This window comes from Spodoptera frugiperda, chromosome 20 (assembly GCF_023101765.2).
Source record: "Spodoptera frugiperda isolate SF20-4 chromosome 20, AGI-APGP_CSIRO_Sfru_2.0, whole genome shotgun sequence".
In the NCBI taxonomy this organism is placed as follows: Eukaryota; Metazoa; Arthropoda; class Insecta; order Lepidoptera; family Noctuidae; genus Spodoptera; species Spodoptera frugiperda.
In genome coordinates, this window is record NC_064231.1 from 3,881 (window position 1) to 148,059 (window position 144,179).

At 35.1% G+C, this 144,179-nt stretch overlaps 11 protein-coding genes across 15 annotated transcripts; 8 read left to right on the forward strand and 3 right to left on the reverse strand.

Moving 5' to 3' along the window:
• Positions 1 to 13,633: 13,633 nt before the first annotated feature.
• Positions 13,634 to 15,540, reverse strand: LOC118282256 (GTPase Era, mitochondrial). The gene is made up of 5 exons (XM_035603246.2): positions 15,217 to 15,540; positions 15,000 to 15,124; positions 14,705 to 14,879; positions 14,425 to 14,622; positions 13,634 to 14,198 (listed from the first exon to the last, which is right to left on the reverse strand). Exons 1-5 carry the CDS (start codon positions 15,400 to 15,402, stop codon positions 13,824 to 13,826), a joined length of 1,059 nt encoding a protein of 352 aa, XP_035459139.1. The 5' UTR covers positions 15,403 to 15,540; the 3' UTR covers positions 13,634 to 13,823.
• Positions 15,541 to 15,673: 133 nt separating this feature from the next.
• On the forward strand, positions 15,674 to 19,260 carry LOC118282255 (histone-lysine N-methyltransferase 2D). Of its 2 annotated transcripts, XM_035603244.2 has the most exons (6): positions 15,674 to 16,036; positions 16,233 to 16,472; positions 16,615 to 16,919; positions 17,892 to 18,464; positions 18,552 to 18,908; positions 19,015 to 19,260. In XM_035603244.2, the coding sequence occupies exons 2-6, from the start codon at positions 16,235 to 16,237 to the stop codon at positions 19,159 to 19,161; spliced, it is 1,620 nt and encodes a 539-aa protein (XP_035459137.1). In that variant the 5' UTR covers positions 15,674 to 16,036; positions 16,233 to 16,234; the 3' UTR covers positions 19,162 to 19,260. The 2 variants fall into 2 exon arrangements, with proteins under 2 accessions (XP_035459137.1, XP_035459138.1); XM_035603245.2 differs by lacking the exon at positions 16,233 to 16,472.
• A 707-nt stretch (positions 19,261 to 19,967) lies between these two features.
• On the reverse strand, positions 19,968 to 21,487 carry LOC118282257 (mpv17-like protein 2). The gene is made up of 4 exons (XM_035603247.2): positions 21,285 to 21,487; positions 20,958 to 21,198; positions 20,586 to 20,824; positions 19,968 to 20,505 (listed from the first exon to the last, which is right to left on the reverse strand). Exons 2-4 carry the CDS (start codon positions 21,187 to 21,189, stop codon positions 20,359 to 20,361), a joined length of 618 nt encoding a protein of 205 aa, XP_035459140.2. The 5' UTR covers positions 21,190 to 21,198; positions 21,285 to 21,487; the 3' UTR covers positions 19,968 to 20,358.
• A 768-nt stretch (positions 21,488 to 22,255) lies between these two features.
• Positions 22,256 to 32,540, forward strand: LOC118261981 (uncharacterized). Its single transcript, XM_050701509.1, has 18 exons — positions 22,256 to 22,807; positions 22,919 to 23,041; positions 23,786 to 23,963; positions 24,255 to 24,409; positions 24,747 to 24,902; positions 25,381 to 25,601; positions 25,917 to 26,088; positions 26,566 to 26,735; positions 26,879 to 27,161; positions 27,306 to 27,389; positions 27,464 to 27,754; positions 28,157 to 28,353; positions 28,759 to 28,843; positions 28,978 to 29,160; positions 29,505 to 29,705; positions 30,035 to 30,119; positions 30,204 to 30,415; positions 30,503 to 32,540. The coding sequence occupies exons 1-18, from the start codon at positions 22,370 to 22,372 to the stop codon at positions 31,430 to 31,432; spliced, it is 4,164 nt and encodes a 1,387-aa protein (XP_050557466.1). The 5' UTR covers positions 22,256 to 22,369; the 3' UTR covers positions 31,433 to 32,540.
• A 288-nt stretch (positions 32,541 to 32,828) lies between these two features.
• On the reverse strand, positions 32,829 to 38,903 carry LOC118261980 (dihydrolipoyl dehydrogenase). The gene is made up of 12 exons (XM_035573059.2): positions 38,681 to 38,903; positions 37,513 to 37,638; positions 37,045 to 37,281; positions 36,555 to 36,695; positions 36,300 to 36,465; positions 36,043 to 36,200; positions 35,822 to 35,958; positions 35,658 to 35,745; positions 33,850 to 33,951; positions 33,603 to 33,740; positions 33,432 to 33,521; positions 32,829 to 33,316 (listed from the first exon to the last, which is right to left on the reverse strand). The coding sequence occupies exons 1-12, from the start codon at positions 38,720 to 38,722 to the stop codon at positions 33,251 to 33,253; spliced, it is 1,491 nt and encodes a 496-aa protein (XP_035428952.1). The 5' UTR covers positions 38,723 to 38,903; the 3' UTR covers positions 32,829 to 33,250.
• Positions 38,904 to 41,277: 2,374 nt separating this feature from the next.
• LOC118261982 (protein FAM107B) lies at positions 41,278 to 62,721 on the forward strand. The gene is made up of 4 exons (XM_035573060.2): positions 41,278 to 41,408; positions 54,154 to 54,367; positions 57,457 to 57,560; positions 60,023 to 62,721. Exons 1-4 carry the CDS (start codon positions 41,342 to 41,344, stop codon positions 60,175 to 60,177), a joined length of 540 nt encoding a protein of 179 aa, XP_035428953.2. The 5' UTR covers positions 41,278 to 41,341; the 3' UTR covers positions 60,178 to 62,721.
• Positions 62,722 to 64,808: 2,087 nt separating this feature from the next.
• LOC118261983 (hybrid signal transduction histidine kinase M) lies at positions 64,809 to 70,859 on the forward strand. Of its 2 annotated transcripts, XM_035573062.2 has the most exons (4): positions 64,809 to 66,892; positions 68,453 to 68,644; positions 69,157 to 69,323; positions 70,137 to 70,859. In XM_035573062.2, the coding sequence occupies exons 1-4, from the start codon at positions 64,964 to 64,966 to the stop codon at positions 70,357 to 70,359; spliced, it is 2,511 nt and encodes an 836-aa protein (XP_035428955.2). In that variant the 5' UTR covers positions 64,809 to 64,963; the 3' UTR covers positions 70,360 to 70,859. The 2 variants fall into 2 exon arrangements, with proteins under 2 accessions (XP_035428955.2, XP_035428956.2); XM_035573063.2 differs by lacking the exon at positions 68,453 to 68,644 and having other exon boundaries at positions 64,814 to 66,892.
• A 4,695-nt stretch (positions 70,860 to 75,554) lies between these two features.
• On the forward strand, positions 75,555 to 85,878 carry LOC118282274 (L-dopachrome tautomerase yellow-f2-like). Its single transcript, XM_035603265.2, has 8 exons — positions 75,555 to 75,911; positions 79,813 to 80,249; positions 82,230 to 82,351; positions 82,449 to 82,675; positions 83,359 to 83,473; positions 83,640 to 83,720; positions 84,462 to 84,572; positions 84,894 to 85,878. The coding sequence occupies exons 2-8, from the start codon at positions 79,820 to 79,822 to the stop codon at positions 85,032 to 85,034; spliced, it is 1,227 nt and encodes a 408-aa protein (XP_035459158.2). The 5' UTR covers positions 75,555 to 75,911; positions 79,813 to 79,819; the 3' UTR covers positions 85,035 to 85,878.
• Positions 85,879 to 88,260: 2,382 nt separating this feature from the next.
• On the forward strand, positions 88,261 to 94,433 carry LOC118282275 (lambda-crystallin homolog). The gene is made up of 6 exons (XM_035603267.2): positions 88,261 to 88,422; positions 89,949 to 90,136; positions 92,343 to 92,533; positions 93,050 to 93,225; positions 93,599 to 93,763; positions 94,061 to 94,433. The coding sequence occupies exons 1-6, from the start codon at positions 88,382 to 88,384 to the stop codon at positions 94,266 to 94,268; spliced, it is 969 nt and encodes a 322-aa protein (XP_035459160.2). The 5' UTR covers positions 88,261 to 88,381; the 3' UTR covers positions 94,269 to 94,433.
• Positions 94,434 to 95,151: 718 nt separating this feature from the next.
• LOC118282133 (serine/threonine-protein kinase STK11) lies at positions 95,152 to 103,552 on the forward strand. Of its 3 annotated transcripts, XM_050701117.1 has the most exons (7): positions 95,152 to 95,946; positions 96,472 to 96,657; positions 97,481 to 97,617; positions 98,399 to 98,587; positions 100,697 to 100,857; positions 101,235 to 101,293; positions 101,726 to 103,552. In XM_050701117.1, exons 1-6 carry the CDS (start codon positions 95,401 to 95,403, stop codon positions 101,291 to 101,293), a joined length of 1,278 nt encoding a protein of 425 aa, XP_050557074.1. In that variant the 5' UTR covers positions 95,152 to 95,400; the 3' UTR covers positions 101,726 to 103,552. The 3 variants fall into 3 exon arrangements, with proteins under 3 accessions (XP_050557074.1, XP_035458969.1, XP_035458964.1); XM_035603076.2 differs by lacking the exon at positions 101,235 to 101,293 and having other exon boundaries at positions 100,697 to 100,906; XM_035603071.2 differs by lacking the exon at positions 101,235 to 101,293 and having other exon boundaries at positions 95,153 to 95,946.
• Positions 103,553 to 125,052: 21,500 nt separating this feature from the next.
• LOC126911947 (uncharacterized) lies at positions 125,053 to 127,813 on the forward strand. The gene is made up of 2 exons (XM_050701326.1): positions 125,053 to 127,482; positions 127,790 to 127,813. The coding sequence occupies exons 1-2, from the start codon at positions 125,053 to 125,055 to the stop codon at positions 127,811 to 127,813; spliced, it is 2,454 nt and encodes an 817-aa protein (XP_050557283.1).
• The last annotated feature ends 16,366 nt before the right edge of the window (positions 127,814 to 144,179 follow it).

Genomic DNA, 144,179 nt, shown 5'->3' on the forward strand with positions numbered 1-144,179 from the left:
TTGCTGAAAGTAATCCGACCGAATTAGGTTTTGTAAGACACGAATCATCCAAATTATACCGACGTTAGCATACTTTTATCTGACACATGTGTAATCGTACCGAACGTTCGCCGTGCCCGGAACACATGCGCCCTCTGTTTATTATAAATTAGCCACCATTAATAAGGGAGGGCCTGTACATTTGTGTCGCTTTAACCAAAATATGCTGCGATATGCAAACTAGACGATTCATAAAATTAGAATTTAAAATCAAAGCTCCGTTTCAGAGGTGTTTTTGTCTGTGAACAGCGCGACACAGCGCACATAAGTTACTCCGAATATTTATGTCGGTTGATGCCACCTACAGGCCCACGCTCATATTTACCGCCAAGATCTCGTTTACTGCACTCCCATATTTGCATTTTACATGTATTATTTTTGTTAACGCATATTTTACAAATATCACTTTATTTCAAAAGAATTTAAATAGCGAAAGACATTTTCATTCGCTTTGGCTTCATGAGGTTAAAGTCGGCCTTCACCGTCTTCATTACGATGGGGTTGAAAGAGTTGTTCACGCTTGATGTACTCTGTCACTCCAATCATTATCATGGTATCAAGGCCGTATAATGATAGGAAAAACAAAGTTATTTTAATCAACTGAAATTAAAAAGCTTGAGAGACTAGACAGTATCTAACATTGAGAACAATACCGGTATAAAAAGAAGTTTTGTAATCGTCGGTATCTACCTAATTGAATTCTGAAGTTGGATCCTGTCGGAGCCTGCTGCACTACTAGCAACTTCTAATCATAAATTCCGCTGTTATAACATTTAACAAAGTTTCCTGTCATCCACAGAAATTGGCTTTACTCCAATTATCCGCTTTTTTCTCGCCGACTTTAATAGCGGGTGCTAACTGTAACAACAATGTAGGCATTTAGCTTTTGTTAAAACTCCACTTTGCGTTATGTTTATGAGCTCTCAGTTATAATACGGCGTCTTTAACACAAAATACTAAGTTTTTTGGTGTCGTGCCAAAGTGCAAAAAGATTTGTTGTACCAATGTCGGCTTACCATGTTTAGACTACAAAGTAAATATTAATGTCAACATTAAATATCGTGATATTATTATGAGTAAACACTTTGATATTTAGAAAAGCGAAAATGTTATGATAATTCAGAAAAATATTTTTCACGAAAAACAAACACACTTAACACTTTCTTTTAGAATACATTAACATTAACATAAAGATCCCGTTTACGTTCTTATATTTGCCTAGCTACTTATGTTTGGGTAAACATTAAAGATATTATTAGGTGTGCGCCGCGTCGCTTGTTCAAAACGTTTGATCATGCTAACATTTGTTCCATATCTACACATTTGAACGCATTTACCTGAATAAAAGGGTCCTTGGGATGTTTTGTTAAAAATATTTTCCCCACATATTTTTTTATTGTGATGATCATTCGAGAACATGTAAACACAATCGCGCCGTCCGCGTCCCAACGTTAAAGCGGGTATTGAAGTGTGAAATTCAAAAATCAACTAACATTTTCTAGCCCAGTGAATCACTCATCCCTCCGTAGTCTTTTGCTCGAGACGTGTTTGCTTTTCGCTGAAGAGATTTCCCTTTAGATAAATTCATCGTGTTGATTCGACATTGTTTACACTGGAATCCTTTTAGTTGCGTTTGAACTTTGTTTGTATTTTTTCTGAGGCAACAAACTGCTGGTGAAAACTTAAAATACCAGTATATTTCGGTAAATTGAGAGTAAACATGTTACGCCTACGCCTATAAATATTCAATGTTACTTAAGAACCCTCGCCCTTATTTTGCAGATTGATGGAAGGGAATGCTCTCTTCTTGTCAATCTTCCTCCATTAGTCTTTGATGTAGTAAACACTACGTACTTTTATGTAGTGTAGCCGTAACCTAAATATTTTGTTGGCTCTTGCGCCATCAAACAAAATTATGTGCATAGTTTTAATTGTTTACATCAGATAAACTACTACAATCTTTGAACTTTGAGTGCTCGTAATTAAGACAGTTACCTAAGCAAGAAGTCCTAAAATTAGGATTATTCTCATTATAAACTAGTGTTTATAATGCCTATAAACTTCAGAGAAGTTTATAACTATACATTATGTAGTCAGTTCGTACCTAGTTTTAGCAAACCTCATTTACCAACACAACTAGAACTTATGTATTTATATATGACCTATATATACTACAGCTAAGAACACATATCTGGCTACAATTTCCGAGAATTACAGGACGTTATGTCTGTACCTCGACACATTAGAGCTCCCATCTTACAAAAACCCCTTGCACCATTAAGCATATCAACATTATTTTTTGGATAATGTTAGCGCAAATAAAAAGTGTGAAAGAAAGAAAAAGACCCTCAATTCCAAGGCCTTTTACGTACGTGTATAAATACCTAACGTTTTTATATTTATTATTATTTGTTCTTTTCGTCCTCTGTTTAAGATTGTTTGTTAGTAAACAGACGTTAATACCAGAACCTCTGGACCGCATTAATGGAACATTTTATACTTTTTACGCGTCGTAGATTGTTGTGGCCATGGTTTTATTATAATGTTTCACTTAGGTTAAATAAATTAAGTATTTAATTATCTATCATGATTGTAATTCTTATGTCATAATTAGGTACGAACTGTTACTAGCTGTGTTACAAATCCAAATAGCATAATCGGATTTGTGATCCAAGCTCTGCTACAACTAATTTCACGTACGTCTTACTAATAATATAAATGCGAAAGTTTGTCCGTTATGTGTTGTGTGTATGTTTGTTACTCAATCTCGTCGAAACGGCGGAAGGGATCGGGATGAAATTTGGAACAGGGGTAGATTACGGTCTGGAATAACACATAGGATACTTTACAAAAGCCAGTAAGTAATGTATAAAAAATTACATATACACTTTATCATGGGCGTTTTAATTTAGTGCCCTGTTACCTTCCAGTTTAGACGTTAAACATAAAGGCCGTTCGCGTCTATCGATAATATCTAACAAAATATGTGTTGGATAACTAAGTAAGTTTGTTTATAGACCGATCAATCTTTGATATATAACACAACTTTCGAAACGTTTAAATCACAGTAGGACCTAACTTCCAAAGGTCACTTATATCACAAACTTTAATAAACATTATACATAAAAAGGCAAAGATTGAGTACGAACATGTGACAAGTTTATTACGTACTAAATCATACCTTTTCTGACAGTCCCAACCTCGAAACGCTTATATATTTTATACAATCCAACTAGGTACATTACATGGGACACAGTCATCTAGTCATAAACATAGTCATAATGGATTTCATAAAAACACGTACAAGAAACAAATAGTTTGTTTATGCAGAAATATTACCCTTTTAAGGTTATGGCCTGGCGATAGTTCGCGTATGACCATAATGTTCTTCGCCGAGCTGGTATTTCCATTAAACGCTTATCTTGAAGATTCATGGCAAGCCCCGGCAAAAATGATGGTCGTTAAAGAAATTGAATACCCTTTACTCATGCTTAAACTTACTCGTATCCATTTGTTCTTAAGTTTTCGTGACCCCGTGACCGCGCCGAGATGTGAGAACGAGTTCAGTAGTTGGGACTGCATTATGACGCGACACATCTTGTATAATATTTTGATTTAATTAATTCTGGTTTATCTCGAGCTAACTTCGTTAGTCTAGAGCTGGTGGAATACTTATTAAGTACGGTAAACTAAGCTAATATAAGTGAGATTTGTTAATCTGAAAATCGCTTACCTGGCACATTCATAGCTTCTTGGTAGGTATCGTTTGTTTCAAATTAGACTCTTATTAGACCTTTAATTAAATGAGACTTATAAAATGTTGGGAAACCATCCGAAAATAGACCTTTCAGGGAAAATGTGTCGTCGACGTTGACGTTGTCGTTTCGAAGAAATAATTATCACTGAAGTTCTCTATATCATCATATTTAACAATTGCGTTGGTACACTTAATGCCAATGAAACTCGCGCCGCGTGCACCGCAGTAAGTTTTAGAGATTGTATGAATATGCAGAGCCTTCAAATTGTGAACGCAAACTTTGACTGATGTAGGTTCCTAGATGTTCTTTGTCATCTTAGAAATAGTATAGACATTAATTAACCTTCTGTACATAATTATGTACCCGTGTATCTGTATTTTAATAGCAACTTACTCTTGTAGGAAACCACAATATTCTTTTCCATATCAATTAAGTATAATATAAGAAAATGTGTGTAAGAAAATGAGGAAAACTATGCTCCAAGACAAGATCAGCGATATTAGATAAAGTGGTTTCCTAAATACGACACAACTCTAACCAGTTCCCACAAGAGTTATTGTACAGCTATGGGTACATAAATATGTCTGTATCCACTATTTACTTCTCAATTGTGTACAATGTACATATTGATATTATATCTATAAAAATATTTACTAACGTATCACGTGACGGTAAGTGATTAGCACCACCCAAAACCAGGAGAGAGGACTTTCAAGTCTATTGCTAGCCTTATGTTAAAAAAAGTAGGAAAGATTTTTATTACATAGGTTGTAATAAAAAAATATGCAACATCTCTATACATTTTCTCCTCCTCTTTACAATTCCAGCTCCTCTTCCAAACGGTAACGTGCCTTAATTGTATCTCAGCATTATTATTTGTATGATTTAGCAAAAAAATCTTGTCAATTATTTTTATGACATGGTCTAATATTTTTTACCAATTAGAAAATATTAGACCATGTTATATTATTGAGGCAGCTTCTTTAATAAATTCTTGTACATAAAGGTTATTAATTAAGCGAAATGTAGTCTATAATCTTAATATATCCATACACGAGCCCTCCGGCTAGTGAGCTCATCGGGGCTGGAGTCTGGTTCATGTCAATCAATGTTTAGAGCAGCAACCTATTGTCCTGTAATTATGTTGCCACTGGCGATCAACAGGCCTATGTATCGAGCAACTACTGGGAATCCATATCCTATCCTATCTATATACCTATTATTTGAAATATGTCTGGAGTTCGCTCAATAAAAAAAAAAGGAAACTTGAATGGAAAAAGAATGCAAATTATGAACCCTCTTCGCATGCTTCGTAAGTAAATAATGAACACTATAGATCTAAAGACAAAAATGTTAGTTCGGATATTCCAGTCGAAATTGCAACAACATTTTTCCAGAACTTCCTTTGCCATCTAGATAAATCTATAAGATAGCGACCCTCGAGCACATTATGTGAAAATATCGTCGGGTGATGGCGAAAATGAACTCGTGTGTTTGAGTTGGGAAATGTAATTTATTACCAGTAAGATATCAATCGTCAGCCGAAGGAAAATCGTCCCTCCCTACGACATTTTATAAAACATTCATGTTCTTAATTAATACCTTGGCTTTGTTCACGTCGACATAATTACAGAATTAACGTTAATGACGCTTTGTGTAAAATTAGGCATTTGGGTTACAAAAGATATTAAGTTAGAACATTTAAATAAGTAGGTAACATTAAAGATATATACGTAATTGTTTTAATGGGCGGCGTCAAAAACGGGAGCTCCATTTTTAATTTCTTATTTATTGTGGTGCGACACTCAGAAATAGGTTACGCTTTAAAAACGTGTAACAACAAATCTGTATGCTTTTAATCATTTTTCTTGATATAGAGCAAGCTTCAAGCGTAATAATATGACATTGAAAAAAACACCTTTGGGTTTTGATGTACTGTGTTCAACAGGACATTCTTCAATCGATTTTTCGACAAACAATTCAAGAATATATACATCGATAATTTATAAATCGTAAAGTTGACATATTTTTTTACCTGTGTCCAAATCTCATATTTGCATAACATCAATTAAATCCGTTTCAAAATAAGACACTTCTCCCGCCTTGGACGAGGCGATAGGGAGTGTCAGACTCTTACTGACTAAAAACCACCTTATTCCGACTCCTGCGTTTCAAGCCAGAGCCCGGGTAAATCCGCTAGGTAGTCCGCAGCTCCGGAATATTTACTTCTAAACATAGAAACAAACTCAAAGGTTTGTAGATACCGTAGAAACTAAATAGGAACTTAGATAAGTAAGTATAATTGGTATTAACATTATCTTTACTTAATGTATGGGTGTTATTCTTACATCTGGGTGCCAATACTGAACAGTAACTGTTAAAGTTTGGAGTACAGCTACAATCGTCTTGGTTTTATGAAACTTTTCAACTCTGAAGTTGGCGAGCGATTATTATTTTGGCGGCGCTCCGTTTCTATTTCGAATTTTATGATTACTATACTATTGTACAGTTTTTATTGTCGCTACGCAACGAGTTTTTATTTGAAACGATTAAACCCGAAGTTTTTCATGATAATATAAAAGATAGTTTGTTTTAGTTTGTGAAAATCATTTTAATTTATGATAGAGAAAACAAAGGATGGTTGGATGACGACATTTTCTTTATTCATTATTATTTTCTACCTTATTTCGTGACTCAGGCGTGACATAGGTAAGTAAGGACACGTGTAGATGCTTTCTGTGTGGTGTATTAGTCAGAGGCTTTGTGAACATGTAGGTAGGTACTTTATTGTGTTAACTTATATATGTAAGTAGGTACGTAAGGATTAATCTAACAACACAGGTTTAAAAATATAAAAATGTTGGTTACAACCCAATCCTTAGTAACTGTTTTCAGAACAAAATCGACAAAATAACTTTAATTTTATATACCTATCTAACAATATAAATGTTAAAAGTCCTATGTAACAATGAACACACCTACAATATACCTACATACATAATGTAACCATAATTTAATCCAATTACCACTATCCATGATTTGTGCCTAATAATAAACTGTTTAACGGACTATAGAAGTTTTATAGAAACATATACCTACATGAAGCTTTAACAACAATCTCAACAAAGTTTCAAAAATGTTAGTCCATACTAAACTGCACAAAGTGTAAAAAGAGACTGGAAACTTTAGGTTTTACACCTGATGCCAGCTCGCCGATACAATACGGCCATGCTGTGTCGGAATATGAAAAAAAAAACCTCGTTCGACAAACAAAAAATTCAGTGCTAAAGCAAACTAAACGAGTTATATTTGGATTGTGCATGACTTTTTTTATGTCGATGTGTACAATTACGAATAACGAAACAACCTAATAAGCTCGCCTGATAGCAAAATATACATACCTAAGTCCTTGTCTGCTACAAGTCTACAACAGAAGAGTTAGGTACAAATGCGTTACACCGTCCTTTTTTTAACTTCAATAGAAAAGCAGTAGTCACCTGTTTAACACATTTAGGAACTACCAATCTTTTATGTAAAACATAATCATTAATCAGGGGCCTTAGTCTGCTATTACAATTGTGTCAGAATGATCGATCACTGAGCAGTGCGAGAGGGACGGAGCTATGAAGGTTGTATAGCTCCGTCCCTCTCGCACTGCTCAGTGATTGACCATTCTGACACAATTGTAATAGCAGACTAAGGCCCCAGGTACCTACTAGTGAACCTCCTTATTATATCTAACGGTATCGACCTACGTTTAACTTGTGACATGTCTACCTATACCATGTAATAGTATATACACCTACCTATTTAACCTTTTTGCATTCTACCTTCCTGTTAGGAATATCCAAGCGAGCCAAGTTTCATGCACTTTTCGAAGCATCTTGAATATCTTGAAAAGTAAGTAAGAAGTCAAACTTTTAGAACATTTTAACAACTCACATCGTACGTAGATGTTTATAACTTTCAAAAACATATGTGGTAACATTAACACATGCTTGTGAAGGATGCAAACTTCACCTAGAACTTTAAGAGTATATGTAACACTTGCGAAACATATCGTATTTCTAAAGCTGATACTTAGTACAACATAAAATATAAAGAAGGCGAAAATTCAAATGTTTTTGACTGTCCAGCTGACATCAAAACAAACATAGATTCACATATTAAGTACCTCTACATAGGTACGAGAAACGATATAAAGTTGAGAAGCGTTTTAGCACGAAACTAAGCACATCGCAAGTTGCCAGGCGTGCTTGCGCACATGTGACCGAATTTTCGCCCCGCTTGCCTAAGTGCAATGCATAGAAACTCGGCACCTACGAACAGTATCGTCTTACCTACACTTTCTAGCAATCTAACACATATGCACTACCACCGCCAAAGTTCGTGTTTAGTTGACTAGTTGTAACGTCTTGGAGCTCCGGGCGTTCGGTATTCAACTACATACCGATTGTATCAACGCTAGCTACTATATTAATTTACATTTATATAACACAATAGGTACTATGAGCATAGATAATACCGACCAATTTAATCTAATATGTTACACTATAATTTTCGATGATCATTTTGGTAATCTGGGTATCCCACCAAAAACATAAATGTAAAAAAGGAAAGCCAAGTTCAATATTTTTAACTTTCCCGATAACAAACTAAAAACACACTGAATTTAAAGAAATTAGCTTCATGTATATTTTATCTAAATTACGTTAGAAAGTCAGTACGTTACCTGCTAGAAATCTATATATATAAAACTCTTCCGTTACTGAGTGACTGACAGACAACGCACAGTCGAAACTACTGGTCGTAGACAGCTGAAATTTGGAATGTAGGTTCCTTGGGATATGTAGGGGAGCACTAAGAAAGGATTTTTGGAAATTCAACCCCCAAGGGGGGAAAAGGGGTAAAAACGTTTCTATGAAAAATCTTATTCCTTGGGTTTATAAACTTGAAACTTGGCATGAACAAGTACATAGGCAAGTAAATATGTTTGACATTATAAGTTTTTTCAAACTACCCTCCAATCGTGATTTAGGAGGTGCGATTGGGTGACTGATTTATTAACGCACAGCCGAAACCGCTCGGTATAGGAGTCTGAGATTTTGAACAGAGGTTCCTTTAGTAACATAAGTGAGCACTAAGAAGGGATTTTTGAAATGTCAACCCCCAAGGGGGGAAACGGGATAAACTGAGCCGGGGCTGCGGGAAAGTTCTAACGAGATACCGTGGCCCCGGAACGCAAAGGGCAACTGAAGGAACGAGGTGGGCTTTAGTCAGTAAAAGTCTGACACTCCCTTCCGTTCCACCCAGAGCGGGAGAGGTCATTTGATGATTTCCCATCCTTAAAAAAAAAGACTTTGTATGACAACTTTCAGTCGTCTCTTTAACATACATAATAACATACATAATTATGTACATACATGCATAACATTAATAACATCACGCCTTTAAATCCCTATTTTGTGTTAACACTACCCATACAAACAGCTAAAAGGAAACAAGTGAAGAGACGAAATTTGTCCGCATCCATTTTCACCTAAATTCTTAACGTTAATGAGATTTACTTTTTATTATTAGGTCAACCTAATAGCCTCACATGTACGTATAACTTCGTAAGAATTTTCTTTCAACTCCTAACCGTTGAGGAGTTGTACTTTCCATCATCAGCTCATTCACATGGGATGATGACTATCAGACGCAAATACTTAAACAGATCTATGAAATTGTCAAAAACGTAATTGCCTGTAAATTTGAGGTTTGCCCTTGATTTCCCTGGAATACCATCATCAGATCCTGACTAGGTAACAACGGGACCAACTTGAAAGTATACTCTACCGAACAAAAAAAGAATCACGTAAATCGGTCCATAAATCTCGACGTAATCATAATATATAACCGAATTACACGTGGGCGAAGCCGCGGGCGGAAAGCTAGTATGTTCATATACAGATATGTTCATTACCTATCATGCTAATTGAAACGAGCAATCAAGCTAGTTAATGTCAAGAAGCGGAATAGATTTAGTTTTACATAGGACGGTATATAGGTACTATTGTTTATTAATCATACTTAGATGCTTGACTGTACTGTGATACGTATGTACATCCAACTTCAGTATATTCAGCCCCGCGAACTCTACGTAGTCATCCAAAGAACACTAAACGATTCAACTTTCATAGTTTCCTTTAGACTTATGGCATGTTGAACACAAAAACAAATACACCTATTTTCATCTAAAAATACAAAGCCATTTTCCATTTTCCAATCGAGTAGCTCAGGTCGGCGTGGTGCCTCATTTACATACATTGTTGAAACTTTTGTTCGATTGAAGTCCATCCCGCCAAAATGCGGCGGGTGCGAATTTTTCGAAGCACGCCCCCATTCTAATTGTGATTCGAGTTCGAGTGGTTAAAAGCTTTTCTTGAAAAAATCGTGACACGTCCGGAAAAGTAGAACTTTGATTTTAGTAGGTACCTACTCAAAGAAAAATTATCATTTTTGAAATACGAAGTTTACCAATGATTACGAGAGTAGTTAGTAGGTACCTGAGGCACTTTTTTTTTGAGGGGGTTAAATCATCCAATGACTTTGGCCGCAGGGAGTATCAGACTCTAACTGACTAAAAATCACTCCGTTCCTACTCCTGCTTTTCGAGCCGGAGCCCCGGTAAACCCGCTAGGTAGTCCACAACTCCTGATCAAGGTACCTGAGGCCCTGAGATCTGATTTTGGTACCTAACCGAAACAAAATATCATGAGAAAACGAATTTATTTTTCATTACATTTAAGAAACCGTAATGTAAACTGTGGGACGAAGACGAAATGGGGATGATACATATACCTACCTACCTATTGAACCTAAACCTATTGAAGACTACTCAGACTTTGATAAAACATTTTAAAATGAAATTAATAGGTATTGTTTTGCACCTCAGCTACAAATTGTTAGCCTGATGAATACCTAAACAGCAAACAACACCGACCGTAAACTAATATTAGTTACAATACAAGCGTGAAATAGGCTCGTACATCCACTATGTATTTAGCCTACCTCCATATTGTCTAATTAATTACAAGAAGGCGAACGAACATTTGCGCAGTATTCGTAATGTAATTTTCAAACATTGTTGAAAACACAGTATGGAATTATGCAGTTTACAACGAAACTCGAAATTTCTCCAGGGATCACTACCCCACCTCTAGAAAAATGGGTTCTCGGAGATAAACATGATCTGAAGAAATTAATTTAAAAATTGTTCTGTTTGATTCCCTTTCCTCACAGCAGAGCTCTGTGCTGTCAAGGGATTGCCGTAATTTGTCTTTAGGTTACTCCACTTGGCAAGTTTTACTTCTTGGATTTGTTTTAGTTAAGAACAGTCAGAAAAGACTTTTCTTTTAAGTTCAACTTAATAAGGATTCGCAGAATTTACCTTAATAAATAAATCCCTAGTGAAATACGAAAAAAATATATACCTATGTAGTACCTACCTAGTTAGGTTGTCTGATACACTAGCCTAAAGGCATTAACGTCCATAAAATGAAAGAAACATGAGTTGAAACTTAGTAACTAATATGTGCCGTATATATCTCATCTTAGCAACAAAATAGACGTTGATATTTTTAGTTCCCGTTCGATTTGCATTACGGGAGGTAGGTAAAAGTTTGAAGGCTCTCCAAATACGGCCTGGCCTTGCGAAGTATTGAGGGGTCTCTTAGCTGGCTAACACTTACAATTCAATCGCACTGTGAGAGCCATCGAGTCGTGTAGGGATTGTTGTCGACACGCCCCTCATTGCCGAAACGTTTCCTTAGAGGGCGAAAGAGCAACTTAAAACAAAGTGGAATGATGTGAAGGCTATTTATATGATATGTCTAATCGTTAACTTATACGGGCTTGTATATATCAATATAACTTACCATGTACCGTACCCGTAACTTGGTATAGTACTTACATACTACATAGGCAGTTATTGCCCTGCTTACCAACCCATAGATAGCGCGTCACATATGTAGGTTCTAGGTGAATAGGTTTGAATTTAACTTGGTCGTACTTTATACTTACCAATCTACGTACTTACTATATCTGTCTCTTTTCATAAAACTCTGGTTCTCTCATCTACTTTATTAGATACCATCAAATAAACGTCAAGATTCAAAGGCTAATCAAAGAGAGTGAAAGCCATAATCAAAGCACTACGGAAGAGAATTGCTGAGGCCCGCACGACGATATTGGCACCGACACAGGTTGTCGCTGATAACGATCCTATCGATATAATCGCTTGGATGCCACTTGCCGCCAATTGACGTAATAGAACGCTCTATTAGTAGAAGGTGACACACAATGAACCTTAATGTTGTTTCCTAGGTAGGTATCTAGTTCCCTACCTACCCTCCTGTCACATTTCCTTAAGTATGCTCGTTATACTAGTGAGTCCCATGAGACCAACCACCAGCTGAGCAAACATCCTGTTCTATCTCGATCTATATTGTCATCTTGATACTCATAAAACTAATGAAATTAAAAAAACAAATTGAACATCTCACTGAACCAAGACTCTTAAACGTCATACAAAAAGGAAACTTAATTAAAGTACCTAAGTAATTCCGTATTTACCACCCTAAATTCCAGTTTAAACTTTGAACTGTGTTGTTGTTAGTTAAGTTCTTTAGTTTCGTGCACAACGAAACTTCAGAAGAACAAATATCAAATTTATTACATGCGAATAGGTGGGTAATCTCAATTAAACCAGTTCGCTTCGAAACTAAGATCGTTTAAATCGTGTATGTGTGAAGTAGTGTAGGGTGTACGTACTTACATAGACACAGCGAGTTAGGGACCACCATCACATAAACTGAAACTGTAACTGTAAACAAGTCTTAACAAAGTTTTGTGGTTAAGTTGTACGGTCTCTTAGTGTTTCGCACGATTCTATTGTTTAGTATGAATAACTATGCGGGAAGATAATGTGGCCGCCGTTATTTATTGGCTATTAATGTTCCAACTTCATTCGCTTCATGACAGAATTTAATACTGTTTCAATAAACATCTATTAAGAGATGTTACGTACTTAGAAACATTTTAATAGAAAAAGTTAATGGGTGGCTTTCTGTTGTGGGTTTTAAAAGGCAATGAAAGCGATACATAAACCTTCTACTTATGATTATATATAATTACGACTGATCTCTTTGACTTTAATTAGATGGTCGATCCTTTAATCCTAGGCTGCAATCATTATGTATTTTGAGATGAAAACTTAACATACATACGTCACTAATTCTATATAACTGTCCTTTGTAGGTTTAGGTAGACTGAGTTAGGCACTCCGACTCCGGCAGAACTTCGAGCAAACAGACGTTTGGCGCGTGTTAGCTGGGCAAATAAAGAGCAATAGCATACACATGACTTACAGAATCAATTGCGTTAAATGTAGAGTAGGTATCTCCAAGTCACCTTATAATTCGCGATTTCCATATTTCAGGCCGAAAACTGAAAATTCGCGGCAGTATTCAGACATATTACTCATACTAGGTAGAAACGTTCTCTTTGATCATATTATTTTGATTTTGATTACATCTCTATATATAAAAATCAAATGCTGTTCGTTAGTCTCACTAAAACTCGAGAATGCCTAAACCGATTTAGCTAATTTTGGTCTTGAACCATTTGTGGAAGTCCAGGGAAGGTTTAAAGAGTGAGAAAAAGAATGTTAAAGGCGGTACGAAGTTTGCCGAGCCAGCTAGTCTATCATAAAAACGTGTAGTATGTATTAGGACTAGTGGGCAGACAAACCAAAAATTAGAAAATGTTGTCAAGTTTGAAAAATAAAAAGGGGATTTTATTGAACAAATGTATATTTGATTACCACTTAGTAATAAAATAAAAATTCTAGCTAAAGGTGCATCCAAATCTCACAAATGTGCTGCTCACGAGAATTGTAATATTCACATGTTCCCCTTAATATTCATCAGATTTGGACACACCATAACAATAAATGTACAAGTACAATTCATTTAGAAACAATACTCATGCAACAGATTCAGTTTTATTTTTTACTTTTAATTGTAGGTCTATAACTACAGTTTTCTTAAATAAATCTATTAGGTCAGTTCTAACATATGATTTGATTTGTTGGAGCCTACCACCACCAGCCCCAGCTATTAACCTTAGCAATCTTTCATTGGGACACTCCACTACTACAGCACAGAGTATTTTATCTTGTTCTTCAATCTCTTCATAATATTCTAGTTGAACATTTAGTTTGTATGGGATTTCTTGTGCCAAAAAGTCTAAGAACTTAGCCCTAACTGCTTCTGTTATCAGTGTCTCTGGTTTCTGGTCTGTCCATTCTGAAAGTCCATACTGGTAACTAGCTGTCTTTGCATTGCTGACAAGATAGTTCTGAAATAAAAATAGTATTCAAGTATTTAATAGCAAAATTGTTGTGATGTGATATTTCATTCTACTGTTTGGCTGCCATCTCCTGCACTAGTTGATAGCAATGGTATTTCTGGCCCTAATATTATTTATGTACAATATATATCTACAGAACAATTAGCATCTATTTCATGATAGTCTTCTTAACCATATAAAAAATAAAAATAACATATTATTGTAATGCTTGTACCTTTATGTCCTGTATTCCATCACCATTTAGAGCTGATATAAGGAAGACATCAGAGAATTTACTGTATCCTTTTTCTAATTTTTTTTCAGTGTTTCTTTTCCTCTTTTCTGTTCCAGGGATAGGATTGCCAGCAATACTACCATTGGTAAGACTTCTTATTATTGCCAGTAATTGATTTTTAGATTTCAATTTATCAATCTGTTAAAAAAAATAGTCAAGTGTGTAAGAAAGTACTTAATAAGGCAAGAAGTTACCAAGTTTCAGTAAAACACATACTTACTTTGTTAATTATTAAAAAGCTTGGTATATCAGCCATAACATTCAGCATGTTGATGACATCTGAGTGTAAGACATCTTTGGTATATCTATTAGAAACATCATGTACCACACCAACAACATCTGCACACCTCAAACTTTTGTGACATGCTCCCATCATAGAGTCGGGCAAATTATATCTGAAAAGGGTAAGAATATTCCAAAATAGTAACTTGCATTGCTAATGAAAGTGTTTAAAAATAGAATGTATATTAATTTAGAAATTTAATGAATAATCTCAGTTAGTAAAAGAAACTCACTTCTTCTTTTCTCTTTCAGTTACAACTCCAGGAGTATCTAAAAATATAATCTGTGTGTCATTCTCAAAGCACATAGCTCGTATTAACTTAGTCGTCGTGTGTACTTTGTTGGAGGCTGCACATATCTGAAATCAAGAATAAATTACACAATAAAAATACGTTTACTGAAGAACACCGACAATTTTTAGGTTATAATTATAAAGTAAAAACATCTGACCTTCCTTTCCGTTACTTTATTTATGAGAGTGCTTTTTCCAGAATTTGGCGCCCCAATAATAGCTACGTTTACAACTTTTCCTAAATTTCTTTCACTAGCACGTTCTGGCTGTGACGAATAAAAGACTGCTTTGAAGTTCTGATTTCTGTATGTCACACGGAAAGCACGTAATATAAATGTTGTCATCTTGTATTAATATTGATACTCATAGAACGAAACTATTCACACCACTTATTATTATTTTAGAAAACGCAATTTTATTTATTTACTTTTCGAAACAATGCAATGCATTTTATGACAATGACATTAATGATTTCTGACTGACACTTGCTTGACTGACATAAGTGACCTTGGAACCATAGACAACAATCATGCGACAACGATTCGAGCACCAAGGGCAGTACTCTATTACTCTAGAAGTCTATGACACTAGCATACCAAAACAAGTCCAAGCAAAAGCAATCATCAGTCAAAAGTTCAACAGACAGCAAGTGGGATTTTAAATTGTGTTACCGACCCGAGTGCCGAGTGGTCTTCTTTTCACAAGAACTAGCGTTTTCTTTGGAAAAAATAGTGTTACATTTAACAGTTTTATTGTTTAAGTGATTTACTTTAGTATACTGTAAAATTAATGTAATACTTCATAATTACCTACTGATAACGAGAATAAATACGACACAAAAATATAGGTGTACGACGAAAATTGTAAATTAATGTGCTGTTTTATCTCCATTCCAATAACTAACAAGTATCTATATAAGGTGGATTCTAAAAGGGACTGCATGCTTAGTTAAAAAATCGCCGGCATGATTTTAATTAGGTAAGTACTTCATTATCTACTTGTGCTGTACCTATATTTTGTTACTCGTGTTATTTTATACACGATCAATTTTTATTATTTTATTTTCATTATTGCCTCCATATTGTTTATTATTTTCTTTATTTCATGCCTTTTTATTTCACCGTTCACCCAACCTCCTCAATTATTTATTTTGTTTTATTTTTTTATTTTCCAGAAATGTCAGAGATAAAGTATAAAAATCAAATTTTGGCTGCTATAGATCATTTACGCTCACGTAAATCGCGTCCTGACATACATAGGATTTGCAAGTTTATGTTAAAGTGTTATAAAGTACTCCCTAAAGATACTAAAGCAGATCTCAAACGTTGCCTGAAGGAGAAAAGTATTTTTAAAGTTGATTATAAAGATAATGTAAGCTATAGAAACGCTGCTAAGTGGCGAAAGAAATCAAACAGTGAGTTTAAATTGTATGAATCCATTCAGCTTATTTCTGAGATAAACATGTCTCAAGAGAAACTAGTCACTTCTGACCATACTCGGTTTATCTTTTTGTTTTAAAAAACACAACATATCTTAAAATTAGTTTAATTTTTTAGAAATGTCTTCATCAATTGCAACTAGTGAACGGCGGGTTATAACTTCAGCAATTGCTACGTTAATATACCAGGATCAAAGCTATTTAGAAAATGGAATCGCTTTTGATGATCTTGTGTCTGCAGCTGCTGCACAAGGATCAAAATATTCAAAGAAACAACTTGAGGCTATTGTCAACAAAGAGTTATCATCGGGAAGTTTGGTTAAATTACAAAATGGTAATTTAGCTTTAGGCCCTGCGGACCATGATGGTGATAGCTCTGACAGCTTCAAATTTGATTATCATGGAGATTTCAGCAATACAAAGGTAATTTATCAATTTTTACTATGACTTTCCATAAGGGGTCGTCCATTAATCACGTGAGGTTTTTTCAACGATTTTTTGGCCCCCCCTCCCCGTTGGTGATATGTGGTGAGATTTTAGATTAACCCCCAACCAACATCACGTGTATTTTTTTAATACAGAAAATAAGTATGAGTGGGTTAAGACTTTGTAGGTAATACAAGTACCTAAAAAATACCATCTAAATTGGTTTAAGTTTAGAAATGCGTAATTATAATTTATTATACTCTTTTATGGGGAAGTGACAAATCCTATACACCCCGTTTTAAGGTTTGAAAAACCCGGGTTAGGTGAAAAAATAAATACATGTGATATTTTACAAAGCCCCCCGTCCCCCCTCGTGAAGTTTCGTGATTTTTATCGACCCCCCCCTCCCCTAATTGAGTCTCACGTGATTAATGGACGTCCCCTAAATAGTTTGGAACTAAAACAATCTTATCTTATTTTATTTTTGATGTTTTAACCAAGGTGCATTGTTCCTAGTTCCAAGAAAGTATGAATGCATGATTTGTAACATAATAAAAGTAAAGAAGTAATTAAATCTCATTGTAACCAAATAAATGTTAAGAACTGAATATTCAATATTCCAATAAGGATAACTTAGTTATAAGAGGTATAATGTAATAAATAGGCATTACAGGCCGGTTGTTTAACCTTTATGTACCTAATGTATTTCACATCACAAAATAATCTGTCCTAGTAAATGCAATGGTCACAGATTCACCAACAGATGTTGCCGCATCATTAGATTTGATACAAGGGTGTTGCAAAAAGGATGATGTTGAAATTTGATAAAATACTATTGCCAAAAATTTACATAAATAGGTTTGAAACCTGCTTACATAAAAAAAGTAAAACAAAGTGACATTTTCAAGTAATCATTATTTTGTAAACAGTGAAAAATTTGCATTAATATAATTTTGGTTTCATTTCCAGATGACTTCGTCGGCCAATTCATCATGTAGATCTTCACCTCAAAGAATGCGTGGAAGGCCAAAGAAACGAGGTGGTGGATCATCTAGTAATGGACTAAGTGGTGGTAGTACATCACGTAATGCTGGTGTGCGCGTCGGCGAAAGACGTAAAATGGCTAAGAAAGTATTTGATCCCTCTGATAATAATGTTCCCAGCAAACGAAAAAGGGGAAGACCAGTGGGATCATTAAATAAAAGCACAATTAAGAAAAGACTTATTTCTGCTGGACTTCAGAAATCTGATGCAGATGGAACACCATTGTCCGAAAGTCAACTTTCCTTGGATGGAAGTGGTGATGAATTAGACCAAGAAGAGCCCCTAACTCATGAGACATCAGGAGGAGTATGTTCTGTATGCCTGGTGCAAAAACCTCGTGGTTCGAATGATAGACTGGTTGAATGCAGAGATTGTAACAATAAAGCTCACTTAAGTTGCCTTCAATCGGGATCGGGCATTTTAAAACCTCGCCCGGATAACACTTGGCAATGCCCTCATTGCAAAACTTGTGTAGTATGCTGTGAAACTAATGATGCTGTAAGTATAATAAAACTATTTTATAAATGATAATAAGTATCAACACTGTAAATTATGGAATAAAATGTTTACCATCTTTGCTTTCAGGGTATTTTAACTGTATGCAGTATTTGTTCTGATGCCTACCACGCGCTCTGTCACAGTCCTCGAATACCAGAAAGACTGAAAGCTTGGGACCAATGGGAGTGCAATAACTGTCTTGAATCTCGACCTACAGTCGTAGGCTCACCTGCGATTCGCGGTAATATGGAATATGCTGCACAAAATTCACCTTCTGTGGACCCCTTCCTCAAGCCACATGAACTTGACAGAGCTCCTTCAAAACTTGTGGAAGAGATTCCAATTGATCCAACTATTCCGGAAATAGCTAATTGGAATACTGATGATGTCTTTGACTATTTTAAACAACACTTACCTGAAGCAGCGCCGATTCTTAAAGAACAGGTAAAGAAAACAACTAATAAGAGTGTCTTCATAAAAAAGTACAAAATATATACTTAAATAAAAAAAATGTAGGTACATAAAATGATAACAACAATTTTATTTCCAGGAATTCGACGGTCAAGCATTGAGTATGGCGCGGCGTGCAGATATAGTACGAGGTCTGGGCTTACCTTTAGGCCCTGCATTGGCATTATATCGCATTATCGTTAAATTACAAACAAGAAAAGACGACTGGACCATGTGCTGGGGTTAAAAACCAGTTTTTTTCCAACTTCTCTGTGTTGTATGAAGATAATAATAGTTATTAATTAGTGTACCTAGTTAACTGAAATATAGTTAAGTATTAAACTTAGTACTTGTTTTATTTTTTTAATAATACCATTATCTAACAACTTATAGAAATCAAATATAATTGCTTATCAGTGACACTACTATGTGACCTAGATAATGAATGATGCAATTACATAGTATGTACTTTAGTCTATTCTGGAATTTCTAGTCACAAGACTGTTCAAAGATATTCAATTAATTTTATTCTTTGTGCCAAAGTGTCAACAAAGGAAGTTATACAAAACATTGTTGTATGATGTTTTATGTAACTTCTTTGGTGCCAACTGTTCCCATGCTATGGATGCCTAAGTTGAATTACATTGGAATTACCAAAACTACTACCAACAATATTATTGAATATTTCCTATATAATATTTTATGACAAATTACACTAAAACATAATGTAGGTAGGTATAATGGGATTTTTACCTTAGATAATATTTTACATCTCAAGGTTTTGTTAGCAATAAATGATTTTGACATGATAAATACCTTCAGAGATCGTGACCAGCTTTATTGTTTAATTATCACCATCACTGTTAGGTTTTATCAGCGAGATAAGTCATCACTGATAAAACAGATGTGATTGTATGGTGTTAAAATACAAGATATGTAGACAGGTAGGCATTAGTTTTTTGCCTCATGAAAATATTCTCAAGATTAAAAAAATAAGTAGTTATTAACATAATTAAGTCATAAGGGTTTAAAGGGTTGAATAAAACTAGTTAATTATTTATTTTTTGTATACTTAGAAGTATAATATATTTGTAAAACTTGGTTGGCCATTTACCAGCACAAAATATCGGAAATATTAACAATGCATGTTTGTGCAAAATGTTAAAATATTAATGCATGTCTTACACAATATTGAAATAAATAAAATTGGTAACTGTTTTATTATCACATGAGCATTGTACTACTTTTCATATTTACTAAACTTGAGATACAATTCCAACAACTCTTTAAATTAAATACTATTATTTATAAATATTTTGATCTAGGACATCCCAAGCTCACAATTCTATAAATCTAGCTATAAATTATACAATACTCAAAAGCTATCTTTAAAAAAAATTTACAAAATAAATAAAACATAAGAATTAACTATTAAAATTAAATTTCAATGACTTCTTTGGTCATAATGTTTCATATATGATAAGAAAATATTAAATATCATTGTTGCTACATTTATGTATATAACCCTGTAATGTGTTGGTAAAAAATAAAAATTTATAAATTGGACTGGTGGCCAGTACATGCAATCAGCCTGAAACAAAAACAAAATGCATCTTGATAAAATAGAACCAATAAAGGTAAAAGTCATAGATTAAAAATAAAGGAACATACCGTATAAGCATACATTAACTTCTTTTTTATCTCTGCTGTACTGTCTTGTAACGTTTTATGTTCTAGAAATCCCATTCCATAGAAGAAAGAAATTAGTGTTAACGGTGATGCAAATGCTTGATCACATGCTATTTTTAAAAATACTGTTTTTAAATTAGCTTTAGGTAACACTTTGTCTAAATACTCATAATAATAGTGGTGTAAAGGGCCCATTGCTGTCCCCACTGTGAACATACGACCTGAAAGAAATTAAATATTAATTATGTAAAATACTATATGGTAATTACAATAATGCATCAACAGCATCTACATATTTTTTATTTTCTTTTATTACTATAAAGCTCAATCACTTTCAGAAGAATCTTTATGTACCTGCTCTGCCCCAATCATATCTTTCAGGTAACACTTTGGTTTGGAATTCAAATTCTTGTTGTACCAAATCCCCAAGTGCCATACAAACTCCAGATGTTATACTGTTCGTTAAAAATAGGTTTTTCTTAAAAAAGAATGTCACGCCTCTGTGAAACATAGATTCCTTACGCATTTGGAATTTAAACGGACTTATTTGTCTTATTCCGGTTCTTAAACTACGAATGGCAAACATTTTTGCGACCTGCAACACAATAATTAGGTATTGTTTGAGATTTTATTAATTACCTAATACAGCATTAAATAATGATAAAATAAATAATAGTTTACCTTTTTAGACGTACACCTACGTCATACCTAATATATGAAAATGATTTATTATAGTGCTATATGGCTATTAATTCTCATTACGAAATGAACAACTTTATCTAGTAATCACAATGATTAAGTAATGAAAATGCATTTAATTAAAAATTGCGCCCTCGTTCCTTAGCACTTCAGAAAATTGTGAACTTTGAATGACATATTTTGATAGTGATTGACTACTGACAGTGACAACATTGACAGCGACAATCCAGTTCAGTAATGTTAATAACGGCGTATCAACATTTTTCTCATTGTGTCAATGATTAAATAAAAGAACCATTCCTGGCCCCGGCACGAACGCATATTGTGTATTATTACATTCATTTATGATTATTATTGACATAATTTCGTTTTAGGGCTGAAACTGTATCAAGCGGATGTTCATGTTGGGCACCGCAGTATGATCACGTAAGTAAGGCGTGGGATAAGGCGTTGGGCTAATAGTTCAACAGTATGCGTATAGTCGTAAAAGTGAAATAAAATCCTTATTATTATACGAATACTTAAAAAAGCATCGACATTAATTGTATGATAAAATTAGGATTCATCATTCAGATCACGTGAAGATAAGTGCTATATTTTCTTAACTTAAAAAAAAATGTGGCCCTATAGAATTTCCACCCGTGACGTGAGTGCGTTTACAAATATATAAGATACACACGATACTCAGATCCGAAACAATAATTTGTGGATCATACGAAAAGTTCTTCCGTGTAGGAATCAAACCCGCTACGCACACGCTGCACGGCAGCCGATTGTCCAGCACCGTGGTAACCGTGCAGTCGATACTAGTATATTAGTAATTAACAATTAAAACTATATGTATACATATATGTATAAGAAACATAAAAAACGGAAAATAAATAAAAACTTACAACTAGTAATTTAGTATCGTACTTCGTGAGACGGAATGTTGTAAACGTCAATGTCAAAATTAATTATCTGACAACCAACTGATAGTGCCATTTTCATTAATTATAGAGAGCACAAAAGGAAAAATAAAAACATCACCTCAATGTTAGGATTAAGAACAAATAATTAAGCACAAAATGGCTCTCCAAAGTGATCATTTAGATTTTTCTGGTCTATTTAAATTAGATGTATTAATACATCTAGATATTACTACTTATAGTTTTTATGAAGTGGGTCATAAAAAGTTTTTCGCTTTTACCAGTGATAAAGAATTGGTGTTCATGTATATTAATCCTCAGTTAGAGAGATTTGAAAAGAATTATGATTGGGATTTCTTCGACAATCCAATTTACTGTATGTGTTTTGAACCAAGTGGTACATGGGTGATAATTGTTAGTGAACAGAAGGTTCTACTAGTGCCATATCTTCCCCTGTTCATCCCTCAAAACACATTTGATTATAAATGGTCACTATCAAGAGTGACTGTTTTGCCGCTGGGAAATATATCAAAGCCAACCTCATTGGTGTGTTGGTTGACTAAGGAATCTGAGAGTGTATTGATTATTGGATCAAAGGTATTATTAATTTTCTCTGGCATATTTTTTTTACTATATCATTGAATATGTTTATGTGAGGAAAAGATTTTACCCCATGACTGGTTGATTTAATTAAATCTTGTTTTACAGGCAGGCACAATAACATTTTATTCTCTAGACTCACAAACTATTGTAGGAGAGTGCAAAGTTCCGGGAGAAATTACAGACTTACAGATATGTTTTGATGATTCTTTGGATTTATTAACACTCTTGGTAAGCATTATGATCAATATTTACATACATACATACATACATACATATCGTCACGCCCTTAATCCCCGAAGGGGTAGGCAGAGGTGCACATTATGGCACGTAATGCCACTGTTTACACCCACTTTTCACAATTTATGTTGTAAGTCCCATGTAATAGGTGGTGAGCCTATTGCCATATACCGGGCACATTTCCAGACTCCGTGCTACCACTGAGAAATTTTCGAAAAACCGAAAAAAGCCCAGTAATATTTCGCCCGACCCGGGAATCGAACCCGAGACCCCTTGCCCGGCAGTCGCACTTGCAACCACTCGGCCAACGAGGCAGTCAATATTTACATCTCATGTTAATAAAAATCGAATATATGTTAGCGAAAAAAATATTTTATTTTATTTTATGCTTAATTAAAACCAGTAGCTTAACTTTTTTATTATTTATATATTATATGACCTCAAAGATAATATGAATGAAATACATTATCAATTGAATGAAGTATAATATAAAACTCAATTCTTTAGACTATACACATTAACTTAAAACACATCTATATCACAAGTAATTAAATAAACAGAGACCTTAGTACAAGTTTACTTTATGTTTAATGAGACTGCACTCGGTGCTCTGATTGGCCTGTGTGAATGAGTCAACTAATCAGAACACCAAACATCTCTCGTTTCGATCTTGTTAAACGTAAAGCAAACTTGCACTAAGGGTACAGGATAAAAATAATGTTGCTATTTTTGCAGATATCAATTAGTTCAGCACAACAGTGTAAGTTGGTGTTGGAGCACCGATCTTTTGGCTACAACTGGCTGCAACAAACTCGAGCACAGAATGATAAAGATAAAAGAGACAGCTTCATGTCTTACATCAAGCAGCTATCTAAAGATAAAATTACTTTCTTTATACAGGGTGGTTCCAAAGGTGTGAAAGAGTTATTTTAGTTATGTTAGCTGAAATTCCTATTTAAATTTTTATTATTCGAAACCTTTACTTCATATAAAAACAAATATTTTTATCTTACCTTTATGTTTAATACAACGGCACGCCTTTTATCCCAGAAGGTGTAGGCTCAGGTGCACATTACGATAAATAATGCCGCTGTACACCCATTTTTCACCATTTGTGTTATAAGTCCCATGTAATAGGAGGTGAGCCTATTGCCATATACTGGGCGCAATTCCAGACTCCATACTAATACTGAGTTTTTTACAGATGATAATAAGTCACAAACAGTAGAATATGTGTTGAAGCCAACAGAGTATTTGCCCCTATTTCGTAAAGGGTCCAACAACTGGGCATTGACAGCACAATATGTAAATGGTCGTCATTTTCTAACAGCCTTCGAGTTAACTGAAGGAACACTAATTGTAAGTAGTTAGATTTATCTGAGATAAAAAAAATCGGTTTATAATATAATTATACTTCGATAAAACTAATCTAAGTTTAGGGGTGGGAGCAGATACGTCATTTCCACGTATAACATGTAACTAGAAGTGACATCACGCGATTCGAAAGTATTTGTCTCTGTATAAAGATTAAAATACTTGTCTAATGGTTTAAAATAATCTAAAAGACGGACATTAAAATAAAAATTAGTTGTGTACCTTATTGTATTAATTACTCTCACAGTGTATTTATTTTTGCTATGTTGAGTTTTGATCGACTTACAAACCCACAATTCAATTTATATTATTATCTTTGCAGTTAGAGAGTCCAGAAGAAGATACTCCCTCAAGAACTTTAAGGCCTCATATTAAAAAGGATGGTTTATACATACAGGGTCTATGGTCGCAAAGAATCATATACCTAGTGAGAAAGAAAGAAATAGAAGTGCATTCTGCCAGCTTTTCTGTTATTCAGGTAAACAAAATTGTGACGTCATCGTCATATTCTTTTATCATAATGTCTTTCTTGGCCCCTAACAATGGTTTATATTTAATACTAAATACTAATATTTTATTCTAATGTTGACACATGTGGTAGGTACAGAACAATAATGTATTGTTTATTAAGTATAAATATAATAGTGCATTATTTCAACCACATTAATATTTTACCAACCTTATTGTGTTTGACATAAGGTATACATTTACACCATTCAGTATTGCCCTGTTAACTGAATTCAAAGTCAAGTCAACATCATATATTTTACCTACTTGTTATGTGTGAAGGGTTTTGCAGAGACTTCAGCCATATTTTCATATGTTACATTTATTGATTAATAATCTTGGAATCAAATACGAAATCTCATATAAAAACTGTTATAAAAACTTTAGTAATCAATCTGAACTGTTAAGAGTCATATTCTAATCAGGTTATCGTATACTTATACTTGTAGGGTGAAGCTTTACTGGGCGCTAAAAGAGATACATCAGAGCTTTGGCGAGCAGAACTAATTGGTGATGTGAAACGTGCGCATCTAATGTCAGCTCGTGAGCCGCCCGCCATGTCCGGCGGGTGGCGGGAGCCGACCTTCATGTGCGACTTACAACTGCCACGGTTCAGTCTGGAGTCTTGTCTTATAGTCACCAATAAAGGAGCCTATATTCTGAATACAGTGTGAGTCAGCATTTCATTATATACTATCATTTACACCAAGGGATGACATGATTCTTTAATTTGTAAATCCAGTGAACATTGCATGGTAGTATTTAATATTTGTAATGAGTTTATCGATATCAATTTATTATTATAACTTACTTTACTTCCGTAAAATTCTACGTTGATCACAACTTTCTAATGTGAACAGTATAATTTAATGAATAAAACTATTCCATGTTAATTTTCATCTATACCCAGAATGTAACAGGTCAACACAGATCAATCTAGCATGTATTTAATTCACAAATGTCTAATATTGTAATTAATTCCCAGGAGTGAAGCGTGTGAATGGTTGGTGGGTGTGATAATGCGGGGCGGTGTGGGGGCGGAACAATCTTGCGCGGCACTGGGCGCGCCGCTGCCCGCGCTGCTGCGGGCCGCCGCAGACATGTTGCTGTCGCGGGGGAAAATGCAACCTGCACTGTACCTGTATTCACTGTCACAAGTACGTAGGACTTTATTTTACACGCTATATGAGCTAATTTCCCTTGACATTATTACAGGTGCATGTTTTAATTTTGGTAGTATGGTATTGTATTATCTAAGTAATAAGGACTAATTTCCTTTACCACATGGTAACAGTGCCGGCGTTAGGGGGGGGCGACATGGGCCGATGGCCCAGGGCGACAAAGTCTGGGGGGCGCCAATAAAATGAAAAACTACTACTAACACTTGATATTGCTTCCCTCAAGTGGGCGCCACAATATTTTCGCCCGGGGTGTCAGTGGCCCCTACGCCGGCACTGCATGGTAATAATAATAATATTTTGAGGATGCTAAAGCTTAATTCGTATTCTGTATAGTGCGCAGAAAAGAATTAATTGTAACTTAGCATGATTCCTATAGAGTTCTAAGTTCCTTTGAAAGGTAATACAATCATGAGTTATGGTGATTTCATTTTATGTTTCTGTGTTCCGTTTTAGAGTCAACCAGACGGATGGGTCGCGCGACTTGGAGTATTCGGTAGACTGAACGAGTTAGCAGTATATAAACAAACAGGCAATATAGGCAGCCTAGGCGACGCTGCTATAACTGTCAAAATTTTAGCTTCACTGCTAAACATGACTGTTGACAACCAGGATAATTTCGATACGTAAGTTTTTAATTTCAATAGTACTTTATTAAAGTAAGCGAAAAGTTCTTCCTCTTTGTATTGTAATTTGTATTTAAAATTGAATTTTATTCCTTGGTATTAAAGTTCAAATTACTAATTTGACTTTATTTATCTTATTTTAGTGACGTCAAGTTAACAGCGTTAAGTCCAATAGAATTAATGGAGTTATCGTCTTTTGCTGCCTCAGTAGGACTTTGGCACATGCTACCAATGTTCAGCATACACCGTGGATATCCTAACTTGTTACTCTCGGCCTTAAAGTCCCGTAGTGATATCTGCCGCGGTGCAATTAACTGCCTACTGGGAGAAAGGTGCCTAGTACCTCTGTTACTGGAAGAAAACGGACAATGGCTCTTTGATTACATCGTTGAAAACTGTAAAAAGTTCGATACTAATATTTTGAAGGTAATTTTGTGCACAGACTTTAAGTTGCACCATCTGTTACTTAATTTTTGACTGTATTGTATTGCAATAGAGTTGAAAATTTGAATTTTGAATTATATATATACTTAGATTTAAACGAGAAAATTTAAAGATGTCTCATTGCAGTGTCTCTCATTATGGTTGAATCCACTACAAGACCAACTACGACCAGTAATGCGTGATTTGAAACAAGGAATAACTTCGATTTATGTGAGTAAATATTTATAAGACGTAAAATTACAATTTTATCCTTTTTACATATTCTCATTTACATAATATTTCAGACGACTAGGTTGCAGCAATTGATTGCGACTTTTATACACATTGCATGTGTCATAGACGCAAGGGATCCGTGTCCAGAGATACATTTGGAAGTTACACAAACTTCTGAGACTTGGAAGAATCAGTTTACTCCCAAAAGAAGTTTAAGTTGTGGACTGGCACATTGGGCAGTGGTGGATGAAGGAAACGCGAAGATAATGATGACAAATACACCGATAAACACGGAATTGATCGGTAGAGTTATTGATGTAGCGTGTGGCAGACATCATACGTTGGTGTTGACGGAAAATGGGGTATGTGTTATTGCAAATATTATTGTTATTACTTCTCTTTCTCACTGAGGCTCGCCTTTGCACTTTGACGTTTAAGTACCTATAGGCGTTTAAATACTGTAAATGACAAAAAATACAACTACTACATAAAGACGACATATGTATAAATTCCTCCATTATGTAAAGAAACACGATTGGCTCTGAGGAGATCCAGCGACGTTTTGTAGAATGAATCTAAGTCATCTTACAGAAAACAGGCATCATCTTTGAAAATACAAAATAAAGTCACATTTGGATTTAAGAAGTTGAAATCACAACGTTTTGAGTACAAAAACATTAAACATTAGCTCATTCGACATTCCAACATTTTCTAAAAAAATAATAGTAATGAGCAAACTAATGAACACTGTCACTGGGGTACAGATATACGCGGCCGGGGACAACTCGTTCGGTCAGCTAGGCGTGGGCGCGGCGTGGTCGGGCGGCGTGGGCGAGGCGGCCGTGGCCAGCGGCGCGCTGCGCCCCGCCGCCGGGGATTTCTCCGCGCCGCTCGTCGCACTCGCCGCCGGACACTACCACTCCGCTGCCCTCGATGTCGGCGGGCGACTTTATACTTGGGGGTAAGTAACGAGTCACTATCTTACAGCAAACTGATGACTCGACCGATTTATGTTAATCTTTACTGGTAAAAAACAGTTTTTCTTTCTATAACTCTTAATCTGACAGTACCGCTTAAAGATACACGTCTACAGGACCGCATCGTACGCATCACACGCATCGCACGCAACGGATTTTAGTTTGTCTTGTATAGAAACTGATACAACTGCGTCCACTGACCCGCATCGTATGACCGCATCATCGGCAATGCCTACATGCGATGCGTACTGATGACGCCATACAGAATCTATACGATGCGGGCATGTGGACGCTTACCTTAAGAGTCCAGAATATTCCCTCAGTCGGCCATCGTAACGTTGAGATCCATTTGTATTTGCTCACTAGCTTACTAGTTCTATTCATTATAGATGGGGTGTCCATGGCCAGCTGTGTCATGGCAGCATTGATGACGAATGGACACCAAAATTAGTCACGAAGTTCCAAGGTAGAAAGGTGAGTGTTTCATAGAAAAGATCGTTTATCTTGTGTGTTAGTGATTGATTTACTCTTTACTTTCAATAAAATTATATGTAAGTAATTTTTTTTTATTGAAAATCTGCATTCAATGGTAATTATAATAATTTCAGGTACTGAGTGTAGGATGCGGTGCTTGTCATACAGTTGTATTAATGAAGAACGGCGAGGTATGGGCCAGTGGTGCCGGAGTATTCGGCCAACTCGCCACTGGAGCCCGACACAAGTCCTCTGTTCCTGTACGCGTGCGATTACAAGATCCTGCTAAATCCATCGCTGTTGGATACTTCCATAACGTAAGATACAATCTGAAATATTTCTTCTTCAAATATAATATCTAACAATAAAGCACTATCTCCAATGTTATCCAAATATTAACCTAATTCAACATCATTATACAATGTGGATAAACACCTTAGATATGTAGATCAAATATTTGCTATTTGATTTAAATGAAAATGATTCGAAATGTAGCGTAATCTTAAGGCCTGAGTTTCGTAATTTAACTATGTATATACTTTTGGTAGGTAAAGTTATATGAAGATGCTTTTGTTACACTGACAGGTTCTAAAGCTACCGCAGCGCCATCTGTGGAGTGCAAAAATGACATAAATAATGATTAGAATGTTATTACGTTCAGTTGGCGTTAACAAGTAAAGGTGAGGTGTGGATATGGGGTGCCAGTCCCCAACAAGTCCGGGCCGCGGCGGCGCGGCGTCAGGCCGAGCCCGCGGCCGACGTACCGTCGCCCACGTCGCCCACTGCACCCGCGGCGGTACCCGACCCACATCTGTTGCCGTACCGACTCGATACTACTCATATACGCGGGGAAATTGTACAGGTATGTATACTATAACCATGTACCAAACTATTGAATATAGGGCTTATTTTCATGGGAGACATTGATTCTAAGCGTAGCTCAAATCTATTGGATATATGTCGTCAAAGAGTTACGTGTGTATTTAGTAATATGTATCACGAGTGTAGTAAAAAAAGGACTTATATTAGTTGTATGGAGTTCTTAGAAGGAAATCAACGCAATATTTTTTTTACCAACCAAAGTTCTCAAATATTAGGCTGTCAGTCATCACATAATGATCTTTCTGACATTTAAGTGGCAATTTGGTCTATAACATTATATTCTATTGATGACTAATGATTAACTTGCAGATGGCGGCTGGGTGGCACCACTCGTGTCTACTCAATAACTTTGGTACACTGTACACTTGGGGTCTCAACTTCGATGGACAGTTAGGTCAGTATTTCTATGAAAATTCACACCTCTAAGTATTAGCAAAATTGTTACGATATTGTTATTTTATTTTGAAATCTTTTCCAGGAAGTGGAGACCGAAAGCAAATCACGATTCCCACGGAGGTAAAAATGGTAACCGATTCTCAAACAGATCTTGTTAAAAATAACACCGCTAAAACACCAGACAACGAAATTAAAGATTTTAAAACGAATGCCCTGGTAGCTTGTGGAGGGGACTTCACCGTTTATATTGACAACGATGGCAAAATATTTGCCTCCGGCAACACTCACCTGCAGGTACTTATTCTACTAAGTCATTATCATTGTAAATGCTAAGTTTTATGTATTTTATATGTAAAGTAAATAATATCTTATATGTTTTAGCCACACAGCGAAAAAGACAAAGGAGGCAACCGCGTTATAATGATGAAAACAACAAAACGCGTTATTAAAATCCCAGCTAGTCGCAGCAGCAACAAATTTTTGTTCCAACCTATCGACAGAATCGATATCATGTTTCCCTTCGATATTGAAGATTTACAAAGGAACCCAATTGAAGCCAGGCTAAACCCACTAGCTTCCATGGCAGATTTCAAAAAGAAATCCTGGGCTGACGATATGATCCTCATACTGAAACCATGGCTAAATAAGGACAACTTCAAAGACAATTTAAATTTAGCGGCCAAGTTCGCATACCATAACAAAATATACTCAGACTGTTTAAAGCTGTTATTAGATCACTTAAAATGTGAAGTACAGAATGATCAAACATATGTTACACACACTACTTTAGAAGGAGATGAACAAACTGATAACGCGACTACTTCTTTTAAGCAAGAACAACTCAAGTTGGCAATAAAAAGCATTATGGCAAATCGTATCAAAGAAGTGTCGATGTCTATTCTGAATGAAGAGCCGTATCCGCTGATAGATCCTTCTGTTTTCAAAACACTGCCATGTTGTTGCGATGAATTAAAATATCGCAAGAAAGGAGCATCTTCGAAAACGGCAGTCAACTTACCAGAAAATGACATTTCTCTGAAAGCAGCTGAGATAATCGACAAATGTATGAGTATCTTCCCTGTAGATACAGAGCTGTGGGAAGTATGTTTCCGACTTTCTAAAAATTATTTCTTAGAAAATCATCTGTCTATATCAAAATTGGAGGTTGTGTTGCGTAAGTATATGGAATCTAACGCCACAACAATGGCAGCAGCCATCATGTACTCGAACGATTGTAATCAATACAGCAAAATACTCTCGCCAACATTTTACTTGAATATGTGTAATCAAGTTTTGAATACTTGGGGTTGATCCCCATACTAATACTCTTATTCATCTATGTAGACAATTTAATCTCGAATCTAAATGTACTGTAATTGCGTGCCATTAATCTCGAATCAAATCGAATATTTTATTAATGTATTGATTATCATCGTAGTAAAACATAATCTTAGACTGAATGTCGTCAGTTATTTTTTTATTACGTAGATGTGCTATCACTAGAAAAGGCTGCTATTTTTATTACACAATACGTATTAGGATAGAAATTATTCAATTGTCATATTATTGTAATGTTTTCTTTGTGAATAATGGTTGTTTTTATATTACTAATACATGTCTATTTGTTTGTTTGTTAAGACTTACTAACGTTACTTTTTTAATACTCACGTCGTGTTTTATTAATGTTTAATTAAATATCGTTTTACAATATTTTATGGTGCCATCTTTGAAGTATTGTCCAAGTATTTTGTTTAATGTTTTTTTCTCTAGTTTTCGAATTTATTCTACTACATGTTGTCAAGTGCCGTCCCTTTTATTCTGTACCATGCAAGAAACAAAAGTGAAAACAGTTAATTGGAAATCGTGGAATGTATAATATTCATTATATTTGGGAAATACCCCAAAATTATAATATAATCGGCTGTTGCCTCTTGAATCCGGGTCTTGTCACTGTTTCCTCACTGGCTAGCACCTCACCAGGCCCTCCTAAAGCGCGGTACAGCAGTACTTGTCAAACCATAGTTGTGATAACAGCAAGTGAATGTATCAAGGTTGCCATTTTCATTTCTTGATCAATTAACATGGATCGTGGAACAATCTATATGTTTGTAGTATGTAATTATTGTCTGTAATATTTCTGTTACTGATAGAGATTTTATACACGATTTTGTTTATAATTTGTTGTCATAATCTAGTCATTAGTTTAATTTTAAATGTTATAAATCATTCATAGGGCAATTAACCTTTGTTTGTTGTTTGGTTGGAATAATAACGCTGGTCTATGTATATCAAATGTCTTTCTTGTAATCATGTAACAACATCAAGTGAACTAGGTACTGTATACCATATATTTCAATTTCCTTTTTTATTTGTCAATGTAAAAATGACCTAAGTTTATTAAACTCGAAGTATAATTTTATTTTTGTTTTATTTCTTTCCCTTCCTGTGTTCAAGGAACAGAATTACATGTGCGGTATATAGTAAGGAAATATGACAATAAACAACACTGATCAAGTTTTGATGGATCAAAGCTTTCTCACAATACGAGGTCTTGTCCGGATTGCTATGATTTGTCAGTCTTTGTGATAATTCTAGGAACGATATGTTTGCGTACGAGTCGCATATTTATACAGTTTAGGCTTATGATTCTAGGCTTGGCTACGATACAGTGAAGGTACTGTACTGCGGAGATAAAAAAAAGATTGAGTCGTTCATAAAAGAATGTATTTTTGTAAAACTATATTTACAAAATAAATATACAAGGTATAAATTATTTACTTTCAAATGCAAGGTGCATGTCAAGGCAATCTTCACTAAACAAAAATAAATAAAACGGAATGAATTACAAAAAAAAAATATTTAAAAAATCAGAAATAATCTGTAAAGGTGTATACACCAATTGTATAAGAAAAATAAAATAGTATTTCGTTAGGCGTGGTTATTTAAAGAATTGCACTGAGATAAGTGAATTAGCAGATGATTGGGGGAAAAAGGCAATATCATACATATATCAGTACCCAAATGGCATTCAAATCAGATTCACACACGATTGCTTAGAGCGAATCTATTATACAACTAACTTAAAACACGGATGTTCTTGGGTTGTTTGTTAAATATTTAGACCTATAATTAGAAGTTAATGGGTTTTCCACAGTACGCTGCAAGGTTCGCCTCACGAAGAGCTTCCGCACATGTCTGGAACAAATGTACATAATTATAACAAAACCGCAAACTCTTCAAGGGAAAGGAAAAGCGGAGTGCTGTCTTGTACATTTTATACGGAAATAATGAAATAAGTAAATGAACTTACGGGATGCGCATGACACACTCTGGCGACATCTTCAGCTGCCGCACCGTATTCTTGCGCTAAAACAGCCTCGTTGATCAGCTCGCCACCACCCTGTTCATTAAATTGATTAGTCATGTGCAAAATGGGTATTTATTATAGAAATATTGGTTGTGTAATATGTAATGTACTCACGGGTCCAATAATGTGGGTACCGAGGATTACGTCTGTGTTTTTGTCTGACAAAACTTTAACGAAACCGTCGGGTTCACCATTAGTTTTCGCTCTTGAATTGGCCAGGTACGGGAACTTGCCTACTTTGTATGCCCTACCCTGTAAATAAAAAAAAATTATAATATAAATAATTATAATATTATAATTTCATATTATAAACTAATAACTAGATGTTTAAATTAAGTTAAAAGTAGGTACACAGGCTTACCTCTTTCTTGAGATCTTCCTCCGATTTGCCGACCCATCCAACTTCAGGTGTCGTGTAAATTACAGATGGGATCGCATCATAGTTGAAGTGAACTGGCATGCCCTAAAATACAAAGCAGTTTAAAGCAGATTTGATAATAATAAAATCATTGGCTTTAATATTTTATTAAGAACAAACAACTAGAGGTGAAACGGATATCCGGTAACTATCCGGTATCCGGCCTATCCGGCGGCCTTAATACTATCCGGCCGAATACCGGATAACTACTATTCGGCCGGATAGACATCCGGCCGAAATAAAAAAAGTTCTGGATAAAAAAATATGTTTAGTAATTATTTACTTTATTTAGTAAGACTTAAGAAACATAATTAGGTATTGTTTAAAGTAGAAAATTAATTAATTAGTACTCATACTGTACTAAGGGCAAATTATGGTGAATAAAAACCATTTTTTCTGCATTAACTTCCTCTCAATGCAGAAAAAATGCAGGCGGTTTCGCTTCTCTTCATAAATAAGGCCAGCTTCAGAAAAAAGTCTTTCGCTATACACACTACTGCAAGGTGCTGAAAGATAGATTTTGGTAAACTTTGATAAATGACAATGCCAGATCCTGCCCCACTCAATTTCATAAATGTACAAGAAAAGTAAATTAATCAAAATTTATGCAATGAAAATAGAACCCTTGGTTACTTAATAATTATTCTGATAAAGTTGCGGATAAAAAGTAGGAAATAAAAAGAATTTAAAAAACCCAAGGCCTATTTTCTGTTCCTATGGCGACCATCTGCGTTTCTTAGTACGCATACACGAGGAAGAAAACGAGTTATTCAATAATAAAAAAGATTTATTAATGTAATGTGTACGGATTTTAATATGAATTTGGTTTTAATACATACTGTTAGTTAATTTAATTTTTTTATAATATATACTATTATGAATGCATATTCTAATTATTATTTCGTGTTAGAACGTTAGTGATTAAATGTAACGAAACGTCATTGGCGTGCGTGCGCCAGTTATGTCCAAAAAGTCATTATTTGACATTCGCTCTGTCTGTTCTGTTTAAATTGTTGTTTCGTTATGACTATGAATTAAAAGTAGGATTACTAAAGATGATATTGGTGATAACATTCCTGCCTTTCATAGCTAAACACCCTATGATAGCATTGTAATAATATAAAGCACTTAATTTAATTATTTCTACCATTATAACTGCAATTAACCTAAACTGGTACTTAACCTAAAAGTGGTATTTTTTTCTTAGATTTACATAAAAACCGCAACTTCTAAAGGCTTTTAAACATGTTTTTAGTTATCACTAATAAAGCAGCAATAGAATGCTACATTTGGCATGCCTGTACAATATAGTTTTTTGGTGGGGCAAAGCTCTATAGAGATTCTGGCATTGTCAATTTGGGTATTGTTTGGCATTAGCTGCCCACCAAGAATAAGGGTCACGATTGCGATCAATTCGCACTGACTTGAGATAAAAATCCAGCTCACAGGTTATCGCGTTTCTTTCTTCGCGTTGAACCTGGCCAGTATTGTTTTCATTTGCTACCTCATCAAAACAATCCCAAAACGTGTCATGAGCACGAGATACAGCTGACTCTGTCTCCTCTCCTCTACTATTTTAATAGGCTAAGTTCCGCCGGATATTCGGCGGCCGGATATCCGGCTATCCGGCCAGGTGATAGGCCGAATATCCGGTATCCGGCCAAACTGCTATCCGTTTCATCTCTACAAACAACACACCATGTATACTCACAGATATAGGTTGTTTATTTTAATGAAAAGTTAGTAATTACCTTAATGCCTTCAACACATACAATTCCTTCATCTTCAGCTTTGTGGGCCAACATAGGTCCGTGAATGCAATCACCAATGGCGTAAATTCTGGAAACGTATGATATTATAAGATAAAAACAAAAATCGATACACTAAAAATGACGAAATTAAAATATTAACCAACCCAGGGACTGTAGTCTGGAACCTGTTGTTAACGGGGACTCGGCCCCTGTCGTCGAGAGCAATACCGACGTTCTTAAGACCAAGGTCCGTGGTGTAAGGACGACGGCCAATGGAAATAAGAACAACGTCGCAGTCCAACTAAAAATATAAATATATTTATAAATCATGCTGAAATAATTGCATACAGAATGTTTTTAATTTTTAACAACTTGTTGCTCTTACAGTTTCCTTGGCGCCACCTTTGGCTGGCTCGACTTCAATTTTGACCATGCCACCTTCTTTCTTTACTGCAGTAACTTTCGTGTTCAATTTGAACTTCATTCCTTGTTTTGCAAGTATTTTGTGTAAAGTTTTGGCTACTTCACCATCAATACCAACACCTAAAAACAATATCCTTCTTTTAGTTGTGTTCAACTAAATCAATTTATTTGTTTTATTACTGTTAAAGTAATTATAAAGAACATGTATTTGTTACAAACCTCCAATGGTTCCAAGAAATTCAATGGCAGTGACTTCAGCACCCAGCCTCTGGTACACTGAGCCAAGTTCCAAACCAATGACTCCAGCACCAATGACCAGCATTTTTTTGGGAACTGACTTCAGTGAAAGGGCTCCAGTAGATGTAATGATTTGTTGTTCATCAAACTGTTTACACAATATACAATATATGATTAATGTACCAATTAATTTAACATTTTCAATATGTAAAACCAGTTTAAAGTTCCTTTACTAACCGTAACTCCTGGGAAAGGCGTCACTTCGGAGCCAGTGGCGATCAGAATGTTTTTCGTGTTGATTGTTTCTACGCCTTTTTCTCCTTTCACTTCCACCTTCTTGGGGTTAATAATTGTTCCTACACCACGAACTAATGTTACCTAAAACACATACATATTACATACTCAACAGAGTTAAAAAGAGTGTTCAATATTATTATTATTCTCTTAATCCTTTAAGCCCTTTCAGCCCAAATTAAATTGGATTAAATGCTAAGCAACAATTGACAAAACATTTTATTCCAATTGTGTAACCAATACAATGGTTCAGTGTAACTTGTTCAAACCAACCAAATTAATTCAATTACAAAGTAAAGAAAGGAAACATTAAGCCTATTGAACTGGAAAAATAATAATTGGCAAGGTTAATTAAAATTGTATTTCCCATACAATGATATTTAAACTTTACCATTGTGTTATTGAAGGACTTTACTATTTTAATAATAATTACCTTATTCTTTTTGAATAGCATGCCAATTCCTCCAGTAAGAGCCTTAACAGCATTAACTTTGTATTCCATCATTTTGCTAAAGTTGAAGTTGACTGGGCCTGTTTCAATACCTCTGTTTGCGAAGTCATGTTTAGCTTGATGATATAAGTGTGTGTTGTGGAGCAAGGCTTTGGAAGGAATGCATCCTACATTGAGGCAAGTTCCACCTAGGGTTGGGTCTTTTTCCACAGATACTGTCTACATATAATAAAAAAAACACATACTATAACAATCATGTAAATTAACTATGATAATGTTCAATTACTTGCAAATCATGCCAGTAGCAATAAATATGGTTGATCAATAAAATATCTTGTTTTATCAAGACTACTTACTGCCCAATAAGTTCCAATCATACTAAATTAACAATTTGGCACTTCACAATATGATAATAAAGGTGTATATTTATCTGGTATTTAATTTTCTTACCTTCATACCCAGTTGTGCCGCCTTGATAGCCGCTACATAGCCGCCAGGGCCCGAACCTATCACAACTAGGTCAGCATCATGAGTAGTGGCATAGTTTCTTGTGGCATTCCTAATAGGGCCTCCTTTCTGCAAAATAAAAAAAGTATATTAAACCTGTTATTTAAAAACATAAAAATTAACATACGAAAAATTATGATTTTTTTTTGTAGGTATGAAATTTAAAATTCTTATTAGTCCATTTGTCATATAAGTAAACAATACTTAGGTAAATGGAATTATGTTTAGGAGATGGAGGTCATTATGTCATGATAATCAATGTACTTTATTTTGTAAGAAAAGAAAATATATGTCTAATATTTTAAAATAATATACCAGATGGACATTAACTTAGTATATTCCCCTGCCCCAATGACACATAAGTACTTATATTAAGTTCCCTATTTAACATTGTGTTATGCGAAGGTTAAGGACCATAAAACTTCAATAATAGAAATACTGGTGGATCTTATAATAATAAAATTGTCAAATTGGATACCAGTAGGTATGGCATACTACCTTGTCTCAAACATCACTGTGTCCTGTGCTTAATATATCTGTGACTTTATTATTCTAAATAATTTCATATTTTTAACATTCAATCAGATGTTTACTTCCTTCCTAATAAAAAAAGAGACACATTTTACTTTTTGAAGAGAATATAGGTATATCCGTCAATAATTTTAATCATTAGGTACAGTTATTGTACCTAATTATCTATCAAACTCGAAAAATTCAGTACATCAACCAAAATGAGTATATTGATAACATAATATAGAGCAGCAATAAATTATAGTGTTGATCCAGTTAGATAACATAACAAATCAAAGTCATACAAATCGGGATTTCTTGTTTTTCTAATTTGATAAGAAATTATTGATGACAGTCGGTCACATGTTTGAAGGTCAGTTCAGGTTATAAAGGGCCTTAAGTCTTTGGATGCCTACAACTTCAGTTATCTATGTTTTTTTATGAAAAATTGAGCTAATATGTTTTTGCCGGCATATAAATAGTGCAAAATTTCTAGCTAAAACTTGTATGTGCGTAAGGGAGCCATTGCATAACATTTGACAGCTTTTTGAATATATCATTCCAAAACCTAATTCAAAAAGTAAAAATATTACAATCTTACCCTGTAGGCAGATGAAGCAATTCTAAGAAACGTGTAACCCATTGTTTGTACGGGAATATGCCCTGATTTAATTACTGGATTGCTTGTTTTATAAAAATCGGAACCCTGGCGACAGGCGACTGATCGAACGAATAAACGTCATAAAAATTAAGTTACAGTTACACCTCCTTACTATTTCTATTTTTAAGCAACAGACGTCCTGCTTCTGTGCTATACTTATAGAACATTAATAAGTGAAATAGCACTACTACTGATGGTAATAAACGGAATAAAGTAAATCGGAACGCAGCTGCACATGTTGCCATTTAAATAATAGAGATTAGCTTGGCTGAAATGATTTCAAGAAAAATAAAACAATAGATTTCGACCCGAATTCCTTATGAATAAAAATGTTCATGGTAACATGCAAATATCAAAGAAGAACCAATAAAAACTGAAATAGAAGTAACTTTGTAGCGCGAGTATTAAAAAAAGTTTTTTTTTATTATAGCAATACAGAAATGCGCGCGCTGCTAGAATGCGAAGTTTGTTTATCAATCAAATCAAGCGAAGGACGGTGTCTGGTGGTGTCTCGAAACGTGCGAGCGTATCTATCTTACGTAAATCGATTTTAGTATACATTTATAACTATAATTATTTACTCGTAAACATATCGGAATAACACAAATCGAAACTAATTGAGTGAAGTGCGACTGTTTTTATTAAAAGGTAAGATTTTATTTACTGTTTTCATTTTTTACTGTGAACCAACGTTTGTAGCTACGAAAATCTCTTATCTTTATCACTTGATATTATTTTTAATGTCTGATTTTATTTAAGAGTTAGAATTTAATTTCTATACCTATTTGATTTTATAAATGAAGTAAAAGTAACCGAGGTACCTTTTTAGGTGTAAACAATAAAAATATCTACTCCCTGGCAAACCATGTTCTGATTGAAACGTAATACTAACCAACTGAAATAACTAAAAAAAAAACTGTAGCCATAACATTTTGTAGCTTTTTACCTTAGTTCCAAATCCTACGGTATATTCCTCATGCAAATAGGATTTTTATTCGTAAGAATGTTATTGTTGAAAGGTACGCACATTTTGTAAACAAAAGCTTCATCCGTTACATAGCCGAAATTTTTAGTTAAGGGCTTCAATTCGATAGCAGAAACACAATAAATAGGTATACCTAGGCAACCACTTTATTTTAAAACGAATTATTGAGTTACGCTACTTTGTAATAAAATCAAGAATATCACCTATAAATCAAACCCTGATACCTAGTTCAAGTGAGGTAATCCAGGCGGCTTTTATTACCTAATTTTACCTCGAAAAACGGTATTATGTATACCACGCTAATGTTCTGACCATAATACATTTATACGTTAAAAAACTCCTAATATTTTTATTTCTTTCATTTCTCCTTAAATTTAAATATATAATTACCCATTAAGAAGGATACGGTTAACATAATGGCTCCTGATTATTATTTTCTCATATGTCGCGGAACAGCAATCTGTGGGCTGTGGGTTCCTCAAATTGTTTTGTGCAGAAATCGAACTCGTGACACGACGACACGTAGCGCAATGGTCAGTTGCCCAGCCACTATGCCAACGGTCATTTTCTCATCAAAACTACTTGATCAACCTACCGTTACTCTAGGGACCCGACACCTGATTACTAGTTACTATATTAGATACCTAAGTATGTGTACTAAAGTGAACACCATTCTCACATTTCTTACCCACGTTACTCATTGAGTAAAAAGACTCGGGTTACTTAACCACGTACCTATAACGAATACTATTAAAACCTGCGACAAAAGTAACCTAGATCATTGAAATGCAACAAGATAGATACGGCTGAAGCAGTTTATTCAGACTTTGCCAGAAATAATTAAAAAAAGGACCTCAGAAACGTTAGGTACTTACTTAGCAATGCTCAATTCGAAATCGGAATGGACTAATGGAGTTCTTTGACGGCATTGGGTTCATTTTGCAAATTGCTATCGACACGCTAAGATGAAAATAGAAATAGGTATTTCCATAAGTAGATAGCTACCTATAAACTTATTTAGGTAGGTACACAAGTATTTAAACTGAGTATGTAGGTGTTAATAACTTAAGTGTCAAGTCTAAGGTCAAGTACAGATTACTTGTTTAAGCCAGGTAGATTATTTTATGAAGTAAGGTAGTATGTATGTAGTAGCTACCTATGTTATGTTAAGACTTTAAGACATACCAATTACATATTTAATACATCTATGAATGGGAATAATACGCGTGAATCAGCCAGATTAGCAATTGGACGTATTGTTGTACTATGTTGTAACAATTTTGAATCAAAACAATTCACTCGTGAGTAATTATTATGTATGTTCAGTGATCCATTTATACTTCTGTAATGTGTGAAACAACTACTAAATCCATTGTTCAACTACTACCTAGTACTTAATCTTGTTTAAATGTAAACGATGCGCGGCCCTGTTCAAAATCAAACCAATAGTCATAAGCCGGTTAAGTTATAAGACATTGTGGTTTGTACGAGTAGTTCGGTTTACCTGCGTAGTAGTAGGGCAGGTAAGTTAATCCTGTTAGGTGGCCGTGACACGTTGCCCGGCTTCTGTATTGAGGCATTTAGTCGTCGCTGCTCGGCCCGCATCCGTCCTCGCAATGTGCGACGCCAGACCACGTAAAACTGCACCTGCCATACAAGAGAAACTCGCCATTTATGAAAACGGTATACATATCATATCCATATCTCATCGTAGGCTCCCGATTAGGCTTGGCTTACACTTTACGATTGAAAGTATCATAACCCTGTCCTGTTACAGCTACTGCATTGCATATACATTTGGACAAGGTAGTGTTTCACCACGGCTAGTTGTTATTTGGCACACGTACTAATATGCGCAGGTTAAACAAAAGCACATGTCCAGCGCTTTCACGCCGTCTGATTATGATATCTGACTACGATGACATACTGCACTGCTCTGTAACCTAATACCATTTGCTCTATTTATATTTTTACTACGTTTGTCTGTTAATTGTTATCCTCAGCTCAATTGTTACTAGCTGCGTAGTTGGCGTTTTATGTACATGTACGATTTTATCAATAAACCCACTATTTAACGTTTGTTCTCATTTCGTATCATTTTTGCTGACATAAAGTCTTAATGTTAGAGAGTTACATAGTGTGCTACTGATTACGGGAAATAATACAGTGTTCTTTTGTGGTTCTTATCGTAACCGAAACGGTGCAGCCATTGTCGTCGCTGCGTCACGAATTTATGATCCTTGGCTTTATATGCGCTCTTGTCAGTCATGCAGAGCACAATAACACCTTGTTAACAGATCCTCATATGAATACGAACTCGAGATTAGCTCCGCTGTGATAAGTTACTTCAGAGGTGACCGACTGTTTTATCTTTTAACCGTTTATCATTCAAAGAACGCACGTGTCCGAAACTCACACGTAACTATTATGATGTACCATACTAACATTTCCATAGAGATTTCCATAAAAACAAGTTAAGTATATTTGTGTGTTGACAGTCGTATCACCGTATTTGTGAAAACCGTAGAGGACTTGAATAAATGAATAGACAGGGTTAATTAAATGCCTGTGTGAATATCACCGACAATATCGAGAAAGTAGAACTAATCACTAACCTAATTAAATTAGTATCGTATCGTAACACTTTGATAACACTTGCATAATATTCGACAAAAGATAATAAAATCATCCTTAATGTGTACGTGGCTTTTATTGTTGATATGGAATGCGGACAGTATAGAGACAGTTAGATTTTTGTGCATCGCATGTTCAAGTAGGGAGTGTATTGTGTGGTGTGGGCGGTTGCATTAAAATTATGTATGCAGCAAGTGTCGTACATTTGGCACGGGAGCCAGGATAAAGGGGACTGGGAATTCTGGATAAGGAATCAACGCCCTGGGTGGCGGCTTCGGGCTATTTCAAAACCTTTAAAAGAAGTAACTATCTTGAATCAAATTAATAACGAATGATCCCATATTTTATAATTCTTTAACAATGTTATTAATTAACGTGACACTGAAAACAATACTTATTAATGTAAGGCTATTATAAAATGTTGCATTGATGTTCTATTAAGCAATATTACCATTGTCAGTTTATTATGCATTTATAGTAGCTACTGAGGTTAAACGGATCGATGTCAGTGTCAAGTCTTAGCATCCGAACGATGCTGACGATACAGACGTCTATGACGCACAATTTTTTAATAGCGACGAAAGTCCGTTATAAGATCCCTCACGATTCTACTACAAAAGGAGACTTTTCAATCGATGAGGTTTATTTACAGTATTTAACTAGAGAGATCGGCCAATTGGTAAAAGAACTTGCACCTTATGGAATAGGAATTTTTGTTTAACCATACGGAGGAATTTATGTTTATATTCGCGCATGCTACAAGTAAAGCCATAATAAACAAACGCAGAAAAAGTAAACAAAGTTTATGTGTAAAAATATTTGTATAAGGAGTCGCGTGGCTTCGTTCATTACAATGTTACTGTGAAACGAATGGTCACACTGTACAAGGAAACAGCATAAGTATTGCATATGTGATATGCTAACAAATTCATTATTATCTGCTTCCTTATTTTCTCCGAGCGGGAATTTCAATAGGAACGCACTGCAGGACTCGTTTTAATGATTAAAACGCCAGCATTCGATGGTATACGTATTCGAATTAATCAAGAATTAATTGAAAAGGAACTTCGTATTAATTCAAATTCTACTCCTGTAGCATGAGGCGTGTATGTAAAAAACAGGTTTTTCTAGCAACAGAACCATCTCGGTATCGCAACAGAACAGTTTTGATGCGATAACGGGACATGAAACATCAAAATTAAAAACACCCTTAACTTTTGCTTACTTACGAATAAGATTAGAAAGTTAACTAACTGCATTACATTTGCTATAGGAGACAATACCTATCTGCAAAATCTTCGTCTTCTAAGAAAGTGGCGGAATTGTCGACTTACGACACGGCCATTACGCATTTGCCGTAATTTCTTACGAGAGCGAAGCAAACCCACTAGTCGAGGTAAACACATTTTTCACTTTTAGTTTTATATCTATTGCTTATGACGTTAAGTCGTTAACTTATGCAAGTAATCATATTTTATATCTAGAAATAGGTGTTCCACATATTGTGAAATACTGTGAAATTATTACAAATCCTTAAGCATAAATTTTCAATCAATGTGTATGCATGTGCATATATAATATATGTCATTGTACTCTCAAACTGGTAGGAAACGTCCTTGTATGTTAATATGTATCAATCAGGTAGAAATGTTGACAACAAACAGTTTGTAGCTGTCTGGTCGATGCATCGAAAGCGAAAGTGCAATCAAGTGCGCCGCTTGTCGTGCCGGTGACTCCCAACTAGTGCATCACACCGGGTACGCTTAAAAGGACAAAGGAAGTCCGACGTTGCCTCTGTTTTACGGTAACAATGGAATTGCAGCCTTATAACAATGGCTCTATCATTGTTTTGCAAGGTCGTATCCGTTAGAATTTGAGCTGAGCTACGTAATATAAAGAAGAAACACGTATTCAAGAAGTTGGTAATGAGATAAGACTTAAATTATTTATCCTCGCTTAATAATAATGATGATGATGTTTAAGAGCTTCTGAAATGCCTACTTCATTGTTTTTGCCTATACTTCAAAATATTCTTACAAGCAGTTTTTTATAATTTATAAGTGGATGTAACCACTCTTCAATTCGAGTGTGTTATGCTGCGGAGTACTTGAGCACGTATTTTGACACTTCTTTATCCCAAATGAATGAAGAGGAAATTTCAATAAACCGAGCTATAATAATTCCTTTAGGGATATTATTCCTTCAGTATAATCGCGAAATTCCCTTAAAAAATACTCGCTCTGTATGGAGTACGTGAGCATGGGATTGTGTTGGGCGGGCGGGCAAGTAGGGCGAGACGCGAAAAGCTCCGTCTGCTTCGAGGGGTCAACGCCCTCAGAGCCCTGCCCATGAACGCAATAGCGAGGGATGCCCTCCACTATTGTTATCGATACTGTTTGCAGAATATACCTTTATTATACATATTTTAATATATTACATTTTTGGGCCTAAGTTCGTAGGTCATTATATTAAGTTCGACCTTGTGTTATCAAAGTCATTGTTATTTGTGACAGAGTATTGAACCTATAGGTAGGTACATGTCGTTAACATCATTTTGTACGTTGCCCTTTATTTTCATAATCCTTAAAAGGTTTAAAGTTTGGTTCATAAATATAAAACTTTTATAAGGATAATGCGTTGTCGAAAGTTAAGTGAATTTGCCCATTTTTTTTACTAAACTTTTAATTTTTGCTACTGTACATGCAGCCTTCGCAAAAAGCACTTACGGCTCCTTCAACAATGTGCATTTGTCAAGCAGCAGAGAATGAATGGCTAGTCACAGTTAGTTTCACAACAACTGAAGCTTGCAGGTTATGCAGTCTGAAAAATAAAAGACAAATATCCCCATGACGTAGCGCTTTTCAGGGTTCCGTATCCAGGAAGTATAAATAGGACCCTATTACTAAGACTGCTGCCTGTATGTCTGTCACTAATGTCTTGGAATTGTGAACGCTAGACTTGTTCACAGATGATGTACTGTAGTTCTGTTACTGCTTTAACAAAACCAACTGAAACAGAATAAAAGAAGAATTTTAAAGCTCCCATTATAACAAATACAGAACAGCAAACAACCCTTTGTGTGTGAGTCCGAATCACACTTGACTGGTTTTTACTTCGTGCAATTTCATTTTAATTTACAAAGTGCTTTTATAGCTGCAGTTATAACAATTTTACTTATATTCTGTAATAACTCAATGGTTCCTATAAAATCTCGAGTGTTTTCGTGTCGAAACCAAGGCCTCTATAAATAATGGTAAGGGAGCGGTCAAGGTAAATTTTGGGCGTGATAAAACTGTTCAAAGACGTGGTCTATTATACTTTCGTATTGATAAGATGTCAATAGACATGATAATCGAGACGTTAAAGATTAATAAGATATCTGGTACATATCTGCTTCGTATTCATGTTCATATTGCTTTGCACTTTTTATCATTTTTTATTGCAGATTCTCGATTTTTTTCTTTGTCACATGCTACTAGCAACTTTTATGTTTCTGTTAAGTCTCAAACCTTAGAAGATAACGTTTCTTTTAAAGTGTGTTGCTATTAAAATTTCTGTGACGTGTGCTAACGTTTTTTTGGACGTTGCCGTTAATATAATTGAAATTAATTTAAAATTGATGTTTTGCAAAGCTATGAGCTAAAATAAGTAAATTATCACTGCCTAATCTTTCGTAAACGGTAGGTACTCTTCTGATTTTGCTATATCTACTGAAATGCATTGTTTTGCTTTTTATAAATTTGAAATAAGATTTCAAATGTGGTTGTAACACGCGCGTCATGTGTTGTATATCGTTATTATTCAGTAATGACAAAATAGTGTCCTTGTGATCAAACAGGGGTCGTCCCCTAAATTACTGTGAACCCTTTCATAGTCACACCCCACTTATTCAAAACGAACGCTAATCTGCGACGACAGGACATCAGTCGAATAGACAAAATGGTCAGTTCTGTAATTTGCATCGTGTAAAGGATTAACGCTACGCTCCCTAATATGTAAAGTTGAATGCATAAGCCGCTTTCTATTCTTTCTATTCTCCTTAAATAGTTTACAGCGTCATATATTAATACAATGAAGATCTATTAGTTTTATTGGACTTATTAAGAGAATGAGCACATGTGCGCTGCATCTTCTTTGGTCGAATCAGTTGACCTCTTCCATTGAGGCACACGGGAAAATTTTGTATCGTAGTTATAACTGTCATCAACTGTAATAACTGATTCGTGTGCGCCCGCATGAGGAAGTGGCTTATTGATCGTGTCACGGAGGGATCATTCGTTCGTTGATGATTGGACGCCGTCATCACAACAGTTAAGACTTTTAATAACTCCACGTAAGCCACTCGCGTTGGTCTCCTTATTTGTGCTAGGTCAATGTAAACGGACGCGGTGAATTGTTTATTTATATTCACCTTTATTACTCAGCTAAAACGTTTGAGCAGCTGTACTTTTATGGACATTTAGTAAAAGAGCTTCTGTATTTGATGTATCTGAGCCGTCTCACCTTGATCGACGTGGTTGTGCAATATAAATAGTTTATAGAATAAACTTTTTATGTTTCCCAAAATGTGCTAGCACTTTCCATTACAATTTATGAGTTATAAACACGCCGCCCGCCGCCCCACTTGTGCACGTGTCTTGGGAATCATATATCTAAAACAGTAACATCTTCCGTACTATATTGATGGCGAAAATAACCCCACTGCTTTATTATCTAATAGTCACGCCTGTTTCACAATGATTACCCAAATCATAAACCAGATACAAGAATTCCCATTTAAAATGGCGTAATAAAACGTGCGCTATGCGATTGAAGTTTGACCTCTTTTTGGATTCATTTGAATTTTTGCCAGATCGATGTAGTTAACGGCATTGGCAATATCAGCAATATTTTTGAAGACGTTTCGATTTGTTCTTGTTATGTATTCTTCGAAAACATTTTACATTTTATTTGTTTAACCATTTGCTTTGTGGTATCTGTAAATAAATGAGTGGCAATATTCTTAATTTCTTAAAAACTTTTTGTGGAGTCTTAATAGCGTCATACTTATTCATGTTCTTTTATCTACCTGTGTTAACTGCGTTGTACTAATGTACATCCATTATATTGACACAGAATGTATGTTGTGCGTATATGGGTAACATTCATTAGAAGTTCCGACACAAATGCGTCATGCTCATTATAGGGTATCTATTAACACCCATTATGAAATAGATTGCCATAATTAGCTAAAGACAATATGAGGAAAATAAATGCAGTTACACACGTACGAATACGTAATATTATATATAGTAAAACATAAAATCCTTGTGGAATGTAAAACGACGAAATAGTCGCAACTCGAAAAAAAAAACAGCGTAAGTTTTACATTGCATACGTGAGTATTACTGTAATTTACATTTGTTAACAGTCGTTTAATTTTGTACGAGTCGGAAACGAGGTCTGACAGGATTGCAATTAGATTAACTAGCTCTGAAATTGTATCGATTTTTTACCAAGTTGTGAGTAGTTACGCGTACGATGGTATTACTTGACCTAAAAGAGGGTCTACGTCCATAGTGTGCGTTTGCTAAACATAGCGTTGGGTTTTGATGATTCATTAATGTCGCTCAAACAGTGGGTTGGTATAATGGATACGAGTACTCACTTCTATGCGTTTTGTTTGATGCGCCTCCTGCTTTTTACACATCTTTTATAGTAACAACAAACGATACATTCCATTAACGATCTAATTTAGTAATTAACTTTTCTTAAGTAGATTGATTAGCTATTATTCTTTTGCTAACGGTGTGAAATGTTTTCTGTTACTGAACCTAGTCAAAGATTATTTAGCATAATATTAGTCGTAGCAGAGTCTATTGTCTATTGTATCGCACTTCAAGACTTCTTTGTCGCAAATTGAGGAGGAGTATAAGATTTTCTAAAATAATAGGTGTAGTAAAATAGTTTTATCTTAAGATAATACAACTTCACCCCATAATACAACTTTACACTGCGGCACGTACAATATCAATCTACGTCATTGGTTGTTTAAGATCTTCCTTACTGTAATATGATAATATGCTTTTAACAAACAAAACTGAGAACTGAAAAGAAATAAAAAATAAGAATGCAGGCAAAGGCATTTTTCATTACGATGAGGAACGGCGAGCATTCAAATGGAAACGTTTTCAACTCTACATTGCACACTCTAGCAGCCTTCAGCTGTGCACATTTTTAATAATTAATTATTCTCAAACATGTTGTGTATACCTAGTTTCCGTGAATGTCGTACTATTATCTGCTTAACGAACTAGAATGAACAATGTGCCAGCCTTCAGACAGTGACGTCAATTGTTTCAGCAAATAAGTGCTGAAACAACCTTGTAGCAGTATATGCCTAGATGGGGGGCTAAAAATAACCATAGGTCAGGGGTCACTTAATGGTATGCGACTGACCTTTATGGTGAACGATATTGCTAGCAAAATATTGATTTATGCGGACATATCAGATTATCAGACACCTTGAGAAATAAAATATTAAATACGTTTGATTTGATGTTAAAGACGCCATTAAATTAAAATTCATGGTCTCTGCGTGATAGTCTAAAACATTAGATTTCATTTTTATAATAAGCACTAAAGTAATTGGAAAAGCTATTTCTGCGTAGTCATTAACAACGTGCCTCTTTTATCAATAATCTTGTGATTTAGTAGGCTTGGGTATTAGTTTTCAAATGGTAAATCTATTAATCTTTCAAATGATTTAGATAATGGATCACTTGTTTTTTTTGTTATTTGGGGTTTCTATTGTATCGACCTCTACCTTCGTAATATGTAAATATATCTTAATCCTGTAATAAACCTGGTGTAAATTTATGGCTTTACGGTTGGTAGTGCCAAAGCAAGCACGAAAAATCTAGCAAGTGATTTTTCAGTTTCATAAATAACCTTGAAATATTCCCTGCGCGTAACTTTGGCCTTCATAGACGGCTGGTTCGATACACGGGCACTGACTTAGTATACAGTTGTATACAGCAGATATCCTTTCCAAGGGCACTCCCTGCGGGCGGTTTATTGGTAGTACATACACCTACCGAACATAATTTTAACGTACAACTTGACTGTTACTATCCCGGCAACTCTTACTTTATGGTAGTAATTACTGGCTCTGCCTACAAATAGCCAATATCCAATCTAAAGCCAGTTTGTTTACCTTTAGTTCGTGTTGCACGGCTTGCGGTTGCTAAGATGTGTATAAAGTGAAAATAATTTTATTACTATAAATATTTACCTTTATAGTGCTCTTTGAGTTTGAGTGTGTTCGTGATTATTTATAAAGTTAGTTTTCGTTTATTGGCTGACATCCGGGTCCGCGTCACTATGACATTTTCCGGATTATATTGCGTTCCGCTGCGTGCTAACGGTTGTTACTTACTTTTTAATGGCAATACCACACACTAGGTAATGAGGTGTTAAATTATAAAACAGTGAAAGTATAGGTTTAATTACGATCATTACTTTTTAAATAGGTATTTGTCGTCACATAACCCTATTACAAAAACTTGTTAGAACTTCAGCTAGCGCTACCGGTAGAGTGACGTAAATTTGCATAAATGGGTATCTGTACCCATCTTCTATTACTATTAATTGTGAAGAGAGATCTTAAGCTGGTTTATCACTAAAGAGCTAGTCATGATGACATGATGGTTGGTACATAAAACCCACAATGTTGCAATGGAGAAGTCTACGTAATAACTTAACATTAAATTGTGGAAGATATAAAACAGTTGCGACCTTTCAAATGATGTTTAAGAAATTGGAATGATTTATTGGCTAAATACATGTATAACAGAATGTTTTCATAATATGATTCATTGTTTACAAACGCAGGAAGCCCCAATACACACTACTTTACAGCTGTGCTACGTATAGTAGTCACGGAGGTGGTCGAGGGTAACGCGTGAATACAACACAGTATTGCGTAACCGATATGTTCAATTTTATTATCACTTTACTAGCTAAAAATAATGCTTTCTTTTCATCGTATTACGCTGATATGCACCTAGCTGTTTCCTCTTGATATATCATCATAATTTCAAATCTTTTAAAGATAACTCTTTTGCGCGTAGATATGACTTAAGTCGAGATAATATGTACTTTTCTTAAATCTTACTAATATTATAAAGGCGAATGTTTATAATTTTGTGTGGTTGCATGTATGTTTGTTAGTCAATCTTACCAAAATGGCTGAAGGGATCGGGATGAAATGTGGAACAGGGGGTAGATTATGATCTGGAATAACACATAGGCTACTTTTATATAAATAAATAAATAAATAAAAAAAAATTATCCCACGGCACGCGGGCGAAGCCGCTGGCAGATGCTAGTTTATAGATAATTATGAAGGTTCATAATTTGTTAGATTACACGTGTTATGAAGTACTCATATATAATATATGCGGTCTGACATTAACAAATTTCCATCAAAATTATTTGTTCAAGATAAGGAATAAGATAAAGATAATACAATTATAATATCGACTGTTGTCATTGTGATACCCATCTAATTAATAATTTACTAAGTTTGAATATACGTATATAAAGCATAAACACACTCCTATCTGTAAATTGACAATGATATTGCGCAGATAATATCGTCTATAGGGATTTTCTTTGTATTTTCATTGTTTTATGTTTCAAGTATTTTTTTTAAATTTTGTAGGCACCTCTCTGATAAATAACGCGCAGCCAAAACGATAACTGTTATCTATAAGTGGCTAACGTTCTTCGTTATTGCTTCACAGTTTCCTTCCACAATTTCGACAGAAACTAAATTCGAACTAATTGCAATTGCGTAAATGGATTATTTTTTATTAAATTCATTAGTATTAAAACGTACATTACATACCCGTTTTTGTGGATGTGTGCGGCACTTAATTTAGGTTTTTTTTATTAACGTAGGTAGCTTTTTGAAAGATTTTAAACAACTTTAGCGTATCTATCTCGCCAGATTAAAAATAATAAATAAACATATCTGTTAGTATCCTCACAGATATATTTTTCTCACCATTTGCACCTTCTATGGATTCCCACAAATAAATAAAGACCAAAATTAGCCAAATCGATCCAGCTGGTCTCGAGTTTTGGCGAGACTAACGAACAGCAATTGATTTTTATATATAGAGATTTCTAGTTTATATCTAAAAACACCAGGAAGGAAAACAATTTACTGTTTTCATTCCATTTTACTGTAAGAATAATAAAACTGTGCATAGTTTGAACACAGCTGATAAGTGCAATTTTTAATACTTATTTTGATTAATGTCAAGTTCTTATCGTTTTTATACACATTTGTTTTACTATAAATATAATATCTTGTGTAAATACCTATAATGGCATGCGGTGCGGCTCTATCGGATTATAAACACGATAAATATTACAGAGTTTTAACTAATCATGCGCATGTGACACCGATTTACCAAAGGTATATTACCCAAGTAATCCATTGTTCTGATTGTAATTTCAATTATTTTATTTTTATTTATTTGTCTGTGTCCGCCAATATCAGAAACATTATTTGAACATATTTCTTGATTGTAAACATTTGTTTATTTATAAATACCTGTGCAATCAACCTAAGCCAGCAAGAATGAGTAAATCACATCCTGACCGATATTATGTTTTGAAAACATTTTATTATGACTAACTTTAATGATTGACTGTATTGTTTTGTTGATGGATGAGTGTTACGTACAGATAGATCTACATGGATTCATACGTCAATCATCAACTTGTGTTGTATTTAATACTATTGGGAGCAGATGTTCTTCATCGTTTTTTGTTCATGAGTCGGTATACTTATGTATCTATAATTGGCGTTGATGTAGTCTGGAAATATACTCTTCACTAGGCTGATATTTTATGTATTTATATTAAAGAAACAATCTTCGAGAAAATTCTTCATTTAATACTTGTTTATGTTGCTTATTTTATAACATAATAACTGCGTAAATTCTATTGTTATCCTCGCCACGGCCACAGTATGAACTTTGTCCTCAGTAGAATTTTAATTTAGTTTTTCTACATACACAGAGAGCCGGCTACGCCATAATTGGAAACGGTTTCCATGCTTCATGCATGAAAACTGTTTTCTGGTAAATATTAATAAGGTACCACCTACTTACAAAGCCGTAATTTCTGTTAAGCTACTTGAGAGAAAACCAACTCCGCCCGTTGAATATATCCAGGTCTTTGGAATACAAACAAACGCCCAATAAACTCTAGTGTTCTATTTTAGTCCGAGTCGTTATGGAGAATGAATGTGTTTGTTGTAGAACTAATGTATTTAATATACTGCTAGTGAAATAAAGCGTGACTTTTAGAATAACCTGAATTGAATTAAAACCTTACAGAATAATAAAGCAGGCAAGTGTATGAACTCATAAAGATAACTATACAGTTTCCGTTTGTCTAAAGTGCCTGAAATGAGGCCGTGGCGTGAGATAACGAGCAGGAACGAGAGTTGAAACGTTTTAAAAAGTCGAGCTGGGAGCACGCTCCCGCAGAAAAATCACCATGTAGTGCTCTGTTATTTCCCCGGGAAGGAAGTGACGCCTCCGCACTCGGGGCTCTTATTAACCTGAGTTCACGGGATTCAGGGGATCGCAATCAAGCTTCAGACGGATTTGCGCCGTAAACCAGGTCACAAACAATGGTGACTTACTTCTGCACACTGTCAGCATTCTTTCTCATACTAGTTAAAAGGTTATCAGAGTAGCGAAATGGGGGAAAACTAGTCTGATCAATTCTCACCTATTGGAAGATTTTATTATACGAATGGAAATTAATGATTTTGAAAGCATTGCTAAAAAAATTATACGCGTAAATGTCAATGATCTGATTTTTTACAAATAAACCAATTCAGAAAATTACGAAATACTCGTATGTTTCACTGGTGTCCTTATTTCGGTCTAATAAATGCACAAGTTGCACAAACGCGTATACCAAAACCCGGAACAAGTACTTACCTGTACGCCGCGTCGTACAATATAATGTTTCTTCCGCGCTGGAATCGACCCGCGTCATGTAATCAGCTCTATTGTCGTAGCCAATTGGTCGACTACTGCGTCAACGTCAAACGTATGTACATCATTCATAGATGCCATCTCGTAATGTCGGCAGTGTTTACCAATCGCAATATTTAACGCTGTTGTAAGTGCGGTCAGTTTCTCAACAAGAAATAAAAGAATATTATGCCACGCATAAATTAACAGAATTTTGATCTTTGAACTCATTAATTACATAGACACTCAAGCATACAAAGCTAACACACACATCCGTGTAATACCTAGGTTTAAGCAATTTAACATTTAAATCTGGGTGACGCTAACAGTTTTTATCAAATAGCGCTTATGGTTACGTTCCTCTATTAGTATGCTCAACGTGTTTAACTTGAATATGATGATATCATACGCCTAGTGATTCATGAGATTTTTATAGTGTAAACTCAAGAATGTTCTTGTTTGTTGGGTAATTAACTCGCACTACAACATGCATAGTTGAAATAAAAACTCATCTGATATTTTATAATTTATTGACTAAAAGGTATTCACGATTCAATTGAGACATATTTCTCAAACAACACGAAGGAGGTGGGTATCTATGCGTGATTCATGAGTTATTTGCGCTACCAGTTTTTATATTGTAGTAGGTATTATTATTGAGTTAGCGTGGTCGGTTTACTGGTAATGAACACATGGTGGATAGGAGTGTTGATGATAGTAGTAATAACTAATGTGTTGTTTGTTTGCAGTGTTATCGGCGAGCGCATTGAGCGCGGGCGGCGGCGTGGGAGCGGTCCCCACGCTGGTGTCACAGTCTGGTGTTGGTGTGGAGGTGGACATGGTGCAGGAAGGCGGCGGTGCGGCAGGCGATGGTCTCATCGCGCCGCGCCGCGTGCCCAACCCTTGTTTGGAGAGCCCACAGCGTATGGACTTACACAGGGAGCTTCTCTTTAATCAGAGGATGTAAGTGATATTTCTATTGATAACGTTCCTATCGTTTATAAATATGCCACATTTATAACGGAAAGTATTTGAATTTTTGGCGTTCTAATAACCTAATATAGATAGGGTAACCTCTTAAAAATTTTCAGTTTAAACATTTACAAAGCTATTTTTCTAAAAACAAGCTGAACAACGTGAAACAGTCCATTTTAATCTTTATTTAACTGCTATTGCATTTGTTTATAATAATAATTGTTAATAATGTTTTTTACGCTGCGTCGACACTAAATATTTGCTATCGAAGCTGTAATTAGATACCTAATCAGTTACAAATTACTAACTCGTTTGAGGAAGTACATGATAAGCCAAAGGTTTTCCTTATCAGATTAATTATTACTTAATTTTATTCATTTTGAAAATCAGAAGCTCTATCTAGGTATTTGTTTAGCATTGTTCCAAAATAATTTCATGCCACGTCGGTTATGAATCCGCCGATCCTATTTGTTATATCCGTTTATTTACGTAAACGTCTGATGACTTCTCGAAAATGTTTACATCGGAACTGACTCAGATGTATTTGGAAATTCGAAGAATTTTGACACGTGAGCCATCGGCATTTTATTATTAAACCAACCGAGATTTATTTTAAAAGGTTTGACTAAGTTTGGCCCAGTTTTGAAAAGTCCAGTGTACTCTATCAAGCCGCTTTTATCTAGCCTTTGTCCGTTTTTATAATGGAGTACGCTCTCAAAACCACTTTGTGGGGAGGACAAGAGACTTGACTTGAAAGCCTTTTACTGCCCGTGGCAAATGTCAGCTAGAACTACCATTTCCTTTCTTACATATTGTTTTAAAAACAAAATTTAGAATTTTTCCAGAAAAATCGTTTCAGTCTTTAAAATTGAATTATAAACTCTTGTTAAACACTTATCTGTTTACTAAAACTTATCTTATCTTGCTATTATATTGACCATAGAAAGCATGTTAATTCGTGAAATAACATTGGACAAGGTGCGGCGATTACGGTTCTATGATAAGCTATCGTGAATAGAAAAGACATTCCACTAGGTACAGGTGTGATAATACAATAAATAAAATGTAAGCAGGTACATCACACTTTTTGTGGAACTTCCATCCCTCATTTTTAATGCAAAGGGCAAACGCTTAGCTTCAATCATAATGAGACGGATGGTGCGCGAGTTGGCAACGAGTTTAGTTTTTGCTAAGTCTAAGTTTGGTACGTCTCCAGCGCACAGGTGCACCGCATCCTGTCCCGAGTGTTATGCACCCGCTATAATTATTGAACATCTGTTGCCCGAACCGCGCCGATCGCATTGTGCGCTCCTACATCTTTGTGAAACCAACAAATGTTGAAATCATTATATTGAAAACAGAATAGCTTCACAGTCGTCGAGACCTGTTGATTCAGTCCATTTCCCCGGCAATGTGATTGTCGGAGCAGACTCGTCCTGTTATTTCCGTGCACGGCTGCCAATGCCGTTTGACGGAAGGAAGCAATTCCCAGCGTACTAACGGGAATACTATGCCTTTATAACTATGAATACCTATAATGTACCGACAAATTTAATTAACGTTTACATACGATGTTGATAAATAAAACAAAATATGGTAAAATCTAGTACGTGAAAATTTAATTGTGATTGGCGATTGCAATCAAATGTAATTTGTTTCGCTTAATACCAATACGTATGAAGAAATTATTTAACGATATCGTTTCAAAAATGCAGTAAACATGACATTAGCCAATAGATACGAATCTAAATTAAATTGTGTTTTTGATAGCTAGACTCTTTTATCTATATATTATGTTTAGAGGGGAAATACACATGGATTATATGAAAAAAAAATGTATTTTGTTTGAACTAAATTTATAATTTAACGGTTCGAATTTGCAGTTTATGGAACTTCTCTTGATATTAGTTTTCCTTGAGAGGCAAGAGTCCTGACGTCGGCAGTAATTAGTTGGGATTAAATCACGCTGACGATCTCCTGGCGTAATCTTGGCAATTTAATGCAAATCTCTCGGATCGTTAGTAAATTAATCGAAAATATGCTCTAAATAACTCTACGATTGCAAACGTGTTTCTGTTTACATTTTGCGCATACTCTTAACTAATGAATATGTGTTGAAATTTATTTCGAAACGTTATCTGCATTATCGTAGATAGAATACTACGATAACCTATGTACAAAAAAGGATTTAGTATATTAAAATGATAACTGCAGTTAAGATAGGAATGTCCTGTGGATTAAGAGTAAACAGAAATATTACACCCGTTGTCTTTCGACACAGATGTGTAGTAAAACAAACAAGACATTGCAGTAACTTGTGACGTCATACGTACAAAATAGTCCACACATGCAGGTATTGTGCGTGGGAATGCCGCTAGGGAACTGTCTCCATATGAACAGAAGCAATTCAAACATTTTTTACTCTATCCATTATTTTAGTTAATTGCAACGGAATTTTAGAATTTCTGTTGAAATTAATTGCATTCAAGGATATTTCAACACCGTTTCTATGCAATAAAAATTGCATTAATTTTCAACATTTATGTATAGGATTATAAATTACGATATTATATTTTTGTAAGCAGCGTTTTAGAAATCAAGACAACAATCGTGGCATTTGTAGCTGAGTTTCAGACAATCTACCTACCTACGCATTCTTTTGTGATTATGAGGAAAACAATGTTAATTAAACGTTATCGTATTTCAGCGTAAATTAGATATTATTACAAACATTGTGTTGTACATAATAGAGATATGAGATAATCCCAACTATTGAAAACGACCAGTTTTTATCACTAAGCCTACGTAATATTTGCGTATCATCAATGATTTTCGTTCGCTGAATACATAACCATATATGGTAATGAATTGTGCTACGATTTTGTCATCCGCGATAAGATTAAGCTGATATCTAATACGTTACACTATCTTATCGTGTAGCATTACGTTACGACTGACTTTTGGTAGGTAGGCAACGGCTATCATTCCTTTAAGCTTAGCCAGTATCTAGAAAAATAATTCTCTTAACAATGCCATTATGTAATAGTTTAATAATGTGTTTTTTTTTTACTTTCCAGAGGTAAAAATGTCCTCAACCAAAAAAGTGAACTAGAAAGGGCTCTGTCGAAACACAAAGAGAAGCAAATAATGAACCAAGTGAAGGAACACAGGGAGACACCAGGTAAATGTTATTACACAAAAAGCAATTCCTTTTAATGTCCAACGGAACATGTGCTGTCGACTAAAGAAATTCGATACGTCATGCCCTTCTTAAAAAAACCCAGTCCAGTGACCTTCGTGAATAATGCGTTGGTTTGCGATGAGGTTGGTTATGTTATCATAAAAATCAGTCATTGAATTATGATTCCGATATTAGACATATTGATTAATGAATAAGTACTGAAAATCCATATTGTTTAATAACCAGTCACGCGACTGTAGTATGTACTTAGTTAGTTATTAGCCTAGTTAATAACAATGGTAAAAAGCTACTGGACCTTTATAATTATCATACTTATCAGCTACATCCTGCTAATGTTTGCTAAAATATCCAATAGTAATATGCATTAATCACCACAAATACGCGGAGAAGTGACCGCAAAGAAATTAACATACAAGGAGGCTACGTTTTAAAGGTTGTATTCTTGTAGTATAAAGCAGACATCGGTGTCAGTCGGTCAGGACACAAAGGCGTAGTTTTACTATTACATCAGAGCATTATCACGTATTTGATATAACATTAGGTAACTGAATCATTAAACTGATCGGCGAGCACGTACCGCATCCGGCGGCCGCGGTGCCGTATGCTTAAGTTACGTGTCTTGGTCATTTAATAAAATCTTACTACCTGCCTTTAAGATTAATAGTCACTGTTTATACCGCCGATCATGTGGTAAGAACAAAAAGGCAAGATAGGATTTAAAACCGGGTTCACTTTTACTCTCAAAATATTCGATGAAGATTAAACTGGAATTCCTCAAAACTCGTATGGCGTTTGGTGTTTTTTGCTCGCATATTTGGACGCGGCCTCTTTATTCGGTGCAGTTCGATATGAGCCGCAGGTGCACTCAGCGGCCGTTCACCCCGAAGGCCAATAATTGTGGACACATTCCTTGTAAACATTCAATGCAAGTACATACTATACGGCATGTAGGTAATGCACATAATGCAGGTTTCGTGCATAGGTACCTGTGCGAAAATTTCCTCTAATTGGTTTGCGGATGTCGATGACCAAGGTTGGATGAAAGTGAAACTGCATCTGACTATTTCCCGTTTGTCCGATTGGTCAGGCACTGGAAGACATTACTGCGATAGATAAAGCTCGCTAGTCGCTAGTTCTGCGGTTTCCTTATAGCATCATTAAGTGTTTATGTTTTATTTAATTAAATGTGTCATTAAACGATTTACTTATGTATAGTAAAGTCGGAAATTGCTGTAGCGTTTGTGAAATAGCGCAATAGCCGCAGAGTACTGTTAGCGAACTCGATCAGTCTTTGTTGCACAGTCTCACATTTGATTCGATAATCCAGTTTCAATCACATTTTATTTCCCTTTTGCATTTATAGTATTTGCTAATAATTTTCATTGGTTTTGTGCATTAGAAATTGGATTTCAGAGATAAGCCATCATACTGCAAAATTTTCCTAAATGCTCTTTTTGGTACTTAAAAATGGGTATTCTATCAATTCAATTCTATTAATTTCATATTTTTAACTACATTATCGATATATCTCACGAAAGAATCTCGTGTAGGAAATATTTGTAAGTTAAGTACCTACCATGCTTCCAATTTTCCTGTGAACAGTAGCTGGTGCTAACTGCTGATAGCCTTTACTTATCCTTGTAGAAACTACTAGAAACGAACGGTCCACCTTCACTTGCGCCTTGCACAATATCAACACTGACACGTTACCTAATCGAGATATCCTTATGTGTCCTTAATGCCCTTTATGCTAACAATTTGTGAGGTTGAGTCTATTGGTTAGTTTAAAATACCATTCATCATTTAAAAATACTCTTTTTGATGTAATTATTTTTGATTTTGAAATCTTTCGGAATTCGCATTTAGACCGAAACGTATATTAGTTTATTATGAAGTCTTTTTTTTTTTTTTTGAGGGGGGAATATCATCCAATGACTTCTCCCGCCTTGGGTGAGGCGGGAGGGAGTGTCAGACTCTTACTGACTAAAAACCACCCCGTTCCTTCTCCTGCTTTGAGCCGGAGCCCCGGTAACCTCTTACGTTGTCCGCAGCTCCGGATCAGGCATCAGCCCTACTGGGCCCCATCTGTGGTGGTCTGACTCTTTGAGGCGCGCGCGCAACGCGACGCGCCGTACGCACGGGTCTGGTTCTGGTCGGGCGGCGAGCTACCCTTGCTCGCCGTCCGCAGACCCACACTTACGGTGGCCGGAGATCGTCGCGCGATCCCCGACGCCCGGAGTGTCTTCTGCGGCGGCTGGAGCGTGAAGAGATTCGTTCCCTCACGCACTCCGCCTCCTCCTTAGCTAGCATAACTGCTTCGCAGAAGGAGGAGTCGGCGTCCCATTCCCCCTCGTTATTATGAAGTCTAGTCTGTGATTTAGTCTAAGACATAAATGTTATCAATATTTCTATTTCTAATTGGTATTTTGTTCACGTTACAGAGCTTGAGCGTGCGATAGCAGAGCGAGCTCGTCGGTTGGAGCAAGCAGAACAAAGTACGGAGGAACCAGAGACTGGTGCCAACCCTACGCTGCAGCAGATACGAGCCCGGCTTCGACACGCAGCGCCCTCTGCGCCAGCGGCCTCTGCCCACTGAACTAACCCAGCCTTACAAACATCTAAATAGGAATAGGATTGCCAAATAGCTACGCAATGAGCAACTTTACCCTTCCCAACTTTTTTGTCTTTACACGACCGTGATGTGTCGATCTATAAAACTCTCGTCGAAAGTAAAGACAAAAATGTTGGACTAAAATTCCTCGAACAGGCTCGTAGTAGTGTCTACTAAACTCAAGGTATGCTAGCTTGGTAACTTACCTAAATTCTAGGTCCAGAAATACTCCAACCGAATTGAATTATGTACAACCGAATTTGCGTAAGCGGCCAAGGTTATGCGTAATAACATGCATCTTACGATTCATAAACTTGGTACGACCTCCTTCGAGGACAGTCCTATTGTTCTTTGGATCGTATAGTAGTCCCCGTAGCACTTCACCTGCCAACTTCAAAAATGAATATTTAACTCTTATCCGCTCCTTCACAAACCACATAGTTGTAGTGATGGGACACCATCAACCCGATCTATAAGATCGGGGTATTTTGCACTAATATTTGATCCAAACCCTGTAGAATATAGTACGTAGATGTTCTACTATCATCGTTAAAACTAGTGGATAGAAGCCCTAAAATATCTATTGGCTAAAATACATATTCCACTTTAATCAATTGTTACAAAATTTCACTTGTCTCGATATTAGATTCTGAGAAATATTAAAACATAATTATGATATCAGTAGTCGCACACCAATGTTTTCTGTGATTAGCGCCATCTTTGTGTAGTAGTAGGTAACTCTTACTCACTGTATCACACTAATTCAGGGTGTCGGTGGACGTTGAGGAACTCGACTGGGGTCCAAATGGACTGTATTCAGGGGTCAAGGAGATTTGAAGGGTTATTGTATAAACATGGGATTGAAGATATGGAAGTGCACTGTAATTATAAGCATTGAGCGAGTGTTGCTGATGGTGTGAGTGATACGCTTTGATTGCCAAAGCTTGTTTGATTATAATCGGATACTTTATTAAATAAGACGAACAGCTATGCTTTAATCTTTTTTTCGATGAAAAAGGTCACTTAAAGTGTCACAATATTTAAAACGGTAGCGATTTATTTGTTATTATTTAGTAGTTTATATAATGGGTGGGGAGACACTTGTAACAGCCTCGATAATTGATTCTATGATAAATATTGTAATTGATTATGTTTATTTATGCATGCAAATGTTTAATTGCAGTAATACGTAATATCGAACAACTATATGACTGAGGATTCGACTGCGTGTGTTGTAGTAATAATGATAAGAGGTAATGTCGACTTCAAACAAGAGAATACAAATATTTTTCTAAACTTTTTGACGTCACAATTCTTAACAATTCGTAGCGTTCATTCGTAAGCATTTACTGTTCTTGTTGTACTCTTAACTTATCTCTCGCTGTACGTTTTAGTGATAATATAAATGTCAAAGTAATAATTGTAATAACTATTTTATGACATTAATTATTATTAGAGAGTAGATAGATGTTTGCAATTTACAGATGTATGGTTTAGAAATATTAAAGTATAAACATATTTTATTGTCAGAGTAGAGATATGAGAAGTAGTGTGGATCCTAAATAGATATCCAAGCATAATATTGAAGTTGAAATATATTAATCTACAATACAAGCCTAATCAGTAATTGTAATGAATTTAACAAATAGCTTTATGGGCACGTAATAATATTATAAAAAATATCTAATTTTCTACAGATCCTTGCACGATAGGCCTTCCTTAATATGACTCCAATTAATAGTTGACCAGTGTATTAGAATTTGAAGTGTTCATGAAAGTGATAGAAAAGTATTTTTATATATTTGTGATGCCTGGAGGTTCACTACAGGTTTTCAAAGTTTAATCGATATTCGTAGTAACCCTGATGAATGACACATGAAAATATTCACTACACGTAGATATTAATCAATAATAACGGGTAACGTTGTAACGTTGCTAATATAGAATTATTTATAATACTTCTCTAATATTGTTTTAGTCGCCACCTGCAGAGATATTTGATTAAAGCTTGCTATTTATACTTTTTGATGAATCTCTTACTAATTGTTCGCCCCTTATTTGCAACTGTCCCTAATAGTTCTTTTTCATTTAGCCTAATATTATGTAACGCATTATGTTCTCTAGTGTGCCTAATTATATAACTTGTTATTTACTTTCAGAGTATTAATTATTTATCGTTATTAAGTTAGATTGTAATAGGATGACGATTCTCACAAAGATACCAAAATTACAAAAAAAAAAAAATGTTCTTGTAGTTGACTATCATTCCACTTGTTATTCTTTCACTTGCTATGATTTCCTTTGTCGAAATGTTTTCATTTTCTGTTAAGATTATTGTTAAGTTATTGTAACTTAGTACAAAATGGCTCCTTCATGATATGAAGGCCAGTTGGCTTCGGAAGCTGCATCGTGGCCATCTTAAGTGCGACATTATTGACGAAAGTAGTGTTAAGTCTCTTTGTATTGATAGTATGACATGGAACCTGTATGAAAATTATTTGCATAGTCAAATAAAAATGTTTTAGAATATTTATTGTTTTTATTTCGATAGACCCTTTGAACTTGGTACTTACCAGAGGGACAGAAGTAGTTCCTTAAGTTCCTCTGAAAAACGCAGCTCACCTCATAAGTACAAGAAGTTTGTTTAAAAAAACGAAGATAAAAATAACACTGTTTATGGCCAAGTTTTTAATCACTGTTTATGGCCAAGTTTTTAATCTTACATAAGCCATAAGCTTTAATAGTACTCGAAATTAAGGTGAAATCCTACAGCCTAAGCTCGACGACGTAGCAGCGTTTTACCGCTATCACCCCTAGTTTCTCAAAGGATTGTTAATCAATTTACAACGAACACATATTACTTGCATGATAATCAAATCAAACGGCTTATACAACATGTCATATGGGAAAACTACCCTGCTCGTAGAACGGAGAAGGTGTTTATCATACGACCATGAGGCAGTTAGTAGTCAGCCTTTAATACTATTTAAATACATACCTATTTTAATGTTAAATATAAACTAAAACAAAGAAAGAACTATACACTACGTAGTATGCGCTACGAAATACGCTCTACGTCGTACAGGCTACAAGCTGCACACTACGAACTACTCGCTACAAGCTGCGCACTACGAACTACGCGCTACAAGCTGCACACTACGAACTACGCGCTACAAGCTGCACACTACGAACTACGCGTTACAAGCTGCGTACTACGAACTACGCGCTAACTACAAAATAAGCTCGACAAGCTACGCGCTACAAACTACAACTAATGTGTTAAAATAGGGCTCAACATTTAAGGTTTAAACTTGGCTCTAAATGAGACCTGATAAATGTTTGACAGTGCGAGCTATATAGTTTACATTTTGTTAATAGCAATAAGTTATAGTAAAGAAAATTCTTGCGAGTGAAATCGCAGGAAAAGCTAGTACTTAACTATGTTTCCCGATAAGTCGGTAGCGTGCAATACTTTTTGACATTAGTTAATAGTGTTAGCGAACAAAACTTTACATAATTTACGTCATTATGTAGTGATTAAACGTTATAAAGAGGGGATCACATTCACGTACAGCGCGTTACTTATTTTATTAAGTAGTTAGAAAAGAGAAAATAGATTTAATACGTATCTACTAATTACTTTATTTTATTTAATAAGTTTTATCCAAGTAGCCTTTCTTCGTACTGTGTGCGTGTATATAAGAGAACATTGATATTTGGTAAACTCATTCTCGGCAATAAATATTACTTTGTCGTTACAAATTGGCAATAAAACCGTCTAGACATTAGTCCTTATGTGGTTGTTAAGTTGCAATTAGGTATCTAATAATTAGCAAATATATAGGTTGATGTCTGCTAAGATAATTCAGTTGAATTAGCTGATACCTACCTGGCAGGTACTCTCTTTAAACAGGCAGTTTTCATTACGAAGAACCTATTTATTACGAAATATTCTGTGTATGCACCTCAAATATTACCTATTGACTTAAAATATTTAAGGAGAGTCTGTCTAAGTACTTACCTAGTTACGAATATTTTGTGAACGTTTCTAAAACTTGTGTAGAAAATTTAACATTCTGATTTCTACGAACTAATTCCATAGAAATCGAAGGCTTCACTGACGCTTTGAGAATATCAATATTGTTAGATCTCTACTTAATGGGTACTTTATTGTACATTGACATTACCTACACCTGTTCCACGATGCGCTGTTGATATCGGCTAGTTATCTAGATAACTACATACCTAGTATGTAGTTAGGTATTTTAATTTTAATGACCTAATATTTAAAATTGACGAGTTTACTATTAAATAAGTAGTTGTAGTTGTCAAGAGGGTTATAAATTTTCTTAATGATCCTGATTACTGTACTCTACTAGTGTTTATGTGCAAGTAGCTTTAAAAAAATTATGTTACCTTCTATGACGGAAGACGAGTTTTCAAATGACACGAGAAGCCAATTACCTGCGTTGCATTAATATCATCAGCTATTATTGAATGCAGCGACTGTATTATTAACGAATAATTAGTTGGGGAAATTCGTAGAGTTGTTGAAGCGTAAAACGCTTTCGTTTTCTTAGGACACGGGAGACACGTCCAATGGCGGGCGGTGGCGGTCAGCGGCGGAGCACCCCGATGAGTGCGCGGCTTCATGATCGTGCCGTAACGTGCCCTCGTTCAGTCGACTATCGAACACCTTTCGTGGCTCACGTTCTCGTACAATGTAAATAGTGCGTAGTACGTTGTTACCTGAAACAGTGATTAATTCAATATGTTCAACAAGAAACTTTACTTTGCGTTATTAACATTATTAGTTGTTAGTAATGTTGTCTGCGCGAAGAAATCTAGGAAGAATAAACGACCCAAGGATCAAGAGGATACTACCATACAGCCGAATGTTGTTGCATATTCAACTTTCGGAGTTAACGACGTTGTTTCCTACGATGGCTTCGTGCCAACCTCACCGGACTACGCCACCTTCCTGAGCGGGGTAAATCAAGAATCTACTACAAGATTATATGCACCTGCATTCCCAAGTTCCATGGATACGACAGGATTTGGTGGAAATTATGGCACTCAGGCGTTTGAAGGTCACTCCTTCGGTGTGAACGAGGTCAACATGGGCCAACCTAGTGGTATGTTACAATATTCCTCAAATTCAATGAACTTCTACAACAATCCTAATTTTGGTACAACTGCAGAACAAAATAGTAATAATGATTCTGAGGACAATGGTGGTCGCAACCACAACGCAGAAGAAACAGATTCACCAGTGTATGGTACTAAAATAAATTCTCGGCAAAGGCACAGAATGAATAACACTGAATTTAATATTTATAGTAATGGTTACTCTAACTTGTCTGACAACAAATATCTGCATTTTCCCGAACCAGAGCAAACCCATGAAAATAAACCCGCATTTAGTGAATCTAGTGGGAGTTACCAAAGTACCAATAATTATGTCCATAGTTATGAACCGCAAGAAAATGAAGACACAGTTAAAATGTCTTCTGTATTAAAGTTCCCTAAAGTAGTGGATTTTACAAAAATAAAACCATACTATCCCACTGAATTGGATACTAGTAAGTTTTTATCAGATATCAACCAACCATCGAACGAACAAAATTCAATGAAAAACACTCAAATAGAAAATACGTTTACTCATAATTTCAATAGTAATACGAATAATAACAAAAATAACAATCAGTTCATGGACTCTTCACCAAAATTAGTGGAACATTACAATATGAAAAATAACGAAGAATCTAGTGACAAATCTGTAACTAAATCCAATAATTACTTCGAACAAGATTTAACTTACAATCACGTTAATACACGACCCAAAAGTAATGCGGCTAATAACAAACCAATGGAACTAAAAAAGAAAATCAAGAGTAAGCCATGGTCATCAGGGAACTACAGTAACGATTTTACAAACTGGAAAGACTCTTCTGTAAAGAGCTACGGATATTCCACGAATTTTAGTAATATGAACTTCAAATACGATGTCAGTGAACCAAAAAAACCCTTCAATCCTGATGAAATAGTATCAGCGAGTAGCAATGTTGATTTAACAAATTATCAATATCCAGATTCAGAATTTTTAAATTTCAAGAAAATGCCTGAATTTAATGACGATGATGATTACAACAGCGTGCCATTTAAGGAAAAAACTAAGTCAAGCGACTATTTGAATCGATTCAAGAACTCTTTTAGTAGTAACCCAACAACTACTTCTTATTGGGGTAATGTTTACCCATCCTTCAAAGATTATGCCAAGAAACCTCATTACAGTGAAATTGGTACCGATGTTGTTAACATTCCTAAAAGACCGCAAAAACCAAATTATCCGAAACAATTAGACAGCAAACTACCCGATTGGCCGTATACTCACATAAACAGACCTCGTAAAACACATAAGCCAATAAATGAGTGGACCAAAGATTTATTAGACACTAGATTCAAATCTGAAGAAGACTTACTAGGTCTCAGAACACACGACACATCGCACCCTACGTATTTACCGACATTCAAGCCAAGCAATAACGTTTATGATAATGACAATGAATTCAAAAACCTCGTCGAGAAGTGGAGACAGTCATATTTGAAGACTAAGTTTAAAGATACATCTGTACGAGATTACGAAAGTTACGGGTCTGAAACGAAACCTATGCATGTGCCGATTCCGAAGCCGTACCCGGTAAGTGATTAAAAATAATTCTTGTATTTTTAATGTAAGTGGTCACTTGTTAACAATGTCTATTTATGTGTATAATTGAGCAAAAAGCCTATGATATGATGGAATGCGGATCGGAAAAGCAGACGCAGAGCTCACGTCGCGCACTAATTTCCTCGATCTTGGCCAGTAAAATGATGCGCGCTCGTGCGCCCAGGAGAAATCATGTAATACTATACTCGACCGGGATTATAAGCCATACGAATGAAAGAAACAGGGTTGAGCTGGTTTTAATTTAAAAATAATTTTAATACGTTTGGAAAGTTATGTAAAAGAAATCGAAATATGGAAATTGTGTAAGTGCGCCCTGATCGATGGTTTAACGAGTAGTTGGGCGGCAATAATGAGCTCGACGACCTCCTGGAGTCACGCTACATTAGCTATTGTAAGTGAAAGCAATAACTGGTCAGCTATCTGTTCAGTAAAGATAGCCCTTTCTGTGATGATAGCAAAGATAACTTAGTATACATTAAATCAATAGAAAACGAAAGTTATCAAGATATTTTTCCTTATTTTCTTTACCCAAACTAAATAAGTACTAAGTCACATCATTTAAGATTAAAATATGATTAAATAAAATTTATCTTTTTGATGCAAGATTGGCACAATATATTGCTAGTCCGAAGTCGAGATTCTATCATGTCAGTACTCACAAGTTAACAAGAAAGTCAACAACTTCTACTTGTTACACGCTGCGCTGAACTTGATAATAATTAAAACGGCGAGCAAGCACGCATCGTACGAGATCTAAGGGTTTCGCACGTACATACTACAAAAAACTATCTTCATAATGAAGGCACAAAGGTGTAAACCTAAATATTACCTAAAATATATAAATAGGTATTTGGCGTAGCCTCGTAGCATTCGTAGAGCTTACCTACGCCGTTTCTGACTTATGTAACCCTAACACGATTACTGTCTTCACCTTAGCATGTGGTTCATTCACCATAACATACTCGTAGTACTTTATTTACTGTAACTGTTGCATGGCATGCATTATGCGTACTACTCACAATTTCACTTTTTACCATTCCTTTGATTTCGGTGCAAGTAGAGCAGCGGATAGTTTGTATGCATTGTAAGAAGGACAGAAGAAAGTGTTAGCGTTCGTGATAAATAAAATATTGATCGCGCCTTTTACGAAACAATATTACCATGTTATTTTAGATGTATTGATGTATATCATTAGTAAATATAAAACCGATTTTCAAAGTAGTTTTTTTATTACTACTGATTCGAGTGTTTGCGTGTGTTGTAGCTTTCTATTAGGCATCAAATATTTTCAAGATATAGGTAATAAATCTACTCTGAGTAGCTCTCAGTGTGTACACGTTATAATTGTAATTTCATAATAAAAAAAGTTATTGCTTACTGTCGAGGAAATTACTTATATCGTAAAACTACGGATTGTTGGCTGAAAAAAAAAAGAAAAGCGGCGTGGTATCACACTAGACACTAAGTTACAATAAATAGTAGTACGGATAAGTAACTAGTGGTGAGTGCAGAGCAAACATGAACTTGCAGATAGAAGTCCCGCACCCGGTAATCGTTCCGGTGCCGCGTCCGTTCCCAGTGCGGGTGCCGGTGTCTAGGCCGGTCGCGGTGCCCGTGGTGCGGGAGATCACCGTGCCTATTGAGAAGCCGGTGCCCTACCCCGTCTACAAAAAGGTTCCCTACCCGGTAGAGAAGCTAGTCCCTGTGCCTGTCGAGAAAGAGGTTAGTGTCCTCGTATCTCGATGTTCTGCAGAGATGCGCACGTATCCCATTGTGCGTGTCAATGAGACTGCGAAGCGCCATAGTTTACGCAATGCAACGATCTCGCGGTCGACAACATTTACTCAGCATTTACATAGCAATTTGCCTACGTGGACTTGAATCGTGGAAGTGCAATATTTATTAGACCGAAATAAAATTAATTATTTACTTTTGTTAACTTTGCATGTTTTATCTATTCATCTAATATCTTTCACGTAAATCTGAATGAAAAATTATTTCCTTACACGGTAACTGAATACAATTTTCCCACATTCAGCTTATTGCATGAATATTATAATACTGCTAATTATTTCCTTCGTAATTGTGGAGTGCAGCATGATAATTACATATCATTATACATAGGTGTAGTAACAAACTGAAATGTTTAGCACCTTGAACTAGGGTGCATGTGACTTCATTGCGTCTAATATGTTAGTCTTTGTGTCTAATATGAAGTTGTTCTGTGTGACCAGGTGGCAGTACCAGTTGAGAAACCTTACCCAGTGCATATACCCTACGTGAGGCCAGTGTTTCATCATACGAAGCCAGTGCACGAGGATCCTGAGAATATAGAAGAGGAAGACTTCATGCGTCGACCCGAAATGAAGAAACCTACTCAGTACAAGAAGAGACCATACGGGTAAATAGATTTTCTAAAATATTTCTCAAACACACATTAGTATTACTATTTACCTACTGATCGTATTTCGGCATATATTTCTGGTTCAATTTATTTTTTATATTACAAGTTAATTTTATTAGACTTCTAAGTTTAAAAACGAAAGCTGTCATGTGGCTGTCATAGATCCCTTAGTTATTTACTCGATATGAACATTGTTTTCACTCTATTTTTTGAGGAAGTCTAGCTTGTATGTTAAATGAATGCTATAAATTACGCTGGGACACATTGTAAGTGCTACATAAATTAAACACGCATAAAGATTAAATCATGTTTTACACAATTATGCAAACTTGTGGCCTGCGTGCAATTATGTGAGTCGGCAATGCACGCCAAGCCTTTAAATGAAGTTCATGGACTTTTTGTAAATACTGTAAATATTTGGAATTTACGAACAAAATCTTCTGGCTAATTTGCGGTATCGAATTTTATTATGTTATGTTAAACTACTAAACTAATCTAAGTTTAGAAATATATCTCATTCTCTTCAAATAATTAGTCTTGACTAATTATTATAACATTCAAGTTTTTCATTCCTTGGTTTTACGTTTTGGGAAGTTGAACAACGAATTTCGTCACCTAAGATTGTACTTGCTCAATATTTTTTTCGAGAAAAATATGTTCATGTAAAAAATTGATTCAGGGTAGACTCTAACACAGTTAGGAAAGGTTAAAAGAAACTTATCAAGAACACAACATATTTTAAAAACATGACGTCATATCTTTTAACTCTTCATCGCCTTAGTGTAAACTGTAAACCTTTGCTTGTTGCAGAACTCGTTACAGGTCACGAAGACCATCTCGTGCAAGTTACCAGCAGGATCGGAACAGGCGGCGGTGGCCCGAGCGTCGTCGTCCATCGCACTCAATGGAATACAGGCATCAGTCCAGACCAACAGAATTCCAGTCTCCCCCATACAAACACCGTGACTACGAGCCAGATGATGATGAACCCAGTGACTACAGAGCATATTGTAGAAGAACGGGAAACTGTTGATCTTTAAAAATATTCCCTAACAATAATCAAAGACTGCTGTTGTATCTTAAACTCCCAATTTTCTGGAAGTAAGCTCTCTAATTATTGCATTTGTAGATTTCCTTATCATTAATTTTGTTAGGATTTGATTCCAGTAGAGAGACGGTAGTTGTACTCAATTATTGGGAGCTGTTACGTACGATCTTTAGTTTGTTTTCGACCGACATGTTGTTGTTATCGTTTTGCATTCAAAACTTCCAATCTGATTATGATACTATTTTTTACAATAGTACATTTCTTGTTGATTAATGTTTACTCCAAGAAAATCCGTAGATTAAGTTTTTCGATTGGTTATAAAAGCCAATGTGCCAAATATTCTTTATTATTCTATTGTAAGATTGTAAGTAAATATTTTCTGTTTTTATATTTTTTTAACTTTGTTTAGGTCAATTGTTATCTCGTCTTATTTGTATAGTAGTTGTAATTATTTATCGGTTAGCCAGTAAAATTGTTGTAAAAAGTTCTATTGTTTTTCTAGCTTAAACTCCCATCATAAAAAAATCTGCCATCCTCTTGAAGAAAAGCATGGTACGGATGCTTTATAATGATAGTTTCAAGCGGCAATTATTGGTAATTATTTCAATGTATTTATGTGGAATACGTGTTTAGTTGAGGAGATCAGTCAGTTTCGCATGGGCGCCCACTTTTACCAACGCTTCGATAAGCAGAATGCGCCTTACGCGCTACCGAAGAGAAATATGCGAAGACGTTCCTGACTCACAGTTTATTGTCCGCACATATCAGATATTTACAACTACTATCATACATCGTTAACGTAGTAAGGTGAATATAATTATTTGCGCGAGTTTATAAACACTTTCTAGTGGCATCCATCAATCATCACAGGCTGACAAAGAGCTAAGAGGGGGCTACGATTTTTTTACACTTCAGACAAATGCTTAGATACACTATCAAAAATATTACTAAATACTCTCAAAAGCTTGCGATGAAATCAATAGGTAAATAATAATATAATAGGCACTCCAAACATTTCAACTTGTCTGCAACATTCGGTGATTTGAATATAACTCTACCTTAATCTCCATCAGATTGATCTTAAGACGTTGATTGTATCTTATGGACGTCATACAAACAATATTTAAATACAATACTTTACCGCCAATGTTTTTTTCTGGTTGCATTTGACGTCATAATTCCCGTAGACGATCAAGTGGTTACAAATGCGGCAACCGAAAATTCTCAGTAAAAGAGGTATACAAAGATGAGTGAGGAGTGGGTATAGGTAATATGCATTATTAGGTATCTGCAACTGAAATTGTTTCTTTAGGTAAATTACTTAAGGTATTATTTTCAATACATTATTAATTTTCTGTCATTCTCAAAAATCATACCGCTATTACATGACATGGCATCATTAGTAGGAAGGGGGTATTAAGTGCCACTCTGTCTATCCCTTTTCAGATTAAAAGGTGTGACATTACCTACGAATGGCGCCTGACACCTGGTGGTTAATTCATTAATCACGTAACTACGTATTTATACTCGTTGGGATTTCCAAAGAAGGTACCTATAGCTATGGCACAAACCATATTATGATTCATCCTTCCAGTTATATGATATATCAAATTTTACTATACATATAGTACCTATATCCAAATATTTATTAAAGTAGGCAATAAGGTGACATAGGTGGTGATTTCCTCACGGAATGAAATATTCATAATAATCGTTTCACACACTACTCATCTACTCTCAGTTTGTTTATAAATTTGTACCAGCTCGTAGCTGCTTCGCACGAGTCTTAATTCCTAACTTTCTCAGTGAAATTCTCATAATAAAATGAGTATGTAGGAACTGATAATATTTAGTAGACATCGACGTTATTTGAATTTCAATTGACAACCGAGAACGCGTTCCAGTACCTACCCAAAAAAACCTTACCTACCTATCAAAACTGTGCAGTATTTCCTAAAATCAAAATCAGGTTTGGCTGGTGAGTCTTTTCCTGACCCTAATAGTCATGGAGAATAAAAAAATGGAATCTATTTCTAGATCTAGGTACCGTGGCACCAGTCAAGAAACATTAAACTAAGGCAGGTATTAATGTCATAAATTCTTAGAATCATCTCAAGAGTCTCATCGTCTCATATTTCGATGGATCATTTCACAAGATATAAGCAGCCTATTGCAAATATGTAGGTTGTTGGCAATAGATAAATACAAACATCTGATTCTAGTACATATATACCTAGTATGTATCTACATATATTAATTTGCTATGTTTGTTCTAAGATTCATTTATTGATTTGTGGATAATCAAATTTAATGTTAGGTAATGTTTAGCTATTGAATTAAACACATTAAATATCTAGTTTCACTTATTAATTAAGATGAACTAAACTACTTCTAAGTGCTGAATAAAGTTTGTGTTACTATTAGCTCTATTTAATTATACAGTATTATACAGTGTCGTGTATGTATATTGTAATACCAACACAGTTTCAGTAACATGATAGGTATACATTCTTAACAAATATAATTAAGAACTCTAACTTCATTAACATTAAAACACATCTACTATGTATTAGGTAGCAAAAGTTTGTGGGAAAATTTTATTCACTCCTTTTCAGTCAATACTTAGTTACGGCGCACAAGTGTAATTGCTCTCATAATTACGGCAGGAGGTGACGTAAAATGCGCTCGCTTTGGACAAAGTGAGTGAGATTTAATTATGCTGAGCACCGCATCAGTCAGGGACGGCGGTTGATGATCACGACTTGCTTTTAAAAAGTCCTCGCAGTTAGACGATTTTATATAAAGGAGTCTTGTAAGATGTAATGTAACCGTAACAATGGTGAAGCAAATTGTATGTAATAGCGTTTGAACTCTGACTTCGATTTGCAATCACTTATTGTTGACTGACATAGAAGAGTGAAGATAGATATGTATTACTTGTGGTTGTACCTACGAATTTGATCGCAACTCAAAAATTATTTTGAGAATATCTTTAGAGCCTCAGCAGCATCGTCATCTTTGCACTTGTAACGCCACTGGTGTCTATGGGCGACAGCGATGGCTTACCATCAGGTGATACGTCTGGTCGTTTACTGGTTTATAACATAAAAAAATAATTATCAGTCGGAGGTACACAGCTGCACAGAATGCGGTTTTAAAGACTCATCCGAGTTGAAAGTGTCATCTGTTAATCAATGGATGAATGTCTTTATTGAATGGAATGTCTGCCTATATTAATATTATCGCAATAAAACTATCTGGTATCGTAGTTATATCCGTCTATTTTAACATGAAACAGGAGAGGAAAGGATAATATAATACATTTACATAATTAATAATAGGTACTTCCTATATATGAATGAAGACAGTTTTGTTTAACAGTCAATTAAATTGAAATAAATTATTATAATAAATTAATTATTCTGTTTAACAATCAATTGATAGATAGATAGATAGAGATGACTATTGATCTGATAGATGACTTTAATAAAGTATCTATTACAAGTACTATGGCAACGAACGTGGGCAGTCAACCTCACTTGTTAAGTTAACCCAACCTTGTTGCTCGGTCACTCCTATCACCACGACATGCACGCGCCGATGCTGAAAAAATAAACCAAACAGTATTCAAGTAACGTCATGTACTCTAAGCTTACTTCCTGATTAATCGATTGTATCTTGGTGCGTGTATGATTGTTAGTGCAACTACTAAATTCTCAGAAATATAATGGAGTTAGGAAGGGTGCGTTAGGGTATGACAATATTATTGTTATCTGTAACATGTATTTTTTTGAGGGGGGAAGGTCATCCTATGGCTTCTTCCGCTTTGGGCGAAGCGAGAGGGAGTTTCAGACTATTACTGACTAAAAACCACACCGTTCCTACTCCTGCTTTTCAAGACAAAGCCCCGGTAACCCGCTAGGTAGCTCCGGAATCTGTAACATGGTGGATATCATTAATTTATTCATTTCATCATTGACAAAACTGGTTAGTACAAATCATAAAAATACTGAAAATCAATTCTCGGCGTTAGTCAAACTTAATTTTTTATCTATTGATTCTCATTCACAGCAGAAAAGTATAATCGAGATAGCAACTAGAAAAACTATTATAATATATGCCACACAATTTGTTTCTACCCTTACATACGCAGCTGTAAGTCAGCAAGTCCTAATTTCTTACTTAAGTTGCTACAAAATAATACGCTGTAGCTCGTAGCGCGTAGCAGCATTTTCCTGGTATCAATCTCATAAGTGTGTAAACCGTGGTCACTCAACTTGTGAGTCGACCATAATTTACAAACTGTACACGTTTATGAAAATTAAAAACTGTTTTATTACAGGAAAGTAATAGTCATTGAACATATTTTTAAGTTCAGGGCGATATGACGAATAGCATAAATCCTAAGCCGTACATTCTAACTAAGGTTTAAAGTTTGTGAACTGCTTGTGTGCGGCCGAATCGACGCCAGTTAAGACCACGCTATGCCTTCGAAATAGCGGGACAACGCTGCTACGCGCTACGCACTACGAGCTATGGTTGAGATATTTCACCGCGATTCTAAAATTAGGGTTTACTTTATATAAGGTGTTGTATAGGAATAAACTTTAGTGCTGAATGTTACATGATCTATAACTGTGCTCTATTTAATTTCATGTAAGACGTGATACTAAGTATGCACGTAATTTAACGCAATTTTCGATGGAACGGTTTGTAGTAAGTTCTTCTAGGAATGGAGTTAGTTAAATGGCTCATCAACTCGAAAGGACTTTTTAATTTCACAAAACACTGAAACAGTAGTAGGCAGTTAAAGCCAACTGCGGATATTCATAAAGGTAAGTAGATAACAATTATTTACGCATAACATGAAGTTTGCCTTTACATAATATATTTTTTTTATTGTTATTATTGTGAGAGATCCATAATCGGTATCATTAGGCTGCCAGGCCTGGCAGGTATCACGCATCATCACGAACAATACTCATCAGGTACTAATATTCAATTCAGTGTGACATTTTAGTTTTTTTTTTCGCAAATTAGCGCAGGCTCGTCGGTCGTGGATAAAAATGTAATTGGTCTGTTTGAATGGTCAACGGATGTAGTGGTCACGGGGATGGGCCTTGAATTACCTATCCGAGTCGAATTCACAACGTTGCGATCGCGCAATCGTCGAGTGTTTAAACATGACATAGTAATAGGTGCTGTATAGCAATCGGTTAAGCGTAAACACGATTAGTTATTGCTAGTTTTTTACGCACACTATCTTTTGTTTTTGGTTTGGACATTTTATTCAATTTAAAGTAACTAAACTGTTTTATGGCATCTAAGAGCTATTTCGGAGCTTGTACCTAAATGAACTGTACAATAGTATGAGTATGGAAAGAAGGCTTTGTATCGAGAAGTTGTTATGTATATATAAAGGCTTGCGAGACCTCGAACTGTTTAGTCTGTCTGCGCGGTCCCGTTGAACCGGTCGCGGGCTGATTGACCCCCACTACGCACTACCTTCGGCTTTACTCTACCACTTCAAGCTAAACGTAAGTTTATCAACATTTTACAATCAATTCAGTGCATGCTCCAGTTTCATTCATTGATTTTACTCAGTAGGAATTATTTGCTTCTTTTGACTTTTGCAAATTCTCACAGTTTTAACATGTTTTTCACGAAAATTTGACGCAATTTTTTTCAACTTTAGAAAGTCGGCCTAATAATAAAGTCATAGTTTGTATAATATTTTTTCCAAACAATAAGATTAATCTTTTGGATTAATAGATAGTTTTGGTTTAAGAAATATTCATATTTTGGAAAGTACATATTGTAATGTCCAAAAACGAAAATACCTAGGAATTTACCATCCTGTTTAAGTTTTGCAGTACGCGACACAATGACACTGAAATGCAATGTCATACAAGGAAAGGAAACGTTTTTGTATAACCAATATTTTATGCAAGTATATGAAAGAGTGCCTACAGTTATGATGATATATGTGCGTGGTAAAATTCCTGTTAGGTTCATCAAAACTTTTCACTTGTTGTTTATGAATTTAAAACGAATAACTCTCTTATACGAAATAAAACGAGCGAATAACTCTTAAAACGAATAGTCTAACAGATATATTTATTACAATCTCTAGTATAACTGTTAGCTTCTATTAGTTTAAGAATTTATCTGGGTACATATATGGATTTGAATGAAATAAAGTTGTCCTATATTTTCTATCACAAAGTCTCAAGTTGTTAAAGAGCTGTATGCTTATATTATTTGCAGCATGAAAGTCTTAAACATCATAATAAATTGAACTACCTACCATCGCCATCCATTAACCGGTACGAATCATACAACTGGCACAAATTGGCGTGAAATACAACAAAAATAACTATAAAGACAAATATTATTTAAATAAGTTATGTTTGAATTAGTCAGTCAGTTAGTCTGAGAATACTACTTTTCACAACCTACCTAGATTTATTAAAAGTAGGTTTATGTCACTTTTCAATGTGTTTATTGATAAAATAAGTATTGACGTCTTTCTGACTATTTTGTTTATCAAATAGACTAACAGAAACTATGGATCGTAAAAGTTCGGCGTGCAGTCTCTTTAATAAGGGTGTCAGAGAATGGAACTGACATTATACATATTATGTATAAAAGTTCCCAATTAAATCAAGAAAATAAAGAGTACTTATAAGAGCACTAATCTAAGATAATGATTAAGAAAAACTTAAATGTTTCGCTCCAAAATTCCAAAGAAAATAGAAACTAAATAATTTACTATTAAGGTTTAAAGGACATGGCTAAACCAAAGTATGGACGTCGTAACCCGTACAAATAAATATTGAATAAATATGGTACCTAGCAATAAATAAAGCCGCATAATTAAAGATTGATATTTTGTAGTTAAGAAGGTCCAGAAACTTGGCATATCTGCGCAATCCTGAAAATAAAGTAGCGCTCCTACGTCAAACAACGTTACAAAAACTTCAAAATATAACATTGCTCTGAACTTTTCCAAGGCGTTTTGAGGTACCTAAGCCGAAAGTTATTTATATATGAGGTAGATAGGTAAACAGTTCTGCTTATACTAGATAATGACAACAAAGTAACCAAGGACAGACACAAAATATATAGTAAGATTGTGCAATCTTATACAAAATATATATTTTGTGTCGATCAAAACATTTACAATTATTTGGTTTCAGAAAAAAGTCATTATATTACCGTTATTAAAAATTGATGTTCGTTTAATTATTTCGATTTGATTTTCGGGGAAACTAATGTCCTAATAATAGCTTGCAGTACTTACTTCCGTTTTGTCATGTCAAACCACAACAGAAAAAAATCAATTATGAAACTTATTTTTGTTAATTTTTGTTCACCAAGTTATAAGAATTAGTTAAACACATAATAATTCATAAGTGAATATTTAAATGATACGGGTTAGCGTGAAATTCGTATTCTTGTTATTATGCCTGGGTCAGTCATTTAGCCATCTCCTTTGCGGAAAAAAAAATAGTTTTTCTATAAAATAGGCACAGTTATAAACACGCCTGAGTCATCACTGTCACTGTGTCCACTGTCCGCACCTATTGTGACGTAGTTATAAGTACCTAATAAATATACTGCACCTAACTACTTGTATTTTTTGATATTTCCTGTTAAACCATGCAGCTAAGTAGTTACTTTTTTATGTACATAATGTGCTACTTAGTAAACAATGACGGCAGATTAATATTTGTGGTTTAAACAACTTACTGTTTGTCTGGCTTTCGGCGAACTTAATAATAAGTGGGTAGGAAACCCGAAATACTATGAGGAAAACCCATAGCAGTAGGTATTTCCCCTTTTCCATTTGGAATCAGTATTGACTCTACATTTTTATAAATAGAACTTTCGGAAGTCAATGGGTGTAATAAATAATCTGACAATTTATTAGTTTGTTTGTATTCTAGTAGCTTCTGCCAGCGGCTCTGCCCGAGTAACCGTGGGATAAAAAGTAGCATAATATGTGTTATTCCAGAATAAAATTAACGAAATATGAAATTTTAAACAGGTTAAAATTTCATCCCGATCCTTTCAGTCGTGAAGGAGTAACAAACATACAAACTTTCGCATTTATAATAATAAATAGTAGGATTTTACAAAAAAAAAACCATAATTTATTTCTTTTATTACTGCTATACTCTCAAAAAACAATAACAGTTATTTTCTGAGATACGTAACGAAAAAAAAAAATCTAAATTGTACATGCCATCTCAAACAATATCTTTTTTTTTAATAAAATTGTAATATCAAGTAAATGAAATCTCATAGGATGTAGGATTCCCACAATAACCGTTTTCAGAGATAAAAGAACGGTTTGTACGACGATAAGTAAATATCATAGTTAACAGCTACATAAACTTAAGAGAACAGTTATTTAAATTAAGAATATGCAGGAAGTTTCTCATAACAATGGACCCATTACGCAGAATTAAGTAAACCAAGCAAATAGGTACTAAGTGACTGCATACATTTATTACCACACTGTTAGTAATTGCACTAGACATCATTACGAACGATCATAAATAAGTTTGTTTATATTTGATGATTCTATTAACGAGTTTTCTTATGATCAATAATCATAAAGCTTGCAAACCTTGAACAGAAGTCGCAAAAACTAGTGACTTGGCACATTCACGATTAACACACACTCACCTTATACCTAGTTCCTGTTTAATTAAGACTTACATATATCGGAAGTAAATTAATGTATTTATGTACCGGTTATAATATGTGCATGTGAGAAACATGACACTCGACAAAACCACCGCCACAACTTTGTATCACATTTATGAACACCGTGATGTTCCTTTTATTTAGTTTTACGCAACTCTTGTCACAGTTCCCATGCTATCCGAATACATAACAAGCTCGATCTGTTCGATAAGGAAGAATACAGCAAACTTGTCGTTTCTCAATAATAAGATCAAGCCATCTGCAAAAACGTGAGCCAACTGTTATGATAGGGTTTGAGAGATGCTCCGCTTCACAATACTGTCATTACCACGTTGCAACATCTCACTGCGATGAGTACAATTGTCACCATTCAAAAATACCAGACGCGAGATTTAATTACGAAAATCTCACTATACGATATTTTAATTATCTAATTTACCGAATTGTTTACTTATTTGGTTCATTTACGAAATCTAAAAGGAAGTTTTGTCATTGTATTTCAACCTTACGGAATAAAAAAGGTATTAAACTTTGTAGGCAGTTAATCGTTTATACTTCAATCAAACCGTATAACTATAATTACCGATTTCTTGCGAGAGTTGAAGTGATAAATCACATTTGCTATAATTGTCTATGTAACTAACCGGAATTGTTAATACTTTGTATATTGTATATAGTATCTTGAGTTAGTGGAAATATTTTAAACGATGTGTTATTTTCCAGATTAAACATGAGGGCAATCGGCTTCGTCGTGGCCCTTGCGGTAATGACGGTGTGTCATGCCGCCACACCACAGCTTCGGTTCGCATGGAAACTGATGGACTTTGCTTGGGAGACTCCAGAAAGCAGAGCAAACGCTATCAATGAAAAGAGGTTTATTCCTGAGAACAATCTGCCTCTGGGATTAGCACGTTGGAAGAACAAAGTATTTGTTACCGTGCCTAGATGGAAGGCTGGTGTAGCTTCTACATTGAACTACGTAGACCTGGATGGGCCACAAGACCAGGCTTTAAAACCATACCCATCTTTCAAGGACAACTTTGTACCTGACGATGCAAAGGAACTACCTTCAAACAGCTCAATGATCTCAGTTTTCCGAGTGTTTGTGGATGAGTGCGACAGACTGTGGGTCATCGATTCTGGAATGGCAGACATCTTTGGTAAGATTTAAAAATAGAACTCGCATAAATGGAACCGGTATTTTATGTACTTGCTGTTTCAAAGAATGCTCTACTTACGCTTTCGAAATTATAGCATACGTAGAGTACAGTTTGTGTGGTACTTAGTAGGATATAGTCGATGAGGCAGTACTATACGTAACCTTGAATATGTATTAGGTATCAAATGAAGTTGAAAAAATTTGGAGATTTCAATCAAGAACCTAATACTTATTACCTTTGATGTTGTAGGTTTGAAATTGTGCTTAAACAATCCCGAACAGAAATAATTACTATGAAAACAATACAAAGCAATCAGACGTCTTTTCACTCTTTTGGACATATTTCGCATGCGTTGTGTGACCGAGTTTGCATGAGAAAATTTATTCACACTGCAGTATCTGATTTTATTATGTGTAATTAACTCAAGTTATATGCTTCTTTGCAATTTACGACATCAAAAGACTTGATATCCATCAATCACGACTTTTTTACCTAGATGTATGAATGAATAGAATTATTATTATGTTGTAAGAACTTGACACAGAAATTTAATTGTTTTAGGTGTTTCAGGATTGCTTCATTTTTATATTTTACAATGCAAATAATTCATTTGTAATGTGCAAGGATAATAATGCACTTAGTCTAGTAGTCTAGTCTAGTTTTCACACATACCTTTAATTAATACTGAATAGTTTAGATTGAGTGATAATATATTTACTAGATGGATGTCTATTGCATAGTGGGTGTTAATTTATTGCAGGGAATATCTGATGACGCGATTTACCATACTATTAAATCACGAGATTCGTTGGTCAGAAACATTATAAGTAATGTACTTATTAGATTTTTGTAGAAGGCCTCAGCCACATCTTCGCTTCGCTGTCCTAGCAGTAAGCAGATTGGTGGCCAAGTGGTTAAAAAAAGAGGGTCAGAGTCCTTGTTGCTGATGTGTATTTGTACTTCTCTCTGCATAAAAGGGTCTGATGTTACCAACCTTATTTTAATAAGTAAATAAGTACTCTCTTAAACATTCAACACAGAAAAATAATGAATCATTGTGTGTACGGATGTTGACACCGTAGTTTTGCAACGACAAAACACAAGTTCCTGCCTTTGCTTGCTCGGCCGAGAGGTGACGGTTACGCTAAATCTTGTCGTTAAGGGCAAATTTACTTAATATAGGTACATCTGGTACATACATACATATATACTTGTAATTAGTGGTAGGTACCTATAAATTGTAGGCTAGTAGATACATAGATGAAAGTTTGACGTACAAAATAATATCCGTGATAATTCAAAATCGCTGGATTGATCAAATTTTTTTAACCGAAACTGTATAGAACTATCAATTTAATAACGGTTTTGGATTGAGAATAGATTGTTAATTTTGGCTTTTAGCAACATTGTTGGTATAGGAGTCACAAAAGACTTCTCTTGAGAAGGTTCTTTGAGAAATACATATTTAGATGGAAGGTATAAAACTAAGATAGGTACAAACGATTTTCTAGCCTAGAAATCAAACTATCAATAAATAGTAATGACCTAATAAATACCTACACGCAATAATCTGGAACAAATCGTGATCGCTTGGCTACAAAACAACATTCAATTAACTGCATATTAATATAAGTAACATAAATATTGATTAAACCGACACTACAATACTTGTTAGGAACTTAAGTTTTAATGGTGATTGATCTTGTTTCCCTGGTATTGTAATAGGAATTATAAAACATCAAAGTTTGACTTGCGGTTTACAATTATAATAGGGATGCAAACATTATCAGCTACATAACATCTATTTCATAGAATATCTTATACATATATTAAGAGATGACATAGATTTACTTCTTGATGTCAGGCTTTACAACAGCGAACTTCGATAAGGTTAATTATTTATTAGACAACATTTTAATGCTACAGTAACCTACAGGAAAATAATTAAGTGTCTGATTGTCTTTGTTTTTATTTGTCTAGGAGCTGGAAATCAAATCAACGGGCCATCGATTGCGATCTTTGACTTGAAGACAGACCAGCTGATTCACCGGTATCAGTGCAAGGCTAGTGATATGAAAGAAGACTCGTTCTTCGCTAATATTGTAAGTAAAAACACCTACAAGCTCTCTTATACTGGAACCAGTTTTATACAAGTAAGTAACTACCTACTTATGTCGTGATTGTTTTTTTGTACTTCAGGTTGTAGATGTAAACAAAGATACTTGTGATGACGCATATGCGTATATTCCTGATTTGGGAGCCTACGGAGTAGTGGTGTACAGTCTGAAGCAGGACGACTCTTGGAGGATCTCCCATCACTACTTCCACTTTGAACCTTTGGCTGGTTCGTACAATGTGAGCGGTATCGAGTTCCAGTGGACTGATGGTGTATTTGCGTTGGCTCTCTCGGAACCCAGAGAGGATGGGTAAGTGAATATCATACTTAAATAATGATAGGATAGTACAAAGTAATCTTTTGAAACTAGCTTCTTTTGAAATAGTATTTATAATTGGGAATACCTTTTCGATTTGATGGAGGAAAATGGACACCAATACTTACTATTAGTAGAACTCTGCATTAATAATACAGCTGTAAAATAATATTTGGAACAAAACTATTTGGAAAAATATTTTTTATTTGAATCAGCATAAGAGTCAAACCAGTATTTCTTCAGTTGTTGTCATCCTTCTCAGCGGTGTTGTAGGTTTCATTCGTATCGTAAGAAAAAAGTTAATAAAGGTCACTAGAGAACTTAATTGCAATCTACATGTTATCCTTGCCATATGTAATGAACTAACTGGACATGCTCCAATCTAATTGCAGTTTTGAAATATCAAGTTTAATACATATCAGTAGTAATAAAAACAGTCATAACTTAATTGTCTAGAACTATCGTAAGTAATCTTGGAAACTTATGTTCGCTCATTACGTTAATAAATTACCGAACAATATGTGACGTTCGACACTGACCCCAAAAATGTATAAAAGCTCTCAAAACCGAGGTCGTACCACGGTTAATTTATCTAACGTCTAACGTCTAATTATGATTTTTAGCATTGTATGTCGAAATGGCAAATAGTTCACAATGGTCGATTGTTTTGTTCACAGGTATAGGACAATGTTCTTCCATGCATTCTCCAGCACCAAGGAGTTCTGTGTGTCAACAGAGTTGCTCCGTAATTACAAGCATATTGACAAGACCGAAGCATTCCATGACTTCAAGGTTCGAATTCCAACTTATTGCCATGCGCAAACCTGCCCTGCATTATTTATAAGCAACAATGAAACAATTGAGTCGCGTTAGGATTTATAAATAGTTGTTAATGCTTTTGTTTACGTAGAAAGTTTTTGTCATTCCCGGTATTTTAGATTTCTTATCGTTTTTACAGCTTCTGGGCGACAGAGGTGAACGCACGCAATCAGCTGCCAGCTACTACGATCCTAAAACTCATGTCCTGTTTTACACCCAGGTAAGCAATAAATCGATACCGATTATTAGAACTAGTTCTAGTCTGTTTAAATGCGGAAGAAAGATAAAAAGGTATGTCGAGGTAGCTTTGTTAGTGCAAGGATACGATTGAGCAACCAAAAACCATTTAGATATTGCAACTAATTGCAAAATTTAATTACTAAAATTAAGAAGCAATGAGCGGTCATTTCTGCACATATAACGTACGAATATGCACTCACTTATTCGAAGTAACTGTAATTTGAATAACCTTCATTAACAATGATATCGAATGGCGAACCTTCACCACGGTTGACATTCTTTCTATACCTATTTACTTGATCTTGGCTACACAATAAGGACCACCTGTAGCCAATAACCTTCATCTCACGTACCTGACAATAGAATCTATTCATAAAAAAATCCTATAAGAACTGTAACCTTAAATAGTACTTAACTCTATATTGGGCTTGATAAAGTATGGTTTTGGAGTCATTGCTGTCGATCAAATGTCTATTCATCTTGCAATTTAAAGGTCTGTCCTATTATGAGCAGTGACAGCTACCTACCTAATTATATACCGTACTAAGGTATCTGGTATAAAAACAAATTGAAGTACCTACGGTAATAGTATAGACAGTAGTCACATATGTATACAATATCTACGGATATAAGTAGTGGAAATCTTATAATATATACTTCGAACGAATTCTTGAATACGTATGATTTAGTCAATAAACCATTTGACTCTGATAACTTTCAGGTGAACCGTGATGGAGTGGCGTGCTGGAACTCCAACAAGCCGTACACACCAGACAACAATCCTCTTATATTGAGTGACCCCAAACTCTTCGAGTTCCCTAACGATTTGAAGGTAACTTATAGATCTTTAATATCTTTATCTGGTGTTGCGAGTGTCCATGGGCGGTGCTGATCGCTGATCATCAGATGACCCGTCTGCTCGTTTGCCCCTTATTCCATAAAGAAAGATCTTTATTATTATTTTGTATTCCTTTCAACCATAATTCCAATTACCAATTCCACTATTAAAGTTTTGAAAGCGCAAAAAAATTGGCACAATTTGATGATGATGTTAAAGAAAATCTTATTTGATTAAAATTTGATGTTACCTTACCACTATAGGATAATATACGACATTCATAATAATTATAATATACGCATTTTTTTATTCCAGGTGGACGATGAAGGAATCCTATGGGTTCTTACAGACAAATTGGCTCGCTTCCTCTACAAAACTATCGACCCGAATGAGGTCAATTACAGAATATTTAGCATCGACACTACTGAGGCGATTGCGGGAACTGCGTGTCAGTAAATTACTTGTTCCATGTCCATAACAATATTTGTTGCGGATATTTTTCTTAATAAGTAGATAAGTACTACTCCCCAATCTCGAAGCCCCCATATCCCCACATCCCTAACCCCCACAAGGCTGGCAACGCACTTGTTACACCTCTGGTGTTGCGGGTGTCCATAGGCTGCGCCGATTGCTTATCGTTAGGCAATCGATATGATCGTATATTCGCCGGTAATTAAAAAAACTTACGAATCGGAACGGAGTTATTTATTAGATATTTATATCTATTGTATTGTTTGATGTTAAATAAATCAAATAATGTATAAGTAGTACGAGTTGTCACGTAACATTGTTATATTACATATTATTATGTATGTAAGTAAATAACTATCCTAACTAAAGATATAACTATACATATATCTCGTGATAGATTGTTTGAGAATGTTTGTTATGATACGATGTGATATTATTAAAATCATAATAGTGTTCTTACTGATAAGATTCTATATATGTATTGCAAATATATTTTGTACTACACAAATCAGAATGTTACGTATTAATTAATAATTTGCATCCTAAGTATTCCTGAGCCTTCAAGAATACGGTCCTATTTGCTTATGTAATTGGTAAGAATCTCCTGTTGATCTCAGGCAACAAATTAATAAAAAATAATTATTACTTATCTAATTTTATTCAGTTGATCAAAATGTCCAGTTTTAAATAAGGTTTTATTTTCTTATGTCTACTTACTAATTATCTGTTTAGTACTAAGTATACCTACTACTTTGTTATACTTCGATTAGAGTACAAATTATGTAACTCCTAAGGTCATTAGTTATAATAAAATAATTAATTCTACAAACCAGGGACATTTTTTATTGAACGATTTACCTTTTCAGGCAGTAATGGTATTTGGTACCTATATCGGTGTGTATTTATATATGTATATATCTATATTTTTATTTATTCATTTGTTATATTACAGTACAGTTTTACATATTTTGCACCATTCAACCAGATCTGGTTTGTACTGGTTAATACCCAATACATCGATCTTTATATTTTTTTTCAGTACTACATGTATTTTTTTTTCAACCGCATAAAACTAAGTTAACACATGGGTCGATAATAACTGTGTTTAAGATAATATTTAAAATAAACATGACATGTTATCTGAACATGTTTCATGCCATCGATGCCATGATGAACTTTAAGCTTACTTTTTTTTAAGTTGTAGGTACACTAATGTAATTATGATTACATAAATCAGGTACAGTCCAGAGATAAGTTGAACATACAACAGTAATATTCTAAAATTTTTATGTCATTGGTCGAGATTATTCTCACAACCAATGACATGGCTGCTGTGGGTAGAGTCATTTTCATCATCATTATATCAGCCATATAACTTTCTTTTCTGGACATAGACCTCCCCTAAGGACTTTTCAACCAATGGACCAATCAACCAGAATTGGAAGAGACCTGCATCCAGCAGCTCCCAACTTATCACTTTTATCTTTTTTGTCTACCTTAAATGACGTTTTGTTTAAATATTAGTACAATGATTTGCTAAGGTAATTTTTAACTTTGATACTAAAACATTTTGAATCTCTTCGTATGTTATTGTTTTGAAAAGAATAATTTTTTTTTAATGTTTCCAATCACAGATTTTGGTTCGTTTTTATGTTTTTCATTAAAGTTACAGGTAGAGATCCCATTTCTTGCTCCGTTATGTTATTACTCTCATTGTATGGAGGAGTTCAAGAGTAAACTGCGGTATAATTTACCATAAATAGAACCTGTCAAGAATGAAGAATTTCAGAATTATAAAACTCATTAACAGTTCGCTGACCTGGCAAGAGTTAAATAATCTTAAATAAATAGTTCTGTAATAAATTACATTTTATATTTATAACTTGCAAAACAAAATATGGTGGCTTTTGTTCTCCGAAGCAGTCAGACATATACTTTTATTGGATTTAACATTCACTGTCATGTTAACAGACAAACATATTTTGACTTAATTCTATTATACTGGATCATTGACACACAACCTCGCGCTCTCTTTTAATGATGTAGGAGCATGTTTTTGGCCAATGGTGTTGATGGTGTTGATGAATGTTTTTCTGGACATTAAGGGCATTTAATCAATTTATGCACCTATACCGCACACGTTCACTGCGAGGATCGTCCTGAGGACACAGTGGAACATACGGTGGCGCTGTGCCCTGCATGGGCTGAGCACCGCCGTGTCCTCAGGGATGTAGTCGGCGACGGCGACCTCTCGCGTCCGGCATTGGTACAAGCCATGGTGCGGAGCGAGGGGGACTGGGATGCCGTCTCCTCCTTCTGCGAAGCAGTCATGCTAGCTAAGGAGGAGGCGGGGCGCGTGAGAGAACGAACCTCCTCACGCCCCAGCCGTCGCGAGAGACACTCCGGGCGTCGGGGATCGCGTGACGATCTCCGGCCACCGTAAGTGCGGGCCTGCGGACGGCGAGCAAGGGTAGTTCGCCGCCCGACCAGAACCAGACCCGTGCGTGCGGCGCGTCGCGTTCCGCGCGCGCCTCAAAGAGCCATCAGACCACCACAGATGGGGCCCAATAGGGCTGATGCCTAATCCGGAGCTGCGGACAACCTAGCGGGTTTACCGGGGCTCCGGCTCGAAAGGCAGGAGAAGGAACGGGGTGGTTTTTAGTCAGTAAGAGTCTGACACCCCCTCTCGCCTCGCCCAAGGCGAGAAAAGTCATTGGATGATTTTCCCCCTCAAAAAAAAAAAAAAAAAAAAAAATACCGCACACGTTCACGTGTTGTAATAAATAAAGCTACTTATTGGCTAAGGCTAACCCATTTTTTAGAAGTTTATCCTGGTTTTCTGATTATTATGGAGTGTTATTTAGACATTATTTATGATTATCAAAATCGATATAGAAAACAATATTTTGATTAAGTAATTTAGAAAATCCAGACATTTTATAAACAGATTCTTTCTCCTACGACTTTATCCTCATTCACAAGAACACACAAGGCGAGATATGGAATATTTATGTGCATGTGTCAACAGTTATGTCAATTGAACAAGATTGCTTATGAATGGAATCGTACTACAATGGGTCAGTGGGATCGTACCTAAACCATATTTGCGTTGTATACTATTAATTATGAATAGTTTCAATTAACAAATCAATGGTTGTATTATAAGTTTATTTTCCTGATAACGTTTGTTACTTGCAAAATTGAGAGACCTTGTCAGGAACAAGCGATAACTAGTTTATTTAGCTGTATTTTAAGCGGTGCGCATTGCTTGACGGTGTCATTCACTAGTCCGCAGTCGTGTGTCGGCCGTGTTGCAAGAAACTCACTACGCCATGGCCTCCGTAAAAACTGAAAAAGTCGGCATTGTTGGCAGGTAATAATTTAACCATTGTTGTTTTTTTAATTATTACCGTTATAGGTCCTTTGTTGATTATTATGGCTTTGTTAAATAATTTATGTTTTCAATCATAATTTATGTGTTATTTTAATGCATACTTAATCAACGGTAATTTCGTTATGGTAAAGTACTTAAATTTAGTGCATAAGATGAATGAATGCCAACTTTTAGTTTAGATTTTTATTGTATGACATACCCAATTGAATAGAAAGAAAATAGATTTTTATTCAACTTGGTTGCATAGAAAAATAGTAGTCAATTCAAGTCGGTTCTGAATGTGTGTCTCTCTCTACCTATTTGTTTGCTTTATTGTTTTGTAAAATCAGACCGGTTTCTGTAATATAAGATTTCATATTTGCCTAATCAGTATTTACTATGCGCAATATTTTCGAGTTAACAAGACATGATAATATACCTAATACTTTCTACAATATAATCGTTAACATCAAGAAAGTTGTTGCAACTACTTGACTGACATTATAATCTTCAATCTAGGTGGACCCGCTTAAGAACTTTCAAATGCTTTGAGTCACATTCGAATTCAATCAGTGACATATCGATTAAATTGATCCTCTTTGAAAGGCCAGTCTTATTTAATAGTTGTTGTGACAAACATCAAACTGATTCTCGATCACTATCAATAAGTTTGTTATTATTCTAAAAGATATAACATTATCATTAAGTTCATATAGAGGTTAATTTACTTTAGATAAATCGAAAACCTTCATGTTCTGCTATTGTTCGAAGAAATAAAGTGGTGTTATTGATATCTTTTATTCTAAAGTTGAATGTTTCGTTGCTTGAGTGCTTAGACACAACTGCGTAACACAAGGTCCTAGAAAAGGTCCTTAAATTTTCGATTGTAATGCCTAATCAACGAATCAATGTAAGACTTTCACTCACTATTTCAAGAGATTTGTAAGAAAATTTACAAACAACACAAAAGTTCCTCGTCAAACATTTACGCGAGTAAGCCGATAACATAATAATTAACACAAAAGTGTTCAGACGTTCAGATAAATATTACTACATACTTTATAAATTGCATAACGTTTTGTGATTAAAATATTTCTGATTCCGTGATAGTCCCGCTGACCGGTAAACTACAATGACATTGAATAATATGCTTTCAGATTGTTCGCTTCAACATAGTTATTATTCTCTCGTTACATTTGATACGTAATTTTGTTTACCTATAAACCTTAATATAAATAGTATATATACATTTATTAATCAAAACAGCAAGTGCATGAATTAGGTATATGCAGAACTGTAAATATTTGCGTTACAGTCTGGTTTCAATCTGGTTTCAATAATGAAGAGACATTACTGATATTTAGGTACCTATCTATAGAACTGATTTTTTTAAAGACCGAAGCTCTAATAATTTTATGCTTGACTTAAGTACTAAAGAGCCTTTTAAATTGGTTATTAATCAACGGGCTAGACTCATATTAATTACCCAATCTTGCTTTAACCAATATTTTTATTTATTTGTTCAGTGGCCTTATCGGCCGTTCATGGGCCATGCTGTTTGCGTCTGTGGGATACCAAGTGACGATATTCGATATCGTCCCGCAACAGGTCACCGATGCTTTGGCTGACATCAAAGTGCAGCTCAAGACTTTGGAAAGAGACGGTCTACTGAGAGGAAAACTGAATGCCGACCAGCAATTCTCGTGTATTAAAGGTAAGAATACAATAAACTGTTTTGCCTTATGTGTGATTGAGTATCTGGTAGTATGATTAATGGAAAGTATTTAAAACTTGTACCTACCCTTAGTATGAGTTTGCTTTACGTTTCAAGTAATCGAAACGTCAGTGCGTTCAGCGCTCTGATTGGTTAGTTTATTCGAGCCGGCCAATCAGGTTCAATTTAAACGTAAAACAAACTTGTACTAAGGGTACAATTCCATAAAGAATGTTGTACATCCAAAGGTATTTTACTAAATGTAAGAAATATTACGACATTACCTGAAAAAAGGTGTCTTGGTATTGTGGAGTCCTCGTGGGTAATTTTTTTAACAGAATAAGGGACCGAAACGGTTTTTTGCTCACTGGTAGCTTTGGATTCTATGAAATACGCAACTGTTCTCTAACAAATAGGTACATTGAATATAACTAGTGTGAATGCTAGCAAGATATGCTTTATACAGTTGTTGCAAAAGGATTTTGTTTTTAAAACATTTAAAGAATTTACAAAGCATTGATATGAACGTGTGTAGATTGTATACATAATATTATGATTGTCAAGCGTCAGCTGATGATCTGTCACCAGGGTCACTGACCCCTTGACCTCTGTAGATTTTCTTGCTTTTGTTTTAATTTTATAAATGCAATGAATGATAGCAAGTTTATTCTTTGCAAATAAAATAAATTTACACCACAGGGTAGCTAAGAGTAAGTGATTTAAAGATTTAATTACGTAAAAAGAATAAAGTTTTTGTTTGGCGAATGGTCTCAAGCACAAGTGATTACACGTAGCTACCGACACTTTTTAAGACGGTGCAGGAATCGTATTAACTTATTTAGATTTAGGCTTTCACAATATTTCACAAAAGAAACTTGTGTTTTCACAAAAGAAATCTATAATGGTAACCAAAAACATGGCTACACGAGTTTGATTGCTTTAGATAAAAAAATATTGTTTTGTTTCATAATATTTACAAGTGTCACGACTTGTACCTAACCTAGTTATGTAACGTTTGTTTTTATTTAACAAATTAATGCTTATCAGTGAAATATTTAATTGTTCATTAATTGGTATCACTTCATTACTTGTTTTATCTTTCGCGTAGGTAGTAACCTTTTTCATCTATTTATATTATGTTACTTATATCGAACTGAATAATTATGTTATAGGCAGGAACATACTGTATTTAGCTATGAAAAGATACTCGATATATTTAGATGAGTTTTAGTCGAGTAGAGTAAATATGTATTATGTATTCCTTCAAGAATCATGTCAACATCACTGGTGGACAGTGATTTCATGGCTAATATAATATTTTAGTGTGTGTAACACACGTTTTGATAGGTACCTTAAATGTTATTAATTTTAAACGACAGACCATGATATAACTGCATGGACTAGACTACCGGCTGCCACACAATGTGTGGGGCAGGTTCGATTCCCGCACGGAGCAGCTTTTAGTGCGATCCACAAATTGTTGTTTCGGGTCTGGGAGTCATGTGATTGTTAGTTTTAGTGTGCCTGATGAACAATAAAAGGCAAATAAACACACCTTCGAATGCAGATATTGGTTTAGTTTTTGAGGAAAAAACATAAGAAAAATATTATGCCAGGCAGTGAGCTGACTATACAAATATGTAAACAATAAACCGTTTGTTCAATATCTATGCCTTGTTAGTTTTGAAGCACACACTGCAGATACGCAGTCAAATTATAAAGAAACTATTGATAACAATCTGTTACTAACTTTCGTTTTATTTATAGTACTTGTATTTCTATGGGTCTCTGTAATACATATTTGAACCAGGAAATTATATTTATTAACCCCTTAAAATAATCGATAGTATTGTACTATTATCACTTACTCATTCCCTAGTACAAGTGTCTGATAACGAAATAAATGGGACGATTATAATTATCGATTCCAGAATTGCACTCGGTTTGATTGAGCAGGCTATCTGATAGGGATAATGTTTAAGTAGGCACTTAAAGGCAATTTTGTAATGTAAAGAGGTGCATGATGTGTAGGTAGGTATACATAAAGATTTGTTTATGTTTCAAAAAGGACATTGTACACTATGTCAACGAACATAGTTCACACACAAAACGATTAATTTGTGTGATCCATTAACAATACGACTTTCCTTTCCTTATCCTAAACAATAAAGAATTTTACTTCAATGGTATATTTAATTGTTTGCAGGAACTTCTGACTTAGCCACCGTGGTCAAAGACGCCGTTTTCGTCCAAGAATGCGTTCCAGAAAGCCTCGAATTGAAGAAGAAGGTTTACTCAGACTTGGACAAAGTAGTCGATGACAAAACTATTTTGTCTAGTTCTACTAGTACAACTCTACCGTCTTTGTTCTCAGAGCAGATGAAACACAAAGCTCAGGTAAATAAATAGACTACCTACTTTAGTTTTCCTAGAAGTCTTATCGGTGACTTATCGTGTAAATTCACCAATATAATGCATCTGCAGCATAGAGCAATTTAATAACCCATTGGTGACTTATACCGACAAAAGCAATGGCTCGACAGGCGAGTACTTAGCACAAAAACAACGAAGAGGGAAAACCCTCAAGCTATTATACTGACTCATAAGACAAGTATATACTGTAGGTTCATCCGCTTGTCGTAAGCAGTTGTAGGTTCCTATAATTTTCCTTAAAACATTTCTTACGTAATATAAACTACAGTTCTAACTAGATATGTTAGAAACTAGGTAAATATTATCTACAAAATGCTTACCTATGTACATGCAAATAAATACAACTATGATAACTTTGCTAACAACTAGGTGATGAGATGACAGATAATGAATGCACCTCACCTACTTATGTATCTAATCTAAATAACTTAATATTAAGTTGCACTTCGTAATTTATGCATTTAATTCTTTATTTTTCAGGTTATTGTGTCTCACCCAGTGAACCCACCGTACTACGTTCCTCTCGTAGAGATTGTTCCCGCTCCATGGACTAGGAAAGATGTCTGTGAAAAGACAAGGGCGATCATGTTGGAGATTGGACAAGAACCCGTTTCCCTGAGCCGTGAAATCGATGGATTCGTACTTAACCGTATTCAGTTAGTACCTACCTTTCTTTTATATCAATACAGTGATTGAAAAACTTGAGGATGACCCTTTCGGAAAGTCACCGAAAACTTTAAACGGATGCTATCGTCTGTTCATCGAGGAACGGACAGCTATAACTGTAGCAACGAGTAGGCTCTAAAAATTAAATTCAAGTACCAAACTGGGATCATCAAGCTTTAGCATGTAGGGATTATGGCAAACCAATTTTAATGGGGAGTTGACATCTCTGATCTCGGGTGATGCCAAATTATCATGCAAAAAAGTCAGTACTTTTGAGTATTTAATTTTGTAACGAGCTGAGGTTGAAAAGTAATAATTATAATTCAGTTGATATTAATAATTGTTTTTTTTCCTATTTCATAGGTACGCTATTTTGGACGAAGTTTGGCGTTTGGTTGACAACAAGATTGTGAACGTAGAAGACATCGACAAAGTAATCTCTGAAGGTCTTGGAATGAGATACGCTTTCCTTGGATCCCTAGAAACTGCACACTTGAATGCAGAGGGCATGAAGTCTTACATCGAGCGGTTAGTATAAATTTTGACCAAAGTAAAAAAATAATTAAGAATAGAAATGAAACTTCAAGAAAATTAGGTGAAGGACTACACTAACCGCGGTACTCAGAGTCATTTAATGACTGTTTAACCCAGTCCTTAGCGATTGTTTTCGATATTTCTACTAAGGAATAGCTTAAGTAATCATTAAATGAGTTTGGCAATTAGCTAATTTTATTGGTTAAATACCTAGATTATCTCAGTAAAAATTAATATGATGAGGAAATGCATAATTAGACAATGATAATAAATATTTGTTTATCTTTTCAGGTACGGAGAGACCATTTACAACGTCAGCAACACTATGGGAGATATTCCACGAATGACCACGAGCAAGAGTGCGGACACCATTTGCGAGCAACTCAACAAAATGGTGCCTCTGGACAAGTTGCAGGAAAGGCGTGCTTGGCGCGACGCTTGCCTGACACGTCTAGCTCTTCTCAAAAAGGAGATGAACAAACAAAAAGTGAAATACTAGAACTGATTTTGTAACATAATATGATAAGTGTAATAAAATAATAATATGAATGTGTACCTACAAATTGAAGTGATGTTCCCATTATTTACCTTTATGTCCATGTTTTTTATTTTGTAGATATCAAATGATAATATACTTGTTAAAATATATTTGTATTTAAAAATATTTTTCTTAGTTATTTCCTTCGATTTATTTACTACTACTATAACAAACTATGGTTGATCGAAGCTTATTCCTAATTAAACAAATGTCTTACGGACACATCTGCGTTACAGTCATGAATGGTTTTTTTGTTATGTGGCACTGGTTTATAAATATAATATAATATAATAAAACCTTTCTACCTATTTTTACAAGCCACCCAAATACATTCGCTTCGAGTTACATTGTTCACATCAATGTGCAGAATATTTACACTGTTTTTTGTAACACAAGAAGCACTCATTATGAAAAGATACAACTTAATTAAATTAACGATACCCGATTACTAAAATATTGTGTAATTTCGGCAAAACTTATCATAGTTAAGTAAGACTGGTTTGAAAATGCCGCGACCGGAAATACAATATGTTCTCCGGAAGTGATTCTCGATATAGTTGCCATTACTAAAAATATTAAGGAGTTCAAGAGTTTAGAATTTATTAAGAATTTAATTTAGTTTTCTGTTTAAAACTATTATTAACTAACAGGTGAGTAATTTATTTCCTCTAAGAATATCCTTATTAACTTTTATAATAATATTACCGAATTTGGATTTTTATATCTTTTAATTTGTTCTGGGTCTAACTCTACTAAAAAGTGTAAAACGTTTTAGTCGATTTATAAAATGTGGGCAACACCATCGTTGGAACATCAAATTCCATAAACAATTTGAACAAAAAAGTGTTATCTGTGGTTCTTGTCTAATGGAGCATTTGCGCGATCGTTCATAATTTTATTTACCATCAATATTGTAACACATACAAATAAAAAGAATATAATTTTTATATAGTTATTTGTCCACATCAATGGTGAAAATTTTGAGATATGTGTAATTTAAATAAATAAATTTATTTTGATATAGCCTTTATGATCTCATGACAAAAGGCCTTGCAGTACACATAGATTTACAAATGTGTTGTTTTGATAGATAATGGATCCAAGAATGTGTAGAAAAATCAGCAGTAGTGAAAGTCTTCCAGATGCGGACAATGTGGAATATGAGGTATCAACGATCATTGCACCGCAAGAGAGCGACGATAATTTCATGCTGGACGGTAGTCCCGAGCCTCACTCCGTGACATGGCTAGACAACGATCAAATAGATGATTTAGATCTTAATTTAGACCAAACCAATCTCTGTTTTCATAGAGTCGATAGCGCAGATATTATATATAGAAATAAGAAAAAGAAATGTAAAATGGTAGGAAAATATGTGATGGGAGATGTGCTGGGAGAAGGCTCGTACGGTAAAGTTAAGGAGATGCTGGACTCGGAGACGCTCTGCAGACGAGCTGTAAAAATATTGAAAAAGAGAAAACTGAGAAGAATACCAAATGGGGAACAGAATGTACAGAGAGAAATACAACTGCTGCGGATCCTTAGACACAAAAATGTGATAGAACTAGTCGATGTTATGTATAATGATGAGAAACAGAAGATGTACCTTGTGATGGAGTTCTGTGTGGGAGTGCTGCAGGTTTGTAGACATAGAAATTAGTACTACAGCTATTAAACTCATTAAATTCTATTTTTATTTAGGGCTAAAAGAATATTCATTATGACATTCCTTGTTTGCACTCATAATAATCCAACAATAACAACATCAGATAATTTGAAAACCTAATTGGTTACTCACAATTGGGGACAGGGTTAATGATATGTTAAGGACATGATATTGTAGATAGAAGTGCATTCATACAACATTGTTGTGTTGCACTATTTATGTTAATTTATTTGACAGTTATCTCGACCAGACTAGGTAGTTTAGCAAGATTATGTATGTGACCCTTCAAGGTCTAATCTGTTCACGTTGATACACACATGCTTATTTACAATAGCTCGTTAAGATGGGAACTGTAGGAAATAATAGACTTTGTTTATGTTAATACCTATAAATGAAAACATACTAAAATACATATGAAATAAATTATGCTACAACAGCTGTGTTTAGCCAAGATTTCCTTGAAACCTTGTAATTAATTATATTGTAAATTGTCTTTAGGATATGTTGGAAGGAAGCCCTGGCAAGAAATTCCCTCAGCGGCAAGCACATGATTACTTCACTCAACTTTTGGATGGATTGGAGTACTTGCATGGCCAGGGTGTTGTCCACAAAGATATCAAGCCAGGAAACTTATTACTGACTCTTGATCAGACATTGAAGATAACAGATTTTGGTGTTGCTGAGGTAAAATAAAGTTTTATTAAAAATTTTGGAAAATATGGTTAATGGATGATGATCATCAATGGTTGCATGGTCCTGATAGAGTATTTTAGTATAATATCCATTTCCTTTGTTTTATATTACAGTTTTACACTAAGTATGCACACACACATAGTGTAAAGCGATTGGTTTTCCCCTTATGGCTTGAAAGTCATCTATCTTTTAATGGTTACTTTTATGGTTTAGGCGACATTACAATGTTTTATACACCTCTGTGTTACCTTCAGTCGCTAATATGGTGATGTAATGGATATACAGTCATTTCATTGAATTACAATACCTAACAAAGTTCTTGTCTAAAACCTCATAATAGTATATTGTACCTTGATTGGCCTAAATATCAGTAATTTACATGGAATGTCTCTTATCACTGAGTGATAGAGCATTCTTGCACAGTTTCATCATCTATGCTACTCATGTGTACCTTACTTTGTACATAGATTTTTGTACTAAGAATGTTGCAGACAACATTTACTTTGATGGTTAAAAATAGTGAAATGTTGTTGCCTCATCCTGTTTGCTTGATATAATAATAATGTAAAGATGTCTGTCTTGTTGGTCTAGTGCTCACAAGATTGATTGCCAATCAATTGGTCTTTCAGTCAATCCCTTGATCAGGTTATGGAGATCTTGGATTTTGGAAATTCCCCATGTTAATCTGGACTTAAAATTGTGTCCATCCTTATAATAAACTCATACCCATATTGGATTATAATGTTTAAGGTGGAAGAATATCTTCATGTTTAGTCCTTCCAAGAATAATCATAACAAAATGATTTAATTCCAGGCTTTAGACATGTTTTCTCCGGAAGACACATGTTACACTGGGCAGGGTTCCCCAGCCTTCCAGCCGCCTGAAATAGCAAATGGTGCTGAAACATTTTCTGGTGTCAAAGTAGATATCTGGAGCAGCGGAGTTACATTGTAAGTGAATGAAAATAGAACATTACCTACTAACACTGACCTTTTGTGATAGCATTGTTTGCTTTACAAAGGTGTATTTACTTTTGTGAATGTAATGTAGCTACCTACCTAACTACATGGTGTTTTCATGTCATCTGATTTTGTTTGTTCAGTTGTTGGTGTTTTTAGACATATTATGTTACACCGGCGGAATGTTTACTGCAAAATTGAAATGCTAGACATTGTTTAGTCTAGGGAAAGTGTACAAGTACAATGTCATTTGATTCCCTGTCATAGTTCAATTACACAATTATTGCACATTATTGTGTTTGTAAACAGTGATTCACGATTAATTAAAAACTATTAATCATCAATCCAGTATGAATATACTGAGGTGACTTGTTTGTCATTTTGCATACATTATAAAATTTACATAAATGTACATATTCCGAAGTAATGTGTAATTTGATTTTCCTACCAGTTCATTTATGTTGCTTTGGTTCAGTTAAATAATCCAGATTTACCTGTTTTATTTCTTGACCTGAATTGGTTTATTGTTAATTGACTGGTTTACATTAATATGATTTACAAGTGTAACATAATTTTAACTGTTATGCCTGTTGTTTGCGTTTGCCAGTCAACTTAATTCAATCTAAAGTTTTTTACCAAATTGTAATAAAGACCAAACTCTATTAAACGATATATCACCTCTTTATAGGGCAGGACAGCAGAACTTTGCAACAGTGGCAGTACGTGGGCAAGATTGATAATAAATCTTATTTATTCTTAAAACTGTCCACAGATACAATATGACAACGGGTCGGTACCCGTTTGAAGGCGACAATGTGTACCGACTGCTGGAGTCCATCGGTCGAGGCGAGCCGGCCCCGCCTCCACCATCACTAGGACCTACGCTCGGAGCCTTACTTACCAACATGCTGAAGAGAGATCCAGACCTTAGGCCAACTGTGCACGAGATTAAAAGGCACTCGTAAGTATTTAATATAATTATCTAGCTACTCATGCGCGGTTTCACACGCTCTGCTCGGTTCCTATTGATCGTAGCGTAATGATTTATAGCCTATAACCTTCCTCGATAAATGCGCTATCCAACACAAAAAGAATTATTCAAATCGGACCAGTAGTTGCTGAGATTAGCGCGTTCAAACAAACAAACTCTTCAGCTTTATAATATTAGTATAGATAGTTATCTAGCTACTCATGCGCGGTTTCACACGCTGCTGGGCTCTTAATCATCCTAGCTTAGTGTTTTATACTATAGACATCCTCAATAAATAGACTATCCAACACAAAAATAATTATTAAATTTCAACAAGTACTTCCCAATGTGTTTAGACAAACAAATAAACTTTTCAGCTTTATATATTATAATATTAAGTATAGATAAACTTCTGATAAAAAGTACTCTGTGTGCCATTCTAGACACTTATCATCTGTCTTTAATTTAGATATGTTAAGTACTTTTTGTGTGAAAGTGTAATAAACATCATTTTTTGATACAAGCAGCAACAAATCCTCGTATTTGTAAAATAAGTAGGATTTATTTTATCCCTCTATTTACTCATTGTTTTGACATTGTTAATCCACTTACTAATCAGTGCCAATTAGTGGTGCTAATATGTTTGTATGACAATCTTCAAGGTAAAGCAAAATGGATTATATTATCATTGTATTTATTAATAAGTATAAAATCTGAATTCTCTAAAAAGATTCGTCAATTTTAACTTTACTTTGAACCTTATTTTTAATATAAAATGGTTCAAAATATTAAAAAAAGATCAAATCAATTACACAATTTGTGTAGAAATATATTGTATTGTATTATTAACTTTAGAGGCACATCTTTTCTCATTGAATAAATGAATTTATTAACTACAAGTTACAGTTCGAATTTGTATAATAATGGAAAGTATCGGAAGTCAGTTCCTTCAATAATTATTCCTTCTAGAAGTCAGTAGGTATACCTAAGTGTTTACAAAGTTGCATGTAAAAAGGTTATGCTAAGGTGAACATTTTAATGGCACCTATCTACTTAGAGCTTGTCGATTTTATGTTTTTACGCATAAAGACCCATTTTGTTTGTTCAACTTCTCATTCAGTTTAAAGAAAATGTTAATATCAAGGATAATGTGCGAAACTGTAAAAATGCTAATTTTAACCACACTTGTGGGTACTTGCCTTTATAATGTTAAGGTGAAGAACTTTGTACCCATTTAAAACATTGTTTTCTCGAAGTTTTAAATTTTAAAAATAAAATAATAACTTTTGCGTCACTTAAATTACTTGTCATTTAGTTAGTAGAATCATTGAATGTCTACTATTCATAGGTATCTAATATAAGTATACCGCATTTTTTTTTCTTGTGGGATTTTGACTAATTGTGAATGTTGAAAAGCCAACCAGAATGCAGTGTTGCAACAGGAAAATGGCCTTGTATTGTTACAACTAACAAAGGAAAGAATTAAGTACTTTGTTTATTCAATAATATAATAAATTGCTGATAGCCCTGTTATCATCCGTATGTTTATTTATAACAAACGCAATTACTCGATCTCTGAAGTACAGTTTCTGAAGGGCAGTCAAAGGAGCATAGTTGCACATATCCATATTTAAATTCCAATTCATTTGTCGATATCGATAGTTCTCGAAGTAAAACTAATCGATATTTTATTGATGCAGTTTACAACATTATTTTCGTAATTCTATTTAAAGCTATCGCTGTTAACAATCGTCGATTACATAATTGATATGTAATTATAATATCAAGTTAAACATTAGCAGATAAGACACGACTGTCTTGTCGGTTGAGTAGTTTGTAGACTTTATTGGCACGATTGTCGGATAGTTACTTTGTAATACTAATTTGCAATTTGTATGGACGAACTGCTTTTCGAAACTGACTAAAGGAATTTCTACTACTCTGAATTCTTTATGACACTTGATTACAATGCCATGTTAGCCTCATCTGACTAAAGGTGTAAGATTGATTCCATTACCCTCTTCCTGGTTAGACTTTTAGGTATTTGATTACTGAACTAACAGATCTCTGACTATAGACTGAAAATATTTCTTGTTACAGTTGGGTACAAGCTCGTCCTCCACTAGAGGCAGGCGAGAGGATGGTGACTCCTAGATCTCGTCGGTCGGACGAGCTTCATACTTCCACTGTCATCCCGTACCTCGTAGAACGTCACTACCCTTCGGCGCAGGAATACTTCACCGAGAGAGACTACAGACACGGTCAGTCCGACAGTGATGACGATTTTTACGATACCATTATTATCAACGGGTAGAGTAATATATTTTATTATTTTTTATATTTATTTGCCATCATGAGCTTAAGCTGTCGCTAAGCAAAGTTAACAATACATTTTTTGAAGGTCGATACAATGTGATAAACGAGTTCTAAAATGGTCTCTAAATGCTTGTTTGTTGAATTGTACTTTGAAGATATCTCCTAAATACGTATTACAATGACGTTAGTAAGTTTTAATTTTAGATGATATTTGTTTATCGCATGCGATGAAGTCATTTTTGTATCGTGTGATAATTGACTGTATTGACAGATACATGTCAAAGTGACGAATACAGATAAATAGAGTCCCTACAATTTTCAGAGCCTGAAGAAGTGCGCGTAGCCGGTCACGTGCGCGCACGCATTTGTTCCTTGAGTTAGGTTCGTTGCATGCGAGTGACGAAACCCCCTTATATGCTTTGAGGCTTTTCTCCTACCAATATTGTCTTTATGAATAGCCAAATACCTCTATGCGTTAATACAATAATATTAGGTTTATTTATTGATACTAATTCATGTTCTAAAATATATTTACGATGCAAATTGTCAAGATAATAATCGATGAATAAATACAGTATAATATACTGTACATCTGCGTGTACCTAGCGATTCACTAATATAGTAGTTACTTTAAATAGCTTCATATGAGAATGAAAATTGAAATAAGTGATATGATATTGTCTGATTTTCGTTGGTTGCTAGTTGGCTCCTGCTTATAAATATAACGCTTGTTAACACGGAACTTAACAAGAATACGGCACGGAGTAGAGGATGAGGTACGAGTATGTGGTGTGAGCGGTGCGTGTGTTACAGAGCTGGGTGACGGCGGGTCGCGCACGCTGTCGACGGCGGAGCTGTCGGACGCGGAGTCGCGCGGCCGCAAGCGGCGCTGGCACTCGTCGTGCGGCCGGCTGCCGTCGTGCCGCCTGACGTGATGCTGCGCCTGCGCCCCGCGCCCGCTGACGCCGTGCCGTCTCACCTGACGCGGCGTCACTCCCGACGTCGCGGCGTCGCATCCTCACTAACATCGAATGCGTTCATTACTCCTATACATGTTCCAACTTATTCCCGGTTACTTGTTTCTCCACTTAGTCGTTAATGTTAACACAGATTTTACCTCCACCATTGGTGTCGGATAGTTATGCCTGAGACTTCCCATCTCACCCGTTTTGTTGCTAAATTAATAGTAGCTGGATTTTGGTTACATTTTCTGTATCATTTGCTTTGAACAAAATCTTACGGCTGCGGTATACTTAATATTACTATTTATTTGTTTGTGTATGGCTGTTACACGTAGGTTTCTCTGTATTCCTCTAAATAGTACTGTGTTTAATACGCCCATGAAAATATGTGATTGAATGCATACATTGAGAGACCAATAAATTATAGTAAATTTTCTGATATGACATTCAGTCACATATTTGTGTTAAAACCAATATTACCATAGGCATTGTATGCATATTCAATTAGATATCAGGGAGTTCATACAATGGCAAAATATATAAAATAGTACCTGTTTTAATTGTGTATCAAGATGTATGGTGTAAAGTGAACATGTATTTAGTGTAATTAGTAGATCTCAAATTGTATCGTGGCAATAAAAAGATAAATATTTTTATAAAAAATATCGCTATAAAACCAAATTAAAAATAGAGTTCTTGCCAAGAGGGAAGCACCGATTATATTTTATCAATTTTAAGTTACTTGATGTTCATTTTTAATGTCGATCTGCTGTAGTGTTGATGTCACCTGGACCGAAACCCACGCTTCCTCACATTTCTGATTGTGAGTAGTTACTGTTAGCACGGATATGTCGATTGCAAGGTTTCGGGTATGATCGATGTTCTTATTTTAGTTGTTAGATGTAAAGTACAAGTTATAATGGCGATTACATTAAATTGTTGTGTAATGTCGTTAAATGTCATCGATTGGAATTTATAAAAGAATGTTAAAGGTATGCGAACAAATTATTGCATGTTTTTGATTATTCTTAAAGGACATGGCTTGTACACACTTCAGCATACTGTGTACCTACCCATTTCCTAATAATCTCTTTTCCATCTCAACACCTCTGACGGACCTCACTTTTTTAACTTATTTATACTGAAATATAAAATTACGTTAGTATTTAGGTATAATTAGGTAATCTACGCATGATTTGCGTATTATCTATTATTTTGGATTGTTGTTGCTATATTATCTGTGTTAGGGCTGGCGTTAATTAAAATTAATATGTCGGACCTATAAATACGTTTCTTCTATTCTGCGCTAAATTGTTCGTTATTAAGTTGTGCAATAACTGTTATAACTTGATGAAATGCTGTTCTAGTGAGTAGTTTAGGTTAAAAGCTTACTTAAGCCATATTGTAATGAGATTATTGCGCAGGTGATCTCTCCACGCCAAAGGCGGTTTTTGCTAAAAGTATTTAATTTAGTTGTAATAGTTTGTGGCCACTTATGTTGCACTTGTATTCGAAAAGTGAGGTCTTACATATAACTGTTTAAATAAACGTGTGTTTACGCTTAAATAAAATGAAAGGATGTATGTTTAGTGCCTGAAATGAAAAATAACGTAAAAACTGAAAAAAATTAAAGAGAATATTAATATATTGTAAATAATAAAAGTCAAAGTAATGTGCATCAAGTTTTTTATTTACATTCTGCATACAGTACACCAATTATTATAATCGAGTATGTAATCATGGCGAGTGTGGGTGTTTTAAATTACATTTTGTTCACATGATCTTCCAGATAAATTATTTTCTTGAAGCCAAATTGCTGTTAATATAACTAGGTACCTAATTATATTCACCCATTCGCGTTAGATGATATTAGATACCTAATTAACCTTTTTTGGTAGGTTAGTCGTGTGAAAATATGACATGAATGTTATTTTGGATGCATGCACAGCGCTCATCGATCAAATAATAAAGTATAATTTCAACACTATTATGATCGTGATCACTGATCATAGGTCATATAAAGACCTTAATGCTTCAAGTTTTATTTATTTGTTCAATACTTTAGTTATTTTTTGAAAATATAATTATGTAGAGCAGAAAATATAAGCACCGTTTTCGATATAATAGGTATTAGTTTGTGAAAATACAATTAACATACAAGTTCACATACATAATGACACCCAGACCCGAAACAACAATTTGTGGATCACATAAAGAGTTGCTCCGTTCGGAAATCGAACCCGCTACACGTTGCGTGGCAGCCAGTTGCCCAGCCACCGCACCAACCGTGCAGTCAAACATTGGACATCCGGTAACTGGATCTCTAAGAAATACATGCCGATTCCAATCGAATGAGAAAGAAAAACTAATATTAGGTAGGTATGTATCAATGAAACATCAACATGTTTCCTGTCTACTCATAGGTAGAGGTACCTACACAATTTTATAAGTACTAAGCAAGTCTAAAGCACGTAATATAATCGAGGATCGTCTAAGCAATTACGGTTCGAAGACCTGTTCGCTTATTGGGTGCGTCGCACATATGGTGTGAAGTGCTATGTCGTAAGCATGGGGCATGCGCCTGCACTCGCGACCCGATTCGCAGCCACAATGCGCGGAAGTGACCGGTGCGTTCTACCGCAATGGCTGCCCAGTCTTCCGCTATATCAGGTCCTCAGATAATTAGGTCACTGGGCTACCTTCAATAGCTTGGATAAGTAGATCATGGTTATCTGTTAGTATTAAATGGACGTCGAATAGATGTCTTAAGATGAACTTTAGTTTAACTCAAAACAAATCGTGCTATAAATTCGTGAGTCTATTTTTTTGAAATCGGCAATAGCATCCTAATGGATCTAGCCATAATTACACTAGGCAACAAAAAAAATATTTTTTTTTTCCCAGAGATCTGATTGTGTGATTCGGAAAGGCCATGGTATAGAGAACTTAGAACAGTAAATAAAACATCTCAGTCACGTATAGCTTTTAAGAGAAATTTATTTTTAGTTTTAACAATTTTTTGTTATTCTTTTAAAGTAAAATATTATTTAGACTTGAAAAATAAACTAGATTTTGTTATTTTGGTCTGCCTGTTATAAGAAGAGGTTGGTGTCTCTCTAATTAAAAACCAGCAGTAGTCTGCAAGCATTGCAGTGGTCCATTTTCCCTGATAACGCTTTTCCATTGAGGCAATTTCTTGGTGAAAGCGCTCACCGTGCTCATCACTCACTGCGCCTAGATTTTCTTTAAAAAAATTAAGGTGCGAATGCAGTTGTTTATAAGCATGTAACAATTGGTTTATAAGGCTTTCATATTGAGGCGATCGTTTATTTCCCAAAAAAATTTCCGTGACAACAAATCCATTGCTTTAATCTTGAACCATATATTTCAGATTTTTCCTTAGGTAAGTCTAAGTCTCTAAAAAGATCGTCAAGCTCAGATTGGCTGATCAAATGTGGTGCTTTAGATGTACTTGCCACTTGAAAGTCTTCACATTCATCATCAGAAATAGAAGTGTTACTTGAGGATTCAACGTGACTTGGTGGGTTAGGTACTGGAAGATCTTCTGAATGTGGTATTGGTTTTGTTACGGAAGACACCTCTGCGTACTTTACTGTGTGCTTAGATTTCTTAGAAAATCCTTTGACATCTGTGAGACAAAAATAACAGTCACTTACATGATCCTTAGGTTCTCGCCAAATCATAGGTTGACCAAAAGGCATCTTTGTTGGTTTTCCATTAAACCAGTTTGTCAAATTCTTGTGGCATGAGAAGCAACACATGTGTGGCACCCAATATTTATCTTGGTTGCGAACGTCTAAACCAAAATATGCACGATAACACTTCGTAATTACTTAACGGCGTTATGGGTTTTTTTACTCTTCGGTGATAATAAAACAAAATAAATCCGGAGAATTAACACAAAAGCGAGACATGGCGAAAGAAATCAATGTATACTGACACTACAAAATATTATTGTGATCGTTACTAAGAAGAATTTAGAGCTATCCTCCAAAACTAATAAAAAAAGTGTTTTTTACAAAAATATTAAAATCTCCATTCCTATACGTGACTGAAATAAATTATTATTTTTCCGGTATTAGGTGTATGATTATCAATAAAATACGGTATGAATTTTCCCCGGGAAATTTTGAGTGTTGCCTAGTGTTATTAAATAGGCCTGAATAAGTGACCAATGCCATTCAAGACTTCCAGAGGTACTACCAGGTTTCCCAATTATTTATTGCCACCTAGGTTTCCCAATTATTTATTGCCACCTAGGCTTCCCAATTAGTTATTGTATTAACCAATTCCTAAGTTTTAATCATACGACAATAGATAGGTAGGTAGATTGTCTAGTGTGTAGGCTTAGTTTCAATCGTAAGATTTCTTAACAGATGTTCCTGCAATGTGTATAAACTTGTTAAGGAATGCTAATCATCGTTAAATACGGTTTCGTTAGTACAGTTTAATGGGATTTCTAGAAGAGATTTCCAGTTGATACCTACCTATGCAATTGGTCGTGTTTAGATAGGTAGGTTATATCTTTGGCTAGTTAGCGATATCCGTAGATACCTAGGTACCTACCTATTTAACTGTTTCAAAAGTTATTTTGGAATCCGCCAAATAAAAAATTCAAAATAAAAAGTACGTACCTATTATGATAATATGATATCTTAGCTGAACATTCTGAATTCTAGAACTTAGTTCTAGCTTAGCAGTAGAATCCCTAAACCTGTGTTGATTTGTTTTGAATGCGCCGAATGGTAATACGGAGCAACGAAGTGGTACGGAAAAGAATATTATCTTTCTTTTCAAGTTTCAGGTAAGTATTTACTTACCTAGTGCATACCTACATAAGTACCTACTACCTATCCAAGTACTTCTAATAAAAATGTTTACTTATTTTAAAAATGCATGTAGTTGTACAATGAGTCAAACAACTTAGTAATCGTTGCGTACGTAGGAATGGTGTCATCAACACTTCATTACAACCGAAGTGAAGGGTTGCCGAAGATGGTCATTATCGTTTTTCTCATTGTCAGTACATAAAGTTCAAGGTGCATTTTTTGTAGGTTAATCGAATCATAACTTCCTAACAGCATAGTCTTAATATGTTTCATAGACGGTTGATGTTAGATCAATAGCTACAATCACTTAGGTGCTTGGTAATCTGTAGGTGCGTCGTTAATTGTTTTCATTTCATAGTTCATTCATTGCATGGTATTTATATTGTACCTAGATGTAGACAGTTAATTTAATAAATAGGTATATGCCTCTGTAATCTAAAGCTTATTTTAATCTTCTAGTTAACAATGGATTAAAAATGTATATTTAATTATTGGCAACGATAAAAATCATAGAGTTAACAAATGATGTCGAACTATAAGTTCATTATCATTTGGTGTTATACGGGTGCGATTTCCACTCAAAACAATATTAAATTAATATATGTTGTGCTAGTCTTAGATAGAACAAGGATATCCTCAAAATGGTCATACTAAGGAATATAGACAACCCAGGCGCCTAAGGCATATTTTTAGGTGGATATAGGTAAGATTACCTACCTACTTACAATCAAATGTAAAGACAACCAAAATCAATGATGAAGGATTGTAGGCGAATAATATCTAATTTTATGAACATACCATCGCTATTCAATGCAATCAAACACGATTTTAACGCGAATCTTAGCATAAAATAAAATATCCGCGAGGTGAGTAGACAATCACTTGTTTAAGCGCTCATTCATAAATGCCTTATAGTAGGTCGTGAAAGGATGTGCCGAGGATACAAGCTAGTCGCTTTAGTCCTTGGAATAGTGTACAGACATTGTCATACTTTAAGTAGGTAAATAGGTACCTAGGTACTTCTATACGTAAATATTAAAATAAATGGTTCTTGCATTTACGTAAGAGCCTAAACCTATTTTAACTTTATAGGTACATATCTATGTTGTTTAAGTAAGTACGTGTGTTTGGTTGTTCAATTTACGTAATTTGCCTATATAGGTACATACTAAACGATTGGTAGGGTTACCTGTTCTATCTGAAGATTCTGAAGCTAAGACAAAGCACATGAGGACGGGTGACAGTTTTAACTTTCAGGTATCAATCGTTAGAGACAGGTAGAGGGCAGGTCAATCGTCAATAGTCATGAAAGTGAATTGTGTGGTCGTGAAGACAAGCAATGTAAGCAAGTTTTGGGATATATTTAACATTGACACTATTTTGAAAACGTTTTAAGACGATTATCATTTGCGGCGTTGACCTTCTCTGCAATAAACACGGGAAAATGCGAGTACATTCAGAAACAATTTAAAAGAATAACTCTGTAGTCTCATAGTCTCGATTTGGACCTTGTCCCTAATAGAGTAATTGTTTTTATTTAGATTAGTTTACATACTACACTTGCCAAAATTGTTTTCGCACCTAAGGGAACTTATCTAATTAAAATCAAGCCTACTTTTTCAGTATGTTATCTAGATTAAAATTAAAAACGTTTTTATAAAGCTCAGTTTATATAAGTTTCACTGCCAATTTCATATAACCGATCTTAATCCGAAATCTTTGGATCGATCTTAATTTTTGACAGAAACTCTATAGAAGTAATGTCAAAAATTGATCTTAATCTAAATAGGTACGGTACGGTACGGTAGTCAATTTGTTTCCAGGTAATTGGGACTGTCATTATTTTTTCAGACTACGATAAATTAAAATCAGCATCTGGTTTTAACTATAACGTTATTAAGTTACGTCTGCTAAGTGCTATACCATACTATCTTTTACAGTGTTATTTATAGTAGAGCGTAGCCATAATTTTCGGTGTATGGCGGATATTTGCAGATTCTATTAGGAACTCATGATTCAATGAACAATATTTTCTCACATAACTTTACAAATGTTTTACAAATAAACCCACGCATTCATGTGAATAACCTCTTATGTAACGTTGGTAATTTAAAAACTTAAACAACTTGGATAATTTGCAAGTCACGTCTTGTTATTCCATATTTCGCTAGGGCAACCTGTTCCATGGCAGGTAAGTACATCAGATTGTGTCATCTCTCAAATGGTACTTATTTCCCAGCCGTTTTGACTGCAGAGGTCAGATGGTAAATGCCAGCAGCGAAATATGCGGAACTTACTTTCGATACAATAGGAAAATTGAATTCATGACAGTTTCTTTGAGGACTATGAATTGGAAAGCTCTGTGATCTTGAAGTGTGCAAATTGTAATATGTACATTTTTCTATCCAGTCAAAACTAGTGCAGATTAATTGATATTATGTCACTAAGCCAGATTGTACAAGATCTTCCTCATTGCTGACTGACAATTGAAAAGGCAATAACACAATCTGCTCATCTGAGATTGTTATAAAATAGTTTCGTTACGCTGGCCCGCGCAGTTCATCACAATACCAGTCTCGCACGCCCAAATTGATGGGGTCAAAATCACAGACAAATGACGATCTAGCTCCAAGTAGGCGTAGTGAAAGTGGTCGTGCAATTCTATTGTGACTCTGATTGATTTGCTGGATAGACGATAAGTTGCTATATCATAGATGCGCTATTGTTCTTCCGATTTCAGCAATTAAATACCATAAAATACCATTCTACGATAGCAATCGCAATCAACGCGCAAGAGATTATGGTTGTTGCACATTTACCTATTCAATTTCGTTACGTGGTGGTCATGCGAGGTCAGTTGGATCACTGACTGAAGAGGTAGCTGAGATACTTCCAAGTATTGTTTATAATATTTTCCCAAAGCACTATCTGCTTTACATAAGTCGCTAAGAAAGGGAGTTTCACGTTTGGAAACATTCTTACATTCACTTAACTTTCTTTATCGTTTTGAATAAAGTAAAATAAAACACTTATTTACACCTATTCTGAACACGGGTGTCTTAGGAGCCGAAGCCGACTAAGGAGTAAGCCGACACTGCATATTACTCAAACTTGAACCTTTTAATCCGCGATTTCCGTCCAGTCTTCCAAGCATGGAGATTACAACAAACCCCTCTTACGTATAAGGGCCCCCGAAGTTGCGGACTACCTAGCGGGTTACCAGGGTTCCGGCTCAAAGAACAGAAGTGGGAAAGGAAATAGTTTTTAGTCATTAAGAGTCTAACACTCCCTCTCGCCTCATCCTAGGATTAACTCGTGTCTTATCCCTATCCTAATTGGATTATTTTCCTCATTCAAAAAAATAAAAATAAAGGCCTACGGGACTGTCACGGGTTATTATTGATGTGCAATTTTAAGAAGAGAAGATTTTAGAATGTTTACTTGTTTTTACACTTACCATAACCAAATTGCTTCTTACGTTTAACAGTGCTACCTACATACATTACGAGTAATATCAAAATGAACCCAATGAAGATGTGTAGGTAGGTGCAAATCACGAAATCAACGGAAGATGCGAGATCAGTAGAAACTAGAAAACACCATAAATATTTTGTTAATTAGTGACTTGTGGGTGGTGAACTGTAGATTAAGTAATCCAATCAACTCTTCGATCTATGACCTGGTCGGTCCCATGGTATATGGCACATCTGTTTTCACTTTTCGTTTAGGTCAGCAGTCAAAGCCATAAACTTAATGGTGACTTACATTCACTTATATATGTACTTACGTTTTATTAAGTAGGAGATTTAAATGCGATAATTAATATTTGGTAACATATTACAGAGACTACCAGTTTCACTAATTTATGTTAAAACCATTGGTTTTTAATGACATCGGAGAAAACCCTAATGTGAAGCAACGACAAAAAATAATTACTTAGCAAATAATATATTAGATGGTTATTATTTCAATCAATACTAAGAACACCTATGTACAACTCCATATAAGCTTCAAACGATGACGCTCTAGTGCGCTATATATAGGTAAATATTATCACCTTTAAAGCCACGATTTCATGAGTAACAAACCAGAATGACGTTCAATCTACATTATTGAATTAAAGTAACCGTTCACATTCGATACTCATTACGCAAGAACCATTTATAACCAACAGAGTCATCATAAGTTTGTGAGAATGTTCGTGTTCTATGACTTCTATCCTGGTTAACGAACGATACACTAACACATTGATTTACTTTACCATCACGATCACGAACATTTTAAATGTTTGAGTAACAACTTAGCTATGTAGTAGTTACTACTAAAGTATTTGTGTCTTAGGTCCGTTTGAAATACGTTTTTTTATGTTTTTTTGCAATAAATACAGGGTTATGCATATTTAATAGTAACCAAAAACTACTAAGGTTTAAACTTGTGCTATCAGGAAACTATCCCAAAATCGAAATTATATAAAATAAATTACGTCGTAATATAAAGTAAAATACGTCTTGTGGGTACTCGAAATAAACACATACATTTGTATAGTTAGGTAGTTAAGATCTAACGAACTAACGACTGTGAAATGATCGCAAAAACCTGGTAATTGGAATTCAGTGGTATACTTACATAAAGTGATATTTACGCAGTTCGATTTATTCCTTCACACGACGACATACCTAGGCTACGCTAAAATATTAAAGTGTAACCAGACTAATAAACATCAGATGGATCGAATTCCGTCACTCGTCGTCAATTTATGCAGTCCATGCAAATATGGGTGCAACGGAAACGGAGACTTATGCGCAGGATTGCCGCGCATAATTGGAAGTTAGTTTATCAACGTTACTCAATTCGTAGATATTGCCAAATGGATGCAGCATCAATTTCATACCCTAAATAGTATATGGGCGTTATAAAAGTTAATGGTGGTCAGTTGAGTCACGGTACAGTGAATAGAAAAACTAAATAACGCAGAGTTACGATTTGGTCAAAGATTTTTATTGTTATGGAACTAGGTGACTATGTTATGTGCAGTGAAGACACTATTACATAATATTACCATTTTATTATCTGAATGTCCAACCTTGAACCTTATTTTTTGGTTATATTTTGCATTTAAGGTCTTTTACGTTTACGTGGGGTTTCGCATTCACAATTAAAAACATAGCAGTACTCTGCCAATTAAATTTTTGTTAGGGATGTTAATAAATGTAGTAATTATATAAAGTAGTGGTTGTAGCTGTAATTTTGGGAGTTGTGAGGGGCTTGTGCGTTTAAAAAACCACCGTCTTTTGAGCGTCTTTATTATAATGTACTTAACTTTTATTATTATAACTTATTACTGCCGATTTTAATCCAAAATCTTCAGTTAATCGAGCAGCAACTAGTCTTAGTAGATATCTTTCTATATCTTGTTTATGACGATGACATCTTCATGATTGCTTTATAACAAATATTATCTGCTCAGAATAGGGAAGTCGTCTGTAATGTAATGCATACCGATCTTGCGTGTGTGTTATTAGCACAATGCAGTCAGCACGCAAAGTCCCCGATGCAACTATCGAAGAAATTGTTATCTTTTTATCATCGCAGGAAATTGAAGACATTACAACAAACTGATAAATACACTAGCAACTGTTGGGGAATGTGTTTTTGTGTCAAGTTAACCAGGTAATTACTGTTTTAGTGTTAGTAATGTGTAACAGTTTTTTTTGTTCAAAACTAATCAAAATTTCTTTAATCCGATACATTCGATATAGGTATTTAATCCGAATGACATCCACTCATTGCTGATAGCACCATTCACGTCACAACTTAACCCAAATCTTTTCTATACCTATCCCTTAAAAAGGTGAATAATCGATTAATTGGTATCGAATCGATAAAAGGCTCACACATTAATTTTTATAATTACCAACAAGAGAGAGTGTCAGTCGTTGGCATTTATAATTTGCAATTTCGCCCCGTAACCTTAATTAGTGACAGTTGAGGTGTTCCGATAGTGTCACAGACATTAGTTTCACACGCCACGTTTTGCTATCCGAGTCTCATGTCGCTTCGTTGCATTGCACCAATAAAAATGTCGACCTCGATTGGAGTACATAAAAGCAAAGACTATTACAACATTGTTCAAATTGAACGCATTTTCGACATTAAAATTTGTTCCATCTCCGTTTGACATTTTGAAAGATACCCATCTTGAACCTTTTGACCTCTAGTATCGAAAATGATTTTCGGATCATCGGATCTTGTGCTCCATGGCACACCGTGAGCGCGTGAGTTGAACAAACATTTTAGCACGTTTCTTGATAAAAATATTTCTGTAATAGGTACCGAGGTAATTTTCGTAACCTGGTTTTACGTTAGATTCTATAAATTAATCGATGCATTTCCGAATCGATAGAGCACTCGCAGCTGCAGGCTTTATATGGAGATGTCAGGAGTTGTGAATGTGGATTGCCCTTTAAGTTGCCGTAACAATCGATTCACATTTTCGGTGACTTTGTGCAATCCATAAATCTTCATTAGAAATAATATTTTGACGTGCTCTCACAATCCATCTTCGCTAAACTAAGCTATCATAAGTGCCTAAAGCAGTGAATACAAGAGGTTAAGATGTTCAACAATCCTTTGTACTGAGAAACATTAAACGTTGTGACACTACGAACATTTAATACTCGAACATTAAAATCGATTTGCTTTCACACGATATTGCGTTTAAAATGTTAATTTTTATCTTGATCAAAATTATTGCAAAATTCTGCATAACAGTGGGTTTACATTTAAAACAATTTGCCTGGATATATCGCAGATGAAATAGAATGAAGGGAAATTGAATTAGGTAACGTTCAAATCGTTTGGCGCCAGCGACACGATATATTCCGAAGCACATAGGGTTGTCAGTCCATGAGAATTTATTTCACAGGTTTATGCATTTGACCTGTGGTTTAATACGTTATTGAGAATATTGCTTCTATAATACGCCTTCAATTTAATAAGTTTGTATGAATATCTTGACAAGATTGTTACTTTTATAATATCTGTAGGCACCTAAAGCAATAAAGTTCTATAGGGGTGGTGACTTACTCGTATTGCCATATCTGCTATTTTTGCCCATTTTCCGTTTTATTACTGGGTTTTGACAGATATTATAAATACTCGTCATATATCAATTAGATATCATAAAAATCGAACTTGAGACCTCCAGTCTAGTTAACTTGTAATATCAGACCGAGGTGGACATTAGTTGATATATCAGGAAACATTTTGGCAACTATCATTATTTCTACCATATTTTCCTCTCAGCCCTAGAAAGAGGTCAGGTGTGGGTCGCGATGGGCTTGTAGCTCAAGTCCTGAGGCTCACGGAAGCGGGCGACACGGAGGAAGGTGGGAGGGAGGGGGAGGTCACAGCTCGTGATATACCGAGGTGAAAGCTCAGTACGGAGCTCAGTTATCTAACCTCCCCTTTAGGGTTTAGGAAAATTTGTTGGCGCACTTAGAAACAGTCGAGAGGATTTGTTTGACCTTTTGAAGCTATGGAACATGCTGTTGGTGTTTATATTAGGTAGAAGGTGAGGCTATAGCATATATAGTACAGGACTATCGTTACTATTTGTTATATCTGTAGCTACGGACTACCTAGTGGGTTTACCGGGGCCCTGGCTAGAAAAACAGGAATAGGAACGAGGTGGTATTTAGGCAGTAAGAGTCTGATACTGCCTCTCGCCTCACCCATGGCCGGAAAAGTCATTGGATGATTTTCCCCCTTGATAAAAAAACCTATTTGTTATGCTTTCTTCTTCTAGAAGGAGAAGACTAGCATATAAGGTGAGAAAAAGAGTAGTTTGTGTCAGGTTACAGTCCGCAAATTAAAAAAAACCTTATATCTATTATTAAAATTTTCATTACATAATACCAAGGATCGTTTAATAGCGTACGGTGTCAATTAAAAAAACCAATATAGCTAGTAGTATTTGTATTAGCATAATATTTGCATAAAGCACATTCTTAGTCTCATCTCTTTCCGTTCGCTGTTACGTAGAAATACCGGTTCTGTTAATTAATCGAGTTTCTATTAATTACTTTTAATTCATTAAGTCTTTCAAATATTCTTTCACAGTCACATCTGCGCACGTTTTCAAAGCTGAAGTACTAATCTAAGAAAGTAAAAGCGACTAACAATGTACAATTAGAAATCTTCACATTATCAAGTAGCTATAATAACCACCAATCAATCAATCATAGTCTAATTATCTTCTTCAAATGATCATAATATTGACAACGTTGAAAGGAACCAATCAGCGGACGTAATTAATACTGATTGCTTAGCGTGAGTTTTTTCACTACAATTTGTATGGGATTGGCACAGGGTATTGAGTGAGGATTAACGCCAAGCTTTACGGTGTTTAGCTCTCTGATTGGTTAGTAAATTTAGAACAGCCAATCAGAGCGCCGAACGTCAACAACTTGTCGATTGCGTTAACGTAAAACAAACTCGCACTAAGTGCTCCAGATCAGTGTGTCAGTTGTTCGTGTTAAGTGGCCCGTGGCGATATGGGCCTCGAGGATATTAGATAAGTAGGCAATTAAGGCCTCTTCTTTGCAATTAAAATACAAATAAGAATTATGTAACTGATTGACGTTATTAGTTAAGATATGTAGATCGAAATGTTGAAAATATGGCTTAATTCTTCATATGAAGATGCTTGCCTTCAAATGGCATCTCATTTGCTAATGTATGAGAAATGGTTTTAAAGTTGACGGGATGAAATGAATACCTCTTTTTAAATCACGTTAAAATCCACTTTCGTATTTGTTGTGTACGGGTAAAGAGGTATACTAGATCATAATTGGATTGACTAAGTTACTGGTTAAGAGGTGATACAAATATACAATACTTATCTATACAATTTATTAAAATGATGAATATTCCATACACCCAGATCTTTCACTAATAAAGATAACGACATGAAATGAAAAAAAAATTCAATAAAATATATTGCCTGATATTGTGTATATTATAGTAACAACACTATTTGACGTACATAAATTACCGTGAATTATTATAATGCATTACAATTTTATTATATTAAATATCCGCATTGATAACACTTTCAGTTAGATCAAATAGTTAAGCGGCGATATTAACGACGGTTATAAATTAATTCTAGTTAGTGAGTTTCACTTAATGACGGAAGAGTTTGGTGTTTATGTGGGTGCCATATTAACCTGTGTGAAGTTTTCATTCATCCTGTGTGCTTTGTTCATTTATTAACCTAATAGGGTTGAAACTAATACTTCGTAATGCACTATATACAAATATAGGTGTTTAAAAACCATGCTTCGGCACGAAAGGGCCGGCTCGACCTGAGTGATATCATAGCCTCACATAAACGCTTGTGTTGTTTCAGTGAGGTTAATCTCTAGGCCCAATTAACCCCCTCCTAATCTCCGATTCTCCAACAACCCTTAAATTCCTAACCCCCAAAAGGTCGGCAACGCATTTGTAACGCCTCTGATGTTTTGGGTATCCATAGGCGGCGGCGATTGCTTACCATCAGGTGGACTCCGGTTTACCGGCTTATTCCATAAAAAAATATATATTCGCATGTTGTATGGGTATGATGTGGTTTCAGCGTTTATGAAATCAACATTTTCATGGAATCACAACACAAATTGATAAATTATTGAGAACCACACTTCTGAATATATAACCAAATATATAAAACTGCAATTGCATCACAAATAGGCTGAGCGTATCGTGCACATGATTTTTATTTCATTGCTTTTATTAAAGTACTTGACTGTGTAAGTACTTGTAAACTTGTGAATGCGATGATATGTAATAGGTACCTATCGAGTAACGCACGCAATAAGTTGTTGCATTCAATCTAATATGCCGATCTAATAGCCGACATGATATCTAGCTTTATCACTAAGGATTTATTTTTCAAACAGGTCCTGGTACGAGATTAATTTGACGTAAATACTATTATAAATTACCCACCTTCCTATTTAGTTTGCAGAGATTTGCAACCACATGTATTACGGTGATCTAACAGGAAGTAATTATTAGTTAAGAAATATAGGAGGACATTTCTCGCAATTGACAGCATGCCATAACATGTTAACACGTATGAGTTTACACTGGAATTTTAGCAATTATTCATCTAGATTCTTGCAGCCTACGAACAAGTTTGCAAAAGTTTCGAAAGGGTGTAAATGTACATGTCTAATCGATTCGATGTGAGTTTACATTCTGGGTAAATGTAGCGAATTGGTCATACAGAGAATGTTTACACTGTGGCCTATCGTTTAGAGGCATACGTTGGAGCGCCAAAAATTATGAAATCAAATAATTTAAAGCGTGTTGTAAGAACAGAGTTATCCGCGACCTTCGGCAGCCGTGAGAAGCATCGGCGCGGTGCGCGTGCGACTCTGCATTGTTTCTCGTTAAATAATCGACAACAACCGCGCGCATGTTGCAACTGAAGCCAACAATCATAGTTTTTGATAGTCGCGTGTTAAGAATATACTATTCTCGTCGCGTGCATCAACACGTCGTAAATGTAGCGAAACATTTCTGCCAAAAAAGTGGGAAAGGATATTCTTGGTCAAGTGGATACTATTGTGGGAAAATTGGCCCTCCCGTATGTAACATATAACTAAGAAATATTTGTAAAGATATGCGAGTGTTCGAGAAACACTTGATATTCCAAACCAATTACATTCAATGTGTGTGAGCCACTAAAACAGAAACAGTTATTTATCTCGGCGATCGAACAGCAAATTGTGGGAAATCTCTAAGAATAGACGAGCGGAACGAAAGTAAGATGGCTGTCGGCCCTCGCCTCCGGGGTGCAATCAGAGACGTAACACTGCGAACACTTATTTGCATTCAATTAGAGATTGTTCATCCAATTATCAGCTTCATTAGTAGCGATTCTTTAGAAAGATTGCGCAGATTCCGTTCCTTTTTACATTTATCTTATTAACCCCCGACGCAAAAAGAGGGGTGTTATAAGTTTGACGTGTCTGTCTGTCTGTCTGTCTGTCTGTCTGTCTGTGGCATCATAACTCCCGAACGGATGCAGTGATTTCAATTTAGTTTTTTTCGTATGAAAGGGGACTTATGTGCGAGTGTTCTTAGACATGTTTGATGAAAATCAGTTGAGCCGTTTTAAAGTTATGGGCGGTGAAAGTGGGGAGAGTAGCCGAAGGTTTGCAAATATACTGGGATGGGGTCTCAAATAAAACCGCACTGAAAGAATATATTGAAAGATATTGTTTTTTCGTATTAACAAAAATAAAAAATTTAATAAAAAAATAAAAAATAAATAAAAATAAAATTAAAAATGTAATAACAAAAATATAAAATTTTTAATTTTATACTTAGCCTAACTTAACCTAACCTACCTATAAAAAGTATAAAATAAAAAATTAAATTAAAAATTTAAAAAACCCCGACAAAAAACTTAATTTTCCTTTAAAAAGTAAAAAATAATAAAAGAAACTTAATCTTAAAGTAAGTACCTAAAATGTACTAATAATTCTAAAAAAAAATACGTCTCGTTGGGGGACCGCATGAATACGGACTGCACACCGCCGCCCGCGCCGCTATATTTTTTATAGTTAGTTAGTACTTAAACATCAATTTACTTTAATGTTAACACCAATAATGTGATACTTATGAACAAATCGTATATAAGTAAGAAATAATTAGGAGCGGTCCCCCAACGCGACGTATTTTTTTAGAATTATTAGTACATTTTAGGTACTTACTTTAAGATTAAGTTTCTTTTATTATTTTTTACTTTTTAAAGGAAAATTAAGTTTTTTGTCGGGGGTTTTTTAAATTTTTAATTTATAATGCAATTTATTCTTTAATAACAGCGGCTTCAAGTATTGGGAAGTTTTGTATTTACTTACACTGCATATAGATTTTTAGTTAAAATCCGTTTTTGTACAAATAATTAAATATGCTCAAAGGTATTTTACCTTCAAACAATTGGTGAGCACCGCTGGTAATGCGGAACACTTTAGACCCAATTTTAAGTGTGGATATAATAACTGAAATAACGAGATCCTGTACGATTAAGATCTCGATGTGGCTCCAGTTCCGCGTTAAGGTCGTCTGTACAATAAGGATGCTTCTTCAACAATAACTTCCTGACCATTATCGCCAAATTGTCCGTTTATTTATAAATTATTGCTGACTCATAACAATTTGGAGCAAAAGAATACAAAAGCTGCTCTTCAAGGATATGATGTCATGGTTAAAACAAATACGTGATTGATCGTTTATCGGTATTTTGAATAAATGTTGCAATTAAGCTTCTCACAAACTGCTATAATTTGAAACCGTTCACGTTTCATTTGTTCGTCAGTCATAAATATTGGACGGCGAACAAGTAATAGGACTATTAACAATTTTTAAATGGCTAGTGGCAATGTTCTAGATTACAGGCTTCGTTAATTAATGGCGGTCATGATATATGAATGATCTCTAGTCGTGGTTCTCACGCTTGTTATCACCGCGCATCAGTCGCTGCCGCAGGATCCGGCGAGCACCCGCCGAGCTCCAAGGTGACTTCGTAACAAATGCTTCAAACGTCAAAGAACATATTTTGACAATGCAGTTGCTATCTGATGAAGTTATCTGAATTATTGTTGCCATTAACAATATGAATTACAAGAAATATGGTCACAGTTTAACAATAATAAATATTGTAATGAGGTGCTTCTCGCATCGTAATTGACATAGATTTTTATCCACCCACTTCCGAATGCGTTTACGTCTGTAGTTAGACACCATTATGTTGCATGTTTATTGTGTGATGATCATTATCCAGCCTACTCGCGATACTCGCAACATTGCTTATGTAAGTAAAGTGCAATAGAGGCAGAAAGCGGAGGAATCCTTAATTGCACAGTTAGTGTGGTCATTTCCTCTAGTCTAGACGTTCAAACCTACTCCATTATACACAGTTAAAGTCATAAATGTATGTTAATGTAGCTCCTGCTACCTGCCCACTGAATTCTTGCAAAACAAATGAGGCTTTTACACAAGTGACGTGCATATTCATTTTAAAACAATGCGTTCCATGGGAACCTCTGTGCGACAACAATGATTTTGTCGCAGTTGTTAATCTAAATTGTAATTTTGAAACCATGTATGTTTATAGATAATCTTCGTAATAATTTTTATCTCGGCAATACAAGTAGTTTGATGAATACATGTATGTACGTCTGTATTGTATTTGAGGTATCGCAATGTGTTTCGTGAACTTTATGGCTATAAAACAAAAGTCGATACGTGTGTCGTAAGTAATGTAAAAATAACAATAGATCGTCGAGATTCCTCGAGAGGTTGCTTCAGTTCGCCATGGTCTGATCGGCAGTGGGCTATAGTGGCGATCCCCGGTCACACACCGTGAAGAACATTTGGTTCACGGCCACTGACGGCCGCAGCCGCAGCCGGTGGCAGCCTCCCTGCCCGTAACACGCGTAACATTCGTACGTGAGTGAGGGGCGCTCGCTTCCACAACGCTACGACTTTGTTACAAAATAATGAGTTTTGCAAATCCAATATTACCCGTACTTATGTAGATTAAATGAAAGCATCGGTGTGGTAATACTAAGAAATATGTTTTGAATATATTTTGCATGGTGATTATCGGCAGGAGCTTTGCAATTATCGCCTTCATTGGATATTAAACAAAAAAATCGTACGCTTTATTGCCGCAAGTATACAATAATTGGTTGTTTGTACATTTTGATCTAGTTTATTAGTTCGTAAAGTAAAAAACAAAGAAGCCGAATCTAGGCACACAATGTGCGAAGAATAAGAATGGTTTCTTCATCTAATTATAAAGTCTTTTCGCGTTATCGAACACTTGGGTACAAGAATCCCGTCTGTAGACTGTATCAAGTGGCAGAAACAAACAAATGTTGCAACACGAATGCAGCACGCGACTTGGCGTTTTCATAATCCCTATTACCTGCAATGCATTGTTTCACAAGCCTTCAACTTTTGGCCAAAATTCGGTCTGACCTTTGACATGGGCTGAGCTGTCCGGCCTTCTATAGCCAACTATAGGAACATCTTCTAAACATGGCGGCTAATCAGCCAAGGTTAATATTATGTCTTCTTATGGCTAAATTATTGGTTTCATGATATTGTGATTAGATATCACTGAATGCTTTGTTTAAAGGGGTTATTTGAAGTTAAACGTTTTAGGTTCAAGCTGTATTTATGTTGAGCTCTAGAATAAGGAGATTGAGGTATTTTATACCAACAATACTAGTTATTATTCAGTGCTTAGTTTATTCAGAATGCAGTGGATGCATTGTTCAGCAGGAATTAGGTAATTGTACATACATATAGCCGATAGTATAAAAACTATTTCTATCATCTACCCACCTAATCTAATTTACTATAAGTAAACAGCCATCATTATCGAAGTATCAGAAACTACAAATTCCTACTAAAACAGTACATGACTGATAGGAAGTATACACGAGCGGAAGGAAGCCTATATGTTCTGCTAGAGTAAATTAATATGAACTATTGAACGTGCGTTATCTGGAGTGGAACATTATACAACTTGCGTACATTTGTTCGTGTGTGTAATTGAGGTTTAATTATTTGGATTGTTATAACTTTGTAAGTAGATAATGTACCTTGTTATGGGAACAGTAATAAAGTTAAATTAACATACATCTGTTGTTAAGGTTAAATGTCTGTTAATATGTAGTTGTAAATATGATTGCCTCGTTCGTCGAGTAACGATAAGCGGTATCGGATTCGATTTCCACGTAAAGTGTCTTTGGGGATTTCTTCGGATTTTCGTGAAAAGCTGTTGTCTAGTATACAACAATGTCGGTTATACAACGGTATAATGTGTACTTTTGCCTATTTAAGTTAAAAATCACAATTCTTTGTTATGTTAAATAGTTGGAATCATTAATCTGTTGTTAGTGCAGTTTCTGCAACAAAGTTTTGTTTCATACGAGAATCGAAACCACTACACATTGCTCAGCAGTTTTATTCAGCAGTAGGTTGAAAATTCGCTGACAGCAACGATGATGTAAGTGTTAGGTCAATTTGTAAGGTATAAAGGTCATTTCTACACATCATCCCATTTATGTCAGAGATCATATTGTTTGATTGCCTACTGACAACCCGAGGTCACCGGCTACATTCTTGTTGATTTTTCTTTTTCCTTCTGATGCAATCACCAGGTACTTATCATACCTATCATACGGTGTTAAAGGTAAAAAATATAGGTACACGGTTTATGCGGTACCTGGGCAACTCTTTGTGTGATTCACAAATTGGTTGTTCCGGGTCTGGGTGTTATGAGTAGGTAAAAATGTATGTTTGTAAATGTTTAAAAATTTTTTTTCTTTGAATAGTTAGTATCAGACTAAAAACTATTGAAATAAGTTTATTTAATGGCAGCAGGGCAGCAATATAAGATTATCAGATGGAGATTATTTTGATTCTAATTCTAAAACAAGTCATGACCATCATGTCAAAATATTACCATGATATGACATTTATACGTACAAAACACGTAACTAAGTTAAAACCACAGACGCCTCTATATTAATGAATTAAACACCTTCATGTACTACTAACATTACACAACTACAAAAAACATCATTTATCTTATAAATGTTAATGGGCATTAATTAAAATCCATTCAAATGTGTAAAATGCAAAAAAGACTACGATAGATAAAGATCTTTCAATTATTTGTAAAAGATTTACGAGCTGAAGCTTGCATTTTAATTATTTACAACATTAGCACGAGTTTTTAAATTGAAATGATGACACTCGTTGACCCTTTGGGAACCACAACATTTTGTGGTTTATGGCCATAACTTCCGTTGCTGTAAATAGGTGTGTATGTCGTAAGGTGTTGGGAAATGGAGTTTCAAATTCTGCCTAATGACTCGAGGAATTGGGTTCAAAATTTTAAGGTTTTTGAACTCGTGGTCGCTACGTAGAAGTGGACCACATTCATTTTATACCAAAGTTAAAGCGAATGTACGAGTAATTAGCGAAAAAGTCAGGACATAATGTCCTTCCTTTAGGCTATGTCCGCATAGGTAGGGCCCTTACTTAATGCTTGGTGAATTACGCCATGTCTGTGCGTAGCTTAAGCTCTAGTTTACAGTTTGTTCGGAGCAACGCAACCGAACAGCTCAGCATTTTTACTTGTATGCATTTTTATAAATGCGTCAATTTTACGTGTAGTTAGTTAGTTCGCATTCGGCGGTCAACTCATACCAATCAAATCAAATCAAATCATCTTCTAGTTTTAACCATTTAAACCAATAATTTGTAGAATTTAATATAATTCGTAATCAACCATAAATTAGTGTATTTTTTATCTCACCATTGATAACAATACAATTATCATTCGTATACCAATAAAATACAATCATAAACACTACAAAAAAGGTACTCGCTTCGTACGTAGCGACACACACCTTTTTACATGGTCCTTCGAGCCTTTTGAGGACCTCGGTTCGCGAAGTACAAGTTCGGGAGTGTTTTGTGAATCAGGGACCTTGCAACCAGTGTGAATAGGGAAAGTAGGCAGTGAGTATCGTCAGAGGACGCTGCAACTAGAGGAGCTGTATCGTAAGGAGAAAATAAGGTCAGACCAAACCATTTTATTATTACCATATATTTGGCTTTGAACAAAATGGAAGCAATCACTATCAACCAAACTGAGATCTACGACGCTTTAGTTAAGCTCTTAACCAACTTCAAGAAAGATGGGGCCGATCGGAAAACCATGGATTACTGTAAGAGGAAATTAGAACTATTAGAAAATTACTGGAGAGATTATCAACGGAACCATAGAAAGTGCTGTGAACTTAGTGAATTTGGCCATGTGTATTTTACCGAAAGTTGTTACGATAAGGCAGAGGAGGTATATTTGTCTGCCAAGCAGTTAATTACCAAAACCATGGAACTTCTTTTGTCAAAGCAACAAGGAGTTAGACAGCTTCCACAGCTTCCACAGGAGGCAGGTGTATCAAATCGAACGGAAAACGCATCCCGGTCTCAAGCTAACCAACAACAGGACAACGCAAAGAGCGCAGAACGCATCGACAAATTAGGTGACATGATCAAAAAGCAAACCATCAACTTTAGAGCCTTTAAAAGGACAGTGGCAACCATAGAAGTGGAGAAGTTGCAGAACAAATGGGAGTTCGAAGATGCACTGAAGTGTCTTCAAAGTCGTTGGGTGGTCATTGATAATCTGCATTGGGAAATAGAGGGCGAAAATGGCGACGAAAACATGTGGTACCAAAATGAGTTTAGCGAGCATGAAAAAATTTACAACGATTTGAAGAAAACTATTAACTCGAAAATGTGATCTGAAACACATCGAGATAAATCTACTCCAAAAATGGATATTCCAGTATTCCAGGGTAACTACCACCATTGGACTTCTTTTAAAGACTTATTTACAGAAACCATACACAAAAACCCATCGTTATCGAATGCACAAAAAATGCAGTTTTTAAAAAGTAAAGTAGCGGGAGAAGCAGAGCGTTTAATCCACCACCTTCAGATTAGCTCGGAAAATTATGAAGTGTGCTGGGAGATACTTAATCATAGATATGGTAACCAGAGACTTATATTTACATCCCATGTTAATATATTATTGAACCTACCAAACATGCAAAATCAAACAATGGGAATGTTGAAAAAGCTGCATGATGTAACCAAGGAATGTTTGCACGCAATACAAAATTTAGGCGTCGATATAACCACCTGGGACCCACTGTTGGTTCATTTGTTGGCCCAAAAACTAGACAGTGAATCGTTTTCTGAATACATGGAGTCAGTTAAAAGTCCCAGGACATTACCGATTCTGCAAGAATTCCTCGATTTCTTGGAAAATAAGTTTACCGCATTAGAGGCCTCGAGGCGTAAACAAGAATCAAATAACCAGAAAACCATTCAACCAGCTCATCAAAACCAATCATACCAGAAAAAGTCATTTCAATTTAACAACCATCAGCAATCATCAAATAACAACCAATTTTATAACATGAAAAATAATGTGAAAACTATGCATGTTTCAAAATCAATAACATGCGCATTGTGTAATGCTGACCATGGATTATGGCTCTGCGCTCAATTTTTACAAATGTCGGATGAGCAAAAATTAAAAACTGTTAATCAATTAAATTATTGTGTAAATTGCCTATTTAACCATTTTAATAAACAATGTTTTTCGACCAAGCGATGTCGAAAATGCTACGCTAGCCATAACACTTTATTGCATGAAGGTATAATGATGAAAAACCAATCAAACACATCAGCAAAATCATATCATAAAGCTACGACTACACCCACCAACTTCAGAGCAGCGAAGAATGAACATGCATCCACTCATGTATCTCAGAATGATATAACCGAAACCTTGTTGTCAACAGCAGTCGTCAAGATAACAGGAGCAGATGGAACTCAACATACAATGAGAGCTTTGATTGATCAAGGATCACAAATATCAATAATAAGCGAACATGCCGCTCAAATTTTAAAATTAAAGAGAAATAAATGTAAGGGTACAATTTTTGGCATCGGAGAAAAAGAAAATAACTGTAAAGGTGTAATGAAACTTCGCATCCAGTCTATTTACAGTGACTTTGCGATAGAAGGAGAGACCCTTATTATGAAAAGTTTAATCAAAAACTTACCAAATAAAACATTTGTTAAACCATCTTGGCCTCACATACAAACCATTAATTTAGCGGATCCCGAATTCTATACCAGCCGTGCAGTGGATTTACTTCTTGGAGCCGATGTATACTGTAAAATAATGCTAGGTGGCATTTTAAGAGGAGATAGTGAGGATCAACCAATCGCTCAGCAAACACAATTAGGATGGCTGCTTTGCGGGACAATGAAAACCCGTTACAATTGCAACGTCGTTCTTCATAATACAGATGACTTGCGCAGATTTTGGGAAAACGAAGACATCAACCAGCAAAATGAAATGTCCACTGAAGACCATGAATGTTTGCAGTTTTTCTTGTCAACCACAGAAAGACTTGAAGATGGTAGATTTCAAGTTCGACTACCATTCAAAAAAGACTCCAAGGAACAACTTGGAGCCAGTAAACCATTAGCTTTGGCGCAGTTTCGTAATCTAGAGAAAAAGTTACAGAGGAATCCAGAAGTAAAACGAGAATACGAAAAGTTCATGAATGAATATATTACGTTAAACCATATGTCACTATCAAACACAAATGCGACACCTGAGTGCTATTTACCGCATCACAGTGTAATTCGAGCGGAGTCAACGACCACAAAACTACGTGTTGTGTTCAACGCGTCTGCAAGATCTCTATCCGGAGTAAGTCTTAATGATATCATGTATAGAGGTCCCAATTTGCAACAGGATCTTCAGGAATTAATCCTCAAATGGAGGCAGTATGAGTATGTTTACACTGCGGACATTGAAAAAATGTACCGACAAATATTAGTGCATCCCGAAGATCAACCATACCAGAAAATATTATGGAGAGACAATCAAAACCAGCCAATTCGTACCTATCAACTTACCACCGTTACCTACGGTACAAAACCCGCACCATTTCTAGCTATGATGTGTTTGAAGCAGTTAGCAACTGCCGAACAGAAAAATTATCCCGACGCAGCAAAAGCTTTAGAAGAAAGCTTCTACATGGATGATTACTGTGGGGGCCAACATTCAATAGAGCAGGCAAATCAATTAAAACAAGACCTAATAAAAATACTCCGCAAAGGCGGATTTAATTTAAGAAAATGGGCCTCAAACGAACCTAAGCTGCTGTCTGATTTAGATAAAAGTTTGTGTAACCAGCAAACATATGAGTTCAAACAATCCGACTCCACCAAAACGTTAGGGCTTGCCTGGAACCCTCAAAAGGATAAATTTATATTTGACTCCAAATTAGAACAGGAAGTAACAACCAAACCAACCAAAAGGTCTCTGCTATCGGACATCTCAAAACTGTTCGATCCATTAGGATGGCTTACCCCTTTGAGTATTACTATGAAAATAATGTTCCAGACTGTATGGTTATCAAACCTGAGCTGGGATGATATTCTACCAAACGATATAGAAACTAAATGGACCAAATTGAGAAGAGACCTAAAAGAAATTAATACCATAGAAGTAAATAGATGGCTCGGAATACGCAAAGACGACAAGGTACAATTACACGGGTTTTGTGACGCATCAAACCAAGCGTATGCCGCTGTGATATACTGCCGAGTCAGCAAGGGAGAGAATTCTACGGCAGTCTTAGTGGCAGCGAAAGCTAAAGTAGTGCCTATAAACAAAACTATTTCGACGCCTAGGCTGGAGTTAATGGGTGCTCAACTACTATCAAAACTAATCCAAAAAGTAAAAAGTTGCTTGGAAGATTACAACATACAAACTTATTGCTGGACCGACTCCACTGCTGTTTTAGGGTGGATCCAAGGAGATCCAGGGAGATGGAAACCATTTGTAGCCAATCGAGTACAAACTATTACCAAGTTAATACCATCCGAACATTGGAAATATGTCAACACTAGCGAAAACCCAGCTGACTGCGCGAGTCGGGGATTGGCCACTAAACAATTGAAAGAACATGAGCTGTGGTGGCACGGACCGTCATGGATTAAATCATTCCAAAACCAGGATACAACTCAACCAACTTACATAACTAACTTGGAAGTCAAGAAATCATCGGTAAACCAATCCAATGCAGTAGTTGTAAAACAACAAAACAAACCAATAATTTTATATATTATTAACCATTTATTAACGAAATTTAGTTGCTATGCAAAAATTATTCGTATTTTTGCATGGTTATTGCGATTACCTACTGCAAACAGAGTACGATCACCCTATCTCACGTTACAAGAGCTACGTCGCGCAAATATTATATTTATTAAGAATGTTCAACAAATGGAATTTGCTGATGACATAAATTCTTTAATAACCAAAGGAAAAGTGCATTCAAAGAGTAAACTATTAAGTTTGAATCCGTTTCTAGACCAAGATGGGATTTTACGTGTAAATGGTAGATTAAAAAACGCTCACCTAAGCCCTGGAATGAAACATCCAATTATAATACCACATAACCATAGAATTACCACATTAATAATAAAACAAGCTCATGAATTAACATTCCATGGAGGAGCGCGCCTTACATTGTCTAACATTCGACAAAAATATTGGATCATCAGCGGATATATGGCCACAAAAAAGTATATACGACACTGCGTTACATGCCACAAACAACAACCTATTCGACAATATCAACTTATGGGTGACTTACCATCATCCAGAGTAAATCCAGCAACGCCTTTCTACCACTGCGGTGTTGATTACACAGGTTTTGTAGAAATCAAGGCTAATAAAGGACGAGGAATTAAAACCACTAAGGGGTACATAGCAATCTTCGTGTGCATGGCAACAAAAGCTGTTCATTTGGAGCTTGTATCCGATCTTACCAGTTCTGCCTTCTTAGCAGCACTGCACAGAATGGCTGCGCGACGCGGAACACCACGACACATCTATAGCGACAATGGTACCAACTTTGTCGGAGCAAACCGTCTACTTCAAGAAGAGTACGAGTGTCTACAACAAATATTTAGTGAAAACTTCTACAAAGAAATTACCGAGCTACAGGTTGAATGGCACTTTAATGCACCTTCTTGTCCACACGCGGGAGGACTTTGGGAAAGAGCCGTGCGTAGTCTTAAGCACCACCTCAAGCGTGTTATCGGCCACCAAAAACTAACCTTCGAGGAATATTGCACACTTTTAGCAAAAATAGAAGCATGTCTCAATTCTCGTCCGCTCTGTGCGCTTACGGAAGATCCTGAAGATCTCGATTTTCTGACACCAGCGCATTTCTTAACAACAAGACCAGGCGTGACTGTGATGGAAACAGCAGAAGATGCCAGAACTAGGTGGCATTTAGTAACCAAATTATATGGAGATTTGTGGAAGAAATGGAAAAGTGAATATTTAACACAATTATCTGCCAGAAACAAGTGGTTAAAATACCAGAAGAATGTTAAAGTGGGAGATCTTGTCGTTATACAAGAAGATAATTTACCAGCAGGTAGGTGGCCTGTTGGCCGAATAACAGAAGTCCACCCCGGGAACGATGATCTAGTAAGAGTGGTAACTTTAAAAACCAAAAATGGATATATCAAGCGACCTATAGTGAAACTCTCAGTTTTACCTGTAGAAACTGAAACCGAAAACGAACCAATAAAACCAAAGATTAATAATGCTGAACCAGAAGCTAGAAGTAGCCGACACGCTGGATCCCCCGCTCATCCGAGAATAGTGAATATAGCATTGGCATTGTTAATGTTCATTAGTATCATAACACCAACCGCTGCATCCTTTAATTACAAACAACTAAACAGCAACCAAACCTTGTACTTTGACCCATTGGGGAAAATGCAATTGATTCGTGACAAATGGAAACTTGTCACCTACTACGACATGTCACCCTATTGGCAAGGAGATAAGGCGGTCAAGGATTTTACCAATTACCTCGAAAAAACTTGTGAAACAATCAAGGAACCGAGTCACTGTCATATGATCCTACTACAAATACGTCACGATTACAATGAGTTACAATATTACAACCAGCTGTTACTTAGTCAGCATTATAATACTCGCATGCGAACCCGACGCGGTCTTATCAACGCCGTCGGGTCAATTGCAAACTCATTGTTTGGCGTATTAGACGAGAGTTTCGCAGAAAAATACAAGCAGGACATTGAACTTGTCCACCGTAATCAAAACCACCTCGCTGAGCTATGGAAAAACCAAACTTCAATAGTGGAAGCGGAACATAATATATTGCAACGAACAGAAGCCATGATAGAAAAACAACACAAAATTATAAACAGACATCTACACGACTTAGAGTTAGCAACCAGTAACATACAAAAAGAAATCGATGTGATGACTATGCACCAAGACTTCACATTTGTGTCTATCGCTACTATTAATCTAATGCAAAACCTAAAGAGAATCCAAGACACCTTAATCGATACCATTTCAGAAGTTTACCATGGTCAAATCAGCTTACATATTCTAACACCAGCACAACTCAAACGAGAGCTGCAAATTATATATGGTCAAATGCCCAAAGATTTGGTACTGCCCATAGATAACGTCGAAACTGACCTGCAACACATTTACAAGCTGTTGAAAACCAAAGCAAAAGTAACTGAAACTTACATCATTTTTGAAATAACCCTTCCCCTTATTGCGAGAGAAAGTTTTCAAGTGTATAAGATACTATCAGTACCACAAGAAACCGATAATAGTATGGTAAGCGTAATACCAGTCTCAGATTATGTTGCCGTGAACCTAAAAAAGGATTCTTATTTCATACCAACCGTTCATGAGCTGAATACATGCCTGCTTCACGGAGAATCATTCATGTGTGAACTATTCAAACCAATTCTCAGTCTGCAAAATGATCAAAATTTTTGTGAGATAAATCCGATCACCTACAAATGTAACGTTGAAAAATCGGTATGCCAAAACAAATGGGTTGAGTTACAGTCGACGTCACAATACCTATACTTTTGCTGTGGCAGCTATTCAGTGAAAATCATATGTGACGATCAAGTTTCCGTTCAACAGCTGACAGGGGCCGGGGTCATTAGCTTAAGTCAGTCATGTTTTATCAAAGGCAAAGATTTTTCACTATATTCATTACAACAACAGTCGAACCAAATTGAACTCGCATCTAATATTCTGATACCCGAGCTCGACCAGATTAACCATATCGTGAAGATAAAGATCCCATCAGACGAAGAATCACCAAACGACATCCTAGAGAGGCAGGGCTTGAATAAGTCCCTGTCGATCCTAGGTGAACAGATCAAAGATTTAAAATCGAGCAAAGCAGAAATAGATGATATTTCCTATCACGATATTCACCATTACACCATAGGCTACATATTGCTGACAATAGCAATAAGCGGAGCAGCAGTCTGGACATGGAGGAGATATTGTTCGCTGCCCACTCGTCGGGGCGGTGGAGAAGCTTGCCAGAGACAGGAGTCATCGGCAACCGCACCAAAAACTATTAGTGACGTGTACAGTGAAGTGCAACCGAGAATGCAGACTACAGCTGACCGTCAGCTAAGTGATAACGAACAGATAGGATTAAGTTCTTTTCTGGCCAAGCGGTGGCCCAGCACTATGCGTAAGACGGCAAATACGAATAGGTCTACATTGCCTATCCCGCGAAAAGAACGCGTTGTGACTATTGAGGACTCGTTAGTTTAAGTTAGAAGATTAATTAACTTTTTTTTTGTATTTTACACTTAATTAATTTAACCGTTTAGTTAATTTACACGTATTATTTTACCAATTTACTTTTTACCTTTATATTGTTTTTTACATTGCTTATATTCATTTTACATGGCTTATATTAGTTTCACATTGTTTATTTTTATTTTCGATGGTTTGATTAGGTTTATGCTTTATCTCATCTCGTTGTCGGGAATATGTTCGGAGCAACGCAACCGAACAGCTCAGCATTTTTACTTGTATGCATTTTTATAAATGCGTCAATTTTACGTGTAGTTAGTTAGTTCGCATTCGGCGGTCAACTCATACCAATCAAATCAAATCAAATCATCTTCTAGTTTTAACCATTTAAACCAATAATTTGTAGAATTTAATATAATTCGTAATCAACCATAAATTAGTGTATTTTTTATCTCACCATTGATAACAATACAATTATCATTCGTATACCAATAAAATACAATCATAAACACTACAAAAAAGGTACTCGCTTCGTACGTAGCGACACACACCTTTTTACACAGTTTTATATTTAAAAAACTAGACTAATTATACTATTTTATATTTCAATTGCTCTATCGTAACAGCAACAACGTAAGTTTTATTAGTATTAAATCTACTGGGGAGAAGGAAAATTTAACCATAAAATAAATAAACCAAAAAATTATAACCTACTTACAGAAATAAATATCATTTCATTTATTTGCTGATTCTAAGTATTTCCTAACTTCAGATAGTATGATGACAAATACATACATTACACATGTTAATACCCCTTGTTTGGATTGAAAATAGAATGAGACGCAACTATGTAAGATGCACAGTACATATGAACATAGTTAAATAAGTTTCCCAACACAGCCATGGCTCTATTATGCAGCTATTTGCAGTACAAGTATTACCTACATGCAGACTATTTTAAGACTACCTTGGAAAATATACCTTCAAATTATTATAGGCAATACTTTGATGCAAATTACCGCGAAATACACTACGTTTAGTATTTATTTGTAATTTGTATGCTTTTTGGAAGGGATACAAGTAGTTACTATTACATATTATGCAAGTGAAGATTTTACTATAATGCGTGATATTATTTTAGTTATTCCCTAAAGGCATTCAACAATCAGAGATTAGTCAATATCTAATATTAATACCCTTTTATAAGAGTATAGATTTAGGGCAGTTTCCACCACAGATGTGCTATGTAGCTATGCTGCTAGTATACGAGTATAATACTACGTGAACGAAGCTATGAAACTATGTGATCATTTCCACTGATACTAAGCTACGTAGCGGTGCGAGTAAGATGTGCTATGAAGATACGTCGCCGCAAATTGGAAGATGAGTAGCTCGAGTATGCGATGTATCGATAGTAGAGAAGCTATCCATAGCACACATTCAGAGCACGCATCATTCCATATAAAAACATATCTTTTTTTGAATCCGTAGGTGTACCAATTAATATAATTGGTGGATGAAACGCATCTACAGCAACGTAGCACAGTACATCTCTGGTGGAAAAGCATCTCTGATTAGTGAGGATTTAATTTTTTTTTGCATAGAATATTTATTAGCTTATTTGTACTTGTGTGTGTATGTAGAATGTACATTATCTCAATGTATGAAGATTTGAGGAAGTGCATCAAACCAATTTGTTCACTTTCAAGGTTCATCCAATTAAATAATATTTAAAACAATCGATGCATCGATTTCTTTGTTTCGTTAAAAGTAAAATTGGTTTTAACTAACCATGACAAAATGTTTAAAAGTGCATTAATCTCCGTGGTATCTCGAATGAAGCATAAAAATAAAATATATATTTTTAAATTAACCTATGATTTAATTTGTTTATGAGTGCGCATTGTTACTTTATTAGTTAGTTTCATAACTTACATAATAATAAGAACTTTAATAAGTAATTGTGAAAAGAGTGAATTCTTTGAAGCATTGGAATGTGTATGACAAATATGTTTTTTTTTTTGAGGGGGGAAAATCATCCAATTACTTCTCTCGCCTTGGGCGAGGCGAGAGGGAGTATTAGACTCCTACTGAGTAAAAACCACCCCGTTCCTACTCCTGCTTTTCGAACCGGAGCCCCGGTAAACCCGCTAGGTAGTAAACAAGTATGCCTATGTCACGATTAATATATGATAATTATCCTTTTTTATTATTTTTGTTAGGTAGGTAGGTAGGTACTGAAATATATTTACAAAACATATTTATTTACACAATTTTTAAACTTAAAACATTACTATCATTTTTTTGGGTAATAGTTTATCTTTGGTACTATTAGAATTAAATTGTGTGCGTAACTACTGATCCTAACATTACGAGGAGAAACACAATAAGGTTAAAACTGTAGGGCGTAACTGGTAATTTAGTACCTACTCGTATAACAATGATTCATCAATAAACCATATCGAATGATTTGGAATCAATGTTAACTATCGACAGGTAGATACGCCTGTTTGGATTAGTCAATTCTATGGGCGGGATGTTGCACGCCTCAGATTTGCATACAATCACTGCTTAGGTATATAATAAGTTTTATCGAATATTGTTTTGTAAAAAATCTTCGAATCACAATAGCGTAATTCCTAAAACGATATCTTTAAATGTTTTGCAAAATAAATTATACGTAAATTATAAGATGTATTTAATAGGTACTTTCCTGTTTTTGTAATATATTGTTAACTTGGTGCATATGCATATAACTACGTCTATGTTAGGTGAACTAACATTAGCATTACGTTTTTGATGAAGTTGCAATTTGTTTCTTCTGATTTTAGTTGCCCTGCTTTTCAGATGTTGATGGTATTGGGGCTATGAAAAAAATATCGAGACCCTAAGTGATCGATTCAGGCATATTTCTAGTCACATAATCTTTCATTATTTTATTAGTTTATATTACCTATTGGAACAGTTTGCAATTTAGCTCTCTTTTGATAAATGGACAATCAACGTATTTGTATTCCTTTTATTGATTTTTTAAACAACTTCACACATTAGCCACCTATTAGTATGTACATACGGATACATTCACAAATTATCCCATCTTTGTTAATCAGAGTTCTTGTGTCCATAGCAACAAAGCGCATTGTTGTAACAATTAAAGAATAGCTACATTGATAATATTAAGCAGTTTTTGTTTGTACTAATCAGAGGTACAATGGATTCATTTAACTACGTCCCTAGGATTACAGTCACTGATGTAGCATTCACTAGAAAAGATAGAAAAAGTTCTAGTGTGTTACTGGTTCAACTTGCAATATTCTTAATCTCAAGAAATCAGGCGAATTTACTACTACTAGGGAGAGGGTTTCGAGACCAAATAATTTAGGTCTTCTGTTTTAAAATCTCAGTAAATCTTGAACGATAGACCTATTTGTATACTTGCTACACAGTCTTACATTTTTTCAGCCATGTCCATCCATATTTCTTTTGAAGGCTTTCTGTATTCTTACAAAATGAATACATAGTACTTATCTAGTCAATAAATATCTGTGTTTAGCTCAACTAAACACTTGATAAACAATTCCTTTCCAATCACATGCGTGGCCTTACATGTATAATTAATATTTGGTAGCGATCTAGCGATGGAACCACTAAATTACATTGCTAACTCCGTAATTATACTCCCGATTGATTTATGCTTCTAGTGAATTAAATATTGTCAGTTTGATTAAGTAGTTGGACTTGTAGTACGTAGTTGTTGTTACGGGATTATTGATTTGTAAATTGTAACTTGTGAGAAGTTAGTTTTGAAATTTGTTTGATGTTAATTAGTGATGACATGTTTGTAGTGTAACCTACATATCTAACTTGTCTAGAATGATAGTAATAATAAATTAATTATGAAGTTTTATTTCGATAGTATTTGACTATATTATATTTGTAGTTAGTTTCTATGTGTAGTTACTTTAAAAGTATCTTATTTTGAAACTACATAATAAATTATGCATTCTATGAAACAAGATATCAGTACAAATTCGTTTGACTAATGACTAAGAATTAATAAGGTCATTTGACGCGAATCAAATAAATTCTTATATCACACACAATCTAGGTACTAACCAAACAAAATAGAATGTGTACAAATGTAAGATTTTGTTGAACATTCGTCCTCAGGCACAACAATAGAGAACGGATGCTTTACCTTGCGCTGACGCATCAGCACGACATAGACAAACTTGTAGCAGTTTGTAGCTATTAATTCTGTGGCAGAGACAAATACATTTGTCACTGTTGTAATTAATGGAGCGATTGGTGAAGTTAATACGTATGCAAGAATTGTTATTGAATACCAAATCATCACAAACAGCCTATAAGTGGTCACTGCTGAACAAAGGCCTCTTTTCACACGGAGAAGATTTGAGCATTAATCACCACGACCACCGAATGCATGCCCAATGAGGGTTGGCGATTTCAAACTTACAAATAGAAATTATAAGCAGGTTACCTCATGATGTTTTTTTTCACCGTTAGTTTTTTCTTTAATTCGTAATGAGTCACATTGGTACTATACCGTTAGTAGTATCTGTTTTTTTATTTTGATCTCGAATCCGTTTGCCAAGCGTGGAGATTTATGACCAACCCCTCTTATGTAGAGGAAGGTTATAATCCAGCAGTAGACTGTCGCGGGCTGCTGATGTATATATGTATGTATGTTTGTATGTAGTCCGGATACGTCGATTAATTTTCGAAGAACGTGATTAATGATCATCATATAATTACGTGCTTGGTTGCGGAGGCGTGAGAATCACGGTTGCACCACATACGTGTGATACAACCTTTTTCATGTACAACTCTAATTACTTTATTATCTAGTTTAATATGATTTTGGAGCGTGCTGTTTAAATTTGAATTTTAGGCCTATATCGATACGGTAGGTTTTAAATTGTGGTCGTATAAACTGAAGGGTACCTATTTAAGGTTTATCATTTTTTTGTGTTGTATTGTTTTGCTTAGGTTTCAGTACATGTATTTATTAAGTAAATAGTAGTAGTAGTATCGATTTATTGATATTCTACTAAACATCGCACTGGTGAATTGAATAAAATTTACTTCTTGACATGAAAATATAATATAATCTTAAATCAACAAAACATACATGGGTATTTGCACTAATATAAAAACATTACAATACTTTACCAAGGGTAAGTAGGTCCTCATTTAAATAAAAACCCAAGTACTTATTCGATCACAGCTATAATGCACGTACAAAATATAGCTACGTATTTATAATAATAGTTTTTTAATACAACGAAACAATGGCTAAGTTTCCACATAAATATACCCTTTGAAAACGTTTGTCGGGTCGGAATGTGAGCATCCTCAGAGTAAAGGTCATACCGAGGTCACTGCACGTAATGAAGACACTTTAAACTGCGCACAATACCAACGTTACAATTTAATAGAAGGTGAACCAAAGAATTTAAACCTAATTAAACTAATTTGCCCGAATTTTACAATTGTTTCTAAGTACCTGTGATGATATTTAAGTATATGCAATTATTGTTACATGCTATGTGCTGCCTCATTGGTTGAATTGCAGTCTCAAATCCTAATAACATATGATTAGACTATGGTCCAAGATCTTAATCTGAAACTTATTAGTCTCTATTCTTGAGTAGACGATGTTATTAGGTTTTTCGGTTTCAGATATAGAAGGTAATGAGATAGCGTCTATATTTTTTTCTGTAAAGACAATATGCACGCTCCATTTGGGACGCGTACACACACACATATAGGACGCATAACACATCTAACAAAATGATAGTGTTACATTAACGTGTCCACCTCTGCCATTCCGGGAAATCCATTCACGGAATTGAGTGGGTTAACGGAAATTCTACGGCAGAAGTAAATTAATAAAGGAAATATTTTAATGTGCTGCGAATTGTTGCGAGTAACATCCTGCGGAGTAAAGATATGGATCCAACATTTAACGTTACATGTGTAAATATTTCACGGTTACGGTTGTGAGTTTATCATATTAAAATCAGATCTTTATTGATCTAGAGTTTATTACGATACGATTATTGAAGTTAGGGCCTAATGTTCGCTGCGGACTGCTTATCGGGTTACCGCGGCTCCGCCTTGAAAAGCAGGAGAAAGAACGGAGTATCAGAATACTCCTTCTCGCCTAGCCCAAGGCGGGAGAAATCATTGGATGATTTTTCCCCCTCAATAAAAGGGCCCCAAGTTCAATCTTTCGATTAGACTAAATGCTAGAAATATCATCATTGTATCCACAATAAAGCATCCATTTCGAAACATAGCCCTCCTCCCACAATAGATGAAGTTAGACACAACCTGCAGTTGGCTTCTTCTTGTGATCTTCAACGGATTGTCTGATCATTTGTGGGTGGACATCGTAAACGTACCTGAATGGATTTTATTCTCCGAAATTTTCTGCAGTAGTAATAAACACTGAATCTGCATAAAATTAACATTATAATAAATAAACATTTACAAGACATGCGTTCTAAACGTCTAACACTAACAAACCGAACCGGACCTTTAAGTACAACTTGACATTCGAAGTTAAATGTCACAGTAACTTCATTGCAATAATCAAATTGATGTTGTCACAAAAAATAAATTACTTAACCTTACTTACTGTTTGACATTCCTCAGTAACAGTAGAATTAAACACGTAGTTACATTACGACAGTTAGATTATCTCGATGTGAGATCCAAGCGACCAAGTACTCCCATCTTGATCGCTTCGTTTGTCGCGGACTACCTAGCGGGCTTACTCGGTAGTTTTTAGTTAGTAAGAGTCTGACACTCCCTCTCGCCTCGCCCAACGCGAAAGAAGTCATTGGATGATGTTCCCCTCTTAAAAAAAATGTGGATTGACAGAAGTGAAGTCTCAGGTCCGGTCGTTGAATCAGATAATAAGCATAACAGCTGTAGATTATGAAGTCTTTATTTTTGGTTAAATTCTATTGTTTCGTGTAGATGACCATTATTTTTATCTAGATGTCACTAGTCGCGTTATCAGTATGACCCTCAGGTTTATGGTCTTGTGGTGCGGTTTGCTAGAGTGAGGTCTGCGTCAGTCGCGGATGCTTGAGAGCTGACCCCAGGCGGTGCCCGCGGCAGTCTGATGCAATCATCCATAACGTCGTAAGGCCCATCTTTGTTAGACGTATTCGCGTTAAGGTAGTGATGTTTAGACCCATACCCATTCATGTGTAGTATATTTAATGTTGTGGTTTTATATTATAACTTAACCATTAAATTATTAAAGTCACATAAGTTTAGTAAAATTGCTATTTTGCCAAGGACTTTTGAATAGCATCTTAACAAAACAAAAAAACATTTTATTATGAAAAACTCATGTTTTTTTAATAAATAAACCTAACCTTGAACAGTGCAATAATATAATTTAATATTTTAACATAGATATATTTTTTTGAATTTAACTTTAAAATCATCTAAATCAAAATTACATAATCTTAATTAATAAACAAACTGCTTTATCAAATGACTGACGAGTAGTTTACAGTTATATTCGAGTTGGTAAACTGTTTACAATAATTAGTTCAAACAAGGTAAATTACTCCACAACTGGCGTGATCGCGTGAACAACGTATGGAAGAGGAAGTGTTGAGATTACAGACATTGGTACACTTTCAGCTGCATACAGCGGGTAATTAAAAATTCACTCATCATTCGTGAACATAATTTCATTATAAATACTTAGTGAAAGTATATTATGCTTTCTATGCATTCTATGCTTTCTTTACTCCACATGCTTTGAGAGAGTAAATTAGAATTTAAAATATCTAAAATATATATTCGTTCGACGGAAAAAAATTGTTAATTTAACATTTAATAATACACGTATTGATGAAGCATAGATTTACCAAAAAAACTACAAAAATATAACCTCAATAATTCTAAATAAAAACAGTATCAAACTCCTTAGAGTTACCGCGAGTCACAGATGTCGGTGCGGTGCGCGGTCATCTCGCGAATTAATTGGCTGGTTCTTATCCCGAGCCGCATTCTACGCACGTTTCAAAACCGTGCGTTTAGCGTAATAGTCCCCCTTTACTACCTGAACGTTAGGCTTATTTTATTACATTCATATTGTACAATATTCACATGTCGTTGCTACAAACAATAATACGATAATTAACATACTTGGAAAACTAAGAAAATTCACGGAATTTTACAACTCTGACACAAGCGCCGAATGTTTATGGACTAAAAGCAATATAAGTATTAAAATTAATGAAATTATTATAATGGGATTTGGGGACAACTTAATCATAATAATTGCGAATGTTAAATAAAATTAAATAATCTTTCAAGTTTAATGCAGTCTTTTAATTTTAAAGGACAAATGAATGAAAATTTATTTAACATGTAAGTAATAATTTATTTCAACTAGTGGTCGCCTAGTGGTTGAAATTCAACCGTATACGATTTAATTTACAATACCACTTAACATACGTTCAAGGATATTTTTTATTTAACTCAAACTCAAACAAACTCTTTTATAAAACTCTATTCATATGAGACGTCAACATCATCGCAATGTCTATCGATTTTGACGTTTTGTCAAATACGATCAGATACTATGCATGTGTGTGTAATGTTTTATTTATTGATTTAATGTACTTTATAAGCATTATTTTTGAAAAATATAAGCGTGTTGCACTTCTCCTACACATAAACTATAAGTGTACCAAATTTTATGCTCCTACGTCCGCGCAATTTTCGTAAAAAGCGGTCCAAAGTTTTTGCATCACGTATTAATATATAGATTGTCTTGTCAACTGTGTAGATAGATTTAAAAAAAATACAGATAAAGCAGCACTTATATATGTTTGTGGGAACTGGGAAACGTATGTATAAAGATGAATGGATGTTTAATATAGTGACGCCCTTTGATTGTTTAACATAACTCATTTTGGTCAAATCCTTACTAATTATAAATATGTTTAGGTTGAGCAATGAGCATGTATAATTTATTATTGCAACCCCGTTTGTTCCGATCCGTGAAATTTTCGGAAAATCCTTGGATAAAAAGTATCCTGTGCCCACTTCCTGGTTCTAAGCTCTAAGCCACCAATTTCCAGCCAAAAGGATTTAGCCATTCTTCGTTTATAAATAGTGAAACTAAAACGACTTTCTTTTACATATGTACGGTACGAGTATAAAGAATTGGATTGAATGGCACAAAGACACATCCCGAAGTAAAATATAGCTTACTTTTTAATATATTCCATATTTTATTTTCCTCATCAACTGACATTTAAACAATGTTCAATACTAAGAACAAAGGTCAACTTTCAAACCCCATAGTTCAGTGGTCACGATAGCCATTCATTTATCACCACAGCTTTTGTTTGCTGACGACAACTACAAATGTTATTAGTACATATTGAACTTTATGACTTTGTCAAAAGGGTTTACATTTGTCATTAGGTCACTCTAGAGAATCATATTGTCTTAGCTGTTTATTGTTGAACATGGAAGACAATGGGCGTATGATTGTGTAGATGAAATAAACAAAATTTAAGGTCCAGACTTCACTAAAGCGAAGGAAAAGACTCATAGATCTCTTGACTAAGAGAAGTACTTATTAAAAGGTTTATTAACCTTTCTCAATAAAGTGTATACAGAGCACCAAAAAACTCCCAATCATCAAAATGTTTCCCATACAAAAAAGGTTTTGTTACAACGTACCATGTAATTATTTTATCATAGAATTAAAGCAGAAAGTGGAAGTCCATATTTTACCTAAACTTAAAATGGTATATAAAATTCGTAGCAATTGGCGTTCCATTGTCTCTGCCTTCCCCCATGGGAGACAGGCGTGAGTTTATGTATGTATGTAAAAAGATTAACGACAGCCAAGTTTCCAAAACATTAACTAACAGACGAGGAAATTAAAGAGTTAGTGATAGTTATCTCTTCAGTTTCGTGAGTACAAACATCGTGTTAAACAAAAATGAGATAAACAGTGGAACAAGCACGAGACACCACTAATGTTTATTTTTGCATATTCATAACATTTCGCGATAGAAATCTTTTGCCAAAGAGAAATGTTCTTGTTACATATACAATACAAAGTTACATAGTTTCAAACTATTACTTTCATTCGTACTTTTAACACATAAATGTGATATATTACCTCAGTTGCGATGTTCGACATAATAATCTCATAAGAGGTGAAGCTCATTCTAAACTAATATATGTACATAATTAATTAACCTTTTTGTAGGGACTAATTAAAATTAATAACACGATATCTGTTTTAACCTAGTTTGGTAACATTAATAAATCATTCGATCTAGATTAGGTTTCGGAATCTTTTTCGTTTGAAATTCGTCTTAGATTTATGTGTAGAACTATTGTTTTCCGGAGCTGCCGTCTACTTAACGGATTTACCGAGGCTTCGGCTCGAAGGGCAGAAGTAGAAATGGGGTGGTTTTTACTCAGTAAGAGTCAAGTGTTGATGAAGTCAATGAATGATTTTTACTACTATTTTGTATAAATATGTAATCTGTATCATTCTCATAAAAAAATCTATAAAATTTCTTTGCACTGCCCAAAAAAAATTGATTGTTAAGAGGCAATTTATGAAATACGACGACTTTACATTCAGATATGAATGTTACCTGTGCCTATAGAGTTAGTTTTGTGATGTATATGTATATAAATATATAAGTATATAACCCGTGAAACGGGTTTAAGCGGCATCGTTTAAGGACGCAATCGTGTATGTTCTAACTTCTAATGTCGCAAACTGAGCATCTGACCCGTATTACATTTCCATAGCTCTGCGAGACGAGTCGCATACGAAGAGGCTTCACATATACAACATATACATACATATACGTGCGTGCTTCTAACAGGATCAACTGCTAACTTTCATTTTCTTAAATACTCTAAGCTACAGTTACACGAACAGAGTTTTTATATGTCGTACCTAAATGATATTTAAACATATTGTTACTATGTATGTATCTCTTCCTTATATACCTAATGGCATGTAATATATAAAATTAAATATTTCAAAGTCAAAATTCAATTACAATTTATCTAATTTATCTATCTACCTTCTAGGCCCTTCGACAATATCTTATTTACGAGCAATACTAGTTATTACATCATAATTATAAGGTCACATAAGAGTAGGGTCTCTTGTAGTATATACTTTAATCAATCAAATGAATACCTCTTACATTGAATTTGACATGATTAATTATGAACGTCTTCAATATTATCATTTTGTGGTGAGGGAGCTCTCATGTGCCCTTAGTCGAGCGCGTTGATGTCTTTTGTAGGAACATAATGTTACGATTGTTATGAATTTTATACATGACCAGACTTACTCTAAATAATAATTTAAAATGTTAGCTGTTCGACTAAGATTTTTTTCAAATAATATAGGTACAACGGTTTATTTTCCCTTTATAATTATGCTAAACCTTTGACACAATCATTAAGATTGAAACTTTATAAGCAATTCGCATTCACGATACGTCCATAACAACTATTTATTACTTTTCGTTTGCCAATCTTCAGTCAGTACCGCAGTCATAATACTATGAATAAATAATAATTTATGTGCTGTTATTAAACAAGGTATTAAATTCTAAAATGGCTGAGGAAATCTAAAAACACAAAAGAGCACCACAAACACATACAAATGTTGCGTTGCTTGCGTTAAAATGAAAATGGTGCCGGCGGCGACCATTGCGTCGCGTCGCCTTTAACAAAGAGTTATTTATAAGATTTATATATGTCGTGAAAGCCATGAGGCTGCATAGAATAGAAACATAAAGTTTTATATTTCCGTACATAATATTACTCCGGTCCTTTGTTAAGTTTGAAAAAAATAAACGGTGAGATAATAGTCTGATGAAGAAGCTGAATATAATAGTGTAGATGCGTAATGTTTTAAAAAATATGGCTCACATAACATAGTATACCTTTTAGTCTTGGAAAGTGGTAATTAGAGGTGATATTGTGAGCTTACTGCTACTAAGAATTTTTGAAAAACGATAAAATTCAGCAGTCAAGCGTTTTTTCTATTGACGTGCCTTAATATTAATAAATAAATAAACCTGAAAATTTTTGCTTGGCAGTCGCGATTATGTGGGAATTTACGTCAAACAAAAAATACGAGAAAACTCGGCTGAAGATGCTGCTAATATAATTAGTATAGTCTGCGTAATGTGGTAAAGAGAAAATACAGGTCTATGGATAATGTAACTTGTAATCTTTCACCGTAATCCAATTTAATATTGGCTTGAAGATATTGAGTGAGGTAATTAGAGTTTAGTAACGACTTGCGACAGTTTATGACTCGCAGGGCGTCGCGTCGTCGCGTCGTGTTTGTTGCCTCGTTACCATGGGAACTGAACTCAATGTGAATTCATCACATTCGTTTTCGGTAATGGTATTTTCAAAGAGCATACAATGTATATAGCTTGACTGCATGATTGGTGCAGTAGCTATGCAATCTACTGCTACTAAACGCATCCGTCCCGCACGATTTTTTTTATGTAATCCACTACGAAGAAGTGGACGAAAGGCTACTTACAATTTGGTAATTAGGGTAATGTTAGCAATCTCACCATAATGTTTTATTCTAGACTATAAAGTCTCCGCGGCATAGATTACATAAAATATTGTTTCGAGTGGAAATGGAACACGTTGAATACAGACAAGATAACCTATATAGACGGACAGATCCGATTGAAATATGAATCAGTGAATTCATATTTCAATCGGATCTGTCCGTCTGAAGCTCTACTATTTTATTCTAGTAAAATGACAAAATAATTGCATTAATTTAGTAATCTTAATTCCAGATTGGTTCACTTTATTATGGTTGATTCCTTCACTGAGACCTTATTTAAAGAGGATAATAATAGTGATGTGTAGCACAATGGTAAGTGGCTCGCGTGTGCACGGAGCGAGGTGCTGATGAAGCAACGCGGGACGCCTCATGGGAATCTTTCACGACTTATCGTCGAGCCGGTGTCAGCTCGTGCCTTTATCAAATGTACTAACTAGCTTATGCGTGCACTGGCTTATGAAATCAATTATTT

What these genes read in the sequence shown, in the direction of transcription:
- LOC118282255 (XM_035603244.2), top strand. Translation starts at nt 16,235, where the DNA reads ATGTCAGAGATAAAGTATAAAAATCAAATTTTGGCTGCTATAGATCAT. An exon ending in GTGGCGAAAGAAATCAAACA is followed by an intron (nt 16,473 to 16,614) that starts GTGAGTTTAAAT and finishes TTAATTTTTTAG; the next exon opens with AAATGTCTTCATCAATTGCA. An exon ending in CGCCGATTCTTAAAGAACAG is followed by an intron (nt 18,909 to 19,014) that starts GTAAAGAAAACA and finishes TTTTATTTCCAG; the next exon opens with GAATTCGACGGTCAAGCATT.
- LOC118282256 (XM_035603246.2), bottom strand. Translation starts at nt 15,402, where the DNA reads ATGACAACATTTATATTACGTGCTTTCCGTGTGACATACAGAAATCAG. An exon ending in ATAAAGTAACGGAAAGGAAG is followed by an intron (nt 15,125 to 15,216) that starts GTCAGATGTTTT and finishes TCTTGATTTCAG; the next exon opens with ATATGTGCAGCCTCCAACAA. An exon ending in ACTGAAAGAGAAAAGAAGAA is followed by an intron (nt 14,880 to 14,999) that starts GTGAGTTTCTTT and finishes TACCCTTTTCAG; the next exon opens with ATATAATTTGCCCGACTCTA.
- LOC118282274 (XM_035603265.2), top strand. Translation starts at nt 79,820, where the DNA reads ATGAGGGCAATCGGCTTCGTCGTGGCCCTTGCGGTAATGACGGTGTGT. An exon ending in ATGTCCTGTTTTACACCCAG is followed by an intron (nt 83,721 to 84,461) that starts GTAAGCAATAAA and finishes GATAACTTTCAG; the next exon opens with GTGAACCGTGATGGAGTGGC. An exon ending in AGTTCCCTAACGATTTGAAG is followed by an intron (nt 84,573 to 84,893) that starts GTAACTTATAGA and finishes TTTTTATTCCAG; the next exon opens with GTGGACGATGAAGGAATCCT.
- LOC118282133 (XM_035603071.2), top strand. Translation starts at nt 95,401, where the DNA reads ATGGATCCAAGAATGTGTAGAAAAATCAGCAGTAGTGAAAGTCTTCCA. An exon ending in CACGAGATTAAAAGGCACTC is followed by an intron (nt 98,588 to 100,696) that starts GTAAGTATTTAA and finishes TTCTTGTTACAG; the next exon opens with TTGGGTACAAGCTCGTCCTC. An exon ending in CGAGAGAGACTACAGACACG is followed by an intron (nt 100,858 to 101,725) that starts GTCAGTCCGACA and finishes CGTGTGTTACAG; the next exon opens with AGCTGGGTGACGGCGGGTCG.
- LOC118282275 (XM_035603267.2), top strand. Translation starts at nt 88,382, where the DNA reads ATGGCCTCCGTAAAAACTGAAAAAGTCGGCATTGTTGGCAG. An exon ending in AAAGTCGGCATTGTTGGCAG is followed by an intron (nt 88,423 to 89,948) that starts GTAATAATTTAA and finishes TTATTTGTTCAG; the next exon opens with TGGCCTTATCGGCCGTTCAT. An exon ending in GCAATTCTCGTGTATTAAAG is followed by an intron (nt 90,137 to 92,342) that starts GTAAGAATACAA and finishes AATTGTTTGCAG; the next exon opens with GAACTTCTGACTTAGCCACC.
- LOC118261981 (XM_050701509.1), top strand. Translation starts at nt 22,370, where the DNA reads ATGGCTCTCCAAAGTGATCATTTAGATTTTTCTGGTCTATTTAAATTA. An exon ending in TATACAGGGTGGTTCCAAAG is followed by an intron (nt 23,964 to 24,254) that starts GTGTGAAAGAGT and finishes AGTTTTTTACAG; the next exon opens with ATGATAATAAGTCACAAACA. An exon ending in TAACTGAAGGAACACTAATT is followed by an intron (nt 24,410 to 24,746) that starts GTAAGTAGTTAG and finishes TTATCTTTGCAG; the next exon opens with TTAGAGAGTCCAGAAGAAGA.
- LOC118261983 (XM_035573062.2), top strand. Translation starts at nt 64,964, where the DNA reads ATGTTCAACAAGAAACTTTACTTTGCGTTATTAACATTATTAGTTGTT. An exon ending in CTGTGCCTGTCGAGAAAGAG is followed by an intron (nt 68,645 to 69,156) that starts GTTAGTGTCCTC and finishes CTGTGTGACCAG; the next exon opens with GTGGCAGTACCAGTTGAGAA. An exon ending in TACAAGAAGAGACCATACGG is followed by an intron (nt 69,324 to 70,136) that starts GTAAATAGATTT and finishes TGCTTGTTGCAG; the next exon opens with AACTCGTTACAGGTCACGAA.
- LOC118282257 (XM_035603247.2), bottom strand. Translation starts at nt 21,189, where the DNA reads ATGTTTGCCATTCGTAGTTTAAGAACCGGAATAAGACAAATAAGTCCG. An exon ending in ATATGATTGGGGCAGAGCAG is followed by an intron (nt 20,825 to 20,957) that starts GTACATAAAGAT and finishes AATTTCTTTCAG; the next exon opens with GTCGTATGTTCACAGTGGGG. An exon ending in AGTTAATGTATGCTTATACG is followed by an intron (nt 20,506 to 20,585) that starts GTATGTTCCTTT and finishes TTTTTGTTTCAG; the next exon opens with GCTGATTGCATGTACTGGCC.
- LOC126911947 (XM_050701326.1), top strand. Translation starts at nt 125,053, where the DNA reads ATGATGAAAAACCAATCAAACACATCAGCAAAATCATATCATAAAGCT. An exon ending in TGGAAGTCAAGAAATCATCG is followed by an intron (nt 127,483 to 127,789) that starts GTAAACCAATCC and finishes ATCCGTTTCTAG; the next exon opens with ACCAAGATGGGATTTTACGT.
- LOC118261980 (XM_035573059.2), bottom strand. Translation starts at nt 38,722, where the DNA reads ATGGGTTACACGTTTCTTAGAATTGCTTCATCTGCCTACAGG. An exon ending in TGCTATTCAAAAAGAATAAG is followed by an intron (nt 36,696 to 37,044) that starts GTAATTATTATT and finishes TATGTGTTTTAG; the next exon opens with GTAACATTAGTTCGTGGTGT. An exon ending in GTACCCACATTATTGGACCC is followed by an intron (nt 33,522 to 33,602) that starts GTGAGTACATTA and finishes TTTAATGAACAG; the next exon opens with GGTGGTGGCGAGCTGATCAA.
- LOC118261982 (XM_035573060.2), top strand. Translation starts at nt 41,342, where the DNA reads ATGTGCGACGCCAGACCACGTAAAACTGCACCTGCCATACAAGAGAAA. An exon ending in CTTCTCTTTAATCAGAGGAT is followed by an intron (nt 54,368 to 57,456) that starts GTAAGTGATATT and finishes TTTACTTTCCAG; the next exon opens with AGGTAAAAATGTCCTCAACC. An exon ending in GGAACACAGGGAGACACCAG is followed by an intron (nt 57,561 to 60,022) that starts GTAAATGTTATT and finishes TTCACGTTACAG; the next exon opens with AGCTTGAGCGTGCGATAGCA.